We start from the raw sequence: 144,179 nt of genomic DNA on the forward strand, positions 1-144,179 counted from the left end.
GCACCTTTGTGCCCAACGTACAACAGTCTCTGCGTACCTTTGTGCTCACCGTACAACAGTCTCTGCGTACCTTTGTGCGCACCGTGCAACAGTCTCTGCGTACCTTTGTGCCCACCGTACAACAGTCTCTGCGCACCTTTGTGCCCAACGTACAACAGTCTCTGCGTACCTTTGTGCTCACCGTACAACAGTCTCTGCGTACCTTTGTGCCAACCGTGCAACATTCTCTGCGCACCTTTGTGCCCACCGTGCAACATTCTCTGCGTACCTTTGTGCGCACCGTGCAACAGTCTCTGCGTACCTTTGTGCCCACAGTGCAACAGTCTCTGCGTACCTATGTGCCCACAGTGCAACAGTCTCTGCGCACCTTTGTGCCCACCGTCAAATTGTCTCTGCCCACCAAAATAGCCTACTTGAGATTTTTTTATAGCCACAAGCAGAGAGAACATACGACATAGAAAGACAGGAATTAAGGAAGGAAGTGATAGATAAGGAGATGAAGAATTCGAGAGAGAAGGAAAGAAGTGATTGATACACAGTGAAACAGAGAAAGAAAGAATAGCAAGAAGAATGAAAGATAGAGAGAGAGAGACGAAACCAGAAGGTAAACGAGAAAGCAAGAAAGATGGGAATGGAAGAAATAGGAAGGGGAGGAGAAGAGAGAATCTTAGAAGGCCTTGACCACGAAGCAGCGCTACTGAAATAGCGTAAGTGTCAACGCACCCAGAATCAATGAAACTGCTGGAGTGAAACAGAAACGAGAACAAAGACGGTAATGTTAAAAATGCATTGTTCCAGTTTCCCCCCATTAACGACCCTCCTTTGTAGATTGTATGCAGAAGGAAGAGATACGTCCAATCAAGGGATAAAAGACTCGGAAAGCTACGATAAAATAAAACCAGACGTTTGAGGTTCGACCAGGGCGAGTCCTTGGGATAAACCGTCCGCTATGCAATCATTAATAGCGGCGGGAGTGGAACCACACCCCATCCGACAACACAGCCCGACGACCCGTGTCCGGCCGAAGTGATTGACGCTGAGGACTCGGTCACGGGTCATTAGGCCCGTAATGAGCGTCACCTGGTCACTGGAGGAGGGGGTGGAGGGGGAGAAGAAGGATACTCTCACATTGTCGCTCCACGCCATGTTTGTTTACGTTGGCTCCTGCGTCACAGGGTAAACAGAGGATTATGGGAGTCAATATCCCAGTCCTCGTGACGCCATCTGTGATGTGATATGGAAACACGCCTCCAGGAAATAGCAAGTCCCACGAGAACCATCAACAGACTAGCTGTCTTACCAGGGGAATCTCATATTTCCTCTCACAATCGCAGCCTACGTTATATATACGTATAAACTTTTCTTAACAATGCTTGCTGGGTGGGGTCTCGATTCTACGAGCCCTCGAAAACGGCAAATTTTATCCACTGTGTATAGATCCACGCGGTACAGATTCTTAGTTGCCTCTCATATCTGTCGGAAAGCCATCACATACTTGTGTCTTACGGACTGACCGTGTAACTGCATAAGCATGAAGTAGAAAATTCAGCATGTGGCTGATGGTGATACGAGATACACGATTTAAGGGTAGGAGATCAAGGTGGTGCAACTTTACTCTACCGACGTCTCGTCTAATACTGTTCCCACGTCGCACTATAGCTTTTAGCGTGGGTTCAGACAGGAGAAAAGTAAATGCACGTTGCATTCCATGAAATTGCTGCGCGGTTGCATACATGCGGGATACAAAATCTGTTTTGCGAAGGGTCTCACTTGTCGCACCCATATTGAAGAAACTTCGTGTTCTGACGTCATTAAGGTATGTCTTCGTTGTTAGGTTAGGCTTGTTAGAGTTAGTCATCTTAGGATAACTAACTAACTTAGAAAACCAAACATGAAGTGTCTTCAGTATGATGGGTGTGATAAGAGCCTTCTGTCGGAGGCTTGCAGGCACGGAAGGAACTTGAGTTCGAATTTTGTTTCAAGTTCACTTTTATGCACAGATAGGTTAACCGGGACGGAATCTATGGTTTAAAGTGGAATCCGAACCACTATGTGCATCCACCGGGTATCTAACTCAGAACCTCTCTATTACAAGACAACGACGTTACCACTACGCCATCGAGGAGGCAAATGAGCTAGACAATATTAAGAGTTGTTCGCACTCGTATACTATACCTAGGTATAAATGGTGCTGTAAGACGATACCCTCCTTGTGTATGTGTGTGTGTTTTCTACCTATGATAGAAAAGAATCAAGAACATGCCAATATAAATACAGAAAGAGACTAACTATCCACTGACGAAACATCAATGAGTAAGTAATTTCTATTCCTGCGCTACATCCCTACTGTTCCAAGATGGAGAATAGGGATGTTACCCGCTCTCCAAGCACATCCAATTATCACTTACCAGGAACCTTCATCCCCTCTCGGAGGGTGGGAAATCCTGGAGGGTGCTGCAAGCATTTTTCTCTGATGAGAAATTAATATTTCAAAAACCGCCAACTACCACGCCGGCTGTTATGAGGGAAGAGGGGGTGAAAAAATCTTATGGACCCAAGTTCTTTAAAACGAATCAGTTTTTCTGGTTGATGGGAAAAGTGTTCCCTTTTTAATCGCTTACTGTTTCCCTTATCCCCCGTGACGTCATGTTTAAATCAGAAAGTACGCCCTCTCAGTTTGATTTGCTATGTTTCGTTCAGGCCTGCATTTAAGGGAGCATCGTGGTCGGCGAATAAATGTACAGTCACCCTCAATAAAAATGAATTCCGCATAAGTACCCATAAAGTGGCTTCTATTCATATCATAATTTTTCAATGCTAAGTTTACTCCACAGCTTACATGTACTGTGACTTTTAATACACATTTGTGCTCTACACTTCTAGAAAAAGTTAAACTTAAATTCCACCTCTGAAGGATACTACAATGGATTTCTACCAATGTGGATTGATTTAAATCAGTTGATTTTTTTTTTTAAAAAAATCACTGATTTAAGTCACTTTCAATAAATTATTTATAGGATAATGTACATACGGTTTTTGTACACATCTCAATCACTTTTCTTGAACGTACATTAATCTTGTAATAATTTAATAGTGTTTATTAGGCTCTAAGAGAGAAAAAGAAAGGAAACAATATATATGTACTGATGGTGTGGAGCTCATACGAAAGGAAATGTTATATGTAAACTGTAAACACACTTACATTTATCTTGATTTAAAATTCAATAATTTTTATGGCAAAAATAGCAAACATTTTCTGTAGAATAATATACAAAAATACTAATCATTATCATAAAACTCTAAATAAATATGGCACCTGATATTTTGCAAATGTATCACAAAAAAAAAATAACAAAATTCAGCTACAAAGACTACAAAATAATATTTTAAGTTACAATTATATAGTGCATCCAGAATGTTTTATTTTCAATGAAAGAACAGTTACTGAAATTTATTATAGTTTTATTAACACTCTCAACAACATTTCCATATATAGTACAGTATCAGAAACAGAAAATTTATCAACCTATTAAAATATTTTACAGGGCCGTTTACTAGAAAAAACCTTTCTATAAAAAACATATATCTTTATGTATGGTGCCCAAAACCATACAAGCAATTTCAAGCGTGATTTAGCGTGTTTTTTTTAAAAAAAATAAAAAATCGATTTCAATAAAAAAATCCTATTTAAATAAAAAAATCATCAAAAATGATTTTTTAAAATAAAAGCATGATTTTTATCCACCCTGATTACTACATACCGACGGGTTCAGTTTTTAGGTAGATACAGCTCTAAGCAGCAGCGGATTCAAAGTGTAAGTGAACCTTTGTTCACCTTTGCTCATTGTTGTTCGTCTAACGGACGTATTTTCAAGTTGAATGTTGGTTCAGATCGGTCAACGAATTATCTAGAGTAAAACATTGGTAACATCCATTCGCCTAGTGTATTTGGCTCAGTTGAGTGTCCAATGTGTTGCCAAAACGTCGCTTACTGGATCGTGATGTACCTTATTATCTCCGTGATTTGTCAGATGTCGAATCTAAGGGAGAGGACAATATTTATGAAGAAGATGAGTTCAGAGCAGATAATTACAATGATCATATAACACGTACGAACATGACTACAAATTCTTCTTCAGATGAAGATGTGTAAGGTGATGTCGATGTTTCCTCCTTTCCAAGTGAGTTTTCGTGTATTTCTAATTTTTGTGATAGAATAAGATAATTATATTTTTTACCAATGAAAAAAAGCATATGTTATCTAAATGGCCAGGAAAATAGTTCCACAAATACAAAAACTAGAAACTAAATAAAAATACACATATGTGTATTTAAATGATACTTTCATATTATACGGACTACCTGGTTAGGTTATGTTAGGTTAGAAGTATTAGCCCCAGTTTCAGGATCGACAAAATCATGTTTGCGAGGGGTTTTGACCTAACCTAACCAGGTAGTCCGTATAATACTAAAGTACCAAATAAATGCATACATAGGCCTCCCCCATGGCGCAGTGGTAGCGTCATTGCCTTGTAATCGAGGGGTCCCGGGTTCGATACCCGGTGGAGGCACAAGTGGTTCGGGTCCCACTTTAAAATGTAGGTCCAGTCCCGATTAGCCTTACTGTGCATAAAGTGGACTTAAAACAGCAACTCAAACCAAATGCATACATAATATACACGTATACACTATCATGTTTATTTATATAATAATTTTTACAATGTTAAGTTTACTCCACGGCTATCATGATTAAACTGTGAATATGAATAACACAGTCCTGCTGACCTATTTGTTCCTTCTGTGCACCTCTATCCACTGTAGGAGGTAGAATTTGTAACAAATGGTTATAATTAGGGAACGGAAATTTAGGTAAATAAATGTTTTCTTCTGCGATAAGATAGAGACCCTCGTTTTATGCCAAAATTCTGATCATAACCTTATATGTCAACACAGCAAATTTTATTTTACATAAAAACACACATTTTCCAGTTTTCCGTATGTAAATACATATTTTGCGAATTTTCATTTTATATACATAAAATTGCTCATTGACTTCAGCTTCCTCGAACGAAAAATGTTTATTCTCCGCACCTCTTTCATATTGAGAGTGCTACGCGCCTCGCCTACGATCCTATTGGGGGAAAATATTACCCCCACTGGATCTAACGCACAAGTGCTAATGTCTAAATGTACAGAATTTTTGGGGAAAACTAAGGTTTCCAAACTTTGTGCCAAATTGCACGTGTTTTGGAAGGTGAAGTAAAGGAAGAGGAAGCTTTGGAAAACTTCAGCGTTAGTGGCATTCGTGCTTAAAATATGCAAGAATTGTTTCTTATGACGTGGAGCGATCTTTCTCACAATATAAGATGTTTTTTAGAGATAATCATCACTTATTTACAATGGAGAATTTGGAAAAAACTATGGTGATCCACTGCAACTCTTCCAAAAAAATAGCTCACTAAGAGGTAAGCATTTAGAAACTGATTTCAGGTGTTTAAAATGCATGTAATATTTTGTTTCTGTTACCAAATGTTTTCTATTTTTGTCACATATTTTCCTGTTTTTATCACATATTTTCAACATTTATGACACATAAAAAAAATATATTTCTGAGTTTTTTAGCACATAAAGTTCCGTTTCCTAGTTATAATGATATGAAAATAAAGAAATAAATATAACGGGTTAGTCCTAATTGGTAGCTAGGAAGTCACCATCCTCCTAGTGTTAAATATTCCATGTTTCCTCCATGATATTATGTGTGTGCCTTAACTCAAAAGCAATGGGCGAATTTTAATGGCTATCTCTGTAGACTCAGGAATCACACATATCACCATGAAGTTATCGAGTATTTCAAGATCTAGAGGTTCCATTTATTATTGAGCGTGACTGTACATTCACCTCAAGAGATTGAAGCGAAGGAAATATTTCTCGTTAGGATAACATTTGTGACCCAAATCTTGCTCTAATCCAACTTTATGAACAATGAGGATAATCGGGACTAGAAATACGATAGCGAACCAACCAATTGCCTGTCGAAATAGTTTATTTTTAGGAAGTGGGGGTGGGATTTAAGCAACTCGCGAAATATCTCTGTGAAAGAAACAACAGTACAATAATAAATTATAATAAAATTAGCTTTCCGTACCCACTTTCATATTTCAACATTTAAGCAGTATATCTTTTCATTCATATCTTCCGTACAGATAGCGAAGAATTGATTGAGTTGGTGTTTTAAGTCCACTTTATGCACAGTAAGTCTAAACCTACAGTTTTTAAAGCGGGACCCCAACCACTATGTTCCTCCAACGGGTAACGAACCCTGATTACAAGGCGGCGACGCTACCACTGAGCCATCAGGGAGGCCCCAGATGGCGAAGAAGTCATATGCAAAGAAGTGTTGTAAAAATAATTTTCTAAAAACGTTTCAAATAGCTTAATAAATGTCCGAAAATGCATTTTAGTAAATGAATGGTAGATGAATAATATTTTAGTCATTGAACGAAGAATAATACTCGTTTTTATGTGTGATATTAATATTGATAAATATTTATGAATTGTTCAGACAATGCAATTCAAGGAAGAAGCTGTTGTTTACAGTTGGGTTTACAGATATTAAGTTATTTTAAAAATCAATATTGTTTTATAACCAGTAAAATAAATCGATAACAGCAAGAACATGTATCAAAATACAAAGAAGGCTTGTTCCGATTGAAATACTCGTATATTCAATTTAAATTGGGTTTTACAAATGTAAACAATATATGTTTAAAACGTTTAACGAATTTTCAAAGAAATACTGCCTTATATTTTAAACAAGTTTGTTGTTATCACAGAGCACTACAACACCATGCATCTCGCTTTCAATCTCGGCGTGGGCAAGGTTGTTATTATTATTGATGTTTATTGATTTGGTTTATTTTACTTTATTTTACTTCGCTTTTCTGTCACTTTTGGCTAATCGCGAAGATGAGGATGCGTGATGATACGATGAAAAAATGATGAGGGGACACTCACAAAGAGCACCCAGTCCGGGATTCGAACCCAGGACCTCTGGCGTCGTAGCGCGCTGTGCTAACCACTCCGCCACGGAGGCCGCTGGAAATGGTTGTTCTTTGTGAATGGCCCTTCATCAATTTCATCACATCATCCATCATCCTCATCGCAGCAATTATCCAGAACCGGCAGAAAAGCGACGCTAAATGACAAGGATTAAACAAATGGAACAAGTTTATTTGAACAATTGCGTTCTTATCAAACCGACCCTGATTGTAAGGTAATGTAGTTTATGATGTGTTAGTCTCTGTAGACACTTTAGACATGGACATAATTTTTTGTGCTTCTGCGAAACAATAGTTACCTTGCATAAAAAGGTCGCGAAATACTGTAAAGTTTGCATGAATATTGTATTTTTCTGCATGTTTTTAGTAGTTCATTTGCTGTTGAGTAGCTGATTTTATGCACAGATAGGCTAATCGCACCTGGACCTACAGCTTAAAGTGGGATCGTAACCACTTCCATCGGGTATCGTACCCGGGACCCCTTTATTACAAGGCGACCACGTTACCACTACGTCATCGGGGAGGTTATGTTTTTACTAGTGATTTAGTATTATGAAATGCTTCTTTGGTATCTAACACTTCCTAACTTAAGGATTTCTTGTGTCCTTGCTTGCAACAGTCACACATTCCCTCCCTACACCAATAATACCTCAGTAATCTTTTGTTGAAATATATTCTTGACTCACCTTTACGAGAAACCTTATCACGGAGACGAAAGCCGCGAGTCGGAAACTTAAGGCGACGAAGCGAAAGAGGAAATTGCCATCACCGCCGCTAGGTGGCAGCAGCGCTCCTAGTTGACAAGGCGTGCTTCTGTAATGTGATCGCAGAGGAATAGAACCTTGCTAATTCGGACGACTTGCATTGCTAAATTTGATAAGATTCAATTTGAAGGGGACCGGAGGAAGGGGGAGGGGATGGGGGAGGGCGTAAGAGGGGTCGCGATCCCAGGAACGTCTTGGAAGGATGGAGGGGGGTTTTAAGTCCCGAGGCAAGCGACAGGGGACGTCTGGATAACACGGGAAACGCGAGACCCTCTTCGGCTCCGAGAGTGAATAGGATTACAGAGTGCTGGCAAGGTTTTTTCCTCCAATTAGAAACTCCTCCATTACTACCCAGATAGAGTCTGCAGAGACGGGGATGGGGTAACGTAGAGGATTGGTTATGCTCAATCCACCGAAAATCCACTATAAAATCAGGCTGTTGAAACAACCAGGGCCACGTCGGGATATTAAATGTCAACTCGCTGAATATCTGCTGGATTATGTATTCAGTAACTGCTTCCAGCAGGTCTCCGTAATGCGCAAGAGAGTGTCTTCGCTCTATGTTGCGAAATGCCCATCATACACAGCCTTCTGCCCATTTGTGACTTCCTCTTATAGTCTGCAAAACTGTTTTAACTAGTGTTTCCTAATAGAGCAGGTTGAAGAAGTAGTTACTTTCAACCAGTGATGTGCCGTAGACTATAAGTTTACGTCTACATGCGTTGTCTACACGTAATCTACGCGTAGATTACATTGGGTTGTAGTTTACATAGACTACGTAGACAATCTAAAGTACATTAGAATTAAGGTTCAAGGGTTTCATGAAAGGAAAGTGACATTTTTAACTGTATTGGTTCCTAACGAAATGAAAAGAATCCTATTTACAACAAAATTTATCTTCTCTTCTATTATCAACTATGGAGGAAGATAAATAGTATGCAAGAACAACAACAGATGGCAGTCGTGAGGTAAGAGTGGTCTTTTTAGCATAAAACACTAGATTATTTCTATATTTGGTGTCTTCCTAGGTGAGAAATTGTTCGAATTTAGAAGAAAGAGTATGAAAAGTTCTCCTCACACGGCGCCCTTTGTTATCACCTTTCGCCATGTTGTTTACATAGATTACATCATCTATGTGCATACCACGACAGATACACAACTAATCAACAAATCCATGATGATCTCGAAATTGACAAGATAGAAGATGTCATCAAAAGACTAACAACAAAGTTCAGGAACGAACTAAGAGGACACCACAATCCCGCAGTAAACCAAATCGGAACTGCGGTCTTAAGACACCACACTCACAGCACCCCTCGGCCAGAGTGAACTTCAAGTACAAAGAAGAAGAAGATAAAAACCTCGAGCGACAGTTGCAGAGGGAATCAAACTAGGATCGCATAAACATGAAAGAAAATGGGGAAAAATGGATATAGAAGTCAAGGCAACGGCACTTCACAAAGAAAACGTCAAGAAAATGCAACGTGTGTGCATAAAATAGTCTACGTGTAGAATGTAGACTATCGTTGTTTACGCATAGATGCACATCACAGATTTCAACACACGTGCGGTTGAGTACTTTGGACCTCGTTCGAATTCTGCAGATATGGCAGCCAGTTTTCGAAATGTCGGTCATGTGAAGTACAATCCCTTGTATATATTTATTAGTGGTGTTTGGAGTTGAATTGCTGAACCCGAAAATACCAGATCTAGATCTGATCAATTACCTCCGAGTAAGAAAATAAGATTGAAAATGACATCATGACTTGGTTCCCAGGCGTTTGACGTAAAAATGCAAAATTGTAGAGCAGAAAATTTCCCACCAAAAAATATATTTACTTGTTTGTGTAATTGCTACCATCCCAAAGTGATTGCACATTATTTCGATATTTGCGCAAAAAATTGTATGTGAACACTTTTGCAAATTACAATATACTAATGTAGTGATATTCTGAGTAGTTATGAGTTGTGAAATTATATCAGATGAATGTAGAAATGATTATTTTGACACTGTACTTGAAAGTTATCTGTGAGCAAAATAATCATTGAGAAGTTACACGTGCTTTCAAGTACCACCAGTTCGTATCACGAAGCTTGTAATTTTTAAATAATAAATACGATCACATGTTTCACTTCCTCCGTTTCTCTCTGTCTTCGCGATTATTTTTGCCTGGAGACACGGTGGTCGACTTGGAAGAGGAATTTTCAGTTTGGCGACTACCGATCTTTTACACTGTCTCTGGACTGTAGTACAATAGATAGCGTTCGACTTCTGAAGATGTGCCTAGCTCGGGTGGACGAATCCAAATGAGAAGAGGGGAGTAAGTAGAATCATGCGCGAAAATATGCTATAGGTTTGATTAGTATTTCTCTTGCATGCATTAAGTTGTGCATTACCGCTTACTTTTTTTATGGGTATGACTTGAATTTAATATGGTGCCCTTGATCATTCTTTTCTCAAGTTTCCTAAAGTCCACCTTTTGCACAGTTAAACTAATCGGGACTGAACCTGCAGTATAATGTAAGATCATAACCATATTGTCCCCATCGAGCAACAAACCAGGACATCTTGACTATAAGACGACTATGTCATCGAGGAGGCGTCGCTATGATCATGGGAATGTCAAAAGGCTTTGGCTTACTTTTCTTGCAGAATGGGGATTGGAGTGGTGTTCTAGACTTTTGACTCATGCTCTATTATTATTAAGGTTCAGCTCATGCTGAATTATTATTATTACATAATAATCTTGACCTTAATAACATTAATTTCATGCATATCTTTTCTAACAGTTTATTTCACCGGCATTTGCTTGGCAAGATCCCACAAATACCATGAGCATTACCCAATGAAAACTAGAGAAAATGCGCAAATACTTCATTTTGTGTAAAAATATCTCACATACCCCAAAACATATTAAAATCTGTAACGTGAATTTCGTGCATAACTTTCCTAAAAGTGGAAATTTCCGATACTCGTTTGGCTAGTTTAAAAGAGAAATATGCAATTACATAATTATTATCCACAAAATTGAAGAGAATGTACACTCTTGAACAGAGGCGTCTCCTGAACGCATGTGGTGTATGCTGCGCATGCGTTCAGGAGACGCCTCTGCTTTTCAAACTCTGAACTATCCTTTCCCCTCAACTCCCTTAGCGCTAAGGTTACTAAAACAAGTAATGGGTTAGAAATAAACAAGACATACCTCCAGAATGATATTTCTTTTAATAACGCATGGGCATGACTAAAGACGAAACAATGACAACCATGCAACATAGTAATTTTATATGTATATACATATATATATATATATTTATTTATTTATAATATTAATATCATGGAAATGTGGAAACATAGTAAACATTTGTTTCAAAAGGTACACTGTTCTTTGAAAGAAATGAAGAAAGATAAAAAGTGACATGTTATATTTACGTCCTTGACATGTACAATATAACATCAAGTTCTTTGGTATAAGTCAATTTTTTTTGTTTCTTGAACAACAACAAAGAAATTCGTTTGGCTTGTTTATGGGGTTGAAGAAAATTGTTAATGCATATGAAAAGGCAACGTTTGGAAGTGTTAATGCAGCTTGTTAATTATGTTTTCTTAGGTAAACAAAAAAAAATGTTATGAGAAAAACACGTACAGATGGCTGTACGAGATGCTTTATTATAAAATGCCATTCTTCTGCAAAGCTTTTTATACACTACACCAGTGTTTCGTAATGAAGTTGTCGCTTTCAGAAGTTCTTTTCGTGCAAACACATCAGGATTAACACTAAAGTATAGATGAAAAGGAGATTTCTCGTTTCTCTATTTCGCGCCGTGAAAGTTTCGGCACGTTCTCTTAGGAAGCGGTGGCAGAATAAGAAAAACGCATTACGTATCAATTTTATTTCGTGAGTGGTTCCAGATATCGATCCATTTTTCGCTTTATTTCATGCTGCTGGAACTATTCTAAATTATGTTAAGAAGTGGTGATGGAGATGCACACTTTTTCGCGTTATTTCGCACTGTTGAAACTTCGCTAAATCCTCTATAGAAAGTGGCGGCAGAAATGCACACTTTGTCGCGTTATTTCGCGCTGCGCAAACTTTTCTAAATCCAGTTAGAAAATGATGGCAAAATGGCATTTAAAAAAATAAAGTAAAAAAGTAAAAAAAAAAAAAAAAAAATAAAGTGCTCCCCTGTGCTTTGCTCCACGCCATGGAGGTGTAGAGGGGGTGTGGGGTTAGGGCCCCACACTTTCTTGATATTGGCCGAGCTGGGGTTGATGTGATCAGCACCACGCCCCTGGTCGCCTTTACCCCCCCCCCCAGAGTTTCCTCCAGGTACCCACTTTATACGACGCTGGTTGGGCGCCGGAGCCGCTTGAACAGGTTGAAAAAGTCCCGGTTCTCAGACGCCCTAAAGACCGAGCTACCGCGGCTTATCGCGTTATTTCCAGTCATGGAAAATTCGCTCAATCCACTCATAAAGTTGTGCCGCTTGTGACAATTCGTACGCCCCGTGTCCTTCATTTTCCAGTAGTGATTAACCCTACCCGTTCCCACCCCGACCTCCTGCGCGTAAAATTCTCAGAGAGCACCGATATTTGAGACGAAAATTGCTTTCTTAATCTACTCCCTTGTCTCTTCATCCATCTCCATCCCTCATTTTTTCTTCCCCTCTCTCCTCTTTTCCACGTCTGTCCGTGCGAAGAGCGTGTATCCTCATAAGTATTCCACAAGAATCTTTGGGGGTGAATTGCAAGGGGTAACAGCGAGGCAACTTAATCCACCTTACTCAAGAAAAATGGACAAAACGCAGGAGGAAGAAAGAAGAGACGAGAAAGACAGAGAGAGAGAATTTTCGTACAAAAACCGAAGAATGAATAAAATAAGTTTAAAAAAATATATGTAGAGGAAAAAGTACGGTTTCAAATATATCCTCAAAAATACATGTCATGAGTGCTTTTGTTTGTTTCATAAATCGGTATTGTTAAAATTATTTAACATTTGTTAGGTGTTCATAATTAATGAAATACGGTTTGGATTCATAAGAAAATGTTATATTGCTTTTAATGTAAGGAAGCGTTTTTTAAACATTAATATGTTATGTTGACTAGTATAAGAATTATAAGCGAAAAACTAATCTCGTGCATAAAATCCGACATGGCTGACTTTTTTTTTATGGTAGATTCTATCGGAGGGAAAAATCTTGGGTATTTTCAATATAAGCTCGGTGAACTTTGACCCTGTTATTTTAAAATATAATAATTTAGAGTACTTAACACTTCCAAGACGTATACTGTTTTGCAGGTCTTTTTTTTTTCAATTTATTTTTACAAATATTTGCGAAAGAAAAATTGACTGCACATTTATGTTGAAGCATAGATTCTCTTCCCTTCCTCACCCTGTGCAAAACGAATAGAATACACCACGAAAAGAATTCAAAAGTAAATATCCACTTCTGAAAGTGGTCAAGTTCTGGAAAGATGTGTTTGTAAAGTGCTCAAATGTGTTACTTTTTAATGAAAACAATGTTCAATTTGAAATAACTAACAGCAGCAACAATGTGTATTACTTCAGGTATTATACTGAAATTGGCTTTCATTATAATTTGTAGATTTGTATCATGCTTTTAGATAAAAGCTAATATAATTTTCAAATGGAATACAGTGCCATCTGTATTCTGACCCCATTATCAACAGTTCCAATCCGTTATAGGCACACGCATGATATTCTAAGAGAAATCAACAGCAGAAACATTTCGAATTCTTTAATAAGAATTAAAATGGGACTAATATTCCGTTTGCTTCAGTAAAATATGTTCGCAAGTGGGGCTTTTGACCTCGTAACTCCTTCTTTGGCGCGCCCTTGCAATTATTGATTAATGATAAGAATAAAACAATGAGAAATATACGTTTCTCTCCATTCAACACTCAAATCAAAGAATGGTAGTTTTTATAAAAGTTGTTTTCATATAATATTGCGCCAAAGCTTTGTCATAGTGTTCTGGTACAAGAAAATAGTATACGACAAGATTGGCTCACGTTCGAACACAATTTGAACACTTTAAGGGAAAAAAAAACTTTTTAAAAAGTGATTTACATTTTTTGTAAACCCTGTATAACAGAAACAACTTGAACGAATAAAATAATTTCTTGGTAAATATTGCACAAGTCTATAACAAATAGTGTCGATTTGCTTCTTTTTTTATTTACAATAAAACGTAATGTGTACTTTACTTATACCTGCTAACGTGGTATGTGTTAACATTTAATTATTTTAGCACTAGAGGAATGAATAAAAGTGAATGCACCTTTGACGAGAAATTATTCAATAGAACATTCTTGATATCTTTTTAAGAACAATGTCTTGTCCTTTTTCAGGTATTGCACTTTTCATTTACGTGGTATAGAGGACGCTTGGAGTCCATAGGAGGTAGTCTTCATTGTCTTTGCAAAGTTCTTGCCAACAGAGGTAATGAAGCTTAAACTTAGGCTACACACTTTCCTTATGACGAAATATGAGAAAGCGGTTTGCGTTCCTCAACGGCAACTTCAACGATTTCACACTGAGAAAAATTGAAATTCGACGATAAGAAGTATAACAGTAAATATAGCTTCCTGCGAGGAAGAAAGATACTTCCTTATGAACTCGTTCTGAAGTTTTCTTTGTTTGTTTTTAGAGATTTTGCATCAGAGTTGGCAACCTCAATTCCTGTTTCTGTTATTTTTCAAGTTGGCAACACTGTGCTTCTTGATCTACACTTCACTCAGTTTGCAAGGTTTTCTTCTTCAACTATCACTTGGGAAATGCATGAAGTACACTAGGCTGTGGATATGGCCACTTTGTGACACAATGTTCTATCCCAGAATGCACTCGAACTAATCGATCAAGGTCGTTTCTAGCCCTTAAAAGTCTATTGTAACCCTTGGCCCTTTAGAGGAGTTGTTGGTCAATGAACATAACAAAAAACAGTACTCTGTTTTAAAAAATGCGGCACTCGTTCTTTGTCGATGAATCAAGATACACAGAACCATTTCAACACCTGCGTTCAGCAACAATGAGATTCTCAAAACTGATTGACATTTTCTTCTGGAGGAACAACAACAGGTGTTGTATGTAGACTTTCGGAACTTCAAGAACCAAAGATATTTCATCCTTGAAAAGCAGCACGAAGAACAAAATTCTCACGAATATTTTTGTGTTTTTTTTTTCAAAAGGGTGTGTAAATCAAACTGAGGAACAAAATTTCCAACGAATATTCTTGCATCTCGTGCAGATGCTTGTGAAAATCAATCTGAGGGACAAAATTCTCACGAATATTCTCGTGGTTCTTGCAAAAGTTTGTGAAGAATCAATCTGAGGAACAAAAATTCCCACGAATATTCTTGTGGTTCTTGCAGAAGGATGTGATAAACCAATCTGAGGAACAAAAGTTTTCACGAATATTCTCGTGGATCTTGATGAAGGCTGTGAAAATCAAACTGAAGAACAAAAGTTTTCACGAATATTCTTGTGGATCTTGCAGAAGGATGTGAAAAACAAACTGAGGAACAAAGGTTCTCACAAATATTCTCGTGCTTCTCGCAGAAGTGGATGAAAATCTGAGGAAAAAAAATTCTCACTCGTGATTGTTCCGAAATGATGCCAAAACGTAAGCGTCTCCTGGATTCACTTGATGTTCTTCATGGTCTTAGGTGACCGGTCGGAGCTCCGTGTGTTGAGTCTCTTTGTGACGCCTGAGGTCCACTTTCCTCTGAAACGCCCTCCCACAGAGGTCGCAGGCGAAGGGCTTGAACCCAGTGTGTTTCCGGCTGTGGGTGATGAGATTTGACGATTGGCTGAACGCTTTGCCGCATACTGAACACTTATGAGGCTTCTCACCTGCAAAGAGAAGATAAAATATTTTAGTCTCAATGATAATATCACATTTATGTATCACACCTCAATCAATCTATTCATATTTCAGTTTGCAAAATCATCAATACCTCACTTATCCTTTTAAATTAGTAGTATATCTAAATCCCCTGTACTACACTAATGTCCAAAATTAAAGCAACAAACGGAAATTCTTTCCCGTGTGTCCATTTGATCACATAATACGATCAGGTGATAGTAATACTTATGATGTCATAGACAACTGGTTTAAGATAGAAAATAAACTAACCTTAATGTGCCAGGATTCAGGGGTGCCCATACCCCCCAAGGCCAATGGCGCATCCCCCCAAAATCATGTCATGCGTCCCCCCTAAATCATATTATTCCCGCCCTTAAACCATTTCGTAATTCCCACAAAATATTTAATTATGACAGTGTGTCTACCGAAAGTAACTTTTTCTTAGCTTTACTGAACATTGTAATTGATCTGCCCCTCCTCCCTAAACAGGGGTGCCATCACTCAAGCCCCCCCCCTAAAATGGTTCATCATAATCGAAAATATCGCATGGATCCCACTTTAAACTGTAGGTTCAGTCCCGATTAGCCTTAGAGTGCATAAAGTGGACTTAAAGACCCAAATCAATCAATCGAGAATATCGCTTGTCTTGTAATGTAGCTTTAGTATAAAAACTTCATATTCATCTCATTAAAGCGCCAAACGCACACCGTAGCAACAAATTATTGCGGGCGAAGCGAGCAAGAAAATTTTTACATCCATTTCTTTGCAGGCTTTGAAGAATATTAATTTAATGTGGTGTCAATACTTTCTTAAGATCCCGAGATATTTAGTCTTTCTCTTTTCCAGCTTTTCTTTGGCACATTCCGGGTCGAAAACGTGTGGATGCCATATCGCTAAATACAGTCTCCAAAATATAATGTTCGAACTCTCTCTCCACTACAGAAATCCCTTGACAATCTAAGATTTAACACTTTATCAAGAGCTTTCTATCTCCCCATTTAAATTTCATAATCAATCCTACCACCAAAATCTCCATGCCAATTTTAGACTTACTGTTAATATTGAAGAGTAGATATTGCCTCCTCCAAAAAATTAATTCTCAGTCCCACACCGGAATTTCCGCAACAGTCTAAGACAATAGTAATACACAAGAACTGGATACCCTCCTCAATTTAATGCTCAATCCCCCTCTAACTAAAGTACTCGCCATAATCTAAGAGTTGGATACTGTCCCCCCAAAGCTTAATTCAGAATCCCCCTCAGAACCCACGTGTCAATTAAGGCCTAATATATAGGAGTTCGATACCCCCCCCCCCTTTCGATAATGCCCTAAACACTTCCATTTTTTCATCTAATAGATTAAATATGATGCATTTAAGGTGTAAAATTTTTACATATATTTTGGAAAAGATATAAATATATTATTTGAAGGGAAAAAATCCCCCCCAAAAAATCTCGATGGCGCAACATGCGCCATAAAATCCCCCTGTGGGCACCCCTGCCAGGATTTATCAACAAGAAAATCACGATAGCAACAGGTTAAACTTGGCAAATTTATCAACAACAAAAAATTACACGAGGAAAGGATTTCTGTTTGTTGTTTTAATTTTGGACACTAGTATAGATTGTCAGGAGTGTGACAGAACAGGGGAAAGAGTTGTGTTGTGTTTACTTTTTGCATATTTAATCGAGACTTTGCCTACAGTTTAAAGTGGGATACGCACCACCTTTTGGTTCGTCACATTAGCGCAGCCATGCTGAAAAATCATTTTAATAGGGAAAATGGAGCGAATTCATTGCTATTGCCCTACATTTTGGAAAAATCCTAGGAAACAAACTCACTTCTCCCACGTTGTGAAAAGGCACCATGCCGACTAGACAACTGCTGATTTAAAACCACATGAAAATCATAATGCGAAAAACGATACCAAAACGAGATGAAAATGAAGGCTCATTTTTGGTTCTTCTATAGCTATGAACGAATTCAATCTTTGTTCCACCCTGTCGAGGTACGAAAGCGAAGTATAAACAATTTCCTACTGCTAGTTGTCACGTAATTTTGTTCACGACTGTACCTACTAATCTCGAACACCCCTTAGTACTCGGATGCAAAAATAACCGACACGTGACTCCGGAGAGAATGAATGACTAAAAAAAGACTCAATCATATAACAGGCCGAGTGATATTTTCCATCTCTCCCCCTTCCGACTCCCCTTTCCAGCACAATCCCACCCCTCACACCACAGTTCCTTAAACCATTGCGTTTGCTTTATGCGTGTGCATTTACGCAAAACCAGGAGCTATAAGAGGGTACACCGCACTGTTAGGCCGGTCTCTAGCGCGCTTAATCTGGGTAGTGTGTGTCTCGGGATTAACCTACCAGTCCATGCCGGTGTTCGGTTACAGCTCTGCAAAGAGCAAGATCTGGGGGGAGGAAGGGGGAGGGGATGGAGGGTCCCCTAACATTTGCTTTTTAAAGTAGACGCGTGCTGCAAGTGGAGCTCGTAGAACGCCCATCCTAATCCACTTAGTCTATTAAAGATTCATAATCCATAATCCACTTATACGGTGTAATGATTCATAAGTATTGTGGCCGGGACTGGCTGGAGTGGAAGATGGTTTGTAGGCCGCGTTGGTCCCTCTCGCAGTTGTCGAGACGGCTTATTTTTCCTGAGAATCGGGGGAGAGGCATAGATCGGTTCGCGACGTTTTTGATGGTGACACTGATGCTTTCGCGGCAGTCAGTTGCTTAAATTGAAACGGTTGGAGAGTGTGTGGGGGATTTGAGGTTGGAAGAAATAGTTCCGATTTTGTGTCATAACAATGTCTACACAGGGTGAGTCAAAAGTCAAGTTACATAGGGATTTACAGTATATCTTCAATGTGTGCACGTTGAACATCAATGCATTTGTACACGCGACGTTTCCAGTTCTCCAGAACCTTTTTCAGAACGCCCAGCATAATCATATCTGCACATTACACGATGCGTCCCTTCAGATGCTGGACGTTCTGGATCTTAACTGAGTAGACAAGCGCCTTTAAATGAACCCAAAGGAAAGAAATCCATTGGTTACAAGTCTGGAGACCGCGGTGGCCACTCAAGAAAATCACCTCCACCCTTTCGTCTTTTGTCAGCATCTTCCTTTACTCACAGTCAGAAACTTCCTATGTAACCTGACTTTTGACTCACCATGTATTCATACATTTTTGCCTTCTTATTTGTACGGTATTAACAACCCAGCAGACTTCTGGAACAGTGTCTTCGTTACTACAAGCGGTTGTGCACAGACACAGTAAACATTATATTGTGCGTGTGTTCCTGAGGTCCGTAGTTTGCTATGAGCTAAATGTCACTGAACTTTACGCAACTCATTAAGTACTCTCAAACATGTATTTTAAGCAATATTTAGCATGTAGAAATGATTGTAGTGGGTAGTATTGGGTCCAATAGTATGGGTTTCCATTGTCCTTGTCCTCTCCCAATTATTTAATAAAAAGGTTCACATATAAAAATTCACTTAGACAATAATGAATTTTGATTGTCAGTAACCATTAACAGACTAACCAAGACACAAACTGTCAACGATTCTTGGATACATATATAACTACGATATAACATATTAATATTTCTGAATTAATCATTAACTTTATTGTGTTTTCTGGGAAAAATAATTAAATCAATATTTAGCGCCTTCTTCTAACAAGAAATATGAGCTCAACATCTTTACGTCAATAATACGTAGACCAGTCGATAATTACCTCTTGTCAAAATTTTCTTTAGGTTTGCCGTACTGCTTTATATAGTGTGTTCATAGCGCATATTTAACCCTCATCGCCCATTTTATTTTATTGTTGTTGCAGGGTAAACATGGTACGCCACTCTCCCTTTGCACCAAAGAACAGCGAGGATTGATCCGTTTTTATGTCTGAAGGTGTAACAGGGGCCTTATATCCATCGAGGGATCATCTCAACGAGCTTCACCCACCACTTACGTGTAAATCGCAAAAGTAAATCAGGGTTCCTATACCGCCACAGCCCTATTTGACAGCCGAGAAGAGCTGCTACTTTGCGTTAACAGTCAGGGTAACTTTATTCTTTAGGCTCGCAAGATAGTGTGCGACCAGCGAAACAAACGTTGGTGACAGCTTTACTACATTATTCATACTGGAAGGTTGAGTTAAGTTTTACAGTTCTATCAGACCTGTTATTGTAGATAGAATAACGATTCCGAACATGTATTTATTTTAGTTGTGAAGATGTTTTTAGGTTATTGTTGTTGTTGACGTCGTTCTTTAAACCGACAAACGTCAACAATTGAGTTCCCTATACCGTTTCGCCAGATGAAGATGCCCTAGATGCTGAATGGTTTTTTTTTTTTTTTTTTTTTTGCAAAGGACTGTATTCTGAAGATGCCAGTGGTGAATGTGCATCATATGCTTATCTTTGAGCTCATATTCAATGTGTAGGTGCAGAACATGATCTTTAGGTATGTGATTTCTGAAATGACTTTTTTGTATTACCATTGAGGCAAATAGTCCAAAGAGATTACATTTTCTTTCATGTTGATTAAAGGAATTGCTTTATTCTCTAACAGAATACATTAAAATATTATGACATATTTATTTGTGTCGCTTTGTAATTTAATTCCTTATTTAAACAAGTATCCCGGTTCAGGAACCAGTTTCCTCAGATCTTTCGTGAAAAAGCTATTTTGTGAAACAAAATATTGCTGTAATAGGCATTGTTACACAGTTTATACTTGCGCATGGAATTGATATATACATACATTGATGTACTCCACTTCGGAAAATTTCTTCTGTACTCCGAGTTAAGGGTAAAAAAAAAATGGTTGTTTTCGTGACTTTTCTCTACTAACCATAACGTACAAAAGTAATTTCAAGACACTATTATTATGGATTCAAAAAGGATTCGATATAAATTTGTCTATCTTTCCACCAACAAAAGTCATATGAAGTTGGAACCACTGATATCAGGCACCAGAGCCTCGTTCGCCTGCAAGTTTCCAAGGTGTGCATGTGTTGAACCCTGGTTTTCAATCTCCGGAAAGAACCAAGAGTCTGGCTTTTCCATCCACGATGATTCCATTTAGAGTCTCTCAGATTTTTTCTCCTCCCTCGGACACCCCCATCTTGTCCTTTCAGGCATCTCCCAGGTTGCCCAAGAGCCATCACCATCAGAGCTTGTTGAGAAGAGGAGGGGAGGGAGGAGAGTGGATGAAGAGAGGGCTTGGCGGAGCACCCAAGTGGTCAACGGAATAAGCTCTGGTTTGAGAGAGAGAGAGGGAGGAAAAAATAACAGGAGCGAGTGGCCAAACTGTCAAATCAGCCATAAATTTTATTTGTCCGGGGGGAAACCTTTCCCGCTTCTGCTTATGGCAGATACGGTCCGAGATTACAGCGGACGTGGTCCAGAATGCCAAGGGATGCTGGGAGATTCAATCTCGGACCTGCTGGTCTCAGCTCAGATTGAACCTTTATGGGGACTCTTCAGGGAGGTACACACTCCTCCATCTCTCTCTCTCTCTCTCTCGCACACACACTTTGGATTCCGATCGCACAAAAATTCCACCACCCCCTTGCGAATACAGCCAGAACTATCTTTTCATCCTTCTCTCTCATCTCTCTTTCTCTCTCTCTGTGTGTGCTTCGTATCTTTCATTTCGTTTGGTCCAGACGCTCGTGAATTATTTCTTTCCATCGACTGCAGGGAATCAGTCGATTGGTGTTTTTCTTTCAGTGTTTGCTACCTGCTATACACTTTGCAGAAAACTACAATGTTGCTTTTGTGTAGAAATGGTACCGATAACAAGAGGATATTTTAAAAATTGAGACTACACCAGACCCATGGAGACGAGACCGAGAAGAAAACAGATTTCTGTAAAATCGATTCGACAATCGTCTTGTTCGAAACTTTGGTATGATGATGAAAAGTTTACCTATAATGAATGTGCTTTATTATGGGACATATTCAGTGCATATCGACCTGATTATGTATAGATGAGTCATATATTTTGCTTATTGTAATGTCGAAGTTAATTAGTAGCAGCTCTGTGAACTTGTGCCACGTGGTTGCATACATTCAGAATACAATTCAGTTTCTAGAGAGTTCGCAGTGTCGAAGCAAAACGTCGAACAGAAAAAATTTTTATTGAGATAAATTGTTTCTCTTGTGGGATTCTATGGTCTGTGAAAGTTTGCGCGGTGACACCGTTGTACTGTATAGAATATGTCAAGACTCGAGACGAAAGCGGTGTGTATGGGGTGACCTGATAAGACAGCCAAAAGTCAACTACACTCCCACGTAGTATACCACAGTAACTGCAGTCTTGCAGGCTAACGAGGCTCTTGAATCTGGACCAAGGTCACTTTTAACTGGGTAAGGAGATTTTTAGTCCTATGAGACATGTGTTGACTTTAGTTATGGTAAGAGGCTGGTCATGGGCCTCCGCAGGATTTTTCCAGGGAAGGGCAAGCAAGGTAGTTTTTCCAGGGGGGCAAACAAGGAATATTTCCCAAAATTTGCGCTCTCCAAAAACATTGCTTCAATATAAATTTTTAATGTTCGTGCAATAATTAACGCATATTATTGTGGCTGAAATAAAATTATGGGTGTGACATATATAATTTTTGGTTGACTTTCATTTTCCGGGGGGGTGGCCCCCTTGCCCCCCTTGCAGACGTCCATGGGGTAACGAGTAACATGAAGTAACGAGAACAGTTTATCTCAGTCGTCTTGTGCAAGGATTCAATTAAAACGAAACGACGAAACGAGAAACTTGGCAATGATGTAGATTGGGATGGGAGGTGTTATATAGGCCACCTTTGTCTATTTGGAGACAGAACTACCACAAGGTATCATCACGACCTGCCCGTGATTCGATCCCAAGGCCCTCTCCTGGCATACGACGTGAACTTCAGCACTGAAGCGTGCAACCCACCTCGGGCACATATGGCATCAGAGAGTGTGTGTGAACAGGAGTAAGTGGGGAAACTCTGCTTTCGCTTTCCCAGGCCCACACACGCACACACGGCATTACCCGGCACCAGTGTGCTGCCCATTTGTTAGCTGATAATTCCATTAGGTTCCGCCCCCACCGCAATCTCATCTGGCCCTCCCCTCCCTCCTCCAACCCTCCCCTCCCAGCATCCCCCTCCAATGAGAGCGACGAGGCAGAGAGCAGGGAAATCGACACCTCAGAATGGCTTCGACAGAGGACGCCATAGGATCTCTGAATCGTCCGTGTTTTGTCCGTGTCAGCAAGCACAGGAACGCTCTCGTACAGCTCACGGCAAAAGTGATCGCTTATCGACAACCAGCTTTGCACTGCGGGACGCCAGATTGCATACTAGGCAAGGATATAGCTTGGATTTTAACCATCTCCTTAAAATTTCCCCTTCGCGTGCTCAGAAGTCCTGAATTTCATTTTCATTTAACGCTAGAAATGGGTTAATAGAAAATACTCATTTCCGCTCCTTTAAATAACGTGACATACCAACGCCTTCTCAAAACAAGGCCTATGCAGAGATTCTTTGTTTGAATGCAACGTCATCACTGGTAGGTCATGTATCACATAACGATATCAGCACCACAGTCACGGAATACTGAGATAGTTTGAACATATTATTCCTAGTTTTTGTGTGTGGATAAAATGAAATAATTGCAATATTGTGATATCGTGCAACTGTGATACTAATATCATGTTGCGATCCATGACCTATCGATGATGACGTTGCATGCTGAGGTAGAATCTGCACAGGCTTTGTTATGAGAAGGCATTGGCCATAACGGGCACATTTTAGATTCAGCAGTGAATTTGAGCAAACTCGATCAAGGCGTTTTAGGATGTAGGAAGTCAAACGTACCGTACCAAAACCTTCGAAACTAATACTTGTCAACACTGACTACAACGAACATGTAGTAATTGTGTAACGGGTCCTGTATTTGACACGTGTTCGAATCACGTGTCGCAGCATTTATCTAGGAGTAGGGACATGCGAGGTTATGAAACCGTAGCACGCAAATCAACATATCTGTTCATAGCAACTACGTAGCGTCCATAGCAACAGCATAGAGCTTGTAGATCATCCAATCAAAAAAGCACACACACACAATCTCCTAATATTGGTCTCCTTTCCATAATCACTTTAGTATCCATCACGTGACAAACAATGGGAAACCAAAATATCCATTTTTCTGAATCAATGTTTCCGTAATTGCGTTTCATCAATTAACCCTATCGCTGATTTTTTTGCCCCTCTTTCCTCCAGAGCGCCCCCTCTTCCCCCCACAAAGCAGGGGATGAAATCGGATTTTTCAATTCTGGATCAGAGAGGTGCAACGCGCCAGGACAATAATTATGTCGCCGGGGACAGACACTCGAACGTTATTGGTCGGAAACCAGTTTATGACGTCAAAATGAATGAAGGGCCAATGGGAATTGTTTCTCTTTTTTTTCTTCTTTTCTGAAAAAAAATCTTCAATCGGACCGGGCGGTTTTAATAACTCCGACAGCTTCGGTTTTGAACCACTGTCACTTCACTATGCGTCCAAATTTTTCCCTGGTGACAGGAATCAATTCGAGCTATTTTGGGAGAACAAATTAGTGTTGTTTTGTTTATTAGTGATTTGTTGAGTTTATAAGGGCGGTTTTGCTTTTTTGGAGAATCAATCAGAAATGTTAGTTTTACTATAGGATTCTGTAACTGCAATACAGGTTCGTATGTATAATGAAAATGTCTGTTGAGTGAATGACTCAGATGACAACGTGTTTGTTTCGATGTTATTGGATTATAATTATTATTCGTTGTGGGAGAGACGTCAAATACGCAAAGATTGTTGAGTCGATTGCAGACTTTTCTACTTGGACGTGCCACCCTACTGCAAAGGGTCTTTGCCCCCCCCTCCCCCAACATACGCATGTTGCACCAAGGATGGAAAAAAATGTTGGAATATGTCATTGGTTGGAAAAAACATCAGCGCTACACAAACACGAACGTCAAAATACCGAGTCACGATTATCAATTTGTTACTCCCATGCATATTTAATATCGTTGATACTTCACAGCGAGTCTTCTTTCGTATATAATCCATCTTGTTCTTCCTTACGTCACTCCTCATAATTCTCCGTCCATAACCATCGAGGTGTGTTGTCTTTTCGCGTTTCTTTACTACGATTTATCACCTCCGCCGCCCTAAAATAAGCTGTTGGTTTGTGCAGCAACACAAAAATCGACATTTTGAGTGGAAAAGCGCTCTTTACCGTGCCACGGGGTATTCGAAATTCTGGTCGGAATATTTTTCGAGGTTCGAAAAGATGACGTCACCATCGGCAAAGAAGGGAAAGGAACTGGGAATTATTACTGAAACTTAAAATCAATTTGTGGGCGGATGAATATGAAATTATCATGTCTGTATTGTCTGCTCTATGGAGCAGAAGCATTGTCTTTCGTAGGATTGTTGACAGTGGTTACTGCAACGAAACCAGGTGTTCCAGGTTCGAATCTTGAAAGGAGTGGAGATTGTCTCTCACACATACTCGATATCGACTATAGCACTGGCGTACGCAGGATTTCTCTTCGGGGGGCTGGAATTCGAAAGGTGGATACTACAGAGCATTCCCTGACATTCGCTAAGCGACTCGGCGGCAAGCGGCCCGGCGTCAGAGCTTGTATTTCCCGGTGAACGGGGTCCGCGACAGTCGCTAGAGTCGGCTATAAAATTACAGTTTTCATATTGTGTACTAACTTTGACTACAGAAGGTGTTGAAAATGATGTCCCTCTGCTGCAACACATTCCTGGCATCTCCGAAGGAAATTGGCATTTATTCGTGCAAGTTCGCCTACTGTAATTCTCCCGATTTCTCGTACAATACTCTCTTTTAACTCACGGATGGTTAGTTTTTTTTTTGTTTGTTTTTTATTTAAGAATTTTAGCGACTCTAAATGCTGTGGTTTTTGAAACACCCGTTTCTTGTGAGAGGCTTCGGATAGATTTCCGAGGAGACTGTTCTAACCTTTGTCCTATCTCATCGAGTTTTACCTCAGTAAGTACACGTGGGTTTCTCTTTCCACTTTTATTCAGAACTGACCCTGTTACTCTAAACTTTTTTACGAGGTATAACATAGTGGTCCTATGTGGAACGGGAACACCAGGAAATTTCGTTGCAAAACGTCGTCGCACTTCTCCACAATTCCTCTTTCCGAAGTAACACTCGACAAGATAAATCCTTTGTTGTAATGTAAACTTTTGTGGTGCCATATTAAGCCACAATCTTCAACACACGGACACGACACAACGCAACTTCCGAGGGAAGATTATAATGGCGACAGTCTGCAACGTCAACAGAAAGGGAAAGAGAGCGAAGGCAGGAAGAGCGAAAAAAAAACAGACTGTAGCGTGCTACTGCCGCGGACCCCGTTCACCGGGAAAGACAAACGCTGACGCCGGGCCGCTTGCCGCCGAGTCTCGTAGCGAATGTCAGGGAATGCTCTGTAGTACATACCGGGTGGGCAGAATTAAAGTTACTGAACTCGGAGTCCTCTGTAGCCTGTTTGAGGGATCGTAGAACTCTGAAATTTGGTGAGTCTACTATGCAGACCATGGGGAAGAGGATGGCAATAAAAAAATAGTTCAATTTACGCCACAACAGCTACGGAAGAAAGCTTATCCACATGTAACAAGTTATCGCTTTGGTTGAATCCAGACCGGAAAAAAAATGGCAACATATGATCCGGGCATGACAAGATGAGCCATATCGACCACACCACCCCCCCTTCCCCCACCCACCACTCCAATCCGTCCGCATCATGATTCCGATCAGATGTGGGCAAGGTGGGAGGGGGGGTTCGTTACCCACTTCCCGTGGGACAGTTAATTGAACTCCGACCCGACAAAAATCCTTGCGCCAATTATCAGAATTGGTTCCCGGCTGCTCGAAGGGGGTCCTTGGGGAATCCATAACCCCCATCCCTCCTCTCCCCACTGTTCCCTGTAACCTTTTTTTTTGTGGATTTTAATCTGAGGGGAGGAGTTTCACAGATGGAAAAATCTGAACGACAATGTTGAAAAAGTATGACAAAGTGGAATGAAAAATCTATTTCCGTTTCTATTTCGGCTAAATCTAATTCTTAGGTTAATCGCAGCGATGAGGATGAATTGATAAAATTGGGCAAACACAATGACTTACCTAGGAATCAAATTTGTAACCCCTAGCGTAATAGCCAGGCCAGCTGGAAATTGTCTTAATAATCTATAGAAGAAAAACAGGTGGTCGCATTTTTCTCGCTCAGAGGACGAGGTTAAACAGGTGACTGCTATGGAGGAAGACCCCACGTGGGCAGTGGCGCGCCCAATGGAAAGTTGGTGGGTGTTTTAACCCCCCTTACACAGTATTTCCAAAAAAAGAACGTCAAAGACAGGAAAAGATAGCAAAATGAGGGCTGAGCAGTAAAAGAAAGTACACGTAACCACTTTCTTCAAAAGTCCTGGGCATGCCACTGCACGTTACATTGTTATTGCCAGAATTTCGAAATTCTAAGAAATTACATGCAACGCGTCTTCAGCCTCTTAGAACAGTGTTTCTCAATCGCCAGGTTCTAGCATTAATTATACCGGTCCGCCAGAGGTTAAATGTTGGCCAGAGAAACCACAAGGTTTCATCAGACCCAGTCATCGACTTAACATTGTACTTGTCAATACGTTTAGACGTAATAGAACTATTACCCTGCCATATTTTATTTATTAAGATTGATTGATTTGCTTTATTTTACTTCGCTTCTTGTGCCACTTTTGGCTAATTTGCGAAGATGGAGATGAGTGATGATATGATGAAATTGATGAATGGACACTCACAAACATCCATGCCCAGGCCGGGATTCGTACCCGGGACGCCTGGCGTCGTAGCGCGATGTCCTAACCACTCCGCCGCTAGGCCCGGCTTATTTATTAAGAGTACGTATTGTTAAAAGTTGTGGCGCAACAGCCTTCGAAGGCCAGAGTGTACCTACCGACTGCCGGCCTCACTCACTCGTCATAAAAACTGGCACATCATTCAACGAGTTACGTAGTGACCCAGGAACACACATGTCCAAGGCGAGATTCAGCCACTGAACTTCTTTTATTACTGGTTTGTTCGTTGAAAACTATTTTCGGTTCATACATCGAAAAAAGTAATAATTAAATCTTGTATGTACACAACCACGCACAAAATATTAAGGCATGTCACTACGCACTAGAAGTCATGCTATGTTGAATAATTTTGGTGTCTTCCAGGCGTGTACCCTGTGTATGTCATGTTATGTTGAATAACCTTGAATTTCTCTATGCGTGTACTCTGTATGGTTGTGTCCTAATTGCGAACAATGCCTAAATCGTCCTAATTGCGAACACATAAAAGTGAGAAATAATTTAATGTCCTAATTGCGAACACATGAAACTGAAAAACCTGTTTTAAGAAACGTATAGTGACGCAGGGTGACAGCTGGTTTGACTAACAACAGTAGCCAACGTGATTGACTTATCATGGTTTTCTGCTTGTAAATCCCTCCAAGGTCAATTCACCCTTTCAGTCTCTCAGTCTTTCAGTCTCTTGACGTCGTGTCTTAATGGCTCGAAAACGATTGGTGCCTTAAGTGATGTGAAACTGCTTCAACAGGAAGCACCGGAGAAATAATGTAGTGGAGTTGTTGGAACCGTAAAATCAACAGTGAGTTAGGTAGTCCACACACATCCTTATACTGTATAAAGCTTAAAGGCTGAAGCAGAAAAGTCTAATGGCATGATTCTTAGGATGGAAATGAGCCTGGAAGATGTAAAACGGAAGAAAAGAATGTGTTTATGTTTTTGGGCGAGGGGCACTAACAAGTGTAAGGAGACTGGTGTTATTCCCTTTTTTTAAAAAAACAGTGCGATATATTTCGAAATTTGGATTATAAATTTAAGTAAAGTTAATAATTGTATTATTAAATGACGAAGCTCGATTCAGTTAAGTGTGCAGTACGTATTCCTATAAACAATAGACCACACTTTTATTCATATCAATCTCCTCTAAATAGAGAATCATATCAAGCCAGGATTCTGAATCTCAGTCATCGGCCGTTGCTCTATCAGGCATTCAAAGAATCCAATGTCAGGTTAAGGTGCTGAGCAACTGGCATTTGCAGGACAATGACAAGGGTTACAGGGAAGAGAACAAAACTGAGAGCAGCGAGCGGTGTGGGGGTCTTTTGCCTGGAGTCGTCGTGGAAGTAGGAACTGAGGAGATTGAGTGGTCGATCACGATTCAATTCGATCAGCCATCAGCGAAACTTTATCATCAGAGACAGACAGGTATAGTCCTTTCCAACCATGTTGATCTAGACTTAAAGGTATAAATCCAAATGCTTGTGTTTTGCAATTTCTGAATGTGTAGTTAGTACCTCTCGCCCATTACCATTAAGTTATCTGCCTGGGGCGAGTGCTCAAACGAAGAGGATGAATGATAATTGAGTGCATCACCCACCTGAATGGTTAAAGGTTCTTGGTTCGATCCCACGAACCTCAGAGTTCGTTACGTATTAATAAATTATATTTTGGCGACTACTTTAATCATGTGAATTTTCTATGATCCAACAAAACCCTGTCCAGTCTCAAGTCTGGAACTAAGTTCCTTTTAAAATAGTCGTTAAATAGACTCGGGAAGTGTGAGAGAAAGTTGTAGGTCTCAAGAGAGAATGTGTTCGCGATTAGGACATTGTCCTTCGAGTATATTCCTGTTCAGGCAGCAAGTGTTCGCAATTAGGACTGTTCGCAATTAGGACGACACCCTCTGTATACGTCATGTTATATTGAACTGAATAATCTTCATGTTCCCTACTTGTTTTAAGTTCACGTTTTATGCACTAATAGACTAATTGGGACTGGACCTACAATTTAAAGCGCAATCTGAACGACTATGTGCCTCCACTGGTATTCGAATCCGGTGATCCCTTGATTGCAAGACAACAACGTTACCACTACGCCATCGGGGAGGCACTTGTTGTTCTCTACACGTGTACCATGTGTATGCCATGCTATGCTGAATAAAAGTGAAGTGGATTACAAAGTCAGAATTTTTGATTTGATCTCTCAATGTCAATATCTAAGAATTAGAGTCTGGTTTTCCTTGTTTAAGATTGTCAAAATAAATCATTTTCAGAGACAGAATATGGAGATGAAGGGAAAGGGGGGAAAGAGAATTGGATAAAGTTGAATCCAGGGCATAAAAGACGCTCAAAAGACGGGGAAAGTCAAAGAAGAGGCACCTAGCCTCGCTGCATCAGTCGGCGGTTTGTTATGAGAGAGAACTCCAATCGGGATCAAGTGTTTAAGTACCGCTCGATCGATAGCTTCCGCACAGACACACAGAGGCGAAAAAGGGCGAAGTTAGGTTTTGACACAAGTTGGGAGGGTAAAAGGCGGACCTCAACCAGATTCCGAGGGTGGGTTGGGGGGGAATGATTGCTTCGACGCTAACCTGAGATTTTCAAGTATGTGGATGCAGACTCCTCTCTTTTCCCGCGGAGGTTTCGGTGAGGCCCGGCCCCCGATATTGGACTAGACGACATAAGAGCCTTCAAATTTCATCAGGAAGGCAAAGAAAAATATTTTGCCAGAGGGCAATCTAAATTTTGGCATCTCGTTTTATCTCCCCCCTTCCATTTTCCTTCTTCCTCGCGTGTGTGTCTTCTTCCGTGCACACACACACACACACACACGCACACACATGAAGGCATGGATCGGCTCCGTGATGATGCGAGTGGGATGGGATCGAAACGTCGAAATAGTGGGAGCAGTGTTGCCAACCGAAAATGGATTACTTTACTTTTCACATGATCAGTGTTGCCAATCAGAATATGCATAAAGTGAAAGTTTGCTGAACTAAGATCTCTTTAACTTTCTTTCTCTCTCTCTCTCTCTCTCTCTCTCTCTCTCTCTCTCTCTCCTTTTATATATCTCCTACTATTTTTTGTTTTCTTCATAGATTCTGTACAAAGTACCTAGTGATTGAAGTGTATGTGAGCTAAACATGTGAATAGTAGAGCTGAACTGTTTCGGAAACTCCTTGCTTGCATTTGTTTCCGAATTGTAATTATCTTACTTTCCAAATTGTATAGACATTTTCTTGCTCCTTCTTCCAAACAATCACCTGTTTGCTACCTTTGGACAGGGGGGTCCTTTTTGCTTTTACCCCCTTCGAATCCTGGATTGCCTTCAGAACATTGTTGTCTCATCTTTCTATCTCCCAGTCCCCTCCATCTACTTTATTTCTCCTTAGTTCAAAACTCTCTGTCTTAGGTACGTTTATCATATCTCTCACTCTACGTATTTTGGTGTATCTACACATCTTCTCTCCGGTTTACGAAACATCTCCTCACTGTACTTAACTCTGCCTCAACTTTCTCCCTCTCCCCATCTCTGTCACTATCCTCCACTTCTCTCATTTCCCATCCCTCTCACTTTCTCACCTCCCTCTTCTTATCTGCCCTCAACTCTTCTTCTCTTAGCTCTATTTCCTCTACGTATCCCTGCCATCTATACATTGCCTCTAACCAACCCTGTCTTTACTACATTACTCTCTACCCATCCTTTTCTTCACTTCTTTGCTCTCTAGTCGTCCCTTTCTTCACTGCCTAGCTCTCTACCCATCCCTTCTTTCACTGCCTTGCTCTCTATCCATCCTTTTCTTCACTGCCTAGCTCTCTAACCATGCCTTCTTTCACTGACTTGCTCTCTATCCATCCTTTTCTTCACTGCCTAAGCCAAGCGTCAGGTCAACCTTGCAGCAGGTTTTAGCATATGTAGATCCAAACGTGCGCGCAAGAATATAGTTCCACTGAGACGGGTTCTATTCCGACACAACTGCATACTTGCAAGAAAACAGTTATTTAATTTGTAATATACAGACAAAATAATACATTGATTAGCAGGTATGGACTTAATTGGTTGCAATCACTGTGCAGACGAACTTAGAACCGCAGATTCGCCAACTCGAATCTGTATTGCGTTGAAGAGACATTGAAACTTTAGAGCGAGTCGAGCGAGACTGAATGCGTTGCAGAGCGCGTGAAATCGCTGATACCAGTGTTGCACATCCCCCTATTTTAACCCTATGTTTATTGTAGAGCGGCGAGAATGGCTGAATCTCCTGTTCAGCGCGCGGTTTTACCCGAATGTTATTTTGGGCTTCATCCGAAAGGAAATGTTCTTCAAAGTCAAGCAAGTTGTTTTAAATGCATAATCCTCCTTGCGGCAACAAGATCAAAGTAAAACAGGGCGTGAGGTGATTTGCCGTCAATGTGCACACGAATTGTATCACGGGTGTTGAATGATTTGCGGTTTGAGTTTAGCAAGAGGAAACGATTGTTTGTTGTTTGACGACAAAAGAATCTCCGCGGTATTAAAATATATCGCAGTGAGAAGAAACATGTTTATTATTTGGACGAGACGTCCTTCAACTCGGTGAGTGGGGGAAGGGGGAATAAACCATGGAAGGATACCACCATGCAAAACCACCGCCAGGGCTGAAGAAACCGACGATGAGGGGAAGGGGGAGGCTTATTGTTTCACCCACTGGCGGCAATGAAAGCTTTGTTGAAGGCGCATATTTACTGTTCCGCGCAAAGAAAGGGAAGGGTGATTATCAGCAACAAATAGACAGACCAAGATTTGAATCCTGGTTTAGTGAAGTGATTCATAAATTGAAACCAGAGTAATAGCGACAGACAATGCACCTGATTGTATATATCACCAATAACAAATCATGCTTTTTTGGTGGTACAACTTGAAGTGCGCGTGTCTTACAGTAACGGATGTATTGCGAACGAAGCAACCAGATTTATCATAAATCTATTTCTTTCTAAACCAAAAACAATAATTTGTCATTAAATTCAAGAGGGGCCTATCGTTGTTTACTTTTATCTTTGTTTATTTTTATTTTTGCGTGCTCGAAATATACACACATGCTCTCATGTTTAGAAGTTGTTTCGCTCTTATATTAATGACACATTTATTAAATAATATATGCGCAGAAAGTACTTTTAAAATGTTATGTTTCAGGAGACAAAGAGAAGCAAAAATACAATCCACTTGACATGCATGCGGGTTTTGATGTGTTGTGCGGTTGGCAATACTGTAGATTTTCTCAGTGTCTCCGATGTAAGCAGCTCGGCGGTTGAGGAAAGACTGGCACGGAAGATTCTGAGCTCAGTTCTCGCGCGGATTGATACATAAAACCTGCTGCAAGGTTAACCTGACGCTTGGCTTAGCTCTCTACCCATCCCTTCTTTCACTGCCTTGCTCTCTATCCATCCTCTTCTTCACTGCCTAGCTTTCTAACCATTCCTTCTTTCACTGACTTGCTCTCTATCCATCCTTTTCTTCACTGCGTTGCTCTCTACTCATCCCTTCTTCCACTACGTTGCTCTCTCTCTCTATCCTTTTCTTCACTGCCTTGCTCTCTACACATCCGTTTGTTCACTGCCTTGCTCTCTACCCATCCTTTCTTTCACTGCCTTGCTCTCTGCTCATCTCATCTTTCACTGCCTTGTTCTCTATCCATCCTTTTCTTCACAGCCTTGCTCTCTGCTCATCCCTTCCTTCACTGCCTTACTCTCTACCAATCCTTTCCTTCACTGACTTGCTCTCTACTCATCCCTTCCTTCACTGCCTTGCCCTCTAGCCATCTCTTTCTTCACTGTCTTGCTCTCTACCTATCCCTTCCTTCACTGGCTTGCTCAACCTATGTATGACTTCCGTTCTTTTATCTATCTGTCTTTCTCTTGAACTTTCCCAGTACAACAAATCACCAAGTTTCACATGCCCTAAATCTGGCAACTTCATCAACAAGTTGGAAACACTAACCAGAGAAGATGGCTGATTCTAAAGGAACACTAGCACCAGGAGCCAGACAAACCAGGCCCTTCTCCCTTTTTTCAGGGCTCTAGCAACACTCTTTCCGCCGGAAACCCTTCCCGGAATTAGATTTCGCCGTCGGACTCTTCTTCTTCCCTTGCAGAAAGCTGATGGCGGCTGTAGAAGGAGAGGAAGAGAAAGGGGGTCCGGGGGAGGGAGAGAGTGGAAGTTCTGCCGAGCGCCAATTGGAAATCTCGTATCCGATTCCACCAGGGGTGATCTGATTGCATGTGTCGATGGCAGAAGCCGAGAATCCTCCAAGACCAGACCTCGATGCTCCTTTTTTCTTCTCTTTTGAGGCTTCGATGGGATTGGAAAGAGAAACGATAGGTGGAGTAGTGGGGGGGGGGGGGAGTGAGGGAAAGTGAGATGGAAGGATGGTGCAAGAAAGCAAGGTTCGAAAAGAAACAATGAAAATATAACAAGGGAATCGTGTCGATATTCTAGCAGACCTTGACAACAGATCTCTGGGATTTTGGGCGATGTAGAACGGTGTATGGTGATCTGGTGTGTTCTCTCAATCTCTTGAATCAATACATTCGCCCCTTTCTGGAACACACCATGCTCTCGGAAAGTATCGCAGGCGGTAATGCAATACAGATGTTCGTATTATCATGAAGCACACCAACTATAGAGTTACGTGTGAGATGATCGGAAAGTAAGATAACATTAAAGGATTGTGGCGTGTTCATATTTCCTCACTAGATGGTGCTGCTAAATGTAGTCATTATTTTTTAATCTTATCGATATACCACGCGCCACTACAAACTACAGAGAACTTGCGTGAATGCTACTTCTTTTATCTCTAACAGAGTTTTCCGAATTAGGATGCTGAACCACTTTTCGTACTTAAGTTATATTTTATTTACCTTAGCTTGCATATATGTGCATACCTGATACATATTTATATTTATACTGAAATCAAAAGGCACATTGTTACCCTATTAGTTGTCATATTTTGAATTTGAATTTTAAAAAATTGGGTGCGTCAGCATTGAGGCTATTTTGCACCCGTCACACTATACGAAGTCCAGCCCCTTATCATAACAAAAATAAAAGCTGTCTGAAAACTAAAATTCCTTACCTTGTTAAAAGCTGAGACTAAAAAGGGCGCTCAGCACAAATAAGGACAAAACACAGGACGACACAGAATTATACTGGCCATGGGGCCAGTCGCCAAAGCCTCGTTAGTCTTCAGTCCAGGGTGTATGTACTACGTGGAAGTGAGGTTGACTATTAGGTGCACTATGTGGAAGGAGCACCCCTTACACCCCAGTTGTCATATATTGTCATACATGGAAAGTACGTAGCAATTTTTCAATATAAGCACCGCTTATATTAGCTTTCATTACTAATTATATTCAGACTCTTTTTCCTATTCTCGGGAAAAGAATTTTGGCAAGTCGTAATAAATTTATTCCATTCTTGGTCATTTAATGCTCATTTTTTATTTCTTTGGACTGATTGCGACAACAGGGATCGATGAAAGGACAGCTGGTACATGGGCGTCCCATGCGCAGGGATTTCTATTCTGTTGTTATTTTTTTATCCTCTTTGTAGCTCTCATTCTTCTTTTCTTTGTTCATGCTTAATTTCTCTTCTTGATCATTCCGTATTCTAATTCCTTCCAGTTATCTGTCTCTTTGTCTTCATTATTCTCTCTCTCTCTCACTCTCTCTTCGGTTTTCTTTCTTGTCTCTCTTTCTCTCACTTTTGCATTTCTCTTCCCCGCCTTTTTTGTCTCTTTCCTTGTAGCTGTACTTCTTTTCTCTTACCTTTCTAAGTCTCTCTCTCTCTCTTTCCCTCTCTTCCGTGGCTTTTATTATTTATCCTTTATCTCTTTCACCATCGTTTCTATCAAGACTCTTTTATATTTTACTGAGAACCTTATTCACTCATAATGTTGCTTAAAATTGACATCAATACCACTTAAGAACACAAACATGTTGATTCTGATTCTCTCTTCTCGAGCATTGGTAAATTTTTAGCGAGAACTTTTCCAGTGGAACCTTCGGAAGCGGGAAATGAGGTGAACACTCAAAGTACTCAGCCACCGAGATGGCGCTGAAGAAGTGTGAGTTGTTTTATCGCTTATGTTTACTTCTCCCAATCCAAAAACATTCCGATCATGTCAGTAAATAATTTTGGTTGGTAAGTTCAACAAGAATCTTTCGATATCAAAAATAAGGAATGCAACTTCGTACTGTGGAAGAAACTTTACAATTCTTACTTAAGTCAAGTTCTTAGTACTCTTAACTATTTGATCGCTTGATCCAGCATTTTACTTTGCAGGATGAATGCGGACTGACGTAGACATATCCAGTATTTTGCAGTTCAGTGGTAAATTGTTGTTAGATGGCGGTGCTGTAATTTTTTTAAAAAAAGTGTTACTAATTATTTTCATTAAAGATAATCAAGACCAACACTGTTACCAATATTGAAATTTAAGTGTGAACTTTTGCTATCTTCATAAAGAATTTTGAGTAATGGTACAGAAGAAATTTTTCATGTCTTCAGCAGCTATTTCCTGTCATGACTTTTCAAAAATTACACACTTTATCGAAATTATCTTTTGATAAATTTGCGACAGAAAGATGAAAATTATTTATGGAAAAATATGGAAATTTATAACCATGTCTGTCTAAAACGGACATCGTGAATAATTTCCTAACTGTATCTAATTTTCAAACAACGAAAGAGGCAGCCACAAAATAAACACTTCCAGGAACAGAAACATTGTTTACAACATTGGAGGGTAAGGAGAAGAGAATGTTGACATTCAGGTCTGAGAAAAGCGATTCCTCGTCTTGACATGCAAAATTACATTTCTTGAGGAGCGACACTTGTGAAAAATAGCTCGCTAATTGCAAAAAATTTCCTCCTTGCGTCGGTGACAACCGATATTCAATCGTTTAAGCGTACACTTTTGCGCCTTCATCTTGACAGGGAAGGGGGAAAAAATGGTCTTTGAGTAGAATCGTGCGTATTGAAGAGGTTGGACGGTCAATAAAAATGGCCGAAGTACGTGAGGATTAGCTCGGCTGCTGAGAGGCAATTTTTCAAAGGAGCTTCCCCGTGTTTTTTAATACCGCGAGACGGAGAAAAATAGCCTGCAAGTAAGGAAATAAGGTAAAAATTGGTTGGTTGAATTCTAGGTCTGTTCTCCCCCATTGTTTTCTTGTGAATCATTTCTTTTACGGGCTCATTTGTCAAATTTGAACCGAATGGCAACGAGGGGGGAAATACTTCAGGAACTGAATTGGACGTCACGAGAAAACTATTATTATTTATTCATTTTTTCCATCTTTGTTGGATTGCCATAACGGTTGCTGAAACGTAGATTGATTGCAAAAGGTTGAGGTTATATCAATATGTAGCTACTGGTTCTTTGTACAGGGGTTATTTTGAAAGCCACATAACGTAACCCAAAATTTGATATGTTGATATAATATAAGTATATATTATATCATAATATCATTGTGTGTGAGTGTATGAACTATTTTCGGCGGTCGCCCTCAAAGGTCTGTTGAGTTTATTTTGAAGTTCTTCCACAACTACGTTTCTAGCTGAATAGTTGAAATTCTCAAAATCCCAGTTTTAAATCTTAACCGAGGCTGTGAGAATATTCTTCAAAATATGTTCACAAAGCGCGTCTTATCTATGTTATTAGTTACATTTCGTATATGTTTATATTTCTGAGAAATTGCAACCAAGCGAAGTATCCATACCCCTCCTTGCATGTATCTTGTTGACAGCGTGTTGAAACTCTGGCGGTATTCGGTTGCTTGGGAATGAAATCGTTTTCATGGTTGGCCATCCCTGCTCTGAACGCTAGCTCGAATTCGTATGTCAATTGCTACGCCTTGGCTGATGTGTAGTGCTGTGGAACGTGTGTCTGCGTGCATCAACAACAGTGCATTAGGCTAACGTAATGTATTGTAACGTTATGTTAAGTTCGCAAGTATGCTATAATGTAAATAAAGAGGTACAAATGTTATAATAAATGTCACATGTATTAAGGAGTACTAGAACTTTTCGGACGCACTGCATAAAATAATGTAATTGTTGATTGCTTTTGCTTTAATGCAAATGTTAGTTTCCTTTTTAAATTTAAGAGGTCCGGCAGCCCCTACAGCACGTCCGTAACCACAGTAAATACAATTTACATAATTCAAGATGCCGAAGATATGGACATCAATTGTTACCCCTGTATTCGACGATCGTGTAAGGAAAATATAAGAGGAATTTCTAAATCTATTATTAGGATTTGCAATATGAGTGAGGTTCGTCGATTCTATGTTAAGATAAGACTCAAGCCTATCTAAGTTTTCAAGAAGACAAGATTCTACAAGCATTCTCTGTTCTGAATTTGCGAAACTCTGATTCTGATTCAAAGTGCCAGTATTAGCGAGCAAGTAGCGAACATGGCGCCATCTCTGAATCGAATTTTTCTCCTTTAAACACCACTTTTTCTCACAGCTTCCTCTCTACTTCCCAAGATTCCATTCGGCACTTCGTTAAGTCCGCCCAATCCTTCCGAATCCAATTATTTCCACCTATTTATAGCTGCCATGTAGATTCTCCTAATTACTTTACATTCTTTCTACCCTGCCTTTTTATCCGTCCGCTAATTTTTTTATCCTTCCTTCGCTTGGCTCTGCAATCCCTCGCTTTCACCCTTTCTACCCCCTCTGGTGGCCAGATCCTGTTCTAGTGACGTTGATTAAGCAAATCACGAGAAACCGGGCCTTCTCACAAGATGGGAGTTACGTGCTTCCTGCAGGCTGCTGCTAAGATACGGGAGATTTTTAACACCCTTTGGGACCTTGCCTCATCTCGGATACTGAGAAGGGGCGGAGGTACGGTGTTGCTTTCAGGGGGAGGGCCGTAGGAGGCTGATTGCGCTGAATATAAAGCAACATCGTGACTGAAATTGTAATCGTAATAAACAAAATCGTCCTGGTGGCTCCGGCTAATTTTGCAGAGGTTGGAGACGCTTTATCAGTTGAGCATTCTAGTATTCGAATTTTGTATCACGCCTTAAATTAAAGATGGGGGTTTATACCCCGGAAAAATCTGGATATTTGAAATGTGGTGAAAATGTAACAAACATGTACAGTTAGAAATTAATTAACCAGCTGGCATAAGTTAGCTTAAGGGAGCTTTCAGACTGATGCGACAAGTGACAAGTAACCGTGTCGCACGAGGCGACACGATGTACGGGAGAGTGCTGATGGAAGAGCATTTCGCTCGAGCGCCAAGTAGTTCTCACGGACGACGCTAGATGGCGTACGGAATCGACAGCTTCTTCGCTCGAGCGAATAACGCTCGAACAGGCAAAACGAGCGGCATACGCTCGAAGCCCAGTAGTACAGGTATAACCGTAATTTTTCTGTAGTAGTGGATCCTCAAATATGGATCGTCAAGTGAAAGACGCAGTCAGCATAGTCATCATCTCCATGTTAGATGTAGTTTAGTCTATCTTACCAATACACAGTGATATACGTATGGAAATGGGGTATGAATAAAGAATATAGGGAATGTTTCTAATTACGTTAATATTTGATATACTAACTAAATTTGGCCTTCTAATCACGAATCTGTTGTTAAAATGCCGCGGACACGTGTAAAAATCCACGGGTAGCCCCACGCACTATGCAAGGGTAGCCCCACAAACCATTGATGGATAGCCCCAAAAACCATTCACGGATAGCCCCACGAACCATTCCCGGCAAGGTTAGGTTAGGTTAGGTTAGGTTAGGCAAGCATAGTTAAAATTTTGTTAGTAAAACAATGCGAAAAAGCTTTCTTTTTTAAAAAAAAAATCCACTTACATCAGCTTTCTTCACGATTTACAGACGTGTCCGCGGCATTTTAACAACAGATTCGTGATCAGAAGGCCAAATTTAGTTAGTACACCAAATATTAACGAAATTAGAGACATTCTCTATATTCTACATTCACTCCGAAAATGAAATAGATGTTTGTGAGCTGAAACTACCAAGGCATATATATAATATGTGTCTACGATTATTATCATATTCCATTGTATACGCTCGAGGGTGGGACACACTATACAGTACGAACGAGCGATAGTGTAAACATTATATTCTTGGAGTGTAGGAAATGAAATACAAGAATTGTGGGTTACAATTTTATAATAGAAACGTTAAAATAAAACATGTTCTGTAGGGTGGGAAGCAAAGTGAAAAAGTTCCAATTTCTTTACCGCGATAACTACCGTTAATTTAAGATTCTTAGCGGGGAAAAAACTTTACCAGCTACATACATTTAGAGGCACCGTGACCGAGACAGAAAAATCCGTTGCATATTGTTAACATACTCCAGTTACTTCATGAGATATTGAACGCAGTTTTATTCAATATAAAATCTACCTTTAGGAACAGCAGGATGAGATTCACATTTCAGCACATAATTTGGAGTCAATTGTTCTCGTAACAAAAAATAACGCACATTTTCTATTTGAATTTTGTATTATAATTAATACCATGTGAAGCTAATGCACTTTATTTAGCTGGTTGAGGCGCTTGCTTAATCATAATTGTTATTTTTAACAATTGTAAGTCCGTATTTAATTCCATACATTGATTATACCAGGTGGTTATAATTAAAGTGACGGTGTTCAGAGTGGTACAGCACGGGCTGTAATGAGAGTAGCAGTCTGAAACTTCGTAGATATGATAATGAAGCAATGCGCTCGCGAATTATGCAAAAAAAAAAAAAAAAAAAATAGTTCCAATTCTCGCCACCAGGGTAAAAAATGGCGCTGTAAGCAGTCAAAACGTGGAATTTTTCGTAACTCTGACGTCAAAGTCGGTGACATTGCCTAACCATTGTGTGAGCTCCCTGGTTGTTGTTGGTGACGCTTGTTGCTTTTTTTTTCCTTTAGTGATGTGAATGTTCGCCGAACATTAAAAATTTGATTTTTCCCGTGTAAAAAGCAATGGCTATTGCGAAGAAAGACCGTGCACTGCTAGTGAAGTTGTTTTACCAGAATGGGAGCAATAGTAACGCAGCACTGCGGAAATATCGCCAACAGAAAGGGCTGAGAAGAGGGCCCATGTCAATTGATGGGCTGAAGAAGATGATGAAGAAATTCGAGGAAACAGGTGAATTGGGTGTTGCACCAGGGAGAGGAAGGCGGCCCATCCCCGTGGAAGTTGTGGACGAAGTTGCTGTAGCTGTAGCTGACCGTGCAGCACATGCCTCAACTTCTGCAACCAGTGCTAGAGCTGTGGCACGTGAATTGTCACTCCCCTGGTCAACAGTTCGCAAGGTATTGCGGTGCATTTTACACTGGTATCCCTACAAGATTCAAATTGTGCACCAATTGAAACCCCGAGATATTCCACAACGCCGTGAGTTTGCCCATCGGTTTTTGGCACGCATGGAAGTGGATGACATGTGGCCGGGGAATATTCTGTGGACTGACGAGGCGCATTTTACTCTGGTCGGTACAGTGAATACTCAGAACTGTCGCATATGGGGTTCCACTCGTCCACATGTTGTGCAGGAACAACCATTGCACTCAGTTTACGTGACTGCATGGTGTGGGTTCACTAGCTCCTTCATTCTTGGTCCGTTTTTCTTTGAGGAGATGACACCTCGAGGGCCTGTTAGGTGTACAGTGACATCTGCACGTTATAGGGACCTCCTTGTGCAACACGTGATTCCAGCTTTGCAAGAACGGAACTGTGAACACACCACCATTTTCATGCAAGATGGGGCAACACCACATGTCGCTCGCCACGTGAAAGATTTGCTGCGAGAAACCTTCACTAATGACCGCATCATCTCTAGGCAGTTTCCAGATGATTGGCCTTCCAGATCCCCCGACCTTAATCCATGTGACTTCTGGCTGTGGGGATATTTAAAAGATCGTGTCTATCAGAGACATGTCCGGTCTCTGCCTGATCTGAAGGCTAGCATACAACGACATGTCGCTCAGATTTCACCAGACATGCTGCGAGCAACCGTCGACCATGCCGTGTTACGAATGCAGCATGTTGCTGAATTGGGAGGCCATATTGAACAGTTCTTGTAACCATAGTTCCTAATATACATGCCAGAGCCATTGTTCTCATGTGTTTGATCTTTCCTGCCTTTTTCCTGTAACTATACCACGTTTTGACTGCTTACAGCGCCATTTTTTACCCTGGTGGCGAGAATTGGAACTATTTTTTTTTTTTTTTTTTTTTTTTTGCATAATTCGCGAGCGCATTGCTTCATTAGCATATCTACGAAGTTTCAGACTGCTACTCTCATTACAGCCCGTGCTGTACCACTCTGAACACCGTCACTTTAATTATAACCACCTTGTACTTGTTGTCACTTCACAAGTTGACGTGTCTTTATGTCTTCCGCCCTGTACAGGACGTATGGTTTCCTTACAACACTCGCTTTCGGCCGTTTTAAACAAATAAACCTTGGAGTGCGCAAGGAGACAAGCGTACCATGCGTACAAACAATCAAGTCAGTGGAAGATCGTAACCATATATTCGCAATTATTTCGCAAACGGTGGAGTTATTCCCACTCCATGTTAACTGAGGCCTTTCTTTGTTTTTACTATTCACAGTTTCAGTTTGCGTTGTCACTTCTGGTACACCCTGTATATTTACACATCCAACGCATTTTAGTACGTATAAAGCCGTTTCCTGATTATTATAATGGATTCACCATTATCATTTTACATTAAGGTTCTGTTAGAAAAAATACGTTGGCAGACGCTTCCAGATATTCTAGTTTCTATGGTATTGCAATCAAAGATCCTGGGTTCAATCTCTGGCGATAGTATACGTAACATTACTAAACTCTCCTCTTTCACGAGTCCGGCAATAGCCAGACCGACACAGCGGGATCTTGGCTAATGCATCTATGAAGCGAGAGCGTGCCACACGTCCAGTGATTTGGTTTCTAACGTGTCATTATTTAATGTTTATAGAGGGCGGGGCCGGCACGTTTTTTCTAAGTTTCTTTTCAGCGTAGGGGGCGGAGTCGCACAATGTTTGCCTTCAGGAGGGGTAGATCCATTCGCAGTTCAGATGCGACACTGATTAATAACCTTTTGTAGAAGGCCGCTTATTAATTTCCCGCTTGTTTCATTACCCCCTCCCTCTCTCTCAGGTGAATTATTCACTAATTACTGCCGCGTGGAAGAAGTCGGAGTGGTTGATGGGGAGAAAGAGAGAGGGGGCGGGGTGGAGAATCTTGGATTTTGGAATCTGGAATCAAAGAGGTAGCTCTCTACGAAAGACTCTTCGATCCTTAGGTAACGAGATGTCCCAGCTTAGATCTTGGTAAGTATTTCGACAAAGTGTATCCATGTGTTTTCCTCATGTTAATATATTTATCTGCTATTTATCCCCATTGGGTAACTACAACGTACCTATTTTTTCATTTCCACTACATTTTGTGTGTCTACTTTACACGTTTACTGACGTCAGTATGTCCAGTTTCTCAGTTTACTGACTTCAGAGCGTCTATTTTCCCTCTTAAGTGACTTCAGTTCTTGTATAGTAACTTTAGTATGTTTTAATTTAAAGTGTGTTCATTTTCATCATTTAGCAACTTCATTCTGCCTATTTTCCTTATTTAGTGACTTCAGTCTGTCTATTTTCCTCATTTAGAGACTTCAGTCTGTCTATTTCCTTCATTTAGCGACTTCAGTCTATTTTCCTCATTTATCGACTTCAGCCTGTCTATTTTCCTCATTTACCGACTTCAGTCTGTCTATTTTCCTCATTTAGAGACTTCAGTCTGTCTATTTTCCTCATTTAGCGACTTCACTGTGTCTATTTTCCTCATTTAGCGACTTCACTGTGTCTATTTTCCTCATTTAGAGACTTCAGTCCAGTGGCGTACGCAAGGGGGGGTTTACCGGGTTTAACCCCCCCCCCCCCTTGAGCTTTTGAAATATTATGGAAATTGCTGTAGAAAAAAAATAAAAATGGCTAATTTATCACAGTCAAAGATCTGCGACAGTAATAATAATAATAATAATTTGAATTATTATTACCATGCAGCATGAAGAAAAACACAACATTCCAAACACAATCTAAGCGGCCGCAAAGTTCAATTTTGCAAATTTTTTTTTTGCAAAAAGTCGCGCAGTGACTCTCGCGAGAATTGTGAAAATTCCTTGCTTCGTCGAAGTGTGCCAACCTTATTGCAATCCTTTTTACGGTAATGATTTCACATCCCCTTGTGAACTCTCAAGTAATGCTGAGTCTACATCCACATCATTAAAAAATGTTGAGGAAGTGCTTTGTGAATCACCTAGAAGTGATAATTGTGTTGGAATGTCTATAAACTTACTTTTCAACGAAAACACAGACTCAGTGGAATTTAGCAACATGTATTCTCGCGCTTCATCATCATCTTGGGCGAGTTCCATATGTAAAGGTAATGTAAATTCCCCCGTGCATATAGCACCGTGCCATGAAGGCACACGTAGTGGTGTGGTGGGCCCCAAAGATTCCCGATCTCGAACTATTTTGCAGGTGATGTGATCCGCACCATTCTCCGGCAGCCTTCATCCCCCAGGGTTGCTCTCAGGTACCCATTGCTATGAGGCTGGGTGCGGAGACGAGGCTGGATAAATTCCAACCAATTCCGGGAATCGAACCCGGATATCCCACGAAGTTGTCAGACTAGACCAGCGCGGCTCCTTGAATGAGTTTCATATTTCGACTATTTCAATAAATTTAGTATATTTGCTTGCTTTTATGGATTTTCTTCACACTTAAAATGTCTCACTTATCATATACAAATAACAGTTGACTAGACAATTATTTTGTAACAAAGAAACAAAAGAAATGTAATTTTGTTCTATTTCTTTCATAAATAGCAGCTGCATTAGTAGTAATTATTAGTAGTAATTAAACTAATTAATTAATTGATTATACGAATTATTAATTAATATATTATTATTATTAATTAAAGTATAATAAAACAATGGTAATGTGAATTTGTAGAAAGTTTTCGAAATAACATCCCCTTGATGAAATCCTGCGTACGCTACTGCTTCAGTCTGTCTATTTTCCTCATTTAGCGACTTCAGTCTGACTATTTTCCTAATTTAGCGACTTCAGTCTGACTATTTTCCTAATTTAGCGACTTCAGTCTAACTATTTTCCTCATTTAGAAACTTTAGTCTGCCTATTTTCCTCATTTAGCAACTTCAGTCTGTCCATTTTCTTCATTTAGCAACCACAATCTTCCTATTTTCCTCATTTAGTGACTTCAGTCTGTGTATGTTTCTCATTTAGCGACTTGAGTCTGCCTATTTTCCTCATTTAGTTTCCTCTTTTGTTTGCAAATTTCCGCCTTTACAAAGCTTTCTCGTTCGTTTTCTCACATCCAGTATATCTTTCCATTTACCATCTACCCGATATCGATCTCAATGGTATGGAATATGATACCATATTCAAAAACTTAAGAACTTTAAATATAACCCTGAAAGAAGTAATATCATAATTATCACAAAATAACTATTACCAAGTGCAAGAATATGAAGAATGCAAAATTTGAGCATTCATACCCGAATGAGAACAACGATATGCACGGTTTAGTATCTTTGAATACGGGCTGGTCTTGGTAATAATACGAATTCTAAATATCTCTAACATTTTCTGTGAACAAAGAAAGTAACTACTGACATTTTGTATTTTCAGATGGGTGTGGTAATGTAAATGCCTGGTGACACCAGTCTCTCAAATATTGCGAATTCCGATAAGTTCAGTTTCGCTGGCAACACTGCCCGAGAGAGTGGAGAACGGGTATAAAGGAGTGTTGCTAAGACCGGGGAATTTATGTGAGCATTAACTGAGGGTTAAGTGCGGAGCGAAACAGGAGGACGGATTTCAGAGAGTGACTCCTCTGGGGTGTAACGCTTCCAAATTGCCAGATACTGGTCGTGGGAGCGGGCCCAGATACTTGATATTCGGTAGGGAAGAGAGTTTGGGACGGCTGCGATTCTGCACGACATTACACTCAGCAGAGCTTGCAACGTTAAGTATATCGAGAGAGAGAGACAGAGAGAGAGAGAGAAACAAGGGCGGGGGATCGACAGAAAAGGTTAGCAAAATAGAGAGAGGAGTAAAGGGAAGAAAAAACGAAAGAAAAAGCGACATGAAGAGAGAGAGAGAGACAGTTAAAATGCGAGAAACAGATAGAGACAGAGGGAGACAGTGAGAAAGCAGGAACAAAGAGATAGCAAGAGAGACAGATATAGAGAGAAAGCTAGGCAGAAAAACAGAGACAGAGAGGATGGGAGAGAGAGAGAGAACGAAGTAAACAGAGGAGAAGCGAAGCAAGGACATGTAAAGAGAGGCAAAGAATGCCAAATAAAAATAAAAGGTTGAAGAGTAGATAAATAGGCACACCCACAGAAAGACAGGGGACATAAAGAGACAGGTGCACACAGAGAGACACCAATAGGGAGAGAAATACAGTAAAATAGACAAATAAAAAAGAGCAAAAAAAGGGAGAAAGATATAAACCATAACTATTACACATAGCAATAGAGATAATTAGGTTAACAGAGTGAGTGAAACAGTAATTCAGAGACAGAGAAACAGAGATGGTTACTCTCCCATCATACCCAGTAACGAGAGGCTCCATTCTAAAAGCCTTGGAAACGATGCTCTTTATTGCTTGTGCCCAAAGCAAAATTTAACTTCAGCCGTTATATGACTTGATTTCCACCTCAGATCTCCTACTTAGAGAGTATGGATAAGTGTGCACACAACACGAAAGAAGTGTTTAAAATTACGTGAACCATAGAGTTTCTAAATACTCAAAAGTGATGAAGCGCAACACCATCTCCATCTTGTGTTAAAAATAGAAAATAAGATTCCACTTCGATGGCCCAGAGAACGCTTATCGATACGGGTTCGAGTATTTGATTGGAGGTTCCTTTGTGAATATTCCTTCATCAATTTCATCTAATTACTAGCCTTTCTCATCGTCACTATTAGCCAAAAGAGAGTACGAATAATAATATTTTTTTGTTTTAACGATTGTTACAGCATATTCTGTATTTTAATGCTTATTCTTGTAGGCTTTACAGAGAATTATTATGTCACACAGAGGCATTTGCTTCGTTTGGTCACGAAAAAATTCAATGACAAACGTGTTTGGAACGTACTGTCTGTCGATTTCCCTTCCTCCAAGACCATGGTGACTTTTCAAAGCTCTAAACAAAGCAAAATGTCTGTGCCGCTGTTACCTGTACAATCCAAAGTGGTCTGATCTGTGTGGTCTTGCTCACTTTCGCGTCGCTTCGGTGCTTTGTGACATTCACGTTTCACGCCTTGCAAACTAACATTTCAGCATTGAAGTTTGCACCACTGACTATGTTTTTGCGCCTATATAAGATGATCCTCACGACAAAATTGCGGAGTTTGACTCTGGATAACATGAAAAAAGATTGTTACCCATGTCCACGGCGATGAGTGGATTTTAACAGCAAATTCCCAATGGTAAGTTCTGCCATCGCCGTATGGTTAGGCAACACAGATAACGTTATGCAAGATAGTGTGTATTTCAGGATGGTATCCCATTTTCATTGCCGGTGACTATGCCTAATCAGCATTTTTAATGCATTTTGAACTATTTTAAGTGTTTTTGAACCTACTTCAGGATTTTTTGAGCCTAACTGAAGATATTTTGGACCTATGTTAGGATTTTTCGAACCTATTTTTGGATTTTTCGAAACTATTTTAGAATTTCTAGAGCCTATTTTAGGATTTTCAGAGCCTATTTTATGGTTTTTCGAGCCTATTTTAGGAATTTTAGAACCTATTTTAGGGTTTTTCGAACCTATTTTAGGAATTTTAGAACCTATTTTAGGGATTTTCGAACCTATTTTAGGAATTTTAGAACCTATTTTAGGGATTTTCGAGCATGTTTTAGGAATTTTAGAACCTATTTTAGGTTTTTTCGAGCATATTTTAGGAATTTTAGAACCTATTTTATGGTTTTTCGAGCCTATTTTAGGAATTTTAGAACCTATTTTAGGGATTTTCGAGCATGTTTTAGGAATTTTAGAACCTATTTTAGGTTTTTTCGAGCATATTTTAGGAATTTTAGAACCTATTTTAGGGTTTTTCGAACCTATTTTAGGATTTTTAGGACCTATTTTAGGGTTTTTCGAGCCTATTTTAGGAATTTTAGAACCTATTTTAGGTTTTTTCGAGCATATTTTAGGAATTTTAGAACCTATTTTATGGTTTTTCGAGCCTATTTTAGGAATTTTCGAACCTATTTTGGGGATTTTCGAACCTATTTTAGGATTTTTAGGACCTATTTTAGGAACCTAAAAGTACACTTTTTTTACCCAAAAAATCCGGTCTAGTTACAACGCCTACTAAATACCCATTAGTGCTTTAAAGCTTCTACGGGTCGCGGTTTCACTTATCAAACATAGCAACAATTGAAATATACTTTGCCAGATGCTCGAAACAAACCAGCGATTGGTAAATTTATAAGAAACAAACACTGATTAGAGTTTATTTTTCAGATTCTTTTAATCATGCACAAACTGTGCTGACTTTTCGTTGTATATAATCATAGGAAAGGTTGGTCTGATGATAGAAATATTAGAGAAAATGAACTCTTTCAATCCAACTGTCCTTTCTCAACCATTAACCTCTTTTGCGCGCAATTTGTCTTCTGTACCCTCTCCACATCTTTCCTCTTGTTCTCCCTCCTTTTTCTGTCCATTCAGTGCTGTATTAGCGGCAAAGTGGGAGAAAGAAAGAGACAAGATTAAGAAGAGGGAAACAAAGGGGGAGGTAGTTTTTTTCCTAATGTCAGGCAATATTAACACGGTGGAGAAAAATGGGGTCCGTATTTTGTGGTGAATTGGTCCGAGAGAAGGGAGGGGGTTGGTATTTTCTGTGGTGGGGGAGAAACACAAAAAGGGGAAAAACGGAAAAAGAAAGCTTTGTGAGGAAAAATTGTCGGTTTGGAAAGAGAGGGGGGAGGGGAGATGACACACAACGAAGGGTGAAAAGGAGACGTTCGGTGTCAAATCGAAATGAAGAGTGTGCGGAGGCGCATCGCCGTGCTGAAGTGAGAAAAATGGCGGTGTATTCTTCGTCTCGTTACGTACTACAATGCGCCTATTAGGCAGGCGTTTTCGCTGATTTTTTTCCCTTCAGAAAGCGATAAGGAATCTCCCCGTGCGCGTTGCGGCGAGGATATCTATCTCCACTGCACCAGAAGAGGAGGTTTCAATCAAGACATGTCCGCTGACAGGACAAAGGAAAGAAGAGAGAGAAGGGCGGGAAACGCGTTGCGTCACCATGACGACGTAGGCCTAACGCGCTGCGGAGAGCAAGTCTTTCTCATTCCGCCTTTTATTATCATCTCCCTCCCCTTCCCCTCTCGTTCTCGGTGCGGGCCTGTCTCGGGGGAGAACACGAGAAACAAAGAAGCAGCGGAGTCCGTTTCTCTCTCTCTCTCTCTCTCTCTGTGCGTGTCCCCGCGAGAAAAATAATTCATAAAATCCCGCAGATTTATCAAATATTCAGCGGCCGGAGCTTAGATGTCGTCCTCGGGTTTCCTGCGGCGAGAAAAATCTGTTTGTCGTCTGCCTTTGGCTCCCGGTAGGGGGCGCTCGTACGGATTTCCCGCCCTCATTTTGTTTATCTCTCCGCTCCGAATTGCGCTTCGCCTTTGTTTTTTTTCGCACTGCACATTAACAATTCACGCCCCTCCCCCCGGCCACCTTTTTTTAAACCGGTTCGCTCCGTTCGAATAAATATGGGCCTTCCTACATTGCGCTGTTTCTTTTTAGTGGAACCGGTAAGCGATGCAAGAATCGGAGGGAGAAGAAATAGCATTGTTGGCGGTCATCGTGGAACTTACGTTTGGGCTGGTAACTTTAGAATGTTAAATGGAGGAACAAGATTAAGTTTCTTAGGCTGTCCAATGCCGTATCAGAAACCCTCTCTCCGCTAATTAGAATCAGGTCAGTGTGGATACTAACGTGTAGCCTGTAAATGAAAGTATGAGGTACAAAAATTGTGGAAATATTCGCGGTTGAAAGGAAAAGCACACCAAAATCCGCGAAATACGCATGAAAGGAAGACGTAAATTTTACTTAAACAAAACATGTATACCAGAAACAGAGGACAATAAGGAAACTAAGAAAAATAAGCGAGGTTAGGCGCCAAAATGAATGAAAATATTGATTACGCATCAAAATCTTCAAGAGGTGTGAAGCATGACAATGAATTCGTATGCTAGGATAAAACTTTATTTCTTTTACATACTTTTACATATTGTAGTGAATTTACGAAACAATTTTAGGATTTTCTGCATGTAATTATATCATATTTTATGTTAGATGATATAATAATAGTGAATATTATAGATATCTTGTCATTTGAAACTAAACACGTTTTTATTTAACGGCTTTGTAAATGGAGTCTTCATTTGACAAATGAAATTTTAAAACAAAATTCACCATAAGATGCCAGACAGTTCCACAAAATGTAAATGACATGTTTTTGAGATGTTAGAAATTTTCAGTATCTTTTACGTATGTATATAACTTTATGAACTGATTTCTTGAATAATAACCCGTGGCTCGACAGCCCTTGAAGGGCCTAGGCAGATCTACCTACTGCCAGTCTCCCTCCCACAATCCTACTTAGAGGTGTGGAGATCTTCAACCGGTAATGGGGTGACGTGGGGTCAGCATGTCGAAACCTCAGCCGTTATAGGAGATTTCCGATACCGGGTTCCACTACTCACTCGTAGCTCCCCAATTTCCTCACGATGGTGGGTTGCCAGCGGTCCTATACACAGGCCGAGAGCCCAGAGACTGAACCCATGTCGTCCCGCAGTAGGAGCCCAAAGCACAGCGCCTTAGACCGCACGGCCACGGAGGAGGACGATTTCTTGAATGTTGATTCGAATATTTGTTTTCATTTGTATACTCATCCGAATCATAAGTTAGCGATACACAATGAAATGCATGACCGATTTTTTACAGCTTCGAGTGTATACCCTGTCCCAGGTAACTGTGGAGCAAGGCCGCGTATAGCGTCAGAGAAGCGAGGAAATCTATTGGCCAGAGCGAAGGAGTACTACACGCTGCTGGGAAGGAAGTCGCTTTCCCCCACTCCACGTAATCCCGTTCCTCTCACGTGTTCATTGGTGGAGCCGTCTCGCGTCACTACTTGCGCAGAGACTTGTTCTCGTTTGCCTGCTCCACAGTTAGCTGGGACAGAGTATAGATTTGAGATCCATTAATGCCACAGTGGCACCACTGAACATTTTGAGATATTCAAGATGGCGTCCAAAATGGCAGTAAAAAATACACTACCCCGTTCTTATTATGTTTGGGGGGATATAATTAAAAACGAACGCAATTAACTGACAGAACCAATATCCGATAAGGCCTAGCCAAAGAAATGGGGGAGGTAAAGTCAGGAAAAGTCGAGGTCTATTTTATCTCTCTTTCTACGTGAGTCAAAGAAGGAGGAGGGTGCGCATCCTGGCGGCGGCACTGCAATCTCTGTTGCACTATGCCGCATCATACCGCGTAAAAGAAAGCTACTTCATGACACCCTTAGCTCATATAGCAACCAGTGTTCCACCTTTGTTCCTCCTATGCAGTAGGCGTATTCCACAATATGGAAGTGACCAGATGTGGTGTACACAGTGATGTGCATCTACGCGTAAACAACGATAGTCTACATTCTACACGTAGACTATTTTATACAAGTAGATTACGTAATCTATGTAAACAACAAGGCGAAAGGTGATAACTTAGCAAAGGGCGCTGTGGAAGTAAAATACAATTATACTGCGTATCAGTTGCTGATGTGTGAGGATAACATTTCCTACTCTTTCATCCTAATTCGAACAATTTCTCACCTAGGAAGAAACCTAATGTAGGAAACATTCTAGTGTTTTATGGGGAAGAGACCACTTTTTGCTTACGACTGCCATCTGTTGTTGTTTTTTGCATACTATTTATCTTCCTCCATGGTTGATAATAGAAGAGAAGAGAAATTTTGTTGTAAATAGGGTTCTTTTCATTTCCTTAGGAACCAATATAGTTGAAAATGTCACTTTCCTTTCATGAAACCCTTGAAAATTAATTTTAATGCACTTTAGATTGTCTACGGAGTCTATGTAAACTACAACCCAATGTAATCTACGCGTAGATTACGTGTAGACAACGCATGTAGACGTAAACTTATAGTCTACGGCACATTACTGGTTGTACACCAGGAAGCGAGAGTCTTAGTACACCTTCATCCCTAGCCATCTACAGTATTCATCATTCTGTTAATAAAGTAGACCACATTATAAACTTCTTGTTAAATGTTAATTTAATATTTTGAGACTTATGCAGGATATCATTTATAACAATACATTAATGACACTCATACAATAGTGTAAACTCTATGATTCGTAACATTTGTGATGAAATAATAGTAATAATTACTTGCCTTCCTGTTGCAGTGATTTGTGTTATTCACTACGAAGACAGGGGTCTTAGATTTCAACCTAATTAGGCAAGACATGTCTGTTTGCGTGGTATTTATCCCTTCGTCTATTGTCTCGTCGTTCCGATTACCCTGAAGATATGAATAAAACAACGTAAAACAATTAAAAATGTAAATGGCTCACACGTGGAAAATTCGAGAGTCATTGAAATAAAATCGGAAACGAAATGACAAATGGAGAAGAGATGGCATATGAACATTGATTCATTCTGGTCTACGTCATCTGCAGGAAAAATTAAAAAATGGTATGTATGATAAGTGGTTCATTTACAACTGAACGTAGCCACTTCTGATATTCGGAAACTCCAGAAGCCACCTGTCTTCTTACGGTACTATCACTAATACTGCTCCCGTGAGTGGAATCTACTTCTCCTTTTCAATTAGCTCCCTGGTTGACGTCACAATGCAGATTTTATTTCTTTACACCGTGAACTGAACCTAGAACCGCTTGCATCAAAGGCGAGAGCATTCCGTTTTATTCAATTATCGTAAAGTTGGCTTGAATCTGGGGAAAGCAAGCGCTGAAATCGGTCCTCTCTATTCACACAATCTGGCAACAGTGCCTTTTTACATGGCAGGCTGCAGCGGCGGTTGATGACTGTGTAAAGCGAAGGCGGAGATAGAGAGAGAGAGAGGATTCCAGGACGGGAATTCGTCCGGAAACAAACGACCTCTGAACAAGCACAGTCGCGTGAGTCTCGGCAATCTGTCCTTATTTACGTAACCGACGCGGGCAGCCTAACCTGCAGGCGCCCAATGTCCCCGACACCTGAATTTCTCATGAAGGAGCAAAGCTCGTGTCGGCCCTTGTTGCAAAACTGCCTCCTCCCGTCCCCACCCCCTCCACTCTCTTGCTCCGAAAGACAGCCCTGTGTCTGTTCCGACCGAGAGCAAAGGTACTCAAGCACAGAGCAGAACGGTACGGCACGATTTGTTCACAGTCGCAGGTGGCTCCATCTGTTGGTCTTAAAGCGAATTATTGCTGCATTTAGCGTTCCGTTAAGGAAACTTGAAGGTTGGTTAAAAACGTGTCAACTTCGATACGTGTCTTATGGAAACAAAGACGCGTTGGAGCTGTAGTTACGGCACCTGAGAACGGGACTTGTGAGAGCGGCAGGTTGTTACACTTACTGATCAAACACACTCCTATTAGTAACAATGGTTTTTCATTATTACTCAGTAGTCTTAACGATAATTATATTTCCCCTCCTAATTCTAACACTACACTTCGGACTTAAAGCGGTTCGTCACTAACAGAGGGGCGGCTTGTTACTTTTGGAGAAAAGAGGATTTCGTCGTAACCTTTATTTACAGTAGTATCGCTTTTTCACATCTATAGACTAATGGATGATGATGAATGACAAATAGATTAAATAAATCAAGAAACACATTGTAACGTTCGTGGATTCGAACCTAGGGCCCCTGGTTTCGTAGTGTGTTACGACGATGCTATGGAGTAGAGTACTGCACTTGATCACTTTTGCTCGCTCAAACTCGATCGAATCTCCCACGCTCGAGCGTGATTCGCTCGAATATATAGAATATCAAATATCATTTCAATGGGACAATAATCCTACAAGTATATGTGTAAAATTCGTGCTCGTAGTTTCGGTCCATGATCATCTATTGATTTTCATATATTGCTATGTACTGGTGAGATAGACTAAATTACATTTTAACTTGAAGGTGATGACTGTTCACCTTAGTTTCAACTTCGCCGTGTCTTTCACTTCACGAAGCATATTTGAGGATCCACTGCCACAAACAAATTACGCTTGTTCGAGCGTACACCGATCATTATTCGCTCGAGCGAAGAAAATGTCGATTCCGTAAGCCATCTAGCGTCATCCATGCTAACTATTAGACGATCGAGCATAAAATCCTCGATGCAGCACTCTACTATGCAGCATGACGAACTTCGTTTGTAGCCATAACGTTGACGTATCCGCTCCTACTGTACAGACGGAAGAAATGCCTTTGTTTTTGCCTTAAGCATCTTTAGATTCAGGGTAAATAACCTAGGTGTCAATGCATCTATACAATTTGAACATTTGTCAATCCAACAATTGATATTCATATTCCTTTAATCTAGTCCTACCTCTACAACGCATCTACAAAGCACATGGAGGAAAATTTACTCGCCTGTCGATTATGCAACCCTACCAAGAGTTGCGATATGCGGTACAGTAGAAGTTTCAGGGGGAAAGTGCTGCTTACTCTCCAAATGAAGGTTGTCACTGCGTATGATTAAAATTGATTGATCCTACCCTATCCTTTATAAAAATCCTGAATTCGGGAAACTTTCTTTCGTCTATTGAGAACACAAAACAATAAAACTAATAAAGCATCCTACGTGCAATGTCAATATGTAAGAAAATATTGCAGTTAGCAAAATACGTTGTGGAAGTGCATGCAGAGTGAATTTTAACATTGAGCAATAAAATCGCAAAATATGAGCGAAACCTAAAGTTCAAAAGATCCTCTCAACACTTTGTTATTAATAACCATTTGGTAATAACTGATCATTTAGTTATCGATCATTTGTTTAATACTGTTAAATTGATTATTATTGAAATTTGGATCTTTATCGTTCCTCTATATTGTGTTCGTCTGTCATTTTTCTCCATAGCTCATCCGCATTCAAACGCATGCAAGTGCACATCACAACATACTGATCAATCCTCGTGCAAATGAAATACGTAAATTTGTACTTAACCGCACACACAAGGGCATTTAACTTATTAATTACTTTGCCAAAACTCAGCGCTCCTCACATGCCCACCAGTCATGAATTATCCCTGCGTCTGTTTATTGGGGTTATTTTCTCTTGCTCACGCACACGACCTACCCCCATTATTTGCATATGTGTCACTTTAGAACCGGCGGACAGATGGCGTTGGTTAATGGATGCCTGCGTGACCTGGAATACTGAATTATTTATGTGGTGTTACAGTCACAGCTTGAGAGAACACAAGAGGGCGCAGCCTGCAGTAATTGTATATAATGCGCAGCGCGGAGAACACCAAATCAACGACAAGTGTTGAGTTAAACAGGAAAAAGACAGTAAAAAATCGCGTTAAAAAATTTTCTACCCGTTATTTTCATTTTCGAAATGTTATGGGAGAGCAATTGTGTAGTCTCTCACTTGTGTTCAATCATTTACTTCGCAGTTAAATATGAAATTTACACAGAAAGCGTTGGATATGAATGAGAAGGTATAAATCGTTGCTCCGTTCTGGATCGAAAGGTTGCCTGGTTTTACTCGGTGGTCATAGCTTGCTTAAGACTGAGATTTGTATGTGTTAAACAATTTTGTACATTAGCCTATTTTAGTTAAAATTTGTTAAATTAAAAGACAATTGGTCAGATATAAAGTTTGGCACGCTAAACAAATTTATGTGCTTATAAGAAAATGTAAACAAGACACTTTTATTAAACCAAGATGGATTTTTTATAAACGTGAATGATTTATTTCCCCCTTGGATTTCATATAGTCAGAAATACTAAAATTCCATTGTAACAAAAATACAATACACGAAAAACACGTTGAACATGACCAAATCTTGCAGTCAGTTGTTCTAGTATGGCCCTTCCATATATTTTCTCCGTGCATCAACCAATAGGAATTTACTATATTTTTAAAATCTATGTGCAATATGTTGGATCTTTGGTTACGCCACCAGAATTGTAAGCAGAGCTGTTTCCTACGACGAAGAAAACAGAATGAAAACTATCATAGAACTTCAACTAGAATCCTTCAATCTATCATAATCAAGAGAGATGAAAGTGAGAATGTGAGAAACGTTATTGAACATTCCCATCTCTCTCTTTATAAAGATAAAAGAAATAATAAATGATATTGCCTATTGTGTTGTTAGTTTTAGTATAAAGACATCATAGCGAATATATTTACTGTGTTTTTAATGTTATGGATCTCAATTGTACACTCGTGTTCACACAAAATAGCACACTCTATAGAGTTGGACAGTTGAAGTATGCGCCATCTTAGGTGAACAGGAGTGTACATTGCCGGTATGCCGAAAAAGATTGCCAGACCCAATTATAATACAATCACAGAGAAATTCGTAAATATTTTTTAAATAAATGGATTTCTTTAAATAAAAAATAAGAAAAGAATAGGAGAATAAGTATAAACCAAACTTTGTCAGATTTAACCTGTGCGGCTAATAGGTTTTGTTCCTTTGACGAAATCAGCACCATCTAGTGTCCATGGAGAAAAATGCGATTCGTGACCGTGCACAAAAACAAGGATTCAATCGTCGATGAATAAGTCACGCACGCAATCCTGAGAGTTTTCATTACGTAGGAATTCACGGTAATAAATTCTTGAGTGAGATTCAGCCAGAAAGGGAGAGAGAGAGACGAAAATAGTTCCATAACTCCCAGAAATTAATTCCCGCTTCGGAACTTCAAAATTAAAACACCAGAGGTCTCTCTCTCTCCGCGCGCATTCCCTTCCCGCCCTTTTCCTTTGTTTAGTTCTTTTGCATCGTATTCGATATTTGCCATTAATCATTTAACCTAGTAGGCTGCCCGGAATTAAGTTCGCTAAGTTTTCGTAACTATGTTTCCCATTGGTCAGGTCTCCTGAGCCTACTGAATCAATTCGTTCCACGATTCCTCTCTTGTTGGTGCTGGAGGGGGGGAGGGAGATCTGGTTAGCAATTTTTGCACTCTTTGGGGAGGGAGGTGCATTAAAATTCATGAACCGAAGTATTTAACCTTTCGCCGTAGGGTCCGTAATGTTATAATCACTGTCTTTCACGATATGTGCTGATTACTCGGGGCCTCTGACTACACTCATCTCCACTAACAGCCACTGCTAACAGATGCTTGCAATATTTATTGGATGTGACACGAGGGGTCGTTTGGATTGAACGGAAAGTGGACACAAAGGAATATTGACTTGTTCGTATCCGACGCCAGGAAGCAAATGGGAGGGAACCAATAGAAAACGGACCTTATTGTTCTTAATGGGAGCATTGTGAGTTTTTTTTATGTACTGCAATTAGCTTAAAATATGAAAGAGTACAAAGTAATCGACTGTTAAGATTAAAGTAAACTAGCAACATAAGCAAAACCTTTCTATGTTTTATACTTCTTTTACCATCCATTTCTACTTGGATGTTATTGCTTCACATATTTCTATCTGTAATATATTCTTCATTGTTCTTAATTTGTTACAAATAGGCGCCATCTGTTGTTCCTCCTAAATAATATATTTTACGTCCTCGTATTTCTTTTCTCGTTCCTAGTTCTTTCTCCTGTAATATTTCTTCCAATGCTCAGATTCGTTTTCTTTTTATATATTTTCATTTTATTACTGTTGAGTTGAACTTGTTTTTTCACGGTTGGTTCTCCTCTTATTTATTTTTCCCTAAATATTCTGTGTTGCTTTGCTTCGTGTCTAAATTTTACTATTTTGATTCCTTTCTTTTCTCTTCTATCTTGGAGACTTGCTTTATTGCTCGTTCGTTCTGCTTTCTTTTATTTCTCGTCCATTAGCTGTGTCTTTTCTTATTCTTCATGTTAATTATCTCTTCTATTGTATTTTAAAATCTTAATTCTCTCACTCTCTAAAATTTCCTGTCTTGTTTCGTATATCTAGCTATTCCTGTTGTATTTTATTCTTTGTGTTTCAATTTACGGTTCTTTCTTGTTAAAATGGTTCAGTGTCTAGTAAGTTTTTTTTATTGTTTTCATTGATACCTAGTTTTGCTCTCTTTATATTCTACATTTCTTGTTGCAGGAAAACTTGCTTGCAGTTATGAGAATTACCGTACTGGAATTGTTATAGTATGAAAACCAAGCAAAATTTAAACGAAAGAAGAAAACATGTAAATGAAATTTAGTAATCGGAACAAGTCCTCGAAACACTTACTTGTCACTTAGAAAGTTAGCGACAATAATGAAAGCATAACACCAAAACCAACTTGTCCCTACTATTTCTGTTTTGGTTGCTGAACGTCGCTTATCTACCACTCTAGGCTAATCGCGAGTGTGCAGGTGAATGATAGACTGATGGAACAGATCAAACAACATCCGAATCTGACATAAAATTTTAAATTTGTAAAGCACTGTAACAATTTCGCCAAAGAGGCCGACAAATCTCGCATACGTCTTATCAGTCTCTAATAGATTTATTTATCTACAGTAATCTTCATAATATTATTTATAGGCTAATTATAATTATTTATAGATAGTACAAATTAGATAAGGGAACATAAGTCTTCTAATTTGCTTTATGATAGTTTCTTTTGAAATTTGCAGTATCCAGATCTTGAGTAAGCCAATGTGAATGACTTGAAAGCTTGAAAGATAACGCTTTGAATATAAACGTTCGTAATTTTGACTGTCTTAGATGTAATGATGTTGCAATGCCACTTAAAGATATTAGAAGCTTATCCACAATGCGGGGATGACAAAGACGAGGTTTAGGCTATTCAAGGTTGTCTGCGTGTTCTTTAAATTTTGTATAGGCTACCCCCCAGAAATCAAGGGAAGAACTTTCTACAAAATTTGATTTAATGAACAATCAGCTTGAATTTAGTAAATAGCAATAGTTCTAATCAGTGTCCTCCTCCGTAGCCGAGCGGGTTAAGGCGTTCACTCGTCTTGGGATCGTTCGCTGTGGGACGGCGTAGGTTCGAATCCGGCTCTGGTCGGTTGCCGGTGGCAACCCACCATCGTGAGGAAATTGGGGAGCTCCGAGTGAGTGAGCGTAATCCGGTCACGGAGACCTACTATAACGGCTGGGGATACGTCGAGCTGACCACCCGACTATTGCAATACTGGTTGAAGATCTCCACGCTTAGAGGTGACGAAGGAAAGCGTGGGAGGGAGACCGGCAGTCGGTAGGTATGCCTAGGCCCTTCATGGGCTGTTGCGCGACGGATTAGTTCTAATCAGAACTGGATGGGTAAGGACAGTTTACTTTCTCTACGTGGATAAGGTTTAGCATAGTACGGGGAGAAAAGTGGCAAAAAGTGTGGGGGCTAACTACCCCCCCCCCGCCACGCCCCCCTAATCGCCGCCACTGGTTCTAGTAATTAAAAGTCAATGACTTTCCTGGGCAGGCCAGGAAATAGTAATAAATTGTTTATTATCTTAGTTTAACGATTGGAGAAGTAGGGTGAAACTGTGAAACAACTGGCAAAGAAGAAACGTATAACGAATTGGGAATTACGGTGTGACAACTGGTACAGTAGACGCATAGAAAAAACACTAACAAGAACAAAATATGAGATAGAGTGTTTGCAATGTAAGAAATGATGTAACGAATGTTGTGGTGTGTGGTGCGAGGGCAAGATGTGGTAAGAGTGTTGACGTAGAGGGGTGAATGGTCGAAGTTTTGAAGGAAAGGAGAAGACGAGAGTGAGGGAACATCAAGGAGAGGAGAAACTCACGAAACTCAGGTAAATTCTAGCCAACCTAGCACCTAAACTTGCGTCTGTCTCTGGTTGTATTATTACTATGGGAATAAAAAGGTGTTTCATAATTCGTTTGCATAAATTCATCGCCGTTTATTCGTTCCGTTTGCCAAGGATGAGCGGTCGCCGAACACACAGGAAGTTGCATGTGTGGTGTAACAACTGGCAAATGAGGTGTATAAAAGATAAATCGTGAGGGTTGTTTATCATTGAGTTTGACGAATTGGGAATTATGATGTAACAACTGGTAAAGTAGAAAATAAAGAATAAAGAAAATGTGAGGCAGGGTTTTGATATAAAGCAACATATGTACTTTACATATGCATTGATTCAAGACTATTGCAGAGGTCAATCTGTAAGAGCCAAAACTTGAGTCATATCATAAAAACTGACGTTGGAGAGCGGCACTCAGTACAAATATCGACAAAACAAATGACAAGATCCTGACTGCGGAGAACAGAACCTGATAAACATGCAGCAACCCAGGCGGTATATGGTGATTTTAAAGACGGACAATATCAGAATTTCCTTTCCCATAATCTCTGCTTTTCTTCAAGTCATGGATCTCCTTAATCTTCTCACCTGTCACTTATATCTATGAGACGGATTTTCCTTATCATTCCCTCCCCCACAAAATCTTAGGAAGCATAATGTGTGTCTCTGTAAATGGATGTCTTTACGACTCGAGATAAGAGATTAAACATAAACGCCGCCGATCGAAATCTGTCATAAGTTCAATATTTATTTTATATCCTTGCTTGAAATATAGTGTCGTATTAAGGAAAAAACCTTCGATTTTTTAAAGTCTGGCAGCACAATCAGAGCCGTCCGATGTCCCTTATCTGACAGCTATAAAATTAATTACAGTTTGATTGCGGCAAATCTGTTTATTGCTTTGAAAAATCCAGTGCACTCTGTCTCCGTAAGTGTGATTTTCGCTGACGTTTTTAAGTTTTTTTTATTAGACTCTTATATCTCTTAATAGCCTTGTGGAATTTGATTACACCTGTGCGACTGCTATTCTGGGAACGGCTTATGCTAAGACATTTTCGCGACCCTAAGCTGTGACCATGCCTATTTCGGCTATATTGCGTCGTTATTCTGTCTCCAGGTTAACGGCGACAAGGAAGATGATCTGATGAAATCCAAAAAGGACAAGCCAGGAATCGAACCGAGAATCCTTTTACGTGGTAGCACGCTACGATAATCTCTCTGCTACAGAAGCCAGCTTATGGAGAATAAGATTGTATGTGCTACATCCTCCATACAAGTTCTCACAAAGTTAGTCCGCTACTCCATGTGTCGGGAACATGAGAATCTATTTAACTTTCCAGGGCTTGCTGGATTAAAAACACAACACGGTACTCAAAGTTAGACAAAGTTTTATACTAGCATATATCTACCATAGTATATGAACTTACAAGTAATGTACAGTACATATTTATACAAGTTTCTTTAGTTTTGTTATTAGATGCCTGAAGAGGCGAAATGAACAATTCTTATTGCATTTCAAATCGCAATCCACTACAACAGAAGTATACAAAGAATTAACGTTGGGCAAGACAAACGAAATACGCGAAATTTTCTGCACATTCCCGTATTTTCGCGTATTGCCAGAAAAAAAAAACCCAAACTAAGAACTACTCTTGGATACTATTAACAGTTACCATGTTGCTGTTGATTTCCCTTCTTTTGTTTTCGACCCAGCCCGACGTTAGATAGTCCTTTCACTTGCTCTGAAGTGTGACGTCAACACTGGTAGGTTATGACGCATTTCAGAATATTAATGTTTGAAGTTCAATTAACGGCTTTACCGTCTAATTATAATTGTACGATAAAATTAATATTATTTGAAGTAACAACGTTTAAATATCGTAACAATTCTAATATATGAAACCTTATACCTAGGTACACTCAGGTTCGTTACACATGGTATTGGAGGTGGAGTTTGGTCATTCCTATATGTTTATGAGAGGTCTGTAAGAAGAAACAGAATATTGCCAGTAATAGAGCGGTATGGTGTAACTACTGGCAAAGGAGAGGTATACATAGGAAATGGTGAATGATTACTTCATGAATTTTACGAAAGGATAAGTATAACAAGTCTGATAAAAGAAGGATATTAAGAAGAACAAAACGTATGTTGGGCCGTTTGCTTGGAACCACAATGTGACTACCTTTTGACTGATTCACTTCATTTCACGTCGCTTTTAGCTAATCGCGACGATGGGCATAAATGGTGGTAAGATTAAATGGATGAAGGGACAATCACAAACATATATGGACGAAACGAGGTGCCAGAACGTGGGCAAGAAAAGAACATCATTATTCAAGTAAAAATGTCCAAGAGAATATTCTTCATTATTTGCAGGTACCTTGTGTTCACGTTTACACAAAGAAGATAACAAAAACAAATAAAAACTTGCAAACACCCAGTTCGCTCAAGCAACATAGTATTGTCTTTTTCCTACGTGGTTGGCGCATTCCCATCTATTCGCGTACCACCACTATTCTAGCATCCCTTACACTTCTATGACTCACCCGTGTGTATGTACGTGTGCTTCTTCATGTCCGACTTCTGGTGGAACCTCTTCCCGCAGTACTGGCAGGGGTACGGCCGGGTGTCCGAGTGGATGAGGAGGTGCGTTGACAGGGTGGAGGAACGCTTGAAAGACTTCCCGCACTGCTTGCACTCAAAGACTTTCTCTACGTTGTGTACCGCCCTGAAATAAAATATATACGCCATAGAAAGAACGTAACAGTATCTAGATCGATTAACAGGATATATGAGAGGTAAGCTAGATAAATAATTTACCAGATAAATGTAGTGAAACAATCCATTTCGCATTTGCAGTGTAAATAATTATTTCTGAAGTTCTTGTAAATTGTTTCTCATATGTTCGAAAGGTGTGTTCATTTTTTGGCAAGATAATTCTGGTAACGAATAGCACAACTTTCAAGAGGTATCTGGGTAACAGTGCACGGGAAATTAAACGTGAATACTGTCCGTCGATGTGAAACAATGCTGCTTTAACGGTGCTACACACGTAATAACTTCCTCATATGATTTTGCAGATATGGTTGGTGTTGTGACAAAACTAGACTTCTTGTTGTATATCTGGTTTCGATTACTGTACCCCCAGTCCCGTTCTCGTCTCGATCGTGACGATGAGGATGAATGATGGTTAGATTAGATTAATGAAGACAGACTCTCACTGGAACACCCATGCCGAAGCCGGGATTCGAATCCGGAAACTTCGGTGGTGATATCGCGAGGCGACCACTCAACGCGTTCGGCTACAGGTGTGGCCATAATTATTAAAGGAACAAGAAACTTGTTTCCACACATTGAACAAAATAGGTAAACTAATACAGTTAAATCGGTGGCCAGGCACGTTAAGTGGCCAAGTATTTATCTTGCTACCGACGTTCCCGGGTTCTTGTGCTGACCTAGGCATGCGCGTTCTTTGCGAGTATTTCTTCATCAATTTTCATCTAATCATCACTCATCCTCGTCGTCACGATTGTCAAAATTTGCGGAAAAGCGACGTAAAACGTACAAGGAAAATTAGAAACCTGCAAACTGAGCATGTTTATCTGTGAATTTGGCGATATTTTCGGACAGTAAATGGTCGACCTCCATGGCGGTTATTACAGCGCGTAACGACGCCAGAGATCCTGGGTTCGAATCCCTGCCTAGGCATGTAACTTGTCCATCAGTTTCATCATATCATTACTCATCATCCTGGTCGCGATTAGGCAAAAGTAGCGGAAGAGCGACGCTGAGTTACAACAATTTAAAAAAATCGGACAGTTATTCAGAAATGTCTTATCAGTCTGGTCTCGACAAGTCTGGAAGAGTCTAATCTAGTTCAATTGCGGCCTCTTCTCGTTTCTTCCATCCGAGACAAACCCGTGTTCCATTCTGGATCCCGCATCACGCGACGTGACGTGGCGTGACCCGTGCTTTCCGAGTCACGCTCCGGCTGTCACGTAGCGACGGCGACGAGCGTTTGTGCGTTTTCTGCCTCGGCAGGACCAACAGGCCGCACCAGAATACCTCCATTACCCAGCCTCCTTGCTTGTTGATCGTGCGAACGCGCTCTGACTGGCGTGCAGGTGCATGGCGGGAGCAGAACATGTTGTCTCCGATCCCACACTTGCAGTGTTGCCAACTCTTGTACGGGAGAAAACTTGTTTCGCGCAGTTGCGCTTGCAGTATAATATTTTCCTCATGACTTTAATACAAATTATTAAGATGAGCACCGGTTATAGTACTGGTCGTATCCAATAGAAGTCTAAGTTTGACTCTTGAGTAAGTTTTGCTTTTCAGTATTTCATCAATTCACCATTCATCCTAGATCCAACTTTAAACTGTAGGTCCAGTTTCGATTAGCCTATATGTCCATGAAGTGGACATGAAACGAAGACTCGAACTCAAGCTATTCAACCTCATCGTTTCTAAAGACGAGGGAGCAAAACAATAAAATAATGAAAGTAGCTTTAAAATGTATACAATACCACTGAAACCATGCGCATTCTCGAAGGGGTGCTGGGTTTCCACCCCTCATACTCATGAACGAGAAAGTAAAAAAAAGAGAAAAATTGGAGAATGTTACTCGCAATTTGTAGGAATATGTATGTATAGAGGATAGTATGAAATTTAGATTACAATAATATTTCGCTGTAAATCATTCATATACGAATGTTGAGAAAAACTATTTCTTAAGGCCGAATCACACGGAACTGGATTTTCATCTGCTAGTTTTCTCCTCACTACTTGCGTAGAGGCTTGTTTTCGTTCGCTTGTTCCAGAGATAAAGTGTAGTGGTTCGGATCACAGCTTAAACTGTAGGTTCAGTCCTGATTAGCCTATCTGTGCCTGAAGCGGAGTTGAAAGGACTCCATATTTTACAGAATATATAAATTCTGCATACATTACCAGTTAACAGAACTGTAGGAAATATTATTTGGTTTTATATTAACCGACTCGATATCCGAGTGTGTTAGGTGATCGACTCGTGATCTCACCGATAATTGACGATTCGAATCCTGGGCATGTGTGATCATTCGTGGCGAGCATCCGTCAGAAATTATCTCTAATTTTACTTAGTATTTGAATATATATATATCTTTTAATAATAGTGGCTAGACATAACATTATATCTAATTATTTTTACCCAAAGCATCTATATTTTAGGTTTTTAATCCTTCTAGGATTTAATAGTTCTGTATGATTAGTTTATCTTCAAAGTCACTGCCAAAAGTGACAGAAAAGCGACGTAGAATAGGGAAAAACTGAAATTGTCCAACAGCAGAAAGTAGGTTCTGAAAGAAAAAAATGACGGCATTTGGCAACCCTGAAAATACCCAGCAATATGGAGAGAGATGAAGAGAAGGGAGCCGGTCCACGGATGCTGTTTTCCTCCCTCAACCGGGGATCGAGCCTTGGGGAGTAGTTCCCCGGGCAGCGCGGCCTGACAAGGGCTCCTCTAGGACTCGGCGCAAAGCAAAATACAACCTCTGCTGCCCACAAGGGCCCTCGGCCGGTCCTCCCCCCTTCTTTCGCTGTTTTTTTGGTCCTAAATAATAAACAAGGCGGCAGGATCTTCTGACAGAAGACGTCCCTTGTCTGCTTGTGCATTTCTCGCAAATAGACGCCGCAGGACGCGTCACTCCGACCGCAATGACCATCCGCGAGGGTCGTCCGCCGGAGATGATGAGGAAGCTTCAGCCCGTCATGGAGCAATGGCTGCTGGGAAATGCCAGCCTGTTTTCTCAGTAGCGTACAATGTATGTTTCCCTTTTGGTCAGCTGACGTCATTATTCCATCATTAATCATCACGAATGACGATTAGGAGAAATGGATGAAAATATGCAAAATACTTCTGAAAACTTAAGAAATATCTCCCAATATGTCAGGTCCAAAAAGGACCTAAAAGAGATGAGGATACAGGTGAATGGAGAAGCTGCAGGATTTGTATTTCTGTCAAAATATTATTAGAATAATTAAATCTACTTAGATGAGCAGGCCACGTGGCACGAATGGGAGAGGAAAGAAAAGTTTACAGGATTCTTGTTGGGAAACCTGATGGTAAGAGACCTGTAGGAAGGTCAAGACGAGGATGGAGAGATAACGTTGAGATGGACTTAAGGGACATTTTTGAGGATGGAAAAGATTGTAGGCCTATTGATATTGTCCAGGATAAGGACAGATGGAAGGCTTGTGTTCGGGTTTGTTAGTTGGCCAAGATGTCAGGAAACCTTGCTTCAAAGTTTGATTTGTTAAAGTCCACTTCGACGTTCACATAGGTCAAGTGGAATTGGTCCTACATTTTTTAAGTCGGATGGGAAACACCAAGTAATCAAGCACAAGCTTCCTTGATTACTAGACGGCAGCTTCGACAACGCTATCAAGGGCCCTAGGTTTGAATACTGCTCGAGTCACGATCCAAGCTCGTTTTACGTCCACTGTGTATCAGTGCTACCACTGCGCCACCAGAGAGGCACGGGTGTGCTTGTCTCATATATTTTGTGACTTCATCATTCATATCCACAGGCACGTAGCCAGGTATTGAGACTGAAATCCTACAAACATATAATTTAAATAGAGTGTAGTGTTTACTTCTTTAGCGGGATTAAATATATTGTATAATAAGTTGTAATATACTAAATAATTCATCTCCAGAGCTTCTACCCCTCACTTTATCGCCTTTGGATGGCGGCTGCTGATAAGGATGAGCCCTTCCTTCCGAAATAAAATTCTGGCTACGGACCTGAAGCCAGGGGTCCCGGGTTCGAATTCCGGCCTTCATTAATTTCATCATATCATCACTAATTCTGATCTTCGCGATTAGCCAAAAGTGGTAGAAAGCGGAGTAAAATAAACTAAATCAATCAATCCATATTCATGGTTGCGATTAAACTGGAGAGATGAACAAGACGCATTATTAGAATTATAAATTCTTTATTCATTGGCGAAGTTTAGCGTGTAGCTGCTCTACCACTTAACTCACAAAACTTGTACAATCAAACAAACAAAAACACAATACTACTGTAACAGATATAAGAATTCAATTATATTTATCGCTACTAAATACTTCAGTAAGTAACACTGAAACATATAAAGACAATTTTACTCATTCGCACAAATAAAAAATTATTCGTTTCTGGATCAAATCTGCTCATGTATTTGGTTTCGATTTTAACACAAGTGTGCTGAATCTAGTTATGTGTAATATAAGTAACACAGATATGAAACATTTTTTTAAAAACAAGAAAATTTGAGCAAGTGGCAAGTACAATCGAAACGTGAATTATTTACGAGGGACATACTCTCTGCTTCACGCTCGACTGAAAACCAACTTGTAAGTTCTATATTTGATTTAGACAAGTAAAGCTGGATATTACATTGAACGTAGTTTAGCATTTCTGATGGTCCTTACCTGTGTTGGCTGAGGCTGATCTCGTGGCCGAAAGTCTTGTTGCATAACTCACAGGCGAAAGGTCTCTTTCCGTTGTGTGACCTCCTCGCGTGGACCTCCAATCCGTGAGGCGTGGAGAACATCTTCTCGCACTTGATACACGAATACACATCCCCCAGAGGTACGGGTCGCAAGAGTCCATTGTGGTCACCGTGATGGGGGAGGCCGTGGCTCGCTCCGGTCGCGTGGAAGTGGCGCAGCCTGAGGAGATCGTCCTGGGGGAACGAGCTCCCCACGGCCGCAGCGGCTGCGGCGGGTCCCAGGCTGAAGTACAGCGACCCCGGAGACAGGAGGTTCCGGTTGCCGTCGAGCGTCACGGACCCCAGATCGCCGTCCTTGCTCAGCCCCGGGAGAGTGGCCGGCGGGGGGTACAGACCGAAACCCAGCGTCGGGAAGTGCCGCGGGAGCAGGCTGACGTAGTCCCTGAACTCGCTCCCTTTGTCCCGCCCTGCCGAGATCAGATCGAACGGGAGGGTCGGGTACAGGAAGGACCGGGTGACCGAGAAGGTCTCCGTGATCGCCGGCGAAGGTTCTGCCGTCCCGTACCGGTGTTCTGGCGTCCTTCTGCTAGATGACGGCTCAGACGGTTTCAGCAGCGCGCTCATGCTGAACTTTTCGGACTTCGACGTCTTCGGCGCTGTCGTCGTCGGGGTGGTCACTCCGCTGGACCTCGACGGTGCATCCGGCGTGGCGACCCGGATTTCGGACTGGGTCTCGTGCTGGCCAGAGCTCCTGTCCTTGTCTCCACCGCAGGACCACGTCGTGCACGCAGAGAACGCGCCGCTGCTGCTACCTGTCTCTGACGGCGACGTCATTGTCGTGACGTCATGTCCGTTGGTCTTCCCGGCCGTCGATGACTTGAAGGTGTCCTCCGTCTTGTTTACAAGGCGGCTGACACCAAACTTTATATCTGAAAAAGAAAAGCATTGTCAGTGAGAATATATTATTGAATAGGACGTACAAAAAGTAGGGTCTATACACACTTGAGTTCGTAGTGCGTTTCCCGAAAGGGTGATCTTATCCTTCGCACTCCATTTCAATTTGGTTTATTTCAGTACACACTGCAAGCCAATGGTTTTTCAGTAAGAATGAGCATGATATTGAATCGTAAAACCGTTGATTAATTCACAGTTCATATTAACAAATAAAGTAACTTGGAGTGAAAATGCTGGCGTGTGTATGAGAGAGAAATAGACAATAGAAGAGGGAGCGATAGAGATATAGAAACACAGTGGGAGCGATAGTGCGTGAGAGTGTGTGTGTGTGCTGCATGGTTGCATATATGAAGATAAAATGTATTTCTTAGCGAAGGCCAAGAGCGTCGAAACGTGGCTATCTTCTTTTATATATCGATTATTTTACGTCACTTTTCCATATCTTGGGTTAATCGAGACGACGAGAACGAACGATGAACTATTGAGAAGGGGCAAACCAGAGTTCAAAGCTGCGACCTTTGAAGGCCCACGTGAAGATTTTTTAATTTATTTAAGAAATTCAACGCAACAATTGAATTATTCAGTTAAGGCGTTCATTATGAAAAAGACAAATCAATGTAATACATACAAACGGAAACACTCATATAACAAACATACAAGTTTCAGGATCTACTGTATTTCATGTTGCTCAACATTGTACGGCGATATCCCATTCCTTTGACCACTTAAAAAACTCAAAACTTCGTCTCTTAGCGTAGTGTATTTATTGTCTCTTGTGCATGAATTGCTGGATACTAAAAGGCTGAGGCGAGATCTGCTTGTAGAAGAGCGTTGCGAAGGAACACGAGAGAACGCATAGAACCGTTCATTAAAGACAGCCTCCTTTCTCGCAGTCTGTGTACATTGCGGTGCGCTTAATTGCTACTCGCGGGGACTTATTTCTTCCTCCGTCCCCTCCGCACTCCCTTGCAAACCTTCCCACTTCGCACTTTGTAATTACTGCTGACTTTGAAAGCAAAACAGCTCAACATCCTGAGATTACCGAGATTTGCGTTTTCGCAAATCTTAAGCAAACACCACATTATGTTCTTCCAGTGAACGCTAGGTTGTTTCCCAGATGCCTTCCAAAGCATACAGGTAGAGTTGTTCTCTTTTATCAATATTCTTGCCAACAGCTCCAGTCACATAAAATCAACTACAACTGATCCAAAGAAAGCATTTCGTAGAATAAAATAGATAGAGGAGAAGGTCTAAATATGGGCGAAGGTTTAAATATGGGTTTTGGAGCGCTCCCGGGTGCTGCAGCCTGGCAGAGGCTATTGGAACTGGTTATCTGTCAAGGACAAAGGTTGCCGCGCCAATTCGCAAGATAAAGTGGTGGTTAGTTTTGGCCTTGGACGCTGTTATAGAGTTGCGACCTCCGAAAACATTTTGCAGGTATGTTTTAACTCAGCGTTTTCTGAATTCTCATCTGCTTTGTATAGGTTATGATATTAGCGGTACATAAAACAAATGTGGGCTTTTATAATGCCATGATTTGTTTGTGAAATATGTACCACAGAGATCGAAAATAAATTGATGAAGAAAAATAGCGTGATGGTCTAAATATGGGCTACGACATGAGGTCTAATGTTGAGATCACATTTTCAACAAATATTTGGATGTTTTTCTTAATTTCGATTTTTCCCATCCGCGTGATATTCAAAACAACAGATTATTCATAAATATGAATTGTAAAATGTTTTAGCGATAAATGACTGTTTTCTTTAAAATTTTAATTGCTTTTGTGATATTGCCACTAGTAGCCCATATTAAGACCATAATTTTGAAATACATAATTTTTTGGAAATTGCTTTCTTTTAAGAAAAATGGAGAACTTTCTATACTTTAGCATGCTATTACATTTAAGTACAAGGGTTGGATAAAAAGTAATGGCAACACTGCTGTCCCGTGAAAGGGGTGATTCACAGCGCCACAAGCGTTTCGTGGCTGATAAAGAAATGTCAGACGAGGAAGTATAGTGAGTAGGAGCGATTGTATGTTATTCAGTCAAAAACAGCAGTGCTCTGAAGCAGAGGACGAGAGTGCAAGCGCCCTAACAATATGTTTAGGCAAGAAGAACAACGTCTCTCAGGCAGACGGTCAACGCAGCCTACTTCTGCACCTTCTTGCAACACCACCTTCGTCTCGCATTAAGAAGGAAGCGACGGCAATTTCTGGCACGGTGTCCCATCATCCTGCTTGACAATGCAAAGTGTCACACTGCGAACACTGTGACGGCGCTCCTGCATAACTGGTAGTGGGAGGTACTGGAACATCCGCCGTATTCACCGGTAGGAGACCGTGTGATTACGACCGTTTTGTCAAAATGAAGGAACCACTGGGCGGGAAGCACTACGACACGCGCGAAGCCATCATACGTGCTATAGGGCGGTCACTGCGGGACATCGACATAGATGGACGCGCTGACGGTGTACGGCGCCTTCCATACGTGTGACAGAAGGTCGTAGAGATGAGGGGCGATTACTTTGAAGGAATGTAACACGTGCTCCTCTGCCAATACAGTCAAGTACCAATTATACCAGTGTTGCCATTACTTTTTATCCAACCCTTGTATATATTTCATAGATATACATTTTAAAGGTAGGTGTTTGATATATTAATTTTTTTCCTCCGAAAATGACAAAATAAAAACGGGAGCCCATATTTAGACCTTGTAAGCCTTGTTTTGTTGTGTGTGATTTCTTATCTATACATTTACAAGACATACAAACACGTAGGTTCAAATTAACAACATAACTTTAATGCCTGGAAGCCATTCACGTACATCTCACACACGGTTACTATAACAACCAATCAATAACATGCTATAGAATACAAATTCTTCTTCTTCCTCTTATCATGCGTCTATCAGACCTTTTCCTCTACCAGGAGCTAACATAATTGGATAATTATTCAGTATTCTCATCGATGTGTTGTTCTGTCTCTCAGTAGACGCCAAAATTTGAAAACAACCGCCATTATAGCGACCTATATCTAAACATACAAATACAAACATATTTTCTTGGTAATATACCGACAATAGGCTATAATATATTTTTAAAATGGTACTAATCACGATCTGCCTATTTAGGATACCACGAATGTCAGAAATATAAAATTATGTAATGGAATCTGAAGCAAATCCAAATTAATAATGATTAGGGCTCGTTTAGTTATGCACTAAAAAAACGCAAAATATGCATGCAAATATGCACTAAAAAATTGTAAAATATGCACTTAAATATGCACTTTAAAAACCCGTTTAACTTATAAATGCTGTATATTACAAACTATGAAAGATTACATTCCAGGCAATGAATATGCAATATTCTGAATGCTCAATCGCTACACAGATTTTTTTCTATTAATATGGTTCTGCGTTAAATGAGACACAATACATTACAGATCAAGATCACGATTGCATTTGATAACAACATGATGTCTCAAATTTTCGAACTTGAAACTCCTTCTGTTTTCAGCCAGAATAATAGTCTTATATTCAGAAACACACGTTGTAATTCGCAAGATACAAGTGGACTGTATTTTAGGACAACAAAACACATGAAGTTCCAGATCATCCACACGTTGTCCATTTGTATGCAGAATTTTGCAAACTTTCACCATTGTTGCATACCCACTGTTCTTTTTCAATACTGCATCCAATTTCTGTACATACACAGGATCTTCAACCTGGGCGAGGGCCTCTTTAACGTCTTCTATAATATTGATGCTTGTTTGAAGTTGTAACTTGTTTGAACTTGTTGATAAAAGAAAGACAGAGAATAGATAAGGAATAGAGAATAGAAGCGAGGAGAAGAAAAATAAATACAGTATATGCTCGGTGTTGGTTGTGGGTACAAAAATATGCACAATATCAACTTATTTTCATACAAATATGCACCTGCATATGCATTTTTAGTTAAAAATCTTTAAATATGCATAAGCATATGCAATATGCAAAATGCATAATTATCCGAGCCCTAATAATGATCAAATTATTGTATCTAACGATGCACTTGTTATTCCTTATGGAGTCGTACCGCGATTAAGTAGTAAATAGCTAATTTCACATTAGTCCGATCATCATTTATGTGAAATTATCATCATGTACTTTTTATTATTTTCTAATCGACCCGGAGCTGTATCAACGCACACACAAAAGATGTGGGGAGCCCTGAAAGCACCCGCCTCCACCCACATACATTCAGAGGTATGCTCTTATTGTTCTGGTCGTGTTTTCCTCTGAATCGTGATTCACCCAATTGTTTTATGCACTCTACTTATTACTAAGTTCGATTATTTCAACATATTTGATTTATTATAATATTTATTGTGAGTATAATATGTATTTATAACTACCTAAGTTTTTCCGCCATCCAGAGCAATGAAAAACTCAATATGCTGACCAAGGCAGAAATTTATTTGGTTATAAAACATAAACTAAACGTAATGTTTCAACCTTCTAGCAAGGTTTTCTTCAGACTCTGCACCAAGTACAAATGTAACAAGGTACAAAACAGGACGATATATAATGTTTGTGTATATATATCGTCCAGTTTTGTACCTTGTTACATTTGTACTTGGTGCAGAGTCTGAAGAAAACCTTGCTAGAAGGTTGAAACGTTACGTTTAGTTTATGTTTTATAATCAAATAAATTTCTGCCTTGGTCAGCATATTGAGTTTTTCATACCATGGAAACAAGGCTTAATGGTGTTATAAGAGCAATGAGGTTTACATAAGGAATAAGATTAAAACTTATACCTAGGTACAGTGGCGGCGATTAGGTGGGGCGAAGGGGGCCCCAAGTTTTGCAACTTTTGCTCTCTCACTATGCTAAACCTTATCTACCAAGGGAAAGTGTCCTTGCCCCCCCCTCCCCCAGTTTTGAAAACCAATCGCAGCCACTATCTAGGTAGGATTCCTTTTTGAATATTTTTAGAAATATTAGTAATAACATCTATAGTAGTAGTGACGGTGAGAATAATAAAGATGAGAAAGGGTTGCCAATAGAAAGGAGAAAAATAGTCAAGGGGGTGGAGCGATAGAAAAGAGGTAATGGGATATAGATAAAGACTGGGAACACAAAGTATGGTCTTTGCTACAGATCATTTTGCAACGTCCCCGTCACGCTTCAACTTCCAATCAGTCCGCCATATTGATTTTCCCCCCTCCCTGCCACCAATTCGACAATCTTCGCCTGCGCCGATTCTTCTTAAACCTGGCTATTATTAATATTGTTACTGCGACGCGCTGTAATGACCCTGGTGCGGTACACGGCTTGTCAAGGGTTCCGTGCTTTCTAGAAGGTCAATAAAAAGGAAACATCAGATCCCCAAACATCGCTTTTTCCTCGAGTCTCATGAATTATTCACGCCAGAAAGAGAGTGACATCTGCCGGGCCTTTGGGGAATTAACTGCTGCCGTCACGATGATTATGAGCAAACCTTAGGAGCAATGAGGGTGGGGGAGATAAGGGGGAAAGGAAGGGGGAGAGGAAACATATATATCGAGAAGAATCGTGATGGGTTGTTTTGGCGAAAGGGATCATGGGAAATGCCTGTTTGCAGTGTTGCACTCGGTTGGGGTTATGTGAAAGGAAGACTGAATATTTGCACAGGGGTTGTATTCGTTGTTCATTTGTTAGAGTTGAACTATATGTTCAGTCAGTGTCAGTGATTAGGGAGGCGTGGGGTGCAGTTGTGTCCCAACGTTTTGCCCCAGAACTACGGCCTCTTAACGCTAAGCCTTGTCTACAAAGAGAAAGTAACTGTCCTTGTCAAATCAGCTTTTGCGTCTATACTGAACGCAACTCCATCTTGCGGCTGATCTTGACGGCTATTTCTGGCCCTTTCTGTCCCCTAATCGTCTTCGAGGGGGTGTGGCTCGATGGGTGTCAAGAAACTCAGTTGCGAAGTAAAAGCTGAAGGGGTCACATCGCTCTCCCGAAGCAACGTTGCCAAGCGTACTTCTGTTTTTGCCAGTTGTCTATATGCGTGTTTGCGTGTGAAACTCCCTCGTGAGACCACGTGTACAGTTGTACCATTAACACCCCGCTGATTTCCTGTGCTGGCAATATCGTTGCCCGAGAAGACTTTCTCGCGCTTTACAGTACGTTTGGCAACATGTGGTGGACTCAACGCTCATTTGTTACGTCCCGCGAACAACGTTCGGTACCTTCTGACTCGAAAATGCCCGATCTCAGTCGAAGAAAATTCAACTGATCGCTGATTCGCTGTTTCCCAGCCGCCAGTTGGAGTTACGTTCAGTATAATCGCTGGTCAGTGGCGTATGGGTGATTTCATTTCGGGATCTAATTTATTTTTCAGTGTAAGTTTTATGTCTTTCTCGTCAGCATACCCCATGGTAGCATATCTGTTGAATTGCCAGAGAAATATCTTTCGGGTGGGTTTAAAAGATGTTCAGGTGGGCCCTACATAGATGGAATTGACTAAGATATTCTCTTTTATCCCCTCCTCTCTCTCTCTCTCTCTCTCTCTCTAGTCTTTCTGTTTTCTTCTGGTTCTCTATCTCAGAATATTTTAACATTTTCTTTTTTCTTCTGTTACTCTACCTCTTTCTAATCGCAAGATGTGTTTGTTACAATTATTAGTGTTTTCTAAGGATATATTTGAATTTATAAACAGACTATAAGATTTAAAGGTTCAAGCAATTGTGGAACATTTTTCCACCACATTATTTATATATAATTCAGTATGTAGTTTGCTAACGAAAATAAACCAAAGAATCAAAATATGCTTATATTTAAGAGCAGAATCACAATTATTAATTGCTTCCTGATATCTACCTAATTTATTTAAAGAATTTGTTGGGTTATCTTCTTAGAAGAATGATTGTAAAATGGTGAAATATCCAAATGCAAATGGCTGCCTCGTTTTCGGTCTAGTCTCCAATTGGGATGCTGTCTTGATCTCGTCACAATCTCGAAGGGAAAGTCTCATTATCATTTGAAGTTCTCACTGTATTGGAACAAAAATGTTGAAAACCAACTTCTTTCAAAAACAAAATAAAAACGTGAAATAGTCGCATTCCCTTGCAATGCACGAATTTTGTGGCACATGGGAGTATTTTTGATTCAGATAAGAAATGTCAATATGCATGGCAGTCTAATTTCTCGAATGAGACAAGACACTCTAACAGAAAGTCTCATCTTGGGAAGTGTTGAAGTGTATGGTCACCAGCTCGTCTCCAATTTCCAGATGTGTATTTTATATATTTCGCAGAAATACAATAAGTAATGAAACTAGAATATTATTAAACAAGAGAACACCTTGCAGAAACTACCAATGTTCACCACTGTGTGAGTGTCTGAGGAACAAAAAATATTCAAACGACAGCTTCTGCAAATGAACTTCCGGTGCAGTTTTTTGTTAAGTGACCTGCATAAGAAATACCCGCACCTTATTCTGAATTCAAACCCAGGGACTGTCACATTCCTAGCAGAAATAAATTACCACTCTGCCTACGGAGGGGCAGTTAGATGCGTGTGTAAAAACAAAAAAGTATTGTTAATGTGGTAAAAGAAAACAGGGTTCATATCTCCATTCTATAAGTGTCTTACACACACATACACACACACACATTACATAGATAATTGATCCCTCCATACCCTTACGCCGTAATACAGAAATTATACAAATACAATGTTCGATCCCCAGGTTGGATGATATCTTGTAGAAATTTCTCTGCGACTCGAGCATAATGTTCATCACATTACCTCATCTATTGCACTATTTCCACACCTCTTAGAGCAAAGCGTAATGAACAAGGGAGAACTTAACCTTTAAAAAACTATTCTTCATACCTCTCTATTCATCATTCATCCTGATCATCGAGACTAACATGGAGTAGAAACATTTAAATGCGGAAATTTTACCGCAAGCACAGATAATTATGCTGGCACTGGCAACACTTCTAGGCTCTCTGGAAAATTCAATTCACGGCTAGAGGAGCAATCAACTGGAACTGCTTAGTTTAATTGTCGACATGAGATTAAACGCATCTTGGGATTTGTAGGTCCACCAATTGTCTGACAAGCTTAATCACGATTCGCTACTTTACGTGGCGGCAAACAGATTGTTGTCGAGATTAGTTTGGGTGACAAATGGCGACTACGTTGCGAAAGTTGGAATTTTCATTTTTCTTTCCTCCTAAAAACAAGTAAAGGAAAATTTCAAGTTAAAATAATTTGTCCGAAAAGTTTCGGGAAGTATTATTAAGCTTTGGCCTGGATTAGAATGCTGTTAGTGGTTTGCTTCATCAACGAAGGCTACAGGTTCGAGTCCCGTAATGGAAATCCGCGATCCTTTGAGAGTGCCTCTTCAAGTTCATCTGATTATAATTTATCCTGATCGCAGCGGTTAGTCAGGGTGGCGGAGCAATGCGGAATATATAACAACAGTATTATTCGATTATCGATACCAATGCCGACGTGTCGGTTAGATTTTAATTACCGATACCGGTAGCTTTCCGATTATTCGCACACACTTTCGCGGAGTGTAATTATCCTGGAAGTAATGTAAAAATTCGAAGTTTTCATGATTTGTATACCAATATCTTGTGATTACATAATATTATATATTTATATATATTCTGATGTAATTATTGAATGTTTCAAAGCAAAAATCTGGTAAATTGATACTCACAATTGGAATGGTATACTCGCCCAATAATACAGGGTATGTTCGGAAAGTAATAAGACTGGTTCTAGAAAACCCAATTTTATTTACAATACTTAAAAATACACTTAATAATCTTCAAAATAGGACCCTTCCGCAGCGACACAGCGATTCCAACGATCTTGCCATTGTTTGTATGTCTGCTGAAATTCCTTTTGCGGGATGCTGTTCAAGTTGTGTGTCCTTTGGCCTCTTGAATGTCATCTACGGTCGCAAATCGGTGTCTCTTCAGCCTGGGGAAGAGAAAAAAGTCGCACAGAGAGAGAGAGAGATCCGGGCTGTACGCTGGCTGTGGAAGCGTTGCTATGCCATTTGCGGTCAGAAACTCTGTGACAACGAACGCGTCGTCCCCGTCCGTCCTGAGATCGCAACGACGTGGATCCTGCATCATGACAATGCGTCCTCGCACACCGCGTTCGTTGGAAGCGCTGTTTCGCTGCAGAAGATTATTAAGTGTATTCGGAAGTATTGTAAATAAAATTGGGTTTTCTAGAACCAGTCTTATTACTTTCCGGACAGACCCTGTATTAATCAATATTTTGAACGACTCTTAATTGTTACAATTTGCAAGCGTCGATATTGGTACCGCTGGGAATAAGTATCTGTATCCGTTAAAAGCCGTATCGGCTCAGTCCTAGTCAATATCAAAAGCTTAAGCCCACTTTATGTACTTTTCATTGTTATATAAAATGGCACAACAATGTGAAACAACAATGTTAAATTAATATGGAAAACGTAAATTCAATCCAATAATTTGCGTTAAAAAATGCAACGTAGACATGAAAATTATGATAAAACAATAAATACAATAAAATATAAAACTTTACATAGAAAATTAAAAAAGCAGAGAAACTGAGAGAAGAAAAATAGAGAAAGTGAGAGAAAAGTAAAGAAGACAGCAAACAATGATAGACAAAAATAAAGTAGAGAAAGTGAGAGAAAAGTAAAGAAGACAGCAAACAATGATAGACAAAAATAAAGTAGAGAAAGTGAGAGGAGAAAATATACAAGAGAAGCAATGAAAGAAATGTTAGAAAATATATTGAGACAGAGAGAGGGGGAAACTAGAGAAAGCAAGAGAAGGTAAAAAGAAAGAAAAGAAAGTGAAGTAGAGAAAGTAGATAACAATAAAGAGGAGAAAATCTAGGTGAGACAGGGAGGATAGAAAAATAAAGTACGAAAAGGAAGAGGAAAAATAAAAAAGAGAAAGCAAGAGAAGTGATAAAGTAGAGAAAGGAAATAAAAGAAATTGAAATGGAGAAAGCAGATAAAGTAAGAGGAGACAATAGAAAAGGCGAGAGAAGAAAATTAGAAAGCGAGGAAGAAGAAGGGATATTCAGAAAGCAAAACTATGCGAGAAGAAAGGAAAGTATAAACGGCACAGAAAGTGAGGTGACAAGAAGAGAAAGCGGGAACTCATAGCACTTGCCTTTGTCTTTCGTCGCGGTTCCTTCCGGGACCGTCAATAAGGGCGGGTAGCGGGGCATGATGGGAAGGAAGGGCAGGGCAGGCGGGGAATCCCCCTTCATCCCGGCCAAGGCTGAGGCGTCCGTCTTGAAGAATGGGGATCCCCAGAGGCGGCTGCAGTAGGGGAGTCCCATGCCGTTGTGAGAAGTCGCGAGTGACGGGAAGATGGGCGACAGTGACTGGCTCTGAGCCCCACCAGACAATGTCGTTGTCAATCCTGAAATTAAAAATTGGAGAAACCATAATTTAATGTAATATATACATATCTCACGTTGAGAGTAGCAATATGACCTAAATCAAGTTATAACATGAGATGAACAGTACCGCACACACAAACACACATACACTCTCTCTCACACGCACTACACACAGATTAAGTAACGGTCCGTAAGTGGGGACGGGGGTATGCCGCTGGTTGATGGTGCTGGCTAGAAACAAAATAATTTTGCTGTAATGTGTAAAAACATAATTTGAAAAATTCTTGAAGCTTTCCTGGCGGCGAATGATGAAGAAGATTTCTCGGGCACATTAAGGCTAATAGGGACTGGACCTACAGTTTAAAGTGGGATCCAAACCACTATGTACCTCCACCTGGTATCGAACCCGGGACCCCTTGATTACAAGGCTACGACGCTACCACTGTGCCATCAGGGAGGCCCTTCATAATTTGAAAAAAAATTATATTACCATATATTACAAATTAATTCTCGACCCCTAAACTAATTCGCCTATTTAACAGAGTGTATAATATGGTATAATATAAGAAAAGATTCGAAATTTATCGTAGAAGAAGATAGGTAGGTTACTTATTTGTGAGATAAGCTTCAAATATTTTCTTTCATCATTCATTTAATAACATAGCGAGATGTCGAGCACCACCTGGTATTGCCCTTTGACACGACCAATGTCGCCAAAAACACCTCGTTATTTTTTTAAAAAAACATACTTTTTATGAATTTGCCACAATTAACTCCATTAAATCCTCTTTAATGCATACATATTTATCGTTCTTCTATCAATTCGATAAACACCAATACAGACCATCGAAATTTTTTGCAAGCGACTCCGCAGACTGTCTTTTATCCATGTTCGTTTTCACTGCGCACAAAAACTTTTTTACGCCTTATTAACTTTTTCCGCATACTGGACGTTAATGTAGAGCATGATATTCTTGTTTAATGTTTATAAAATCGGCATAGACAAAGTTAACACCCAGTGTTGGTTTCATCTCTCTATGGCTTTTTTGTACAAAAGTTAAATCCGTTCAGTCCCGGTTGTTTGACTATTCGGACACCCTGTACTTTACTGTTGCTATTGTTCAAATTTGAAATTTCCCCGCCTTGTTGGAGCTCTCCAATACCAACTTTGAAAGGTAAAACACCCAAATAGCAGACGACGAAATATAAAGAAGCGGTAGTGAGAACGATGTCGTTCGAGAAGTAGGAACCGCATGCTTTTTGCATATCAACTGAAGAAAAGTGCCGCTGCTGAGGCGAAGGAAATGATTTGCTCGGCCTTGGGTGAAGATGCCGTACCATACAGCCAACTGCAAGAAGTGGTTTCAGCGATTCCTGCAGGAAAATTTCAATCTGGAAGATAAACAGCGTCCTGGACAGTCAAAGAAAGTGGAGGATGAAGAATTAGAACTGTTGAATGAAAATCCAAAATCAAAGTCAACTGATTCGTTTCAGTAACGAAATTGAGAGGAGAAAAAATAATTTGCAGGCGGGGAGACTAGACAGCTGATATTGATCCATGATAACGCCAGGTCGCACACGGTAAAAGGAACTAAGAAGATGATCTATTCGTTGGGTTTGGAAGTTCTGCCGCATGAGGCTTACTCCCCTGACCTGACGCCTTCAGACCATCACCTGTTTTGGTCCCTGCGGCATCCATCACCTAGTGGATTCCCACTACAGAAACCTTGAAAAGGTTGAAAATAGCATTGTTGAGTTTACATACTCTAAACCGTCGTTGTTCTATCGCCAGGAAATTCGCCAGCTGCCCGAAAGATGGCAGAAGTGTACAAATTCTAATGAAGATAATTTCACCGATTAAAATCTAAGACTATTCACAATAAACATTTTCTTTCTTTAAAAAAGACCGACAATTAATTTGTACGCCTAATATATACACTGGCCGACAACTAAGCTTCGAAATGATGAATTTCACAACAAGAGGAGCGACTGCCTTATTTTTAAATAGTGAATGTTACTGCTAAAGAAGATTAATTTCCATTTCAGCGCCACCTATTTATTTTTTTTATAATAATCTGTATTTTATACTTCATTGTTTGAAGCGGCTTGAAAATTATTTCGGATATTTTACGTCACTTTTCTACTTATGAGTTAATTGCGACAATGAATATTGAATGGTCGAAATAAATAATGGGACAGACAATGATACATCCATTCTACACTAGCGGAGGTGGCGAGGGAGGTTCGGGCAATATGCTGAAAGAGTTTGAGTGGCAGCTAGGACAATAAATATTGGCATGGCAGTGATCGAATAGGCAGTAAGTACGTTCGTGGTCAGCAGCGATCCAAACAGTGTTGCTATCGCCAAAGAGCACAAATTCCCTTCCACAGGTACAAGATTTCCCCTTTTCGTACAAATTTTCCCTTCATATAAAAAAATGAAATTACGATCACAAAACTTGACCAATTATAGCTATTATTATTATTATTATTCCCATTGACCTCATAGAAAACGTCAATTTATAAAAATATTAGGATCGATTTAATGAATGAAAATAAGAAAGAAATAAGAGAAAATTAAGATTAAAAATATCGAAGTGAACACATTACGAAAAATATACAAAACCTTTCGCGACAACAGTTAATATTAGGTGGCTACTAGCTGTATTACCACAATAATGTTAAAAATTAAAAAATGAGAAGTTTCTGAATTAAACATTTTATTTGTAGTTCCTTTGGGGAATTAATTAGTGAATTATACAAAACGAAAATGATTGTCTTTCACACTTCACAAATAGGCTTGAAATTTCTCTTCAGTTTTGACATTTTTCATAAAAAAATGTTCTCTCGCCTTTTCACCTAAAATATTACCAGAAATTCCCTGCACCGAGTGGAACTTCCCTTCATCTAGCCATACTTGGTCTAAGTAGTGAGGATTTCAGTTGTAATTTAACGCTGAAACCATGGAAGTTTTTCTGTTCTAGTGGCCGCGGTGGATCAGTCGGTAACGCGTCTGACTAACAAGCTCAAGGTCCCGGTTTCGATCCCCGGCCGGTTCAAATCCGGGAACTTTTCTAACGTTGGAAGCGGCCCCGGCGCCCACCCAGCATCGAATGACATGGGTACCTGGGGGAAACCCTGGGGGGTAAAGGCGGTCAGGGGCGTGATGCTGATCACATCACCCCCACTCACGACCGGATCAAGAAAGTGTGGGGCGTTACCTCCACACCCCTTTACGCCTTCATGGCGTGGTGCTAAGCACAGGGGAGCACTTTACCTTTTTTTTTACGGTGTTTCTAATGTGCTGCGGTGTACGTTTGGAGTGATTCTTATATTGTTCAGCTAGTTAAAGGTATTGACTGTATTTTTATTCATGACGTCATCCAGGAGAGCGGAGTCAAGGCCTTCAAGTACTTGGACAATGCGTCTTTGAGCTAACACTTCTGCAAGATGTGATTGGAAACATTTGAGCTCATTGGTTACGAGTGAACCACAGCCAGTTCTCTGATTGGCTGTTTACTTGGCAATTTCGGAAACAATGTCCGCAAGCCACATTATCAACGGATACCGGTATTTTTAGTACACGATTCCTTCAAATCCATTCCCCCTCCCCCACTCGAATTCCCTGATGACTTTCTTGACAAAAATTGTATGGATTTCCTCCATCTGACTGCGGGATCAGAACTGGCCCATTCAATCGGCCGATCAAAAAGTACACCGGCTTACGTTGTGATGCGCTTAACTTATTTACGACCTGTAACTCGACGTCACTTATCAAGTACAAATCACTCTGGAAAAAGAAACAGGGGAACAAATCGGTCCGCGTAATCGAATTACTGGTCCAAAAGCCGATTTGAGGTATTCGGGAAGAATCGGTCCGAACAGCGACTGACTGCGGAGTTATGAATTGTTGATGGCACTGATCTCCGCTCCAACCCGGTTTTACGGTTAATGGATTTTCTTTTCGGGTCCGTGTTCTTCCGTCCTCTCTGGAGATTGTAAGCCTGATTTCTGAATGTAAGCTCCTTTTCCCATCTCAGCTTTCTTCTCGAAATTGCCTGCTCCGTGACCAGGACCGTGCAGAAATATTCTGCGACTGTTAGGTCAAATCCTATTCTGGGACTATAATGGATGTTTTTAATGCCAAGTTCCTCGTAGTTCTGTTTCATTACATAATACTAATTTTCCTGCGCCTTCGGTTCTAAATAAAAGGTTGATGCATACAGGCGAGTTAATTAAAGCCAATGAACTGTTATTGGTTGACGTCATATTCTCATATTGAAGCTACGTAGAACAAACTTAACAAACTTAAACTTAATTATAAAACTATAATGTAAACCAAGTGACGTTAAACATGTATTAAATTATATTATGCATTTATGTTGTTGCATACTGCTTCGCGATTAACGTTTTCAAACCATCCGCATGACGGAGCTAGTAATTTCCGTATTAACGTTTCAGACGTAAGTGACGTACCCTGTTAGGATGCGAATTCTTAAGCTGTAATTGCAGGCTATTTTATACACAAATTCTATAATATAGAGCAATCCATTGTCTCGGGTGGGACACCCAGACTACATTTTTGACATTACTACTGATAGTTAAGCAACATTTTTCTTACAGTTTCTGTGCAATGAATTATGAAACTACAGCACTATTAATTAAACATAACAACCCTTAAAATATTTATAGATTTAAGTGAACAATTTTGTGTCACGGTTGGGACAGATGAAACACTACCTATTTACTTAAGAAATTTCTTTTAATTGCTGTGAATTTTCAAATTATGAAAGATAAATTACCCAAGACAGAGGGAGAAGGTGATTGACCATTGAATATTCTAGTGGAGTTGCAAGGGAAATGTAGCAATTAAGGGAGGAATGAATTGTTTTTTTGGTGTTATGGTGGGACACAATACAGAAGTAAATATAAATGTTAAAATAAACGAACAATACGTAAAAAACTTAATTATGTATAATCCTTGATTTTTTATCCAATTAACACTTAGATTCTTCACTCACAAGATAGGATAAAGTTACAGCATTGCATTTAATTTTAAACATTGAGGGTCAGGGGTACTTTCACTTGGAATGCTTCATATATATATATATATGTATGTATGTATGTATGTATGTATGTAATAGAGAAATGTGATACCAAGGACACAATAAGTCGACGGCAAAATATCTAATATAAAAATGGATGTGTGTGGGTGTGTATATTTGTTTGTTCCGGCATAACTCTCGAACGCCTGGAGCAATTTCAACCAAACTTGGTACACGTATCACTTGCAATCTGGAAATAATATTTTTGGGTAAGACACCCCTGGCACCCCTAGGGGTGTGGTGGGAAAGGATGACATGTAAAAATAATCGATAACCACCGATATTAAATTCCGCACAAACAGACATCCATGACTCTATGCAATCCGCACAACGATAGTGTTTCTCGGGTTGTCTAACATTCAGGCTGTGTTGTGAATGGAATCCATAGTTTTCGTGACACTCCCAACGTGGTTGAACTCCAAGTTCATCACCTATCGGCATGGGGGGTGAGAGGGGGTGAAAAATGAAATGCCAAAAATGACCTAGATTAGCGTCGAATCCATAGTTTTCGGAGTCGCTAAGCTAATTGGTGACATTCACGATCACATTTAAAATTAGTTACATTTTACACTATAGTTAGAATTCATTATTTTCCTGTCTAATACAAGATTGGGATAAATAAATACCCGGGCAATGCCGGGTAATCAGCTAGTTGATAATAAAAATCAAAATAAGAAAAATAGGATTATATGACCTACAAATATAACACTGAGTGTCTGATTGTACACCTATTTCTTAGGGAATATTTTTCCGAATGATGTAGAAAAGCGATGGACAAGTTCTTTGGTCTACTTGCTGGATATATATTTCATATGGGGCATTCGGACATTCTCTACACAATAATGTAAGACCAAGAATATGGTCTCTTTGGAAAATGTAATAGTGTTTATTGTGCTTGGTTTTAGTTTTACTAAGTATTTTTTTTCTTCACTTTTGTATAATTTCGAGGTGAGATCAGAACCATATAAGCATTTGGGTCTTCACGGTACCTAAGCAGCTTACGATCACGCTTAGTGACCAAGAAGTTATAGGTTTCGATTCTATTTTAAATTGTCTTGTCAGTGTTGCTATCTTCAGAGAACAAAAATTCCCTTTCCTAGGTACAGCATATTCCATTCTCGTATCAATTTTCCTTTCATTTCAGAAAAGTTAAAATTTCGATCATAAAATATAATCAATTATTACTATTATTCCCATTGACCCCATAGAAAACACCAATATATCGAAATACTAGGATATATTGAATGAATGAGAATAAGGAGGATGTAAAACAAATTTAAGATTTATTTATAAAATATCAAAAAAGTGAACTATGAAAAATATTTTAAAAATTCGCAATAACGGTTAACATTAACTTTAAACTAGTTGTTTTGTCACAATAATGTAAAAAGCTAGAAAATCAGACGTTTTGCTTGTTCCCAAGGTGAACTATAAATCTAAATAATATACAAATGAAAGAGCTCGAACATAATATTTGAAATTTCCCTTCAGTTTTGATATTTTTCATAAAAGTTTCCCTGTCCCCTGAAAAAAAAATACCTGAATTTACCTGCACTTAGGGAAATTTCCCTTCGTGTGGCAACACTGGATAAAGTGTACTTAAAATTCAAACCCTGACAAATTCTGAGAAATAAGTTGCAAGCAGATACGAGGTCGAGAACGAGACCCGTACATTCATTCAGGAAATGAGACAGTTCTTACTAAAGCATCTTCTTTCTCGTTTCGCAACCATAGCTACAGCAACGAATAACTTCCACTGTCTATTTTTACAAAGCTTTGTGAACGCGGGTGATAGCTGGAGGTCAGCGTGGCGAAAACATAGTTCTGAAGGAAAGATTACTCAATCCTTTCCAAACAGTTTTGACAGCTTGAAGATCGAGCGGTGCGTCTTATCGGGCAAAACGTTTTTCCTCGGTAGGAGATTCCGACAACTCCACTGTTTATTTTACGCAGGCCTCAAGAAGTCGCAACATTCATTTCAAAGCTCCCGCAGCGATCCGAACGCCAACCTGCTTGTCACATCCTCTGCCGGCGTTGATGTCTCGTTAATATTTACGCACTGACGCATGTGCGAAACACGCAATGAGGTATCTCCTCTCAGGAACTGCCAACCCTGACTTTCACATCTTCACTTCATTTTCCATCTTAACCCGACACGTTGAATCTGCGATTAGACGATGTGAGGTGGAAACACTGGCAAGACATATTTAATTTATGTACAAATACATGGTGTAGGATGTAGATGTCTTCATGAGTTTCCGAGAGAGATTACCAATTGCTTTAAATTGAGGCCTGACGTAATGTTGTGATTACGCTCGGTCGAGAATGGTGTAAACCTCAAGGAGGTTTCAGCCTGACCTTCCGTTCTGAATTGAGGACTGAAGTAACAATCGTCCGAAATTGAGGACTGAAATAAGGCTCGCGTGATACAGTTTCAACGTTCGAAGACAGAAAAAAGATTGAAAGTTTCAGCCAGTCTTGAATCGAGTACTGAGTTCTTGCGAGAGAGGATTCCTTGATCCGAGACAGGAAAAAATATTTCAGTCTGGCGTTTCGTCCTAAATTGAAGTCTTTAATAAGGCTCGCGTGACACAAGTGTTCGTAATCGAAGACGGAAAATAACTGAAGTTTCAGTCTCGTGTTCCGTCTGAAAAGGATTGAAGCGTGGTTTGCTTCCACAATAAAACGCAAAAAATTGGTGTTCCGTCCTGAACTGAAGACTCAGATCAAGCTCTTGTGAGACTGAATTCATGATCAAAGTTGGAAAAGGCGTAGAATTTTCAGTCAGGTGTCCTGTCTTGAATGGATGATTTAAATATGTTCCGATTGAGACAGATGCTATGATCGAAACAGTAGAAACACTAATTTTCAGTCTGGTGTTCCGACCTGAGTTGAGAAGTAAAATAGGGCTTTTGCTACTGTGGAGGAAGACGGAAGGATTCGTGGAGGAAGACTGTAAGATCTTACGGGTTTCAGACTACTGTTCTATTCTGAGCAAAGGATTGAAATAAGGCTTAGTATGTGCATGCATTCCAATATAGCAAGGCCAGCAGTGATGTCCCACAGTCTTTCAATTGCAAAATAGTTTATTTTTACGTAATTTTTTCCGTAACAATCTTCTACGATCTCAAAGAAATAAACTTGAAGTCCTCCCAGTCAGTTTGTTTTAGAGATAGCAACCCTTAGCACCATCTTGTAGCGATTTGAGAAAACAACTGTGTAATTCGTCCAATACTCCGCACTCCGGGGAAGCAAGGAGTGAAAACAGGGTTCTTGTGACCTTGAACCATCCAATAACAGGGTAGTTTCTATGTACGATATCTTTACCCCCCAATCAGTAGGGGCTGACATGCAATCGTAGTACCATCAGTAATGTCTACTGCTGAAGCTACCGTAATGTTGCTGCAAACTACGGTTAAATATGTACGTACAGGGATTTTTTGTACCAATGTCATTGGCAGCGTGGAGGCAGATCAGCGAAGCATTTTTTTTTATATTTTAATTTAAAATTTTTGGAGCATAGTAGAGACACAAGGACTATGATTTTTGACAGAAGAATAACATATTATGCATGAATGTGTTCGTTTGAAAAATCTTTTGCAAACATTGAAAGAAAATTACATTTTTATCCAAGAAATTACATGAGTGTGCAAAGACAGGGAAAGGCTACTTTACACCTTCAAATAGCCACTTAATAAAGATCGTTTTGAAGGTAGAAAGACCTTTAATATTCTTGAGTTTCTTAATTTTTCTGGGGCTGCTTCCCCAAGGATAAATACCACCGCACGCCACTGGTGAAACAAATGTCCATGATCACTTATTTGAGTTTCAGAATGAAGTTCAGTCCCGAATCGAGGATTTAACATAAGGCAATTGTAAGGACTGAAAAGGGAAGACTTCCCATAAACTTCTTGCAAAGAAACCCACAGAGACTTAGTTCCAGGTTTTCAAGAAGCCCGAGGCACTGATTGAAAGTTAAACAGGCCGAGGACCCACCGCAGAGAGAAGAGAGCCCTCTCGCAGCCTCCTTCTCCTCTTCCTTGATTTACACAGACGGTGGCTCCTCCCAGACTTAGAAGCCTTGCCAAATCTCGGAATTAAGTGGGAGCAGAACGAGAGGGCGGGGCTTCCCCTGCTGGAGCATTGTTGGACAACAATGTGGTGCATAAACAGGCTGCGAGAGCTTTCGCAGAATCCCTGAATCAACAAGGACTTGCATTAAGGGTCTGCGGTGTGCCGCTGTGCTCCAGAGCGGATGCAGGAGGGAAGAGTCTTTGCGTCTCGCGGAAGGGTATCGCGAAATTACATTGCAAGAGGGAAAATCTGTGCGAGGGATTTCTTGGAGGGATTTTCACAACAAGATAGAGCATACGCTGGAGGTTCATAAAATCTCAAGTGGATATACAAATAAAGACAAAACCCACAGATGAACTACATTCAGATACTGATATTATAATAATGTTCAAATCAGGACAACTGTTAAACACGTTCGGTGTTAACGGACTCTCGGTACAAGTAACTGTAAATGTGGTGGCAGGAAACTTAGAAACTGACTATGATAGTGGCATATTTGTCTCGCATCAACAACATTGAGTCGGCATTATCATAATACGTATCAACGTCTTCCATTTCCTTGAATATTCATTCTACACGCACACACTATCTCTCTCTCTCATACACAAATACTAGGAATGGTCACAAAATCCGGATTTAAAATTATCCGATATCCGTTTCGGACGAAACGGATAATCCGGATAGAACAGATTTGATGAAGAATTTGTGGAAAATACATACAATAAAATACAGGAATGACGAATACAAGAATACGTGGATAGTCCGTAAAACGGATAAAGGATAAAACTGTCCGGATAATGCACACATTCGGATATCGGTACATTTATATTAATACGAATATACGGATAATCCGTATATTTAACATCCGCATGGAAAAGTATCCGACATGCGGAAAAGATTTTATCCGCATTTGGCCATCCACAACACACACACACTTTGTGCTATCAATTCCTTTCATGCTGTATTTGCCTCTAAATGAAAGCTCTCTTCTCATTTATCTTGTTTTGTCCAGTAAGGTCCTTTTCCTGCAATTTTTTGTTTCAGTGTTGTTTCTTATTTCCTTTCTCTACATTTTCAATCTTCCTTTGCTTTCCACTTCTATTCTCTTCACGCGCTAGGCTTTTCTTCTTTTTTTAATATTTTCCCCAGACGAGTCCCTGTTTATCGATACGTTCCTTTATCTTGTCTCACGTTCTCTCTGTCTACAGTCCTCTTTTCATATTTTGTCTTTATTCTTATACTTGCAAGCTTTTTCAACTGTAGTTGTTGCACCAGTCTTTTTTCTTCTTTGCACATTTTCTTATCCTCCATCGATTAATAAATACATTACATTTTCACTTTCATTTTCACACTTACTGAAACTGCAGTTTATCTCTACTTCCAGGTCATGACGGATCTCTCCGTCTACATAAGATATTACAACCCAATTGATAATACAAGGATTCAAGTGTTCAGATTGTTCTGTTGAATTAGTTGCCTTCATGAATGTATAATTGATTAATCGATAGCTCTGATATATTACCCCAAATGGTCTCAAGTCATTTTTATATATTGGCTGCTTTGATTGATCTCTTAAAAGTTACGTAATTGATTTCTGAGAGTAGATTGGAAAGACCCACAGATAAGAATGAAATTGGTAGGATGAGATGTGTTCGGTTCCATATTAGGTTGGCCATTTTACATTCAAAGATTGAGTGTACTACAAGGAAATGCTATCTTGGGGGTGTGGTTTATTGGTCTGCGTTTTCATCTCTATCACACTCTCTCTCTCTTCCCTCTATCACACGCATCCTCTATTCCTCTCCTTCTAGCTCTCTATGGCTCTCTCCCTATGTCTCTCTGTCCATCTCTTGTCCTGTTTCTCAACCCTTATTCCTTCCTGCCTCTTTCATTCTCTCTTTTGACTATCCTTTTCTCCATCTGTTCCTATATCTCTCACTGTGTTCCTGTGGTACACGATAGATAAAACAGTGCACCCATTCTCTATGCCCAAGTTTTACATTTTCATTGTTCTATTCCTAAATCCTTTATTTTGTCCTGCTGTTTTCCTTGTCCTGTCGTGGTAACGTCTACGCCTTGTAATCAAGGGGTCCAGGATTCGATATAGTGGTTCGGATCCCACTTTAAACTGTACGTCTAGTCCCGATTAGCCTTACTGTACATAAAGTGGACTTAAAAACACCAACTCAACCATCTCCTTGTCTCGTCAGTGATAGAAGAATTTTAGCTAGAACTTGGTAAGCAAAGATACATGAGTTTAAGGACATGAACAGTCACGTCACCGTAAATAAAAAGGGTGCAGTCCTCACACTTCTGGCTTGTAACGATTCCAATTAGAGCCAATGGTATTGTTACAAGCCAGAACTGTCTGGGACTGTACAACAAAATCCTGACATACTCGCTCCTAGGATGGTGTTGTGTGTGTAGACTAAGAATAGGCTTTCATTTTTGAATTGTTGTTTTAAGTCCACTTTTTGAACACATAGACTACTGGACCTACAGTTTAAAGTGGGATCTGAGCCACTGTGCAATGTGCCTCCACAGGATATAATCCCCGTATCAGCATACTGTAGGCCAGGCGAACGAGAACAAGTCTCTGCGCAGGTAGTGACGCGATACGGCTCCACCAATGAACAGTGAGAGAAACGAGATTGCGTAATGGGTGATTGGAGTTACCCGATTTCCTGTAAGCGTTGCAAACTTTTGAAGAGGATAATACCGAACGCACATGGCAAACGGACCGTATTTTTATCTCCAGGTCCGTACGATTGGTTTAAGAATTTCTTAGGGAAATATTAGGGATAAAACTGCAAGAGCAAATTTTGACAAGCCGTGCATTTAGCGTACGAACTAAGGTCTGGACCGTGTACGTCCGTACACGGAGGGTGACAGTACCATATCAACATTTGCTTATAATGTCCTTGGACAAGGTTGAAACTTATATCCATAAAGGTAATGGAACCTGAGTTGTTACGATCCACATGGCTTTATATATAATGCGTTTTCTTCTTATTTCATTAAAAAAAAACGAATATGAGAACGAATGATATAAGTGTTACGTCCACTTCTCTTTAATTTCTTTCTGAATGAATGGATTGGGCCGTTTGATGAATGGTCTGTGCGTGTGTGCGTGGCTGAGGGAAACAAGAAACAAGCAGAGCCGTGACGTCATTCATTCATTGGAAGTTCTCGTGCCTGCTCAACTGACCTTCCTGAGGTCCGGATATGACCCATATTGACCTCATGACGTCATCAAGAATTGTTTCTGCCTGTTGGAAAGTAGTTCATTCAGAACCATCGTGATGGAGAAAATACGGGATGGGGAGATCTCTGCAGTGTTGCCCAAGAGGTCTCATTCATTTCTTTACATTTTTTCGTATGAGATCCGAAAGTGTTTGATTCCCGGTAAGCGCATGTTTAAGAAAGCAGTGTTGCCAGTCGACTGAAAAAATACTGGAAAGAAATATCAAGTGAAGTCCTAAGTATGCTGCGAGATACGTTCTTAATCTGCGAAAGCTGTAGAGACATCAAAAACAGAGGAATCTTGAATTCCTGAACACTAAGATAAATCTATTATCGCCCACCATCTTGTAAAGAGCAAATCAAATGGAATACCAGACTAGCTTTCCAAAGTATGTAGACACTGTAAATTTCATCTTAAAACCACTGATGTTGCAATAGTTATCGCGTTGGCAAACATGTGACTTTGCCATTATTTCGATCTCTCTGTCCCTCCGAAACCACGAACTACATTACAAAGTTATTAAAAACGTTTGGCTCGAGGGAATAGTCTAGAGCTAGACAAATGGGAGCGAAACTGCAGGTCATTGCTTGATAGGGAAAATCTTGTAACGTGTGAACCGGTATTTATCAAAAGTACGAGAAGACAAAGTGTCCGAGTTGTTTGGATGCTACAAGAGTTTCAGCACAAAATCTCTATATTGACGACAGTTATAGCAGGTCAAAATGCGTAAGAGCCAATCTCCGTGGCGGAATGGTTAGCACAGCGCGCTACGACGCGGGGGTCCCGGGTTTCAAATTCCGGCCTGGGAATAGGTGTTCTTTCTGAATGTCCCTTCATCAATTTCATCATATCATCACTCATCCTTGCGGAGTGATTCGCACACCACACTACGCCAAGGGTTTTGGGTTCGAATCTTTTCCTGGGCATGGGTGTTCTTTGTGAGTATTCCTTCTTCAATTTCATCAAATCATCGATCATTCTCATATTCGCGATTAGCCAAAAGTGGAAGAAATGCAAAGTAAAATAAACCAAAGCAAAATTTAAAAAAAAAAACTAGTTCCCTGCTGAACTAGGTATTATAGGAGGCATTACAGTAACGTTGTACCACAAGTAATGCTTTAAAATAACTTTTATAGGTAGAGGACTTGTTTCAATATGTGCACCACAAACCCTGCTCCGTGGTGAGGAGCAGAATCAGCGTCCTCTGACAACTCAATAGGTGGTGGCCTGCACCAATTGACCCCAGCACGTGGCAGGCTGGGAGAGCGCTTGGGGCAGGACGGCGGTCCCCTTGCCGCTTGGCCCGGCAGCGAAAGATCAACGAGCAGAGGTCACGGGGATGCAGCATCCGGCATCTGCAACCGGCTTCTCCCAGATCACGGTCGGTGCAAGATGCTATCTTCGTGACGTCACTGGTTTTAACAAAGCATATTTCTCGCAACACCGTGTAAAGACGGGCAAAGGGTTCTGATTCTGCAAAAGCTCCAGTGGGTTTCTGTTTCCATTTCGGCTAACTTGAGTCGTTTTTTTTTTTAGCTCATTAGATTAATCGGTACGATGAGGAGTGCAAGTATACGAACCTAAGACCCCTGACATCGTAGCACGATACGCTCACTGGCGCGACAGTATTTACGTAAAGCAGAGGGGAGGGAGGCGAGGTCATATCTTCATTATTCTATCAGTCGGTGAAATTCTAAAATGTTGAGAATTTTTCTGCGTTTGGTGTCCTTTATATCAGGAACTTGAGCGAAAGGTGGAAGAAGACCTGCCTCCCCGATGGAGTAGTGGTAACGTCGCCACCTTGCAATCAAGTGGTCCCGGGTTCGATCGCAGGTGGATGCTCATAGTGGTTCGAGTCCCACTTAAAACTGCAGGTTCAGTCGTGATGAGACCATTTGTGTATAAAATGCACTTTAAATATAAACCCAAAAACAAAGAATGGGGGTTATTGATTTTTGAACAATTAAGAATCAATCTTTGATGCAAATATTTTTAGTTTGAAATAAAAAACTTTTCTGGGGTTTCGATTTTGAAAACCGAATTTGCAATTTCTGCTTTTCAAAAACTGTTTTGTTTTTTTCGTTTTGAGAAACCGTTCTCCGGTCTAACGTTTTTCAGAAGCTTTTTTCCACCTGTATATTAAAAACATTTTCCAGTTTCAGGTTTTCTGTTTTCAGAACCAAATTTTTGCTTTCCAGTTATCTAAAATATATTTATATAAAATATATTTGAAAACCGTAAAACCAGAAGAGTCAAATAATAATTTAAGTAGCACCCGTTATGATCTCCAACTTCCGTGGACACACCACTGAGACGAGTTGGTGATGTGTTGTTTCTTCATACATGTTGATATACAACCGGATTTCTCCTTAATTACATCTTTGCTGCCAGATTTCGGACGAAAAAAAATCGTGAAAAAAAAAGATAAATTCATATGTAGCCGTGACGTCAGGCGTTGCGCCTCACAGATGTCCCTCTCCAGCTTCTTGCGCTACACTTAAGGAAGGCATCCGCAATCTTGACATGGAAGGACACGTGTTTTCCGAATGCCTTGCGTCTTTTCCGCTCCTTTTTGCTTACTGCGTCGTCCCCCATACGCACAGTGCGTACGATCTCCGCCCGTTCCCACCGCACCAACGGAGAAAGAAACGCCGAGATGGAAACCGGACACAAGATGGAGTGACGTCACAGTCCATGGCGGTAGGTTTGGTCGCTGATCTCCGCATCCTGTGCTTTCCTCTTGGCTTCTCCGGTGTCCAGACGATCTTGTTCCAGTTTCGTTTGGATCTAACGACGACTCTTATTGATCGAGACGAAAACGAGACACATATATCAATAACGGAGAGCAACATTTCCATATTCATTCAATATCCATATTTATTTATTGTTCATATCAGAATCCAAATGATGAACATATAATATGTAACCTGTACCGGGTGACCAGAATTAAAGTTGCCATATTCAGAGCCGTTTGGAGCCCGTTTCAAGCATCGGATTGCTGAGAAACTTTGTGGAGAGGAAATGGAGAGCATGGGGAAGCGACTGCTAACGAAAAAATAAGTTCCCATTTTCACCACCAGATGACATTGAGGCGCTGCAGTAACAACAGCCAATAATTTGAGTGTTCAGTATGCTCCCGTGAATGAAGCTTTGGAAGCGTAACACAGCGTTATCAGTGGTCGTACGAAGAGTTTTCCAGGATGCTGTTCACTGTGCGTCAGATTTGAGCGCCACATTTCAACCTGGTGAAAATTTGAACTATTCTTTTCGTCAGAATTCGCATCTCCACGAAGTTTCACCGCAATACAATGCTTCGAACGGGCTCCAGACGGCTCTGAATGTGGCAACTTTAATTCTGGTCACCCGGTACAAGAATATAATTAAAAATATTGGAGTTATAACATATACAATTCAATGAAATCGTACGAACCGGAGGAGCACGAGAAGCTACAGTCTAGTGTGCCATTTATCTATTAAATCGAGAGGAAAAGTCTCCTCAAGGATATGTGAATAATAATAATAATAATAAATTTGGAAGTTAACAAAGAGAAAACTAAATATATGCTTACAGGCCGAAACCAAGTGTTAGGTAATAATCAAAATCTAATTATTGATAACAACTCGTTTGAACCAGTTTCCAAATTCAAATACTTAGGAGTAATATTAACAAATGAAAATTATATTAAAGAGGAAATAAAAAGTAGGCTTAATTCAGGAAATGCATGTTACTTCTCTCTTCATAAACTTTTGTCTTCTCGTTTAATATCTAAGAAACTAAAAGTTAAAATATACAAAACAGTAATTTTGCCTGTAGTATTATATGGATGTGAAACTTGGTCCCTTACATTGAAAGAGGAACTAAATTGAGAGTATTTGAAAATAAGATCCTTAGGAAAATATTTGGACCAAAAAGGGATGAGGAGACAGGTGAGTGGAGAAGGTTACATAATTTAGAACTACATAATTTGTATTCATGTCCAGATATTATTAGAATAATTAAATCAAGAAGACTTAGGTGGGCAGGCCATGTGACTCGAATGGGAGAGGAAAGAGGAGTTTACAGGATTCTTGTTGGGAAACCTGATGGTAAGAGACCTGTAGGAAGGCCAAGACGAAGATGGAGGGACAACGTTGAGATGGACCTAAGGGAAATCGGTAGGGATGGAAAAGAGTATATAGAACTTGCTCAAGATAGGGAAAGATGGAAGGCCTGTGTTGCTGCAGCCATGAACCTTCGGGTTTAAGAAGGCTAGGGAGTTAGTTAGTTAGTTAGTTAATGAATTAACAATATCATAAAATAATAATTTATCATTATTAGTCTACGATGATAAATTATTTGATTGTTATTATTGTACTATTAAATATTGTGCCATGGCCTAAGCCTCCTCTACTAATATTACTGACGACGCCCATGTAGAAATGACTAACCAAATACTGAAAAACCGAAATGATGGAATATCAAATAATATCACCCTTTTAACACAGACACGTTTAAAAATTTCAGAGTAAATTACTCAATTCTCTTTTACGGGGAACAACTCCCGCCTGGAAAACTCATGTACTTATCTAGCGATCGTTGCCGGAAACAGGCTTCGCTATGGGAGAGGAGGAGGGGGGGGTGCAGAAGCGAAATCAGATCGATCTCATAAAATGCAATCAAAGCAATTAATCACGGACAAGCATTTTGTTAAAGGTTAATCAGTTTATTGGACACGTCCGTATTAGCAGCAGAGAGAAGACAGATAGTCGGGACCTCGTCAACCGACTTTATTGATTACCACACTTTGTCAAGTAACTGAAGGCTTGGGCTGCTTTGAGGATGGGTGGGGGGGATCTAATCTAGTACAAAGCCAGGTTATCAGAATTCGGAATGAGCATGATTTGTCAGAGAAAATAGACAATTCTTGATGCATGGTGTGATTTGTTTCGCGCCCACGTGTAAACAGGACATGAATAATTCAAGGATTCGATTGCCCCTTGGACGACCTTCGAGGTGCAATCTATAAGGAAAAAATATGCTTCGTTTAATATTTGTCTTTCTGAGCATCGTTTGTAGACATTGTCTTAAATGAAATGTCACTTTCTTCCGCCTGTGAACAGATTGTATGCACAGAGAGTTCATTTTCGCACTTAAATTGTAAAAACTCTTCAGATTTAATAAAGTTGAATCCGGAATTCTTTATAGTATAATAAACAACGAAATGTGCTCTCACCTGATATCAAACTCGAATCTTCTTGATTACATGTAAATATAACGAAATTCAATATAGAATAATGTAAAAGATAACAAAATAATTGAACTGAATATCTACTGTACCTAGGTATATCCTCAAATTTGTAGCATAATACACAACTACTATGAAACATTAGTATCGTTAATTTCTGTCAATGAATTTAATTTTTTTTTTATGAACGTCTGTAATTACTAGCCTCTTTCTATGGATTACTCTGTGTAGTTTATGTTTCTGGACTATCACTTTTATCTCTAGGCCTGCAGTGGATAACTGACTAACGTTTAGTAGATTAATTCCAGCAGTTACTATTTTGAATTTAATGAAAAAAAAGTTTAGGAAGAAGTGTTGAGTCAATCACAACAGCGCCATACTTACTGTGGCGATCTTTTTTTTAATTGGAAGTAATATTCTGAAGTCAAATATGCAGTAAAAATCTAAGTATACACTATAAAATGAAGAAAGAATGAGGAATTTGATGTCAAATCTGAAGCACTATTGGCACCAGAGGATGGCAGAAGAGACAGATTGTCCAGTCTGCTCCCAGCAAACAAGAAAACGTAGATTAAAAAATGCTATTTGAGATCAAATATGCATTCTTGTGCAGTATTTTAAATTTATCACACCTCAGATAACATTCTCTGTCTCTCCATTTAATTTTTTTTTGGTGTCGTTACTGGTCTAAAATGACCCACAAATCGAAAAATGAAGCCATATTGGAATATGTTTAAATTCTCAAGGCAAAATACCGACTAATTTCTGTGGGACCTGAACATGAGGAATATCAAACTAGACCAAAGGAATAGAATACAAAGTGAGATGTTACTAATCCTCATAATTGAACGTCAACCACACAAATTAACCCGCCCTTTCATTATTATCGTTAAAAATACGTATCCTAACGACCACACAACCCGCACAGCATGGAACAAACTATTGGCCTACTTGCTAGGATAGCCATCGGTTTCTTTTTAAAATTACGAATAAGTTATGGAAACTTTCCCAGGTTCTCACGTAATGCAAGTGTTGGTTAATTAGATGTTTCAAATAGAAACTGTAATGCTCATAATTAAACCACTCAACAAGATCATTCTCGTGATCTTCCTGCAGCTGACGGACAGGTGACAGCCCCTCCGCGGGGCTTAATCTTCTAATTGATAGTTGATTAAGCGTGCTAAGTAATCGAGACGGGGAGAACTGGGAGGGGGTGGATTTAAGGCATCATCCTCATCTCTTGGCGGTCTTAAAGACATGTCTTGCCGTACTTGTTGCGTTTAACGGAGGCGTCCTCTTCACTTATTTAGTCGCTGTGTCAGACGGTGAGGCACTCATACGTCACGTGGTTGAGGAGGAGTTTGAACTATTAGCACATGTTGGGGTTTTAGTGCTGAGAAAATGGTGGACTGCCTGTATTGGCGGGAGCAAGTGAAGGTACAAAATCACTTTAACAACGACGATATACAAAATGGGCTATCGTGGTGGATTACGATGTCACTAGAATACTAGAATAAAATTTCGGCCTCTAGGCTATCCTTTGTTTTGGGACCTGCCGACATTATTATTATTAACAATTCTGTTATCATGGTACTTCACTTTCATTAACTGCATGCTCTGTATTAATAACACTTGTAAACTTTAAAATATAGACACATATGATTGTAAAAATATTCATTAAACTTCGTTTTCGTTTATAAGAGCCACACAACGGTAATACCGCACACGCACCAAAGAAAAAGAAACCGACACTACATTACGGTAGCCACACTGGCCGTGAACTAAGAAACAAGGATGCTGATTTCAACCGTCAACATCCCTCCACTTGACTTTCAATTGTTGGCATTCAAAATGTTTACATCCGTTTCTTCGAGAAACAATTATTTATATTCGAGCAGTTATACGCGAACTCCGAAAATAGGGTTATGATGCAAGAAGTTATTTAAACGCCAGAAACTCCTTCCAACTACCTTCTTTCATGAAATAAGCAAGCAAAAGGACGTGACATGTTGTTATTTTGCTATCATCGCAATATTAAGGAATTTTAATAGTCGATGGTGTCTTGTCAGTTCTGATCCTTCAGCGTCTCATCTTTGTGTCCCCACGCGCCGGCTATAGCCTAGGGTAGCCTAGTGAGAAATCCCCTTCACCAAGCGCAAGACCCTCCGCTAAATCCTTGTAGGGCAATGTTACTTCATATTGAGAAATTAAGACTCGATTCTTTCCTGCCTTGTGGTGAATTCTTGTGAACAAGTTTGTTGTGGGAACGAGTTATACCGGAACCTGCAAGTACCTAGGACCAATACTCAATGGTGTATTTTGTACCCTCTGTGCGTTTACAATTCAAGGAAGAAATACCTCGGACATAATGTCTTAACTGTGTAATAAACCACGTGTTAGTTTGCGTAGCCCACACTAAGTTTAAAAAGTGCTCAGAGGCGTATTAAAATATCGCCTCCCCTAGCCCAATCATAAATGCCTTTCCACTCACAATTCAATACTGCGTTACATTATTAGTTACCGAATGGATAAAAAAATGTTTTGTAGGAACCTTGCGGCACTCTTAATATTAGTGCATTTTCTTCTGTTTTTCGAGTTACCTCATTCTGACTTCTTGCCGATGAAAACTTTCATTTTTTAAAAAAAATCTACTATACTATGTCCCGGGGATCTCTGGAGCGAGCGAGCGAAAGCAAGTCTCTTCGCAAGTAGCGACCCGAGAGAGCTCGACCAATGAACACGTGCGAAGGAGAGAGATCGCGTGGAATGGAAGGGAAAGAGCGACTGCAGCTACCAGCTATTTGTTCTGCTTCGCTCCACCCACTCGCTACATCTACCATTATGCGTGGCCTTGCTCCAAAAATTCCTGGGATGGAGTTTATGTTTGGGAAGTACGGGTAACATTTTGTATTTTTATCAAGAACACGTTTCCATACTTCCTTGTAAAAAATATCGATTGCTTGCTAAATTTCTCATACTGGTAGCGGCAAAACACACAGGACATGATAAGATAATACACAACAAAACCTCTTTTTATTTATTTATTATTTATTTACGTGGCGGTTTCAAATCGTGCGATATGTATATTGATATGAATCACATCCGGTCTCGGATAATAAAACGTTAATTTTTAATCAAAATCGCTGGTAAATGTATTTTGAATAAATTAAATGTTCATTTAGTACATAACAGCGTTGTACTCAATGGGTGCTTATCAAAGCATTGTCACATTCCCTAGGTTTATTATTTATGGATTTTTAACGAATTCCTAATGAGGATAACTTATTTTATAATTAATTAGCGCTTCATTATACAAAATTTTATATTTGTAATATATATAGTTTCCAAAATAACAAAATCAACGTAACTAATGTTTTATCTAATTTTACTCGCAAATATATTGAAACTTTTATTGGTTACGGGAAGGTCGATTAAATATCGATTATCTTCAGTCTTTGACTCACATTGACAGAGACACGGACAGGTCGATCGAGATAATAAATATCTCATTGTACCAGGACTTGATATTCTTTCAGTACACGATATTATATATTTGCAGCTGCGGTACTTTCTGAGTAATCGCTTACATGAAGTTGTTTGATTGATGACATGAACAGACCAATAGACGGACCACTCGGGAAACCTCTCTACAATTAAGTTGATACTTTATGTATCCTTGAGACTCTAAATTACATCTCTGTAGCTCTATTTCCTTCTGAGATATTGATTGTTCAACATATCGATTGTTCATTTTCGATTGTCGGACTACCATATAGAGAAAATCCCATCAAGATCCCTTACCGGTATATCAGGTTAGTTTATTGGTAGTACATGTTTATGTCTATAAAAGTATATGTTCTATCTTTAATAGTTTTTAAGAAATCGATAGGTATCAATTGGTATCGATTGTTGGGTAAAACTTCGATAGCGTCCCAACACCTGTCACTCGTTTAATTCGTCATTTTTAACATTCGTACTTACCTATTCTGCATTGCGAAAGATTCTTCAAGGTGCTATTTTGCTTTTTTCACGAAAAAGAGCACAATTTTTGACATAAAGAGTAATTATTAAACCATTGACCTTAGCCCCAAAAACCATTGACGTTACTCCCACAAACCATTGACGTTAGCTCCAAAAACCATTCACGGGTAGCCCCCAAAACAATTGACGTTAGCCCCAAAAATTTACGATAGCCCCACGAACCATCACGGGGACGAGGTATGCCTACGAGGTTAGGTTAGGCCTGTTAGGTTAGGTTCCATTAGCACTCCTTTCGTTCAATTTAGCATATACGGACAACATCGGTTTTTCTCGATGAAAGAAAATACCAAGAAGAACTTCTAAAGGCTACAGAAACTCATTTCGGTAAGTAGTTTCTTTTGTAAAAATGAAGAAATCCGTTAGGACGCTATCGAAGTTTTACCGATTGTTAACTAGAACCGAGTAAATGGTGGGCCGAACGAGAAGACATAGAGCATAATGTAGAGAATTTACTATTCCTTCAACTCAACGAATGTCTTGCTTATAGTTCAAATATGTTTGAGGAATATCGATCGAATCATGAATGGTGTATTGAGATACCTCACAGACAGACGGATGTGGCAATCAAAATAATTTACACCGCTTTAAAATAGCATTTACTAGGTTTTTAACTGCAAACATTTTTAGATTTTCACATTTTCCATAACAGAGCCGGCGTTATTTCAGGCGTCCAATAGCAGAAGAGCGTGGGTGAAATACTTCTCCGATTGGCTGTCCTATCCACCTACCGTGACGTGTCGAAAGCACGCCCCCTGTACATACCAATCAGGGCTCCTATCTCCTCCATAAATTAATGGCGCCACAGCTTAGCCTGGTGCGGACAAAAGCTGTGTTCGGAAGGTTCATAAAGCAGGCTTGAAGTACGTACGATCTAGTCGGAAGTTACGTCAGTTCGAAAGCGCGAATTAAACGAACATTCGAGTCCGCAGCACGCAGGACTCGACAATGCAGGCTTGTTTACTTCACTCCATTTCTATTTATTCATTTGTTTGAAATTATGGAAGTCGAAAGTCGGTCAGTTGATGGTTGTAGTTCTTCTATTGTGCGGAAATGTAAATATACGAACTATTTAAAATACTATGCGATTTCTATGGTGAAAAATAAGTGTTATAACGAGGGAAAGACAATGTATTCTTAGTTTTATCTACTGACCGTGTAGACGGTATAAGCAGTGGCGTGCCCAAGGGGCGGTTTGTGGGGGTCATAACCCCCCCTTTGGCCCGGAATTTCTAAAAATAAATAAATAAAAAATGGCAAAGGCAGGATAAGGTGGCAAAATCGGGATGGACTATTGAAAAAAATAACGAAACATCTCCCTTTCGAAAATTTTGGGCACGTCACTGGGTCTAAGTGTAATTGAAGGATTTTCGCTTCCAGTCCAAGATTTCGAGACTGAAGTGCGAGACCATTCTCGAAGTAATGCTCGCTTCAAGTACGGTCTATACTCTGTCCCGGGATTCTCTGGAGAAAGCGAACGAAACCAAGTCTCAGCGCAAGAAGTGACCCGAGAGGGCTCCACCAATGAAGAACTGAGAGGGAACGGGATTGCGTGGAGGAGGAAAACGCGGCTGTAGTTTCGAACCTTTGCAGCAGAGTGCACTGCTTCGCTCCGCTCTCCCCTTCTCTACCATTATGCGTGGCCTTGCTCCAGAGATTCCCGGAATATATTATAGTACTTTCTGGACACGGCTAAAGCTGGAAGGGAGGTCCCACGGCCGAAATTACAGCGGCGCTGGTATAGTGGTACAGTTGCTGAGGTATTGATTGAGTTTATTTTACTTTGCGTTTTGTACCTCTTGGCGAATTTGCGAAGATGGGGATGAGTGATGAAATTGATGAATGGACATTCACAAACAACCAAGCCCGAGCGGGATTCGAACCCGGGACCCTTGGCGTCGCAGCGCGATGTGCTCACCACTCGGCCACAAGGGTCCGGCTCTGAGATATTGACAGGTCACTCTTAATCAATTGTTATCCCTCACGGCCAAATTGACAGGCTGATCGAGTTGGATTTTGTTGCGTCTTAATAGGTCTATCAGTTCATCATTTTTTTTTTGTCGCTTTTGTAGTTCCCGAGATATCGATAATTGATATGGAAGGACACGATCGACGTATTAAGGTACTTTTTTAAATTTGTTTTTACGATTTGGTGATTAGTGTTAAACGAAAATAACATATGCGAAACGGATCGCGGTACGATGCAATATCCCCCCCCCCCCGAAATTGGTATACCCCTGGGTTTAAACCTAAATCTGGGCTTGACGATGTTTCCTTTTCAGAAGGAATTGGTCACCAAGATTATCTCGCTTGTGCACTTGAAACCCATAGCTAAGCTAGCAAGTGTATTTTCCCCCTCGAAACTATTCTGAAATTCACTGCACGAGTAATTTCTTCAAGTAAGATTGACTTTAGAATTTACTTTTATATTTTTTAGTTTTTTTTCTTTCATTTATTCCCGTGAAGCTTCAAATTGATTGAAATGACAAATCACACCTTCCACCCCATCCCTTCGCACGCACATACAAGACCCCTTGTGGATAACAAATTGATTGTTTATTAAGTATCATGCTCTTTGTTAAAAAAAAAAAAAAGGTAAAGTGTTCCCCTGTGCTTAGCACCACGCCATGAAGGCGTATAACTACAATACAGGAATGCGGTGTTAAGACCAAGCTCTCTTGAATTATTTGGAAAATTTTTGATTATAGGACTCTCATACATTACTTATTACCCGTTGGCCCCTCACCTGACTAGTGCAGGCCCTGCTTCTGATACCCAGACATATTGCCGCTACTCACGTCTAATAACAATAACTATTTTGTACAGAAGCTTAATGAAGAAAAAGCTGTGCTACAACAAAACATATAAAAAATCGTAAACTATCATATCTACATTATAATCTTTGTAAAGTCACTTTAGAAAATTTATTTTCTTTCAGATGCACTTTGTTTCACTGAAATCGGTTATTCAGTCATTGTAAAATTGCTAGGTAAAGATATTATAGACCTGCAAGGCGGCCATGATGAGTATACGTCATAATAGGTTAACGCAGGGAATTGTTGGAGCATCTTGCGACCCTGTATATTGAGCACATAAACAACGGAAAACTTAATCTCTCTCGAATTTTTTGTTAGTTTCACATGAACAGGTTTTGTAACAAGAGGCAAATTACTATGTGACTCATACAAGAAGCTGCGCGAAACACATATTTCAAACTACTGCTGCGTCCATGTCGCAGTTGCTGTGTATGTAAACAAATTTTCATTCTGCCGAATGCCAAATCCGTCATCGTTTTTGGATTTATGATGTGGATTCAGCTTTTCTCTTAAACCTGGCTGTACCTTTCAGCGTACTATGAAGCGGAGTCTTGTAACACATTTCGCATATGTTTGCAATCTGTTCATCACGGATATTTCTGCACGTAATGATTTATTTATTCTGCTTTTGCACCTGCGCGAGTTCGGTTCTTTAAACCGTGAATAAATTGGGGGCATTCTTGCAATTATTTACAACACAGGCACTCTTTTCAAATCACAAGAGGCAGTATAGACTAGCGTGTGGCCATCAAGAGTGAGGAAGAAGGGGCAAGTGCGTCCACTCTGCTCGTGGACAACTTAACTTGGCAACCCGCGAGAAAAATCTCATGAAAGCATGAGAAAACCAATGACCCCCTCCTCCCCCGTCGACAAGCATGCTTACCTTACCGTCGATCCTCCAGCATTAAAGAAAACATGTTAAATAAATGCTCGTTTGGCCCAAATATGCATTTCTTACTTGGTGGTAATTGATTACTAAGTATGGCGTCGTCACTGAAGAAACGCAGTCTAATAAAAGATGGCGCATGATTGCATTAGTACATTTATCATAGTCAATATTACCGCAAATATAAATTCACATACACAATGATCTATAAAGGTTATATATATCATTAATTTGGCATTACAGTTAATATTTTTTTGGGGGGGGGAATTAATGAACGTTATGTTTGACTATAGCTTGATTCTCGTGGATGAATAAACTTGCACATTAATTAGGTATGTTCAATTCAAGTTACCAAGTGATCAAAGATGGAATGTAAGTTATTATTAAACTTAATATGCAAGTGTACATCAGTTCAATTAAAATTTATGGAGAAAGCCAACACGTGTAACAGGACTCTTTTTTTCGGGAGCTAGAGACGTTGCAGTCTCATCCTAAAGCATCACACTTTATAACACCATCCTTCACTAATTACAAAGCCAGTCAATTGTATCTCGTACATTTATTCACAAAACATGCCAAATATGATCTTACTATGTTTCCGGGACAGTGCCGGTTTTTAATAAATGAATTCACTGTCCCGAAAAATGTTTTCGAGACAGAGAAATATTCACGGCTAGCGCTCTGGTCAGAGTCAGCTCACGATCGATTGAAAAGAATTTTTGACCGAACCGTGAGCGGAGCGAACCTCTCGTGAATCTTTTGTACAAACGACAATCCTGTATTATATGATTCGTTGTTTTATTCCTTATCTGTGCATTTGTGATACTCTTGGAAAGCAAAAGTAGTTTCTTTGATAATCTGAACACTTTCAAGTTATTTGTAAACTACATAATTATTTTCGTTTTATTATTTTGTATGTTTCAATAATAGTAATAAACAAGCATTATACTTGAATTTATCTTACCTTAGAAATAGGCCCACTATCTTTAGCTTAGGAGAAATGGCGGCACGGAATTTCGTGTATTGCTTTATTAAAGGCTCAATTTTTTCGGTATGCTTTCAAAAGTGGCAAGTGACGTTCGAAAATTGAGGACTAAAAGTGGTAAACGTTGTAAGTAACAAAAAACGAAAGTGTTTTAAAATCGCATCGTTCAGCACATCAGCCCGTAAGAACGTTCACACTAGTGCCTCTTTACACGCCCTTTGAACTACTGAGAGGGCTACCAGCCACATTTCACGTTTACCACATTATAAAGCATGGCACATTTCACAGTTTAACGTGGAAAACGGTGTTTGAATTATTGTGACACTTACAGCGTTTACCAATTTTAGCCTTCAATTCTTGAAAAACTTGTTGTCCTTGTCCACTAGGCGAGAGTAGAGGGTAAAGAACTCGCCCTCTGTTTTCGGCTTGCAATAATTGGATGGACCCAAAGCGGTTTCCGTTTCGCAATTCTTTGTCATTTTCCTCTAATGCCAATGCTATAACAGCCAAGTCCGTCGTTGAAAAAGCTCTTAAACATTGTAGTTAGAACAATAGGCAAGCGCTTTGTACCAAAAAAAAATCGGAGTATACTGCCAAGCATGTAATAGCAGATTGATGGAGCTACTGTGCGGACCGTGGAGCGTTGCTTGAGCGTGCATGTGAATCAAGTCTAAAGCTTCAATGACGATGCAGATCTAGAATCGTGTTTTCTTTCACCTAACAAAATAAGGGAGTGCTTATTGTCGACGCGAAGAGGGATCCTAGGAATGAATAGCCAACGTGCCTGGAAATGCGCATTGTACACGTGGAGTGACAATCCATCGCTGCGTACCTCGGTGCGTGATGTTATATTAGTACCGTTGTCCAAGATCGACTACTTTCTTTACAAGTTCAAACTTGAAGAATAATATTAATAAGTGTAATGTATTAAATATAATATGCATTTAGTCTGAGACAGATGTCAATTTCAGAATCTGACAATTCTAGAGTCAGCAGGAAAACAGAATTTTGTCAAAATAACCGCTCTGCGCTGTGAATGGGAGCCGGCAGATAGCGTGGTTGGGGTAAATATAGCTCTTATACGTCACTGCAAGCTTAGCTTGTCAACGAGTATAGGCCATCAAGACATAGACTAAAGTTTACTTAAATAAATTATGTGACAAATTTTCAGATAAAAAAAAAACAGTTCGAATCTTGTTAATTGTAGTGCTTCAGTGGAAAAATGAAATGAAAATAATTATAACATCTACATGAATATGAAAAAAATCCGGTTTCAGTATATCAAACTCTGAAATTACTTCTACAGTGAGCAGCATAATTGGGAAAGATAGGCCTCCCTCATGACGTAGTGGCTCCCTGACCCTACGTGAAAGACTTTCAGTCAATAAGGGTAGAGCAAGAATTAAACAGAAAGGGAGAAAGAAAGAAACAGAAGAAGATAGAAAAAGAGAGAGAGAGAGAGAAAAACAGAAAGAAACAAGGGAAGAGAGAAACAAAGACAATGAAAGGGAAGCGACGGTAACAGAGAAGGAAAGAGAAATAAAGAGTGAATAAAAGTGCCGTTTCGCCTAATTGCTTATCAGCACAAGATAATGTGATTTTTGACCTTTCCGCCATTTTGGGCGAAACCAGATATCCCCTTTCGTCCAAAACTGGTTGAAAGGGAAATATTTCAAATGAGGGAAGTTTAACGGTCCTTCAACAGGTATACATGCTCTGTTTTGTTATGTTAATCCATCCTTAATTATCGCGTAAGGTTAGGTTAGGTTAATAGTACAATATAATAACCTTACCTAGCCGAACTTTACCTTAATTAGCGCTCAGCATACGACTAATGCTATTGGCTGTTATATTACTGAGTTTCTAGCTCATGTGACTGTTCGTAATTAACATCGGCAAATGCTCCGAAATGCTTGTTTGTTTACGTTTATCACCGTCAAAATTTCCCTCGCATGCAATATTTCCCTTCCAACCGGTTTAGGCGAAATGGTATTAGGCGAAACGGGATATCTCATTTCCCCTAAAATGGTGGACAGCTGTCAGATCTGATTGACGGGTGTTGATAAGCCATTTGGCGAAACGGCATTAGGCGAAATGGGAATGCCATCATGAAAAGAGAGGCGAAAGACAGATGTAGGAAAATTAATTGATTGATTTAGTTTATTTTACTTCGCTTTTCTGCCACTTTCGGCTAATCGCGAAGATGAGGATGCGTGACGATATAATGAAATTGAAACTGTGCTAACCACTCCGCCACGGAGGCAGATGGGAAGTAGAAATAAAGACAAACATAATTTTAACAGCCATTATTACCGAAGGAGGAAGGACCCATCTACAATATATCGTCCACAAATTAAAATTATCTGGCTGCGACCCTGTTTGTTAACTTATTCGTGCTTTCAAGTGCACTGTTGCGTGGATACAACAATGAGAAAAGGTTGGTGACCTATTAGTTCAATATATAGCGTGTGGGTTTCCGTCCGACTAATTGCTAGACAAACTACCGTACAGTTAAGTACATAAATATGTTAGAACATTAGACCTAGAAGTGTTGCATACATAAGCCACGACACAAAATCACTAACCAGAGTCAGCCATAGTTCGTTGTGGAGCCTATAAAAACAAACTGTTCATGCCCAGGCCTGGATCGAACCCCGAACCTCTGGAGTCGTAGTGCGCTGTGCTAACTACCCAGCCAGGAAGACTGGCTAAAGTTTGTTTTGAATTCATCTATAAAATTGTTCGTTTGTGAATGTGAACAAGATTTCTGTCGCTAATACAACCTATGTAAGTGAAATGAACAACCGAAATATTTTTTTTTATAATTCGATAACTACGAATAGGAGAATAGACAGCTAAAATAAATAATAAACAGATCAGCTCCACACACTTGAGACCGTGACTTTGTTCACGTAGAACTCGAAATGCATAAAATCAAGGCTGGTGTATTTTTGATGCATCATTCGACGACACAGTTAAACCTGCGAATTTGGCTTCTTAGAAACGACCGTGTGATCTTGCCAATCGATGCATTTTTGGTGCATCATACTGGACAGCTGCTGATGAAAGATCCCCTTTGATGCATTTGCTGTGTTTTAATACTCCAAAAATGCAACATTAACAGTTTACTAGAGGCAACGTATTTGTGTCAATTGATATATTTTGGGTTCTGTGCCTACCTTCAAAAATGTAAAACCAGTGTTTTAAAATACGTGACTAAAATTTTAAAAGAAGTTTGAGTGTAGCCTATGAAATGAGGCATTAAAAATATCCATAGATAGGGATTGTCTACCACATTGCTCTTGGCTATTTAATTTGGAGCAATCTATACTTCAATGTTGCTTTTAATATCATTGGTTACAATATGATAATTAGTTGTCGTTAAATATGTAAATACAGAGCACGAAGAAAACATTGACGACGCCAGAGGAGGGTTGGGGCGATCTACTAGTGCGCTACTTTTCCAACGCTCCCACCAATCAAAACTCTCTAAATATTATTCAAAATGCTCATTTTATTATAGTATTACTAGAGGGCAGCTTTCATGCTTCGCAGAACTATTCATAAAATGATCGAAATCTATAAGATACAATAAAAATAATTCCTTGTCCTGTTAATAAATAATTAATACGCAAATAAATAAATAAAAATAAAGGAACTGAAGGTGAATCTTTCAGGGAGGTACTGTAGCATGTCAGTTGTAATTACATCAGTTATTTTATTACAGGTGAATAATATGAATCCACTGCAATCTCGTGTTCATTATTTGGAATATCTTAATGTTGCAGATATATTGCAGATTATAATTACGTCTCTTATCACATATTAGCATTTTGAAAGAATATTATGTGATATTGCATAAGTGCTGTTCTACTACAGTAAATGTTTTTGCACAATTTTACTCGGGTACAAAGAGCTTTTTGCAATTTCCCGAAATGAGAGCTTGACTTTTGTATTGTTTAATAATACAGTAGTATCACATGAAATCTTTAACACAGCTACTTCCTTTTAATGAATATCGTAAACATATGGAATTAAAAAAAAAGTTGAGTATAACTAAACAGTTGAACAACTTGTGTACTCTTTACAAATGATGTGTTGTAAAATCAGTAATATAAAATTGCAACAAACTATTGGGTTATCTTTAAAAAATATAAATTATGTAGCAGAACTGTTATATCTATTATTCTACTATTATGCAACCGGAGATGGACTGCAAATAATCATTGTACACAGTATACGAATAAAACATTTTGCTTTGCAGAAGAGTGACATCTATTGCAACACTCAGGTACAGACAGAAAATATGTGAGGAAAGACATCACGTTTTCGGTGTGTATAAATGCACATTATCATCATTAATATCATCCAGAAAAAGAGCAGTAATGTAATATAAAACTACGGAATTTTCATTTTGAACTCATTGTTATTCCATTTTGTAATATGCATGTAGATCATTTTCGGTTTCTACAGCAAATTTGGCTGTCTTTATAGAACCCACATTGTAACAAAAATTAACGTTTGTTTCCGAATTTGTTTCATCAGTGTTGATAAATCAAGAGACCAGGTATTTTTGCATTAAATGAATTACTGTATTCCTCTTTCTTAACCGGCAATAAAATATTGTATTTTTATGGGGGTTGCGGGGAGGGAAAATTACTTCGTTGCCAGTGATATAATTGGTTCTACTGGGGTGAGTCTCCGGCAAATCGAACCAGGATTGCACATATGATAACGAGTATTCGAAAACTGTTGGGAATAATTTTCAGTGAAACAAATATGCTGTAAACAAGATACACCATGAGAGAATTTACTTTTGAGAAACGTGTAGAAAACAATCATATTTTTAAAGCTCTAAATGCCTTTTAAAGATAAAAAAAGCAGTTTCAATTGTACAGAGGGTAATGCAACACATTTGAGAGCATTTGAACGCATATTAACGTGCGTTTTAAACTCTGTTTATGATTGCAACAGTAATGGCAATTTCCCCCGCTCTTCCCCACAATTCTTTAATCCGTTATTTTGGCGAAAACAGTTTCGAAGAGCCTAAGACAATGACAAAGCATTGCGATTGTATAACATGTTATACTGATTGTATACATTATGCCTATATACGAACATGCTTCAGACTTCAGAAGAAGAGGACAAATTTTGCACTTTAGTCTTGGAAACAACAAAATAACAAGCAATACTATTTTGAACCAGAACCACAATAAATGGTGTACTAAGATTTAACCCTTGCACACATTTCACAAACTGATTTCTAAGCACATTTTGTAATATCTAACTATGAACTGTAAAGTATGAAATCGGGAGAATGGATTTATTTTATTAGTAATTTTCTAGGACAATTATTTCTGTTTGACATTATTATAAACGTATTAGGTCGAGGGTAACTTATTATTATTTCCTTTTGCAGTTATTATTACATTACTTTGGAATAAACAACAAATAGGTGCAGAGGATGAAATATTACTTTAAATTGACGGCAAAGAAATTATTGTACATCAACTCCATTTGCTTAAAATTGGCAAATAATTTGTCAAAATGAGAAAATTTAGTACAGGCTACCATATATTTGAGCTTGTTTTTAGAAAATCTAACGATGTAAATTCATTTAGCGAGTCACATTGAGGTTTCTTTCTGATATAAAATAGTGTTGATATAATTAGAATTGCATGTAACTTTATATCGTCTATTAGTGTTACTTTTCATTACAGAATGTGCTCATTTCTTCTTCTTCTTTGACAAGGACTGGATGTAAGAAGGGCCCAAGAGGCCAAATTTATGTTATAATTATTACCAATTATTATTATCTCTAAAAGTTGTTCTCGGAAATTTCTAAAATAAGTTTATTTACATTTCATTGTGACACTAAACACAAAACACTTTTATACACTTTGAAATGAAAACATTGGGCAGAGATGCTTCGAAATGATCCAAATCCACTCTATCACATTGAGTATGAGTTATATGGTATTTTTAACATACTATATATACAAGTTTCAATTGTGTGATTTTAAAATGCTCTGTGTCGCTTTTGGTTATGCGTGTTTGATAAAGTATTTATGTATTTTTCAAATACAGTCCGAATATTCTCAACTGATATTTAAAATATTACGATTAGAAGATCATATCAAAATTTCTTATTCGTCTATTTTTTAGCCTGCTAATTTAACTTTTGTACAATAATGCCGTTTAAAATGCAACACGTAATACTTTGTTCCGTGTACTGACAATTCATTTTTATACGTTGATTTTAGTCTTTAGATTCGAATTTTTACTCATAGCAATATTATCAAGTTAGTTATATGAATTTTAAGAGACAAAGTGAATGCTTAGGATGTTAAGGTAACTGGACGTTTATGCAGTATCTCGCTCCCTCTATCTTTATATATATTCCCTATTATTACGGTACGTGTTAAGATCGTTAATAATAATTGGTATAAAATGATCGATACTCATTTTTATTTTTTAAAAAATCTAAAGAGATTGTCATACATATCTCAGTTTACAAATATTACACTTTCCTTACATAAATATGTTCAGAAATAATTCTCAGGATGATGTGAATAGAACACAATGTTACATTGTTTTGAGACAATATTTTGGATTACTTTGCATTACAAAAATATGAACAGCGTGCTATATAATGGAAGCTTATTTGTCCTGGTTTGTTTTTGAGCTATGCGAAAATGGATTTAAGTTTCGGAAGTATCGACAAACGTTGCGAAGATTTTTTCCATTTTGGAAATGAGTCTGTGATTGTTTGGATTTCAAGATTAATGTTTAAATCGGATAATATTCACAGATAGGCTCTTTGGGACCGGACCTACAGCTTTATAGTGCGATCTGAAACATTGAAATATGTCCCCGTCGGGATTCGAACCTGCGAACCGTTGATTTCAACGTGATACATTGCAATTATTGTCAATTGTCGGTGCCGTAAGAGCTACGAAACAGTTTTTGACCCAGCAGCAGCGGACTCTATTGACCAAGATGCAAAATTGCGACTTACCTTCAAATTTTCCTTTCGGAGTGACCACCCTGAACGCACTCGTGGACAGAACGTTGCTTCCCGGTGACGTCACGGATCCTGCATCTTGGTCCTTCAGCATCTTCAGGATGCTGAGGTTCGACGGCGACGGGGAAGCATCAGGGTCCGAGAGCACTCTCGACTTTAGCGTGAAGTCCAGGGGCGAGGGGATGGCGAGTTTGGACGTCTCCATTACCATTCAATGCTACGCAGGACTTCCCGTCGAGGCGACCATGCTACAGGCTGGAGACACACGTGTCGGTGGCAGGTGTTGCGTTACCGTCGGACATGGCTGTCCGGACGCTACTGTTGGCTTAGTCCGCACCGTTCCGTAGCATCGTCGACAACCACTGTCGTGTTTCGGTCCTAGCTGTGGTCGCAGCTAATACACACTTCTTGGATTCAACGCCGGACTACCTCTTCCACGTCACAGATTGCGCGAGTGATGGCAAGTTCTGAAGATCACAGACTGAGGGAAGGGGGTGTCGTTCCACCGAGCTATCCACGGATTGCCATGTACGTCCGCCGCCGAGAGATTAATCTCAAGATGCACAAGATCGGAGAGAGAGAAATCCTTCCGGATGCTGCGAACTGTTTCCACCCACTCGCACGCACCTAGGATGCAAAAAAAAATCTAGAATCCGATCCACGCGAACATTAGATCCAGTCAATACGAGCGGACCGACTCGAATCCATACCGCGGTCTCCGATTGGCCAGAACGCGTCAACGATTACCGCGGATTCTCTCGCGCGATAGGGCTCGAGCTTCTTTGCTAGCTCCGCCCCCCCGGTGGCAACGAGGCCGGCCCTTCAGCGGCGTCCGGCGCGTCACACGGCTTTCGGCTTCTGTCGCGAGAAGCCGCGGCGGGGAAGTCGTCATAGCAACGGAGAGGCCGTCGCGGCGCGAGAGACGCCAGGAAATCACTCGGCCAACGCTCAGGTGCTTGCATAGGCACAAAAACTCTCTATAACGTTTCTGCAAATCAATTCTTATTTGAATATTTTTTTTGTACAAGGCGTGGTACAAAGACGAGACGAGATTCGGTAGAGTTTTTCTTTCGTTTCCTGAATGAGGAAGTCAGTCTCTGTGTATAGTTCTTGCATCGACTTGAAATTTATGTAATTTGATTTAGTGTCGCTTTGCTGCCACTGTTGGCTAATCGCGACGACGAGGATGAGTAATGATATGAAAGTGAAGAAGAACACTTACAAGAACATCCAGAAACACATGTCCAGGACAGGATTCGTACCCGGGATCCACACTGAGCTAACCACTTCACCACCGAGGTGTGTTCATCTCGAGATGCAAATGATCATCTCGTTCTCCATCTTGCCTGGTGCTACAAATCAATGTCTCCTTCACAAAGGCAAGTTTCGATTTTCCTCGGTCTAGTCCAAAAATAAAGTTTTTTAAAATGTAAAAGATACAGACAGAACTCGAAATACACGACATCAATCGACACAATTAACTGTTTTGTTAGATTGATTTGGTTTATTTTACTTTGCTTTTCTGCCATTTTTGGCTAATCGCGAGGATGAGAATGAGTGATGATATGATGAAGGGACACTCACAAGAATGCGCACGTCAAGGTCGGGATTCGAACCCGGGATCTCTGGCCGAAGCGGGCTGCGATATCCACCCAGCGGCGGGTGTCGTGCCACAGTTAAACGTGTAATTCTTGTTTCTTTGATGCATCTTGAGTGCTTCACAAGATACAGCATCTGTTAAAAGTACCCTTTGGTGAATTTCTCTGCGAATCATAACATTTTATAAACTTTAATGCTTTACTAGATTAAATTGGGTGAAGATGAAAACACAGACACCATTTACTAAATGACAGACAACGGACGGCTTGCTCTTAATATGAAAGTTTTTCCCTGGAACAAAGAATGTGCTCGCTCTGGTACGTGATAGGCCCTATGAAAACAAGACACTTGACAAAATATGAAGGAAACGTGCTATGCTGGAGAGAAAATGTGAGCTCACATCGCTAGCCATCTTACCCGTTTGGTTCAAAGTGATGGAAAATATGTTATTTTTCGAAGCAATATCGACAAGAACATCTGAGTTATACATGACACAAATGGGGTGACATTTCGTGCTTCGCACTGTATGATGGCTTCACAGACTAAATTGTATTAGATCTCGTACCCCTTAGATATTCGCAACCTAGCAGTACAGGAAAGTTGAACGGGTTGCTGGGCGTCAAGGATGGTAGTTTTTAACCAGGGGTATCCAGAAAGTAAAGCAATTCTCGTGTAATTTATTTCATTGACTGCATAAGTATTACATTCAAGAATGTGATAATCGCTAACTACAACCGAAGTATGAAATCTGTCAAGAATTTTGCACACTTAATGTGCCTTTATAAAGTTATATTAGTGCTTGAAATGTTATCTAAAAATCATAAAATGGTTTAGAAAGCTCGCACACCGCAGTAAAAAAAGCTACGTACAGTGCGTCCATTGGCGTAGCCAGACATGGATTCACAGGACCCTGCCTCCTCCCGAAATTTTGCCAAATAACACTGGTCAACAATTGAAGCTTTGTACAAAAACCAAATTGGGCTTTCTTTGTAGTTAGTTAATGAGGTGCTAATTTCCAAAATGACTAATGTTTTCATGAAATGCTTGGAAATTTAACAGAAAACCATTCAGAAAGGCTGCACCTATGCCCTTTATGTAAGGAGCTTATTTCTCGCATTCTTTGATAACGCCGAAGCAAACGTTAATCGTTTCCTGATATCGCATAGAAGTGGATAAACTGCATCACACCCAAGTTGCTAAATAATGCAAATGTAGTATATTACATAATCTTCTTAGTGTTTCTCGTAGATTTTACCATATTTGGCACATGTTCTGTAAAGAACCAATAAATCATAAATTTTCTCCCATGTGAATTTGAAGTTATCGTTTTTTTTTGTTTTTTTTTCTTCAGAAAGTACTATTTTATGAATATAACAGTCACAATCAACATACACATTACAAGTTGTTATTCCACCATGACTGTCCACTAACAATTTTCCAGCACACTGTTATCTTTCTTTTATTAAAAGTTGGCTACAACTCTGAGAATGATACAGCCTTTTCATTTACGAAACACGCAGAAACAAATTAAATCATTCACACTGAAGTAGCGTAGCGTTCAGGTTTTTCTTTTTTTTAGTTTATAACCCGATAGGCCGGACTCTGTGGAGGAGTAGTCATCGTAAGGTCCTACGAAGCCAGAGATGCCAACTTGGAACCCTGGGCAAGGCAACGTGATTGTCCCACAACCTATTTCAGAAGCTCATCATTCATCCTCATAGTCGCGATTAACCCAAAAGGTAGAAAAGCGACGTAAATGACCATAATGGAAAGATCGAAGTTAATCGATACTAGACCTACAGTTTAAACTAGAACATGAATCGTTATATGCCCGCATCGAAAATCAAACCCCTAAATCTTAGTAATTATAAGTAGTAAGGTTCGGCAGGAGCCCCTGGCACACGCTTCACTTGAATTTCAGGCATCGATTGTAGCTCAAAACCAGTGTGTGCGTGATTGCCAGTTTTCATGTTTGTTTGGAAAAAGGTTCACCGTCAATTTCCGCTTGCCATCTAACTACCGTAAAAATGAAAATACCCCAACCGTTTTTTAAAGTATTAACGGTCATTACTACACAGTAAACAGTAAGATATCTTCAATTATTCAGATTTTATAAATTTATTTATGGTGCAGGCATGTGCAATTTATAATTATTATGTACTTTTATACATTATAAAATATTCAATTTTTTAAAATAATATTTGCGTCTCGTTTTTGCAAATTACTGACACTCTTTGCATTAATATGGTACAATATTGTGAATTTGACGTAAGTTCCTAACAGTGATTGAATTTTCAAGTTGTTTCTAGATTATCTCGTTATTAAAACAGTTTTCAATGCAATGCATTGAAACAGGAAAATACATAACAGATAGTTCCATAAAAATAAACTTATTTCCAAAAATTAATTCACTCTGTGTGCTTCAGTTGTGTTTTTTCTGATTGGCTCCTCCTGTCTTCATCTTATGCATAAACCGTAGGGAAGCAGCAGTTAACGCCCAGACTGTTTTCCTGGCATCTTCGCAATCTTGCTTCGAAATCTCCTTGACTCCCCCGTTCCATCCGAGGATTGGCCCTCCACGCTGGTAATTGCACAGACGGTTGCTCCGAAAGCGTCTTCAAAGAGCGAGGAAATCAACGCTTAACCTCTGATCTTGATGAGTCTGCGGACGCCTTCGAGCGGGAGGGTTTTCCAATTCAAATTATTTGATTTCCACCCCCCGCCTCTCGCCCCCCCCCCAACTTCCTGCGAGCTTTCCTTTGTTGCAGAAGATTCATCAGTATCCACTCAGCGATTTTCACAAGACGCTCATCACCGCTTTCACACTTGCATCGAAATTAGAAAAATATCTGAAACGAAAAGGAGAGAGAGAGAGAGAGAGAGAGAGTAAATGAGATCATCTTTTGCCCTCTACTCAATTCTTCTTTGGTGAAGAGAATTTGAGGTTTTCGCAATAGTTTAGTGGTTAAGGTTACTGCTTTGTAATAAACGTGCACTTTTCGGCCGATTGTCACTAAATAACTTTTCTTCAGTTTAACAGGATTTATTTTTTCGGTTAAAGTTCCTTTTCCAAGTAAAATTTGCATGACTTTTTTTTTTTACCCTACTTAGGTGTCATATCTTTGCGGATGTTGTGTTCAGAGACGGTTGAAAATTGTGTCCATTGTACCACAAACATTTGTAATTTTCACTAAAAAGAACCATTCTCGTGGAAAATATAGTGTTAGGTTTTCGGTCGTGGCCAATTTCTTCATGATATAAGGACGATAATACAATGGAATGTGTTGCATATTCCAATTGTGTTGGACAATATATCGTCCAAGTGATATATCGTCAAATATCAACTAGACGATATATCGTCACAATATTTTGCCGATATAGCTACATCGTGTCGGCGATGTATCGTCACGATATTTTGGCGATATATATCGTATCGTGTCTGCGATGTATCGTCACGATATTTGGCGTCACGATACGATACGGAAAAAAAAACATCGTATCGCCTGTGACGATATTTTCTTGACCATACATCGCGATATAAAAAATTTCCGCTATCGTCCACATCCCTATTGTAAGCTCAATGTATTTTTCTTATTTTGTGTTATAGTTCTCCGTTTTATGTATGATTCCTTGTTATCTGTTTCTTGTCTCTGTTCTTAAATTATTTCAGAGGGTGAAATGTGTGAGTCGAGGAAACTGAATAACTCAATATTCAAATATCTTGAGTGCGTGTGTGTGTATGTGTGTGTGGGTAAGCAATGCGCATTTTCATTAGTACTATTGAAAAATGTTGAATGGAAGACACGTAGTCGCACGCTTTGACCTTCCAAGTGTGAGATAAAGTCATCCAAAAGTGAACCTCGTCGTCGCCTTGTAATCGCGGGGTTCCAGGTTCGATACCCTGTGAAGGTACACAGTGGTTCGGATTCCATTTTACACTATAGGTCTAGTCCCGTTAAACTAAACTCTACTCGACATATGAGTCTCTCCTTGTAGCAGACTGCATTGTGCAGACTAGTGAAGATCTGCCGTCTGTACCTGCGGCCAGTATAATTCTCTGCGAGTCTCTTATCGTGCCGTCCCTTCATCCGTCTCATTTTATCACCATTTACACTATTTTCGCGACTAGGCAAAAGTGGCAGAAATGTAAATTAAATCAAATCAATCCCAATCACTTTTGATCGCCATCTGCGGGATAGGCGTAACTTGGCGGAGGAAAGGGGATCACCTCCCATTTTTCAAGTTTATTAAAATTTACAAGTTAAATGTACTTTTGTTAACCTCCTGGGACCTGACAAGCAAAATAATAAAGAGTAATAATTCTGATTTCACAAATGTAATCCTGGGTGGTAATATTATTGGATGGAAATATTTTCGATTTTGCCCCTCCAAAGTTTATCCCCATGTTCGGGATTGACCAAAAGTAACAGAAAATCGACAATGAAGCAAGTTAATCAGCCAATAGAGTCACCTGAATTGTATACAAAACCTAAACGTCTACCCGAAACAACAACAGCCCTGCTGCAAAAGTCAAAACAGTGCATTTTGCATGTAAAAATGCGAAACCTAATATGTTTGTCATTTATGTGTAATTTGTGATTTCAAGCGTTGTAGGCATCAGAGCAGTCATTTGTAGTTCCAGCCCTTATTCATTCTCAGTACATTTCCGCCCAGAAATGTTAGATAACGAAACATTCAATCGCACTTATTGTCTGAACCATTTCTTTCCAATATCACGGAAGTTCCTATATATTTTCAGATTATTTGCTAGGCAATTCCAGGAAGGTTAATCGCAGTACGAAATTTGAATATCCATCTCGTTATCTCAAAGCATCCTGGTAAATGAAATACAAGAACTCGCATTCGGAAATATAGCGCTTCCAAATCAGGTATTCCATGCAATCAGTAGCCCAGCTTTGAAATGCTAGTAAGCGGATTATTTCGACGCATGCGCAATAAGCGAGAGGGTGGAGGCGACGAATATGATGCAATTTCCACCCGATTTATTGAACTTTGCAAATTAGCTGCTGATGAATAAATGCACCCGGATCGCGCTAAAAGAAATTATCTATCCACAATGAGAGAAATGGGAGGGGGGGGGGGGACAGCAGCACACATACAAAAATTAGTGATTAAAACTTTTTCGCTTTTTTTAATCTCTGTGTGCGTTTGTCTCTTGTATGGTTGGGGGAAGGGGATAGAAATGAGAGAGAGCGTGCGTTAAATCCGATATCGAGCAATTGTGATAATTTCATCATTAACAGCGGACACAACTCTCCGAATCTATTATACATAAGTTGTGCATGAGAGTCAATTATGGCAAACCTCCCCCCCCCCCGTTTTCTGATCAAATTCCATTCGTGTTGGAGGGGAAAGGGGGGGCTCATCCATCTGGCTGATTGGAGCAGGAAAAGCTGCGTTAATTATAAACTTAATCTCGTTGTATCGGATGCAAAATCCCAGGATTCCATCCGGTTTATTATGAGGGGGAGAAATTACCCTCTTTCCCCCCGTTTCCAAATCCCACCATGTTTTCCCACCAGTGTCGAACCAGGACTGATCATCGATCCGAAAAAAAAAAAGTAGATTTGATATAGTTTTTGCAAAGCGGTATTGAGGAGAAAGAACGAAATTGGAGGGCGAACACGGACAAAAACGAGTTTGCGGTTGGAAAAAATGGCGGATGGGTATTTCGTGTTTGTTTTGAGCCGCGAGGAAACCGTTTGCTAATTAGCGTGTCACACGCGGATGGCGGCTCTTTTTTTGGCGACCTGGTTCTGCGAACGGGATTATTTTCCCGTGGACAGATCGACGTGTGGCCGGCGGACCTTTCGTCAAGTGGATATTGATTTGGTCGACGTCCCTGCTTGACGTGCTTTCGCTCATGTCAATTTTCGAGAGTCCCGTTGCTTTGCGGAGCGGCGTTTACGGATTAAAATTCCCGTCAGGCTGCGAAACTGGCTGTCCTGGGTTCGAGTCGCGGTTAATAAGTAAATTTTTCTGCGTCCTTTGTCATTTTCAGCAGCCATCAAGTTAGCGCAAAAGTGATTGACACGCTCTTTCAGCGAAAACAGGTAATAAAAACAAATTAAAGTTTTATGGAATTTAACTCATTTATATTTTTCTTTCTCAACGATGCAGAGGGAGTCCTTTTTCATGTCGAACGTTACTGTGAAAGCTTGAGCTATGAATAATGAAGAAACGTGATATTTCGGAGCTACGAGCCTTAGAATATATTTTCAAGTATGTGTTTTTCGTTCCGCAATTTAGATTTTTCCCCTTAATTTTAGCGGTTTTTTTCACTTCTTTGTTGCCGATTCGTAAGATAAACTACTAATTCACAAAGATAAAACAAAGATTATTATGAGTTCTTCTACTAACCCTAACAGCAGAGCGTACTACCCAGGCGCGGTTGGCTGTATAGCGCAAATGTGCAGTGAACCCCCAGTAATATACAAAATAAACAATAACTGAGATGTTCATAAGCGTAGAGTGGCAAATTCTCTTAGTGAGAAGAAGAAACCGCGGGCCAGAGCCACTCAGCTCCCCTCTAGTTCCGTTTCGTGCAAAGTCTCCGCTGAACCTCCGCAAGGCAACCCCTACCATGCTAAAAGCTTAGGACGGCTAGCAGAAGCTCGACGCGTACATATGGCGAAAATACATGCAGTCTGAGACTGGAGGAAGGCCGTCTCGTCAAAACGGACATGCGCAGTTCGTAGGATCACCAGCGAGCTGGAGTGAATCACGCTCTTCTCTCTTCCAGCGTTGCACTATGTGTTTCAATTTGAATTCATTTGGCATTCTCTTTGTATTTTTATATTTTACAAGACTTATTAGATTAATGAAGAGGGTGTAATACAAATGTAGAGGTAACACCGAACGAAAGCTAGAAGTAAAGATGATGGGACAAATAAGATAAATATGATAGAAAACAACTTGCCTACACATTCAGAGTTTTCATCTTTAAGATGGAAACACTTCAGGTGGAAGGAGCCGAAAAGTCAAAAATAGCGCGAGGGCCAGTGGTCGCTTATCGGACAAGACTTAAAAAACCTTTTGGTCTTCTTACGTCAGACTAAATGCTTTCGTTGACATGTTAGGCTTTTTAGGTTTAGTTGTCTTAGAATATATACACTCAATTTTCGGGGCTTACCGTGCTTGACCAAAAATGTAATATTTGCTATTTATTCAAGCCTAACCTAACAATGAAGGCATTTCGCACTTACGTCCGAAGACGACCAAAAAGTTGTTTGGGTTTCGTGCGATCAGTTATACTCTAGCGCGAGAGGGTGTTCGAAGGGACGCGCGCATTTAACTTTGTTACGTGTCATTGTCTCCATACTTGTTAGTTTGTTTTGAAGTGCATGGCTGGTGATTGAAATATATATGGCATAGTGATACGTTGAGTGAAGTGAGGTGGATTGTGTATTGGAAGGAGTGTAGTTGTTGCTGTGCGAGAAGTTAACATATTGCATAGAATAGAATCTAATCGCTTTGATTTAGCGATATACTTTCGAATAGTTATATAAGAATTATCTTGTAATCAAGGGGTCTTGGGTTCGATTACTGATACATACTCATTTTAGCAGGCAGAGATTTGTATTTTTTAACTGTAGGTTCAGGATCCAGTTTCAATAATATAGTCTATTTGACAGTTGTGGGACCAGAAAAGAGTTGGCAAGAGTGGAAGAGGCAAAATTGAGGCGAGAATATTTTCTGAATTCTGAGATACCCCTAAATACAATACCATACGAAAATCTTAAATTAAAATGATCGCCCCCTACACACACAGTCCTTGGTGCTGTCACTGTTATCTGAACATAAAGCAAATCAACTTTGTCAGTAATCTACCGGCCAAAATTTGATAATTTTCCCAGAACTATCTCTACGAACCAAAGCGTGTAGTGTCTCAAAAGGTTTAGGTAAGTCCACTTTTCATAATTTTGGTGAACCCCCAGGAAAATTATGCACGAGCCGCGCCTGGTACTACCACAATGATTGTCCACAGACTATTTGTACAGAGAACTACCGTACGTAACTTCCTAACCTACGCATATCATAATGATTTCCCACACATAAATTTTTAGAGGGAGCCACTGATCCTAACCGCCTAACCTACCCAGCATAATGATTTCCCACATATTATTTATTAGAGGGAGCCACTGACCCCAACCGCCTGACCTACTCACCATAATGATTTCCCACATATAAATTTTTAGAGGGAGCCACTGACCCTAACCGCCTAACCTACTCATCATAATGATTTCCCACATTATATTTAGAGAAAGCCACTGAACATGCCTAACCTACTCATCATACTCTCAGGCTTTTAGCAATAGACACCAATTAGATGCTATTTACCTAGATCTGACTAAGGCTTTTGATTATGTGAACCATAAAACATTGGTTGCTAAACTTAGCAACTATGGTTGTACACCGATTTATTCTAACTGGTTTAGTAATTATCTTAGGCACAGATTATTTAAAGTCAGGTTTCAAAATGCTCTTTCCAAACCTGGTTTTATCAACAAAGGTGTACCTCAGGTGTTCCCCCTGGGTCCCCTTTTGTTTATTTTATTTCTAAATGATATAGAAGATGTAAAGTATTCGAAATGTCTTTCTTATGCTGATGACTTTAAGCTGTATGCAGAGATTAATGATGTGAATGACCATTATAAACTACAAACAGACATTAATGCAATTAAGAAGTGGTTAGATAATAATCAACTTTCTATCAACTTGTCTAAGTCAGTTGCAATGACCTTCTCACGCAAGAGACAGCACTCCTGCTACAATTATAACATAGACAATGTGAATCTTCGTCTTGTAGAAGATGTTAAGGATCTTGGGTTTTTTCTTGACAGGAAACTTAGCTTGAAGGTGCATCTTAATCATATTGTGTCAACAAGTAGAAAACTGACAGGTAGGGTCATAAACAAATGGCAAGGTCTGAAGAACCTCCATCTTGTCTTAGTTATGTACATGGCATTTGTCAGACCCATTCTGGAATTCAGTTCTGTGACATGGAATTTTTCCTGTGGTGTTGGAAAATGTGACATCATTGAGAATATTCAAAAGAAATTTCTTTCCTATTTATATTTTAGATTTAAACTGTTTAAATTATTTTATAGTTATGACAACCTATTGAATAAGTTAAAAGTTGAATACCTGTCAGCTAGAAGAAACAGAAATGACAAAATTCGTTGAGAAAATTTTAGAAGGTTACTACTCTGTCCCTACGCTTTCATCGAGAATATCTATACGGGCTACGCCATATCGAGTACGCACTAAAGGGTCGTTATTGACAACATCTACAGATTATAAATATAATGAGTTTCTAAACTCCATAGTCAGTAGTTATAATGATTTCCAACGAGCCTAATGATCAATTGTATTTTAATCATTCACCTATTTAATGACTTATCATGTATACTTTAATGTATATATCATTCATATTTTATTGTACCTCTTATTGTAGGTATTTAGTATTTCTTTTGTACAGTCACATCTTTATCATTCAATCTTGTATTATAAATGTATGACTTTTTTGTATTTACATGTATACGTACTGCTGTACTAAGGCCAGCCAGCTGTTCTTCAGCAGGATAATACTTCCATAAATAAATAAATAAATAAATAATGATACTCCACAGATTATTTTAGAGAGAGCCAATTAATTTACTTGCAAACCTAACAACAAGTTTTAAAAAATCCGTTAAATCTATAACTAGATAGCCTTGTGCTAACAAAATTAAATATTATTCTCGCTTTGTGACGAGTAGAGAGATGGGTATCGCCACTATTGAGGTAGTAAGGCGATGAAAGTAACTTGCAAATAAGTCGAGGTAAGATCCAATACTGGCTGCAAAGCAAGGGAGTTCTGAAGACTCAAGTATTCCGAAGACTTTTCACTGGTATCTAGCCCCAGAGAGTCCCGTCGTTGCTTCGAAGGAACGCCTTCATCGTAAGTTACCGATACGGCGTCGAAGGAAGTGGGGGGACAGCTGGGACCGACTCGCATCCAGCTTCCCTCTGCAATGATTTATTCAGTCTGTTCGATTCTTGATGCCTGTCAATCCCATGGGCGAACGGTCACCGGAGAGAATTTTCGCCAGTAAACTTTTCTTCCGCGCGTCCCCCGGCGACCAAAACTTGCGGAACGATTGGCAGTTGAGGCATACGGAGAGGACCACACATTTCGCAGCCGTAGCCGTCCGCGGACGTGATCCGTACATTACGACCTTCCTGTTTTGCCTATCTCTCTTGCATGTTTCCCTACTTCTTGTCGGATGGATAAGTGCCTCGGGGATTTGGCGTTTCCACCTTTCCTCAGCTTTTGCGAGCGAGCAAAGAATTATTGATTCCATGTTCGACGTACCGGTGACTCGCAGTCATGTAAACATGAGGGGTTACCCCGCCGTATCGCCTTTTTCCCTCCAGGGTCGGCTCTTTAATATTCCATCCTTGGCAGAGCGTGGCATAAGAAGGCTTGTGTAATCATGTTTGATCACGCGGCTTTTATGAGAATCAAAATAATCTTGGCCAGGACGACTGTGACGTGTACGCAAACATGTCATTAATACACGTCCATATCTGATTCGATGCCTTAGCGTTTGTCTCCATTTTAGTCAGGCTCGCTTACTGGCGTATTGCGTGATACGAGTCGCGTACGAAAAAATTAACAACAGATGGCGCTGGTTAGAAATTTACAAAGATTCGTGCGGAAACTGTAAAGAATATATTTACTTGACGAAGAAATGGAACTTATAAAACTGAAAAGTATGTTTAGGGGAATATTAGGGAAGAAACACAAATAAGAACATTCAGCATGTAGCACATAGACGAAGGCATATGGATCATATATAAAGCTTATTGAAGAAACAGCACTACATATGCTGACCAAGACAAGAGGCAACATCCTACATAGGATAAAGAGTGCCAGAAACAAGATGTCACAACTTCAAAGTAAAGAGGACAAAGCCACACTCCTGATGGAAGTCTGCCTAGACATCGTCGCAGCAGGGGACTTCTAAAACTCCCACAGATACGACATCAAAAACCAAGATGGCTCTTTTAAGGACCAAAAACGAATAGGCCCTTTTAAGGACCACAATATAAGGGAACCAAAAACAAACCACAAAGCAGATGAATCCAGCAAGCGACAGTTGCAGGAGGAAAAGAAGGATGAGTCAACCAACTCACGTCAATAGTTAACTCCACACAGGAAGAAATAGGAGCCAGGCCTGTTAAAGGCGTACTTTACAAAACAACCGTCAAATAAAGATGTCAGTCTATATTTCAGTAAAAGACTTTCAGTGTACCAGTGCGTAGTTAGAGATCGGTTAGTTCATTGAACTTTCCAGCCTTACTATTGCCTATTTTTCTGGGAGTAGGAAAGGGTATATTATCTATTTGCCTTGACTCATCTCACCCAACAGGTCGGTAGGTACCGGGGATTGCCCCGAGTTGATACCTTTCTGGAGATGAGGCTGCTCGGAAAAAGGTTTATTATCTATCATCCTATATTTCATTAAAAAACACTTATCAATGTCAACGTGATCTTTCTACCATCTATCAGAGTCTTACTCAGACTTGGGGGCCTCCCCGATGGCGCAGTGGTAGGGTCATCGCCTTGTAATCAAGGGGTCCCAGGTTCGATACCCGGTGGAGGCTCATACTGGTTGGGATCCTACTTTGAACTGTAGGTCCAGTCCCAATTAGCCTTACTTTGCATAAAGTGGACTTAAAACACCAAATCAAAGTACCAATCTTACTCAGACTTGAAACCAAACTATTATTATTATCATCATTTAGTTTGGTTTCAAGTCTGAGTAAGACCCTGATAGAGGGTTGAAACTTCACGTTGTTAAGTGCTTTGTAAGTGTTTTTTTTTTTGTTTTGTTACTGAAATATACACTGCCTTGGTCAGCATAGGCTATATAGTGTTTCTTTCTGTCATGGAAACAAGGCTTAATCGTGTTACCATTGGGCACTTTCCTGAGGTTATTAAAGTGTCAGTCTAGAGGGCAAAGTCACAATTTTATCCGTTTATGATCATCGAGATACGGTACCCCCCCCAAAAAAAAAGATACAATGGAGAAGGGGACATTTGCAAACTCTTCATTTATTTCATGATTACAATACTTGTCTATCCAAATTACTAGATAGACTAGATAGGAACGGTCCACATTTCCTGATCAACATGGCGGCATCAATAGTCGATAAGTTAAACTTAAGTCCACCACGTGCAACGATAAACCCAGGCAGCCCATTCGTCACGTTGTTAACGGACTTCAGCGCGGGTAAAAAATGGCGCGAAAAAAAGACAAAGGAACGAAACTGGTATTTCTCACCCGTCCGTTCCTATTTGTTGCTCTCGCCGTAAAATCCATGTACCGAGTGTTCCTCGCGGCGAGTAACGATATTTGTTCCGGCGATGTTAATCCAATTTAAATGTCAGTTATTCTTCGGAGATGCGTTTCTGGTTCCTGTCGCAGGGGGACAGTCCATTAGCGAATATTACATTTTGCTCTGGACAACCGCCTGCAGGGAGGTAATGGACACCAACACCAGAGGCCAGCACCGGGCAATATTTACAAATCCTCTTGCGCAACCTTAGCGCTCTGTCTTCATTGGTGGCAGGGCTGCAACGTCGCTAAAAGGGAAGTCTGTAGTGGCAATCTTCAGTGGTCACTTCTTTCGGAAAGATTAGGAGGTTTTTTTTGCTTCCTTTTGTATGGTTTGTGGTCTTTTGAGGACATGAAACTGGGATTGAAGTTATTCAAATTATTAGGATTCGTAATGCCCTAGGCAGCTCCGTAGCTAGAATTGATCTCCAGGGGAGCTCACGGGTTATCAGGGGGGGCCTTGTAAACCAAGTCCATTTTTAAAAAATAATATTAAATGAAGATAAATTATATGTGTGGGGGGGGCGGCGCTCATTCATTTATAAATATCATATATACTACACAAATTCTACATTTTTCTACATCTTTTAAAACATCTCTTGAAGTGTTAATTGACTGATACTGAAATTATCCCTTACACATCCCATACTATTTTAGATGATACAGATATGTATATCACACAATAAACCCACAATATTTAATCACAGTGCCTACAGTATATTTCACCCCCGGCCGAAGCAATTAAACTCTCCTTCCTTCCCAAAACTTGGGAGCTGTTGTGGACCTTTGACGCAGATGCGGAGGGAACTTGCATGATGAGATCAAAGTCACAGATTTCTGTCTAAACGGGAGGTTGCAACAGGGACAGTGAAGGTACAGATAAAGAAGCTCCCCTATGAAAGAACTTTCTGAAGTCTAGAGAATATTCTAAATACTTGCAGCTATTTCTGCTCATAAACAAAATGAGCGAAGGTCATAGATACTTTTCATATTCTGTGGATTTATCCTTAAAGTTGTGAGTTGTCTACATTTTCACTCTTCACTGCAAACAAATTATGCAAAATAGTTTACCTAATGTATAGGGGGCTGATGGCAGTGCCAGGGGGGTTGAGCCCCCCCTGGCCCCTGCCTGGCTACGGGCCTGGCCCTAGGCTGAAACATTTGTTGTAGTCTATCATATTTTCAGGATAGCATTATCAAATTATTTTCATTTATTTTCCCCAATATTCTACTTCAGCATTATATTGTTTATTAGGTGTGAATTTACTCTTTACAAGACTTTGTATCTAGAAATGTATTCATCTCAGCAGTCACGCTGTTCTTTGTCCTTATGGTTGGAAATGTTATTGCTAGAATAAACTCCGGACCATATTACAATATTTTTCGGAGTATCATGGCAATGTTTTTACTCGCATGTTGCAGTACTACCGGGAGCAGATTCAGGCGAGTGTGGTGGGGAAGATCCACACTGATCTAAGTGAAGAAGTGAAGACTTTGCAATATCGAGCAAGATCGAGATCAACATTGTTTGAGGGTTTTGAGGAAGTTTAAAAGCTCTGCAAAGATGCTGGATTCAGTGTTACACCTTTTCTCGGTCTTCCATCTCAATCATTAATCTCAATATCATCATATTCAATCACTTTTTGATGCACAATTAGTTAATTTCATAGCTCAAATTTTGAATATTAATCCCCTACAGACTCCGTGCGCCGATCACCGGAATCCATGTTCCGATTCTCGAATCCTACGGACTCCATGTCCCTATCTCGGGTTGGAAACCCGGCCTGATTATGGAAGTTCTTTCTGAGTGTCCCTTCATCAATTTCAACATATCATCACTCATTCTCATCTTCGCGATTAGCCAAAAGTGGCAGAAAAGCGAAGTAAAATATACCAAATCAATCGATCAACCGATTGATTGGGTCGGAGTGAGACAGAGTTTCAGAATAATTCCCCTTAGGTACTTACATATAATAACATAAACAAGATGACACACTGTTATATATTGGTACGAAAATCAGAGCTTGGTGTTCGTGTCCTCGTCAGACCACATTCACCAACAAATATTATATTCGCCTATCGGTGGAACAAGCTACGCATTTCCCAGCATCCGAGCACGAGCAGTACCGAATCTCTCAAGTGGTTGCGGAGAGACGACAGCGTTTGCGTGCAGCCAGAAGGGAAAAACGTTGCGTGGGAGTTTGGGCTCAATCCCCGGACCTGTTCTCTCAACGAGGGCGAATCGCATCGTATATTTCACCAGTTAAGGCTGTCAGAAAAGATGGGAGCGAGCTAATTGCCTCGGCTCCAGAGAGCCGCCGCCGCAGACGGGTCCCTGCCAGGTCTCGTCCGCTCCCGCCGCGATCCGATTGCCAATTGTCTTCGCCAGGGTTTATAATTTGGTGACATCATCTTGCATCCGGGGAGAGAGATGCGCGGTGCGTGCACTGCTACAGATTCTGAAACGTGCCGTTTCGGTTATCTCAGGAAAGCCAAAGGGGAGGTTGGTTTCTTCGACGATGATAAATGGCCAGCTCGTCTGCTGACGTTGAAACGCACGAGTATGGACATTTCTATATCGTCTTGTGCGGTTTTCCTTTCGTTTCATTCTCCACTTTTTCACGCTACTTTACTTCTTTATATAGCCTACCCCCACACTTCTGGTTCATTATCTCTGTTTTTGTCTCCTAGTTTTACCATCCCATTATTAATCATCATACATCCCTCTTATCTTTAAATCCTCCTGCGTGCAACTTTTCCTCTACTTCTTTACCTCACGTTTCCTCCAGTCTTTACACAGTTTCACATTTCTCTATTCCTTCCTCACTCTTGGTGTCAATTGGCCATCGTCTCTTATTGTCTTGTTTTCCTTCTAATTCTTAATTATAATATCTTCAATATTTTCCCTTTTTCTGTATTGTCTTCATTTTCCCCACCACTCCTTTTCCTAATCTTACATCAGTTCTACTTACTTATCATTCTAATTTAAGTCTTTCAACTTTTTCCCTACTTCGTTAACGCATCGTTTTATTCTTCTCACATGGCACGTGAATTGATTGGCCATTGTTCTGGTCTGTTTCTTGTTTTCTCATATATTCTGAATCATAAAATTCATTTCTGTCTCTTCGCCACTTTCCTCACTTTCACATTCCCTTTTCATAATTTACTAGTTTCTTTCCTTCTCACTATATTGTCTGTTCGATTCTCGATTTTCTGATTCCTTTCATAGGAACAAGATCGCTGACTGGAAATATGTCTTGTTACATGGTGAAATATTCTAGATTTATTCCTATTACTAGACAAATGGAGATACTAGATTGAAAACGCGGTTTTTCCTACAAAGGTAAGAGGACTCTAGCTAAGAATCCAGGTTCTTATGTCAAGAATAAGATCCTACATTGAAAATCTGGTTCCTGTTACACTTTAAAGAAATCTAGAACTGGTATAGTTTTAAATACAGCATAATAAAAAATATAAATATGCTGACCAAGGCAGTAATTTATTTTATTAAAAACATAAACTAAACGTAACGTTTCAACCTTCTAGCAAGGTCTTCATCAGACTCTGTATCAAGTACAAAAGTAACAAGATACCAAAAACAGGGCATTATATACACAAAACATTACTCCCTCCAGACTAATAGAAAGCTGTTTTGGAACTTTCTAGCAGGTGGCTTTCACTATACTTTCACCTAAACGGCGAAAAATATATACTTTCATATAGAATGTGGATTGGGCTTTATATATCATGCTCTTTTTCCTTCATTTTCTTCCTTCTCCTCTCCTCTTTCACTCTTGTCCTTTCCACTCTTTCTAACACTTTCTTCCATTCTTTGTTTAACTTCAGTCCCCCATTTCAGTTCATTGTGTCTTCTTCACCTTTCTTCTCTATTTCCTTGGCTTCCTTCCATTTTCTCACTAGCATTCTCTTCTCCCTTCCTATCTGCTTAGCCTCATCCCACTCTATGTCATGTCCTGTTTCTCTCGTGTGTTTAAATATCACATTTCTCTCTCTCTTAAGTCGTACATCATCCCTATGTTGTTTCAACCTATCTTTCAGTCTCTTTTTCGTTTCTCCTATGTACACACTCTGACATTCTTTACATTTTACTTCGTAGATAATCCCTTCCTCTTCCTCTTCTCTGTTTTCCTTTTTCTTGTTTGCATTCTTCGAAAGAAAGAAAGAAATGGGAAAACAAAGAAAAGTAGATAATTTGAGTCAGAAAGAAAGGGAAGGGATAAAGAAAATCAAGAAAAGAAATGATGTGCTGATAGAGCAGACAGATAAAGGAGGAGCAATTGTGGTGATGGAAAGAGAATGGTACGAGAGGAAGTTTGAAGACCTAAAAGGAAATGGATATGAGGAGATTTGTGGAACAGAAGAAGAACAAACTATAAAAGAAAGGGTCATACAAGACTGTAGGAGGAGTGGATTCAAGAAATGCATAAAGGAGACAGGAAGACTACCAAGTTTGAAGGGCTTTCCAAAGATACACAAAGAGGAGATAAAGTTAAGACCAGTAATGAATTGCAGAAACAATATTTTGGAACCCTTGGAAAAGAAATTAAAGTAAGTTATTGAAGTGTTGGTAACACAGCAAGAAAGCAGAGCAGTTAAGAACAGTGAGCAAGTAGTAGACCTCATAAAAGGACTTAAGTTAAATGAGATGAAGACGACAATGTTTAGCTTAGATGTAAAAAGTATGTTCCCAAGCATCAAGAGGGAACACGTTTTGGACATTATTAAAAAGAGAATGGGAAAGGAAATTATAGGAGAATGGGATAGTGAAAGGGTAGTGAAGGCGCTGGAAACCATTTGGAATAACGGTTACAGTATAATGGGAGATAAAATAATGTTAATGAGTGAAGGACTGAATATAGGTTCTAGCCTAAGCCCAGCATTGGCTGAATTGGTTATGAATGAATGGGAAAAGAAAGTGATAGAAAAAGGAGGTGACAAAATAATTTTGTTTTGCAGATATGTGGACGATTGTTTTGGCATATGGAAGGGAACAAAGAGGCAGCTTGACATTTTTGCCAAAGAAATACAAGATGAAGAAAGAGGGATTTTATTGGAACTTGAAATAGAAGAAGAAGGCAAGTTAGGCTACCTTGATATATTGATGAAAAGGAAGAGAGGAGAAGAAATTGAAACCGCTTGGCATCAGAAGAAGTGTGCAGCAGGGGTATTCTGCCACAAAAGAAGTGATGTAAGTGAGGTGACAAAAAGAAATTTCATAAAGAATATGGAGGACAGAATAACGAAAATATGCACGAAGGAATGTGAAAAAGAAGGCAAAATAAATAGCCTATGGAAACAGCTGGAAAAGAATGGCTATGAGAAGCAGGATAGACTGGACATAAACAGAAGAAGGAAGAAAAGAGGAAGGGGAGAATTGGATGAGAAAGAAAAAGATGAAGAGAAAGAAAAAGAGAGGTGGTTTGGAATAAGGAGTATGGGGGAGACCACAGAAAAGATATGCAAAGTGCTTAGGAAAGTGGGCATTAAAACTTACAGGAAGGGAGGGAGAAGCATCTTAGGAATAGCGAAGAATGCAAACAAGAAAAAGGAAAACAGAGAAGAGGAAGAGGAAGGGATTATCTACGAAGTAAAATGTAAAGAATGTCAGAGTGTGTACATAGGAGAAACGAAAAAGAGACTGAAAGATAGGTTGAAACAACATAGGGATGATGTACGACTTAAGAGAGAGAGAAATGCGATATTTAAACACACGAGAGAAACAGGACATGACATAGAGTGGGATGAGGCTAAGCAGATAGGAAGGGAGAAGAGAATGCTAGTGAGAAAATGGAAGGAAGCCAAGGAAATAGAGAAGAAAGGTGAAGAAGACACAATGAACTGGAATGGGGGACTGAAGTTAAACAAAGAATGGAAGAAAGTGTTAGAAAGAGTGGAAAGGACAAGAGAGAAAGAGGAGAGGAGAAGGAAGAAAATGAAGGAAAAAGAGCATGATATATAAAGCCCAATCCACATTCTATATGAAAGTATATATATTTCGCCTTTTAGGTGAAAATATAGTGAAAGCCACCTGCTAGAAAGTTCCAAAACAACTTTCTATTAGTCTGGAGGGAGTAATGTTTTGTGTATATAATGCCCTGTTTTTGGTATCTTGTTACTTTTGTACTTGATACAGAGTCTGATGAAGACCTTGCTAGAAGGTTGAAACGTTACGTTTAGTTTATGTTTTTAATAAAATAAATTACTGCCTTGGTCAGCATATTTATATTTTTCATAATAATGGAAACAAGGCTTAATGGTGTTAGCATAATAAAGTGTTATGCTCAACTATACGCTAATTGAGACTGATGCTGCAGCTTGAGTGGGATCCGAGGCAATGGGCAATGTGCCTCCAATGTTTCTTTAACATGTCTAAACTAAGCGTAAAATCTTAGATCGGAAACCAAGGTTTCTGTTGCAACAGTGAAGAAGCCTCTAAAGTGAAAACCTATATCCTCCATGAATAGGAATAAAAGTCCTAGACAGAAAATCTGGTTCCTAGTATTATTGCCCACGGGACGAGACGGGACAGGTTTTTAAAAAATCGAGACGGGACGAGATTGATCATGTGTCCTTTCGAGACGAGACAGCATTTCACAGCATTTCCACGAGACCAGACAGGCCAAAGTCTCGTCTCGTGGGCAACACTAGTTCCTAGTGGAAGGAGATTCTGGATGAGAAATATGGCTTCTGCTACAAGAATAAAGAATACGCTAAATTGTAATTCTGGTTCCTGTTACAACTGTGAAGAAGACCCTGATCTGGAAACCTGATTCGTGATAAAATTATGAAGAAAATCATAGATGGGTAGCCTGGTCTCTGTTGTTAGATAGCGGAAGAAGAGGAGAAAGATACAAGAGTAAAATAAGGTTGTATATGGGAACTGTGGTTTCTGCTGTAATCCGAAGAAAATATTTATATAGGAAACCTGGTTCCTGTTGGAAGAATAAAAGGAGTAAATTGGAAAAGCCGGTTCCTCTAAATATGTGAGTAAATATGGTTCCATAATGTAAACCTAAGATTTATGTTAAAGAGTAAATGGAATCTAATTCTAGATTGGGTAAGCGTGGTTCCTGTTACAAGCGTAAACAAGAATCTAATTCTAGATTGGGCAAACTTGTTTCTTCTTACAAGTGTAAACAAGAATCTAATTCTAGATTGGGTGAGTTTGCTTCCTCTTACAAGCGTAAATAGGAATCTAATTCTAGATTGGGTGAGCTTGTTTAATCTTACAAGCGTAAACAAGAATATAATTCTACATTGGGTGAGCTTATTTAATCTCGTACAAGCGTAAACAAAAATCTAATTCTAGATTGGTTGAGATTGTTTAATATTACAAGCGTAAACAAGAATCTAATTCTAGATTGGGTGAGCTTGTTTCCTCGTACAAGCGTAAATAAGAATCTAATTCTAGATTTAGTATTCTTGGTTCCTCTTACAAGAGTAAATAACATTCTGGGTTGGTATACTGGTTCATACTACAAGAGTAAAGAAGGTTATTGTTGGGTAACCTGGTGAAAGTTGGTCCCTGTTACGTTCCTGGTAAATAAGATTCTGCTTTGCAAACCTCTGTTACAAAAGCCGTCAGAGGCAGCACCGTCGGTACTGATGCTAATACTAGATTGGGTAAGCCGGGTTCTTGTTACATGAGTAAAGAAGAATGGATTGGAAGCCTGGTAGCAACGACAATAGTAAAGAAGATCCCAAATGAGAACCTCTCTTGGTTCCTGTGGTAATCGTGAAGGCAATCCTAGACAGGAAATCTGTTTTTTGTTGAAGAACCACAGGAGATGCTGGATGGGAAACCTGGTTCATGCTACAAGAGGAAGAGGAGCTCATTGTACTTCCCATCATCTTTTCTTGCTGTCTCACTTCCCGTCAGAGGCAGCACCGTCGGTACTGATGCTAGTAGCATCAATCGTTGAGCAGCGGGCTGGTGACATCAGGCCTCTAATAATTGGGACAGGAAGCGCTTCATAAATCACGCGTCGGCTTTCTGAACTCCATTGAACAGAGAACAGCCGCCCGGCGCGGAAAATGACAAGGAGATTTCTGCTTTTTTATACAGCGTGGAGTTTTCTAATTATTTCCTATGCTCTTTTCATGGTGCTTTATGATTGCTAATTGCAGGGCTTGCAGGAAGCGTGATTCTTGAGATGTTCTGTCCATGATTTGATCTTCATGACTTCCATCATTGTCGTTGATATCGATTGGTTCTTTGCTGATTCAAATTTCACGTACCGAGTATCGAGGTCTGATCACAATCTTTGGGTTAGCATGAGGAAAGAAAACCGTAGGTCCGACCAATATAACGTACTCAATTTTACAGGGTGGTCAAAAAAGGTGACTGAAAGGATTAACTACTTGTTATTTTGGTTATTCTTTTTAACCACCCTCAATAACTGACTGTTTAATAGAAGATTGCACAAGCTCTGTAAATTCTAGACGAACCGAAATTTAATGTCAGAGATTTTCGGTTCCGTTTGAAACTTCGGTACAAAATTTGAAGAATTCACCCAAAAAAAAACATACTATGCTCTTGTACTTTTTCTAACGTACTGAACAGATATCTACCTGATTATTTATAGATAAGTCATGTATTTCGTTTAAAGCAATTACAAATCGTATCCATTAGTGGCATTTTTTCAGGAGTTTGTAGAGTCGAAATGAGGAATAGAACATAAAATCTTCATTGAGAAAATTTGTTTCCCTTAACGACCTCTGTATTGATTATTGATTGATTTGGTTTATTTTACTTCGTATTTCTGCCACTTTTGACTAATCGCGTAGATGATGATGATATGAAATTGATTAAGGAACACTCACAAAAAGAACACCCATGCCCAGAGCGGGATTCGAACCCGGGACCCATTGCATCGTAGCGTGCAGTGTTAACAACTCGGCCGCGGAGGTTCCTCTATATGCTAGGAAAGTTTGAACAGAGGTACGCTGTATATGTCCTTTACAAATCGAGACGAGACCGAAACGAGAACGGGACGGATATTTATACATACACAAATTGGGATTCACAGAGCGCTCTATGATTATTTCAGTTATACATTTTCATTTTACAATTTATTTCAGATAGTTATATGTTTCATAATCTTACCATATTTCAAATATCTCGTTATTTTTTTAATTTTTCTGCCGTTTATATAAGTCGAATCTAGACATGAATTATATAGCCATTTACAAGTCGAGACGAGTCCCAAACCCATACGTATCTGGTACAACTGAGTTGATCAACAGAATTCAAACGCAGTAACGGCATCTTGTGGAAGGAAATAAATCAATGTTACGGCTAATCCCTATTTCTGACATTTCAAGATAAGTTCGTCTGTATACGATGCACGAAATCAGGGCACGATAAGACAGCTATAAATCCTTCGATCAACACGAAATCCTCCGAGGAAACGATCCCAACATCCCGATAAGATATCGTTGAACAAATGTAAGGTTCGAACACATTACCAGACTGTGGAAAAATCTAAAGAAATCGTCTTGGCGTGTTGCAATTATTTATAATTATTTTAAATTTTGGGTGTTTTTTGAAAAATAGAAATATGTAATGAATTGCCATATAGCCAGGTATGACGCTGTGTGCAGGCACAGGTGGACAGCCGTCCATATTAAAGTGGCCTTACCGACCTGTTTGCCCAAACGTAAAAAATCGAATAAATTTATTCTTGCTGTTTTTTAAATTCACCCTCTAGGTCGCATTTCGGTACTGTGAAAATTATGTTTCACTTCATATTTATGAAGTGAAACATAATGAGCCAAATTGTCCACTTTTTCTCAGTGAGTTTCTAGGGAATCCTCGAGGGCGTAGTTATAACGTTGTCCCCTTGTAATGAAGGGGTCCAGAGTTCGATCTCAACTGGAGGCATGAATCCTACTTTAAACTGTAGGTCCTGTTTCGATTAGCCTATCTGTGCAAGAAGTAAAATTAGAACAAAAATTCTAACTTAGAGGTTTTCTAGAAGTGCCCACTTCTCATCTCTTAGTGCCTCAACAAGTGCCAATCTAGTTTAGGACCTCTACAAGTGCCCACTTCCAGTCTTCTAGGATCTCTACAACTGTCCACTTCCTATATCTTAATACCTCTACAAGTGTCCATTTCTGATCCCTTAGTGCCTCTTCGGGTAATCAATTCCTATCTCGTAGTATCTCTGCAAGTGCACACTTCTCGTTTAGGACGTAAAGAAGTGCTCACTTCAAGTGCCCACTTCCCCTCTTCCGCGTTTCTTTTTGTGTGATAAAACTCACTTCCAATCTCCTAGTGCCCCAACAAGTATCTATCTTTACAAGTGTCCACTTCCCGTGTCTCAGAACCTGTAAAAGTACCCATTTACTCTCGTTTCAAGTGTCCACATCTTTGTAGTTATTTATATTTACTGGCTATTGATAAGTTTTTGGGGGTACAAAACTACGTCGACATATAAACAAAAGGGACCGATGGATATCTTTATCACTCTCCACAGCATCAAAGAATCAGTATCCTTAGTCGATTTGTCCTGGGTTCGTCAATAGAGGTGTCGAGGCGATAAAGATTTTTGGAAGATAATCCGACAACAATTCACCCCCTTTTCCCTCCTCTTTCAATTGATAGGGTTTTGTTATTGAAAGAACCTGACGGCTTGTCGAAACGTTACACCTCCTCCCCATTCTCTGAAACATTTCAGCTCTTACTTATGCCCATTTGATTCTGCACCGCAAAAACCCAACGGGGTGTTTTCACAGGGAAGGTCGACGGTCTTTGTGGCACTTGATGCTTTATTTTCACCCCTTCTGTGCTCACGATAGCGGAAACCATGATATAACCAAAGCCCTCCCTTCCCTATTCAGAATCCAGGCTGAGCAACGAGGGTAAAAACCAATTGAACTAGTTCAGCGAGTAGCAGCGTTGCCAACCCTACTGTTATAAAACGCTCTACTCACGATTTGGATGCACCAGTTGCAATTGCAACTCCAGTGGCAAATAAGGTAAGTTGGAAACAATGCTAGTGTGGAAATTGATAACCAGATGAGCGTCACATATATTTACACATTCCCACAAAAACCTGTAAAAATATAATTTTCCTCGAGTATCCAGTGGGAATTATTAGTAACTTGTTTACTAGAGGTCTTGTTCAGTCTTACGGCGGGCGTCCTACATACTGGCAACAGAAGTGGGGAGCGGGGAAGCTACCAATCCAGCGGGATAAGAAAGGCAGCAGCTTGTAGAGCGAGGTGCGCGCAGCACCTCCTCCCGCGATGTCGTAAATCTCGGTGCCACCGCTGTTGTCTGGTTGGTCTGATGTGTATTCCCAGCTCCCCACTTCCGTTTCCAGCATGTAGGTCGTCCGCCGTAAGAGTGAACATCCAAACATCCAACAACCCCAAAAAGTATAAAACTATGACCAGAGAGAAAGTGTATTATCTAGGGGGGATATTCATTATCAACCCTGCTAGAAATATCACGCTGTGTGCACGTGACAACAGTGGCGTGCCCAGAGAAGGGGGAAATTGAGTTACAGTTCCGGGGTCTCTGTACAGAGCATGGAGCTCGTCATGAACGGTCAGCATGGCACCAAACCAGCCTGAAGTTGCAATGCAGAGCTTTTGGTTGCAGATTGGGAGGAGGGTTAGGAGAAACGGCAAGGCCGCAAAGAAGGAATGATATTGGATGCACGGTGTGAAGATGAGATCGGAGATATCAAAGACGTGCTGACCGTTCAGATTGTGATTCCTGTTTAAGAAAGTTCGATACACGCTAAAGAATGGGAAGCAAGTCTCCACCATCCGCAGTATCAATATATAGGGGTTGGCAACTCTGACGGGCAGGCTGGAAACGACGTGCTTACGCAGACCAACACCCGCGGCGCTGTTCCGCGCATGCGCAAGTGAGCAACGCAAGCAGTTGAGCGTTAAATTTGCAGTACGCTGCCTCCCTCCGTAACAAGGACGAGAGAGAGAGAGAGGGTGCAATGAGGGGGAGTTTTCCGACTCAAGGGGTGAGGGGATAAACTAAGCCTGAACAACATATGTCACAGTTCGTACGGAAAATGAACAAGAACTAGGAGGAAGGGAAAGAGGTGCCGATTAAGACTGCTAATTCGAGGCGGGCTTTATGAAAGTGCAAGTAATAGACGGGGATAATTAAGCCTAAATCACTAGAAAATAAGGGGGGAGTGGGATTAGCCATACTCGCGCCTGTGCCTATTGTTGTGCAGAGGACCATTAACGTTGTTTTCTTGCTGTGGTCGCTCGAACCATGGATTTTGAGAGAGAGAGGGATTGCGAGGGATCAGAGAATCATGGGAAGGAACAACAGGCAGTGTTAAGTCTCTATCGTTGCCACATGGGGGAGGTATATCTAATTGTAAACCGCTTCAGATATCTTCTATTGTATGTGCTCCGACCTCGAAGAATGTGAACGCCCCTTCTCCTACTTATGCTTACAAACGTGGAAGGGGGAGGACATGTCACATTACATATCTCACCGCCATTTTGTGCTTGCCGAAGAAATTCGAGACGGCTGAATCCGACGGTGCTGCCACCTGCCCTATACGCGGCTATTATGCACGCGACGTTAAGCAAAGAGGTGATGTAGAGAAACCGTCGAGTTCGTCACTCAAAGCTCGGAGGCATTTAGTCCACGTTTCGGGATCACACACGGTGTTGTTTTTTGAGCTGGGTACGCACCTTCGTTATTTGATCCAGCGTCAGCTATATGAGCCGTGGAATCTATAGTTGCTCCACGGCGACTTTCTAGTAAATCATGAGAAGGGTTAGATGAGAACTTATATCGTGTACATTTACGGAAAATTTCCTCGACAGCTCGTAGCACAATGGGAAAAACGTTGAGGTGCCATCAAGAACTTCCCAGACTGGGATTTCTGCGCAACGCAAATGAACAGTATATCCCTGAATTACTAATTCACAAATTAGCAGACTCGTAAATGTACGACAGTGGAAATTCAAAAATTTAGTAAGAGGTTGCGATTTTGTTCAATAGTCAGTGCCTTATTTTACCATCGTTTCAGGTGCCTGAATAAGCTCTCAGGGACCACCGCTCGTCAAAGTATAACAAAGCATGCTGCTCGCTCTGGTTTACCCTATACAGCACACAATATATCATTAATATTTCTCCGGTGCTACAACCTCAGTTACTATAAATTATATATCTAATGCGTCCAGTATGGAAAAATGAAATCTGAAGTATCTAAAATTGTCTCAATATAGACACAACCTCGTGCGACAGTGTTACCAAGTACACTATCGAGAAAGTCCCATACTATTCGTCTTTCAGGAACATCATTTCAATGTTGCCAGCACTTGCGAATGGAAATGTGCTATATTGTACCAAATAGAGCTCGTATCATTGCAGTGGAGATGGCCAGTGTTTTAAAGAAGATCTGTTCCTGCAAACATAACGAGGTCAGAATCTAGAAATAATGTGTTCGAATGTCGAACAAGGAGTCACGTATCCCACACAATGTATAATGCGTTGATCTTTATGTAGAGAACATGAATATGTATACCATTCAAATTGTCAATATACAGGGTTACCTGTAAGTCAGTTGGCAAAAATGCAGATATGAGTAACTGCTAGTGTTATGGGCTACATTGTACATTTTCATATTTTTTCCATTTTTATCATTTTCAAAACTCTGTGTACGATACATTGAGGAAGCAGAACTCATATGATCTTCAAGGTTTCACTTGCACTACAGTTTGGCCATAAATAATTTGAAATATAGTACGTAATATAAGAAGCGTACGGCAAGACACTAATATTGTGGACATAGTAACTGTCGTACATTTAAAATTGTTGGGTTAGTTGAACATTTATGGGAGCTAGCCATGTGCGTATTTAATGGGGGAGGGGGTTCAACAGATCCAAACCCCTCCCTTTTGGTTCAGTAAATTACCAGATTACCTGTTCTATCCGCTTGTTCATAAAAAAATTCTTCGGACTTACTATTTTCTCTTAAATTCGAGATAGGATACGGATGGGAAGGGAATTACGAAATTCCACACACCAGATGGGACTGCAGAACAAATTTCTGTAATTGCCTGATAGTATCGGAATTTCTGAAATTAGAAACTGCATTCTGACTGTCAAATCAGTTGTAATTATTTTCCCTTGAGTATTTTTTAAAGGAATTTAGTTTTTAAAAACTCAGTGCAAGGAAACCAGGTAAACATCGCAACATTATCAAGTTGATTGACACAAGATGAACAGAAAAGTATCAATACTAAGTATCGTGACTTCATGACTTGTAACGCCTCGGCTACTTATTTAACTTGCCTGACGTCGATCTGGTTCTACATTACAATGGTAATGTCAAACCCACAAAAACAATTAAACAAATAAACAAAAGGCAATCATTAATAACCTATTTACCTTTTGTCCCAGGGTAAGTGCCATCAGTCGGAGCCCAAGAGATTACATAGGGTAGAACAAATCACACCACAGGGTTAGTTCTATATATACACTGTAATTTCTATAAAAGAGCACATGCATAAACATTACATCATTGCCCCTTTCATTCATACATTCACTCACGCATTCATATCTCGGCAATCCAATAGACATGAGTAATTAGTACAAAAATAGTTCGGCGGCATGTTTAAAGTTAGCTACATTGATTAAACTGTTCTTAATTTGACATTTACTTTTTCTTTTCCGGGAAAAACCATGTTCCGGTAGGAGCTTAACCTGTACGACAAAACACTACTCCTATTATGTTGTTGTAATTGAATGTTAATCTTTATATTGCTACTTTTGCGGTTAACATGGATCACTGTTATGTAATTATATAGACAAATTTATAGCGTCGTACAATCTGAATGTTAAATACTTTGGATAAATTAATAAATGAAAGCTGTACGGTTTTACATGTCAAAATTATAGCTTGTGCAATTTAATCACCGTAATAAGCAATGTCACTTCGAGATTTTTTACGTAATAAGCGAGTTCATTGGATTTCACGACGGGGCGAACGAAGCTTATCCATTTTCACGTCCATTCCGGCTTACCTTTGTCGGCTCTGACTGAAGTCCTCGTGGTGGAGATGGATGCTTGGCGGCTTGGTCAATAGATGGTTTCCTGGCGATAAGATTGGATTTCCGCATCTTCAAGGGTGGCAACTAGGTCAGACGCCCCCCTTAGCGGGGCCTTTCGCTGTCTCTACTCCATCTTGATAGTAAACAACCACGTGCGAAATAAACACAACACGGAACGGTGCGACACACAAAGCGGATACTTTACGCGGGTGTTTCGCGAGAGATTGTGCACGATAACACGTCGAAGAAAATCTGAGTAAAACTGTGTCTTCCGCTTCTCTGCTCGTCTATTTATTTGCTATTCAAAAGGTTCGTTACGGTACCCTCTCTTGCCAAGCGTTGGTAAATCGTCCTCAAGTCGTAGCCTCTTGTCCTGCTATCTTCGCCCGTGTATTTGGAGTTCTTTGACCCTTCTCCAAAAGCACCTCGAAGAGAGGTTACCCAAAGACCGGGCCCCATTGTAACCTGCACGTTCGTTCCGAAGAGAGTGTCAAGGAGTCTGTAGTTATTGTTGTCCAGTCTCGTTGTTTAATCTTTAATATCTGGCTTAATTCATCTCCTATCAAATTCTGCTTTTGGGATTTCGTCGATTATAATCTGCTGCTGGGCTGTCTTTAATTTCAGGTGAATCTGATCATTGGTACTAAAGTTGTATTTTATGTTTTTTTAGCCCGAGGATCGGCCTCTCCTCTCGGGAAACAGGCTAGTCCTCCGCGCTCCGCCATCCAACTCTCGGTGTACAGCCACCATCCAATACATGTTATTGCTTATTACGGCGATTAATTGATTTACCTGATAATTAGCAAGATTTTATCGTTATAGACTACATACACACAACTTTGTCGGGTCCAGCACCCTCCCGTCTACCCCGCAGTGTCCTGGATTTTCACTTATGAAATAAAGCAACCCTAAACATACCAAAAGTTGAACACCCCTATGTAAACTATATATACGCCCATGGAGCTAGCCCAAAATTTGCTAATATTTTAAAATCATGTTTGGAACTAAAAATTAGAAACTAAAACCGTAGTAGAATTAGAGATTATCCAATAGCTCAAATTATGAACAAATTATAATATATATTGCGTGGTTGAGGAGGAACGAACGTACGATCCAAGGCAGGGAAGATCATCAATTTTTAACTACCTTAAAACTTAGAACTCTTCAGTTGGAACTTGCATAACTGATACCTAGGAATTGATGACCGGTCCGCATTATGACGCATCATAACAATGCTTTGGGAAATACACCGAGTGCGGACACCATCTCGTCAGCCCAGCTACGGATGATATCGACACAAGACGAGACTTTATAGTGTCTCGTCTCGTTTCGGTTTATAAAAATCCATCTCGTTCTCGTCACGGTCTAGAAAGCCAAATCTCGCCATTGCCTCCAGTCTCGAAATGTAGGGTGCAACGTGTCACCGCACAAAACTTAACAACCTTTAGAAGTCAATAAGGTAAAAAATCGTCTCAAAATAACATTTTTATTTGACACCTCGTTTCGACGCCACGATCCTTGATCCATAATAATAGTGTATGTAATCACTGAGAAAAGGTTCACAATTGCCACTAATTGATCGATTGTGTACTTACTTTAATCAAAATACACGATTAAACTATAAATAATCAATCAAGGTTTGTTAAAAGAGTAGCCGACTTTTATTAATAAATAAAATTGTGTATTCAGATACCACAATCTTACATTCATCTCCTTCAAAGTAGTCCCCTTGGGCTGCAACACACTTCTCCCAACGGTTCTCCCACTGTTGGAAGCAGCGCTGGAATGCCTCTTTTGGGATTGCGCACAGCTGGTACGTCCGCATTTTGCATGATGTCTTCTCTGGACTGAAATCTGGTTCCTTTCAGGGGCATTTTCAGCTTGGGAGAAAGCCAGAAATAACATGGAGCCATGTCGGGAGAGTACGGAGCCTGACGAAGCACTTTTCACAGTCTCTAGCATGTCCTGTGCGATCTCCAAGCGGAGTTTCTTCTGCTCGATCGTTAGTAGCTTCGGCACGAACTTCGCCGAGATTCTCCTGAGACCCAAATCATTAGTCAAAATGGAATGAACGGATCCAATGCTGATGCCCACCTCGTCTGAAGGTTCTCTGATCGTGATTGGACGATCCTGCCTTACCAGGGTCCTCATTTGGTCAATGACGATCTCATTTCTGGATGTTGAGGGCCTACCAGAACGTGCTTCCCTCTCCACTGACGTGCGGCCATCTTTGAAGCGGTTGTACCACTCCTATAACTGTGTGGTGCCCATGTCTTCGTCCCCGAAGGCCTGTCGAATCTTGCGGATCGTTTGCACTTGGGATTCTCCAAGCTTGACACAAAATTCCATGCAGTAGCGTTGTTCAAGTTTTTCAGTTATTTTGTCAAAAACGAAAATCCGACGCCGCTCACTTACACCTCCTCACTCATCGGCGATCTGCCTGCGACTGCTTCTGCAGGCTCGAAATAAAACAAGAATGCACATTAGGATTACCTACATACGTGCATCAAACCACGCCTCCCTAACTACATTTGTTTACGCCAAAGAAATTTAGGACGGATACTTTTTGAACAAACCTCGTATATCCGGTGTGCGGTGTTATACCAAAGTTTCGAACAAGATCGAGAGTCTCGAACCCTGAGTCCTGGTCTTGTCTCGATTTTACAGCGTTCTGTCTCGTTTTCGATCTTGTTTCGACACCATCAGCGAACTCAATGGCAAACGACCACGAAATCGAACCATGAATCTCCATGTTTGTATCAGATACTTTAATGCTCGTGCACATGCTGCTACCGGCATATGTTACTGGATAATATGCCACCATATCTAGACTGGATATAAATGCAACATCATTCCACCCTCTTTACTTTTTCCTATCACTAAAAAAAGAAAGAAAAATAAGAGAAGATGATTTAATTTATTGGATGATTTATGTTCTTCCACTGGATCCGTTGCGTGAGCCAATTCTCCAAATTTGGAAACCCGCATCTATGAAAGAGTTCGCAGGGGGCGTTGGAAAGGGGGAGAAAGTGTCACATTCAAAACTAGATGCCGCTCCAAATAGGTGTCAAAATCAATGAGAATTGTAGGAGCAAAAGAAACCTACTACGTATTTTATAATTTTCTTTGCTTCTTCTCTATAGACAAAAAAGAAGAGTGCAAATCAGTGGGCGGCGGGTGCCAGGAATTTTCTTCCCAGTAGAACCAGTATTGCAAGCTTCGCTA

At 39.9% G+C, this 144,179-nt stretch overlaps 1 protein-coding gene across 1 annotated transcript; it reads right to left on the bottom strand.

The window, feature by feature from the left end:
- Nucleotides 1-11,162: 11,162 nt before the first annotated feature.
- LOC146001939 (uncharacterized) lies at nt 11,163-112,482 on the bottom strand. Its single transcript, XM_083139663.1, has 5 exons — nt 111,874-112,482; nt 78,248-78,502; nt 67,106-68,054; nt 62,202-62,383; nt 11,163-15,693 (listed from the first exon to the last, which is right to left on the bottom strand). Exons 1-5 carry the CDS (start codon nt 112,088-112,090, stop codon nt 15,503-15,505), a joined length of 1,794 nt encoding a protein of 597 aa, XP_082995789.1. The 5' UTR covers nt 112,091-112,482; the 3' UTR covers nt 11,163-15,502.
- Between the last annotated feature and the right edge of the window lie 31,697 nt (nt 112,483-144,179).

Source organism: Lepisma saccharinum, chromosome 1 (assembly GCF_977018435.1).
Source record: "Lepisma saccharinum chromosome 1, izLepSacc3.1, whole genome shotgun sequence".
In the NCBI taxonomy this organism is placed as follows: Eukaryota; Metazoa; Arthropoda; class Insecta; order Zygentoma; family Lepismatidae; genus Lepisma; species Lepisma saccharinum.

Excerpts from the sequence above, each read along its gene's own strand:
- LOC146001939 (XM_083139663.1), bottom strand. The coding sequence starts at position 112,090 with ATGGTAATGGAGACGTCCAAACTCGCCATCCCCTCGCCCCTGGACTTC. Across the intron at positions 68,055-78,247 it reads AACCGCGACGAAAGACAAAG|ATATAAAGTTTGGTGTCAGC; the intron begins GCAAGTGCTATG and ends TTTCTTTTTCAG. Across the intron at positions 15,694-62,201 it reads GCACACGTACATACACACGG|GTGAGAAGCCTCATAAGTGT; the intron begins GTGAGTCATAGA and ends TTCTCTTTGCAG.